The sequence below is a fragment of the Trichoplusia ni genome, chromosome 23 (assembly GCF_003590095.1).
Source record: "Trichoplusia ni isolate ovarian cell line Hi5 chromosome 23, tn1, whole genome shotgun sequence".
Classification (NCBI taxonomy): Eukaryota; Metazoa; Arthropoda; class Insecta; order Lepidoptera; family Noctuidae; genus Trichoplusia; species Trichoplusia ni.
The window spans coordinates 4347422-4469397 of NC_039500.1; the positions used below are offsets into that span (position 1 = coordinate 4347422).

The 121976-nt window shown below is 38.0% G+C and overlaps 10 protein-coding genes and 1 long non-coding RNA gene across 18 annotated transcripts; 5 read left to right on the forward strand and 6 right to left on the reverse strand.

Annotated features, from left to right (window-relative positions):
- Positions 1–147: 147 nt before the first annotated feature.
- On the reverse strand, positions 148–8935 carry LOC113504945 (atlastin-like). Its single transcript, XM_026887466.1, has 11 exons — positions 8800–8935; positions 4764–4975; positions 4067–4219; positions 3631–3786; positions 3375–3524; positions 2974–3112; positions 2686–2870; positions 2312–2533; positions 1920–2134; positions 1569–1638; positions 148–1236 (listed from the first exon to the last, which is right to left on the reverse strand). Exons 1-11 carry the CDS (start codon positions 8804–8806, stop codon positions 1204–1206), a joined length of 1542 nt encoding a protein of 513 aa, XP_026743267.1. The 5' UTR covers positions 8807–8935; the 3' UTR covers positions 148–1203.
- Positions 8936–11071: 2136 nt separating this feature from the next.
- On the reverse strand, positions 11072–14171 carry LOC113504947 (70 kDa peptidyl-prolyl isomerase-like). Its single transcript, XM_026887468.1, has 3 exons — positions 13746–14171; positions 13041–13187; positions 11072–12843 (listed from the first exon to the last, which is right to left on the reverse strand). The coding sequence occupies exons 1-3, from the start codon at positions 14169–14171 to the stop codon at positions 12547–12549; spliced, it is 870 nt and encodes a 289-aa protein (XP_026743269.1). The 3' UTR covers positions 11072–12546.
- LOC113504943 lies at positions 13326–18224 on the forward strand. Of its 3 annotated transcripts, none has more exons than XM_026887463.1 (8): positions 13326–13461; positions 14965–15063; positions 15203–15238; positions 15606–15777; positions 15867–16602; positions 16743–17277; positions 17545–17650; positions 17905–18224. In XM_026887463.1, exons 2-8 carry the CDS (start codon positions 14970–14972, stop codon positions 18128–18130), a joined length of 1905 nt encoding a protein of 634 aa, XP_026743264.1. In that variant the 5' UTR covers positions 13326–13461; positions 14965–14969; the 3' UTR covers positions 18131–18224. The 3 variants fall into 3 exon arrangements, with proteins under 3 accessions (XP_026743264.1, XP_026743263.1, XP_026743265.1); XM_026887462.1 differs by lacking the exon at positions 13326–13461 and adding an exon at positions 14594–14783; XM_026887464.1 differs by lacking the exons at positions 13326–13461; positions 15203–15238 and adding an exon at positions 14595–14783.
- A 282-nt stretch (positions 18225–18506) lies between these two features.
- LOC113504944 (putative phospholipase B-like 2) lies at positions 18507–25772 on the forward strand. The gene is made up of 13 exons (XM_026887465.1): positions 18507–18954; positions 19250–19378; positions 19889–20003; positions 20375–20469; positions 21045–21203; positions 21673–21793; positions 22387–22491; positions 22701–22807; positions 23285–23401; positions 23825–23984; positions 24386–24533; positions 24896–25040; positions 25347–25772. Exons 1-13 carry the CDS (start codon positions 18773–18775, stop codon positions 25441–25443), a joined length of 1680 nt encoding a protein of 559 aa, XP_026743266.1. The 5' UTR covers positions 18507–18772; the 3' UTR covers positions 25444–25772.
- Positions 25773–29389: 3617 nt separating this feature from the next.
- On the reverse strand, positions 29390–30397 carry LOC113505007. The gene has a single exon (XM_026887524.1). It carries the CDS (start codon positions 30395–30397, stop codon positions 29390–29392), a length of 1008 nt encoding a protein of 335 aa, XP_026743325.1.
- A 467-nt stretch (positions 30398–30864) lies between these two features.
- LOC113504949 (AP-2 complex subunit sigma) lies at positions 30865–33208 on the reverse strand. The gene is made up of 4 exons (XM_026887469.1): positions 33098–33208; positions 32868–33017; positions 32608–32781; positions 30865–32120 (listed from the first exon to the last, which is right to left on the reverse strand). The coding sequence occupies exons 1-4, from the start codon at positions 33098–33100 to the stop codon at positions 32019–32021; spliced, it is 429 nt and encodes a 142-aa protein (XP_026743270.1). The 5' UTR covers positions 33101–33208; the 3' UTR covers positions 30865–32018.
- A 464-nt stretch (positions 33209–33672) lies between these two features.
- On the forward strand, positions 33673–38064 carry LOC113504946 (hippocampus abundant transcript 1 protein). Its single transcript, XM_026887467.1, has one exon. The coding sequence runs from the start codon at positions 33811–33813 to the stop codon at positions 35248–35250; it is 1440 nt and encodes a 479-aa protein (XP_026743268.1). The 5' UTR covers positions 33673–33810; the 3' UTR covers positions 35251–38064.
- A 10157-nt stretch (positions 38065–48221) lies between these two features.
- Positions 48222–58787, forward strand: LOC113504952. Its single transcript, XR_003401593.1, has 2 exons — positions 48222–57725; positions 58116–58787. It is a non-coding gene; the product is annotated as an uncharacterized LOC113504952 (long non-coding RNA).
- An 861-nt stretch (positions 58788–59648) lies between these two features.
- LOC113504951 (nucleolar protein dao-5-like) lies at positions 59649–68207 on the reverse strand. The gene is made up of 5 exons (XM_026887472.1): positions 67969–68207; positions 65302–67884; positions 64684–64824; positions 63233–63460; positions 59649–60671 (listed from the first exon to the last, which is right to left on the reverse strand). The coding sequence occupies exons 1-5, from the start codon at positions 67988–67990 to the stop codon at positions 60268–60270; spliced, it is 3378 nt and encodes a 1125-aa protein (XP_026743273.1). The 5' UTR covers positions 67991–68207; the 3' UTR covers positions 59649–60267.
- Positions 68208–68479: 272 nt separating this feature from the next.
- LOC113504775 (putative tyrosine-protein kinase Wsck) lies at positions 68480–71858 on the forward strand. The gene has a single exon (XM_026887209.1). The coding sequence runs from the start codon at positions 68737–68739 to the stop codon at positions 70918–70920; it is 2184 nt and encodes a 727-aa protein (XP_026743010.1). The 5' UTR covers positions 68480–68736; the 3' UTR covers positions 70921–71858.
- A 1398-nt stretch (positions 71859–73256) lies between these two features.
- Positions 73257–117814, reverse strand: LOC113504776 (RNA-binding protein Nova-2-like). Of its 6 annotated transcripts, none has more exons than XM_026887214.1 (8): positions 117440–117814; positions 99828–99982; positions 90449–90602; positions 86100–86269; positions 81934–82107; positions 81557–81755; positions 78553–78777; positions 73257–78335 (listed from the first exon to the last, which is right to left on the reverse strand). In XM_026887214.1, exons 1-8 carry the CDS (start codon positions 117543–117545, stop codon positions 78115–78117), a joined length of 1404 nt encoding a protein of 467 aa, XP_026743015.1. In that variant the 5' UTR covers positions 117546–117814; the 3' UTR covers positions 73257–78114. The 6 variants fall into 6 exon arrangements, with proteins under 6 accessions (XP_026743015.1, XP_026743013.1, XP_026743014.1 ...); XM_026887212.1 differs by having other exon boundaries at positions 81934–82137; XM_026887213.1 differs by having other exon boundaries at positions 86091–86269.
- Between the last annotated feature and the right edge of the window lie 4162 nt (positions 117815–121976).

Here is a 121976-nt window from a genome sequence, read left to right on the forward strand (position 1 = left end):
TAACCAAGTGCTGAGGATATCCGTTATACTAAGTATGATGTTTCATATCTCTGTTAGCGTATAACTAAACTGTAACTCTTAAACTAGGTATTTAGTGCTCATCTCAGTATTTGAATGAGCCTGAAGGAGGATAAATAAAAGATGACGTAAAATATAAAATTATCACTTTACTTAATAAAACACAAATTATCAATTCTTGTAACAGCATTTACTCCTCATTTCTAGAAGGCTGTTCAATCAGCGTTACAAAAACCGGTTTCGAGTACATACATCATTATAAAAAACACTGATGATTCAATTACAAATACATATTTGGTTTACAAAAAACTAAGCAGAGGTTTCCTAGCACTAGACCTTATATTTTTCTTAATTCACAAGAGAATTAGTACTTGATATCTACTGACAAATATTTAATAACCATATTTATATACATATAATAATACTACATATAAAAATATTCGGTCCCACAGATTTTTCATGTTAGAAAACGAATAATAAACTCTAATTTTAAACTAGCGAAAGCTACTGACATTTCCATCATAATGAAATAAGTTCCAACTTGCCGCCCCCGAAACTAAAACAAGTTTGGCTCAAACCCGTAGTTTTCGGTTTGATATAATGTTGATCATGTCGGTTCGTCCTGCTGTGTTCAAACAGAGGACTAGGGGCGAGCCATTCGCGGGGTCGCAAAGGAAGTGCGAATCTGATAAAATCTTGAAGATGCCTTCATTCCGCAATCATATCCAGAATGCTTAGAACACAGATAAATAACGATGTCATCCAGAGGATATTATATATATGTTAATTTCCCTCAATCCAGTTTTGGCACATCCTTCAATTCGTTTCTTTCATTTCCATGTTAAGCAAAGCAGTTACGAGTATGCAATAAATTATTAAAAAGATTACATTTTGTGCAAGAGAAAAACATAAGAACATTGGATTATTTAAATGAATAGTTTACCAACCTGATGCGGCATACCAAAGGCGAAATTTACTATTCTACGCATTTCCGTCCCAAATTTAAAGGTGAATTTTGTCATTGGGCAACAGTGAGTTCAACAAATTGAAACGTTTATTATATAATGTAACACAGCGCGTCAAACATTATCTTACAGTTCATGACCATGTTAACAAACATAAGTACAAGTCTTCACACGTGTGTTCCATCAGCTTTTCTTGCAGCCCCAGGCCCTAGTGTTGGTGTTACGCCTGCTTGAGATGTTGTGTTCCCTTCGCCTGATGAAAAATTATATACTGTTAATGTTAAACAATGCTTAAGGTAATCGAAGAATTTTTTAGTACACCAATAAACGAAACTAATATGTACGTACGTATGTATGTACTACAGTGCCCGTTCGCCAATAGAAAGGAGTTGTAAGATCCCTAGTAGATGCCCCATCACATATTATTATAATATAGATTAAAGTTTTCAACAAGGCCTCAGCACTTTGAACTTATGTCCCTGTGCACGCTTACAAAAGGAACGGGCCTGTTCTCATGAAGTTAATCCGTGTATGAAAGTAAATACTAAATATATTAGATGGTAAACAAATTTGTTCGGTACTTACAAAGGCATCATGTATAATTCTAGCTACGTGGTCAAGTTGCATGCCGACTTCTCTCATTTCTCCGGTCCATCTGTAACATCAATAATGATAAGCTATAGCGTGCACATTGTATTTACGCTAAGTTACGCAGTTAACAGTTTTAACGTAGACGAGCTCAACGATTAAACTGGTGTCTAGAAAACAATGCTTCGGAAGACACAAATTATTGTTTCTACTTAGTATCCAGAGGACACAGAGAAGCCTCCGTTAAGAAGTGCACTTCGTCAGAAAGGGGTGGACAAAAGTCGGCGATCATCGATGTCCATACGAGTATAGTGCATTAGCCAACTAGCAGAAGGACAGATTGCTTACCTAGAGTACCCCCACACGCTGAGCAGGCCGACTACGCCGACGACGATGCTCATGCCGAGCAGCGCCAGCAGCCGCACGCCGAGCAGGTCGCCCAGCACGCTCAGCAGGTAGCCCAGCACCAGCACCAGCAGGAACACCGCCGGCGTTGTCAAGATATTGTACATGCTCTTGGCATTATTCTGCTCTACTATAAGCACGTACTTTTCTTCTACTATCTGAAAGTAGGTAGCAAAAAGGTAACTATAATCCATAGAAAATGTAAAGAAACTTCCAACTTACTAAATCATTAGCACAGGAAAGAGTGACAAAGAAAGGAAGAGGTCTGTCACCGTGGTGCATATAGTATTCAGTTGAATGTTGAAATGCATATTTATTATGTATGCATGGCATACCTCTCCCAGTCTGTTTTCGAACTTGGTGGCTAACTCCTCTCCTCCCATCTTCTTCTTTGAGTAGAACTGATGGACCGCCTTGTCGCGCGCTTTCTTGTGCTCTTGGTACAGCCTGTCCCTGTGCATGTAGGGCGCCGAGGCCCCTGCCGCCTCCATCATCAGATTTTCGTACAAGTCTATTGCTTCATACAAGGCGGACTTGTTGTTGGCTTCGGCGGTGGCCTGTAAATATGTCATGATTACTTGTAAGTGGTTGTTTTAGAGTTCCAAGGTAGTATATGAAAAGATAATTCTTCTCCGCCCGATTAAATTAAATTATGATAAGCGAAAACAAAGGACAAGATATTTTTGCAATTCCGAATAATTATACGAACTTGTAGAATAGTCGTGGGTGTCGGAAGCGCATCACCGTTGAACACTTTGACGTAGCTCTTGAAGTAGCTGAGCAGGTCCTTGGCCTTCACCGTATGGCCGCCAATCTTCTTCTGCACCAGGTTCTCCGACGCCAGCAGCATGGGCACCAGCTGATTCAAGCACTTCTGGAATTCTGGATCGACATCTGAAAAGATGCAAATACAACATTTTAAACAGTATTATCGTTACTTTGATTTGGATGTAGTAATTTATAATTGTTTAAACAAAAACGGAAGAAATCCTCTAACCTGACAGCTTCCCATTAAAATGCTCATTAGTGGAAACTTTAAGGCCCGGATGTGGCATCAGGAAGCAGGTAACCTCCTCGAAGCACCTGTCGATGTCCTGCCGCACTCGCTTCAGCTCCTCGTGTTGACCCTCGCGGACCTGGAGCCATCAGTTGTAGACAAATAACCGTCATGTGATAACGTGAAACAGGACCCAGCGCTGGTCAGAGGAGAACGCAACTCTTCGATCCTTCAATATTGTTACAGAGTTAGAATAGAAGCAGTCACCGCAATGTCATAAATCGAAAATGTTGATTTAATATTTTAAATGTTTTAAAAAGTCTCACTAGTTTTCGTTTATCTAAGTATATAAAATATTCGCGGAGGCGTTTGGTGTTAATTTGTAGATACTAGTTGACTACCTGTAGGAGTTTGTTAAGCAGCTGTTGACCTCCGACTGCTCCGTAAGCGTACTCGTACGCGACGGCCCAGTCCCTCACGAGAAACTGCAGCCTTTGGAATGGCTTGCCATCCATCTTATCCTTCGCGACCCGTCCGTATTCAATGAACAACTGAAAAATAAAGTTATTGCCATATATTTTATTGAAGGCGAAGCATAATTTTTTAACACAATGGGTTTTCATAAAACATTTTGTAAGTATACATATCTGGAGGTACCTGTAGATGCTGAAGGTCATCCTCTTCTATATTCTGGGAGATGTTGTATATCAGCACGGAGGACAGCATGGTGGAGAGCGCGAACACGGTGGCGTTGTCCTTGACCGTGGAGGTGCTGTCGAAAGTGCCCTGCGTGTCCATCAGCAGAACTGCCACCTGGAAATAGGCACACTGATTCATTAACACCCTTCGATTCCCAACCTGCATTATTGTGAAAAATATCGAATTATATTTCTTTAGTACAATCGATTTCAATTTCATAAAAATTAATTAAAAAATATATTTACAATACCTACAGCACTTAGGTTCTAAAAAGAGGGCATACTTTCGGTATGTTAGTATCCCACAGCTGAGCGATGTACACTTGCAATATTGTTATAAATTATATAATACTCGTAAATTGTTAAAATTCTTTTAAATTATTTGTTTTCATTACCTTCTGTCCACTTGGCAAGCTGGCTTTGAAGGGTTCTGACCACAAGTGTATGCCGGTGGTGTGTCTGTCGGAGCCCCCGCGCCACGAGAAACCCTTCAGCGGGTTGTCCGGCGCGCCGAGCCACTCGTCCAAGTCACTGATGTTTTCATGGCACTGAAATGATCACATTATAATGATAACGTGACTAATTAAATCCCACTTAATACTATTTTCCTATTTTATGCGAATGTATATTAGTTGCAAATGGTTCACAATAAATATTACTTTTGTTTGTGCGTCTGTTTGTACTAAAAGCGACCGCGACGGCCCGACGGCAAATCGAGTGCACCACCCACAATCTTTGGTACTGAGGTAAAAAAATCCCGTGAAAGTCTGAAGGACCTGAAGTTCTGAAGGTCATGGCTTCATAAACGCTACGACCCTCCATCGAGTAAACGCGAGTTTGTGGCTTCAGGGAGTATTTCTAGCCACGTCGGGTACTCATCGAGATGTGGTGCCAGAAGATAGGGGGCCTCACACCGCTCTTTCTTAGCAAAAAGAACTGGCGCAAACCTGTCTTACAAAGCTTCAAAGACTGCATAGATCTGTGGCAAAATTTGTTTCAACGATTTGTCAATCTGCGTCCGATTGTCCCATTTTGTCGGCTTTGATTCGACTTGGAATAACAAGTCCAATTCATACTAGTGGCTGCACTCACCGTTTTATGTAAGTACCGCAAGAAGAAGTTTAGCAAGAAGGACTTGCCCTTCCGATAAGGTCCGGCCACAGACACAACCACCACCGGCAGGTCCTTGATGTCATCCCGCAGCAGGATCCCCTGCAGCAACTTCTCGTCCAGCACGAAGCCGTGCTCGGAGTTCGGCGTCACCACCTGGACGCCGTGTCCCACTAAATAGCTTCCGTCTTCAGCTGGGTACAAAGAAAAAAAAGAAAAAAATGAAGGATATAAGGAGGGTCTTATCTTATACACATTAATGGTCTTCAGAGCTGTGTACAGTAAGTTTATTCTATAAAATCTTAAATTCTATAAAACAACACGTGCTATTCGTCGAACTGTTTACAACGGCCTACAAGTATTCTGAATAGAATTGAATAGTAACGCTTCACTTAGTAGGAAGAAACCTCTATTATATAGTTTAAATATAACCTTAGAGAAGTTAAGCAGTGTGACGGCGACTCTGAGAGCGACGATGCCGGCTTATCAGCTCCTTTAGTCAAGTGATATTTCGACAATTGATGGTGTTAATAAAAAATCCTGTCAAGTGCGAATCGGATTGGCTATATTTACGGTTCCGCACAAATAGGCAAAACATTAACTTCTCGGTAGTCACCTGCTAACAAATTTCAGATACAGCTGATACGCTGATGGCAACAAGGGCTCAACGGATGGGCTGCATGATAAACCGTGGTGACCGAGGTTGCTGACCATTTCATCACAGCGGCAAATGCGGAGAACAAGAGGAATTCGATACGATATTTTTAAAAATGAATTTCCAAATGTCCCAAATAGTTATGACTTCATAAACACACCATCAAGACGATGACCCCTAAGTCTAGTTTCGTATTCAGTCTAGCCTTTGTATCGACACCCTTTTAACAGCATTAATAAATAAATAAATGAGAAAAGCACCAAATACCCACTTACCCGCGCACACCCCGCCATTGCAGCCGACAGTTGAATGACCTAACTTGTGTAGTTGAGTATCCATGCGTTCGGTATTTAACTCAGGACAAATTAAAAAAAATGTGTTTACGTCATCATAATTAGGTAAATGTTAACCAAACGTGTACGAATGTTATGATTTGATTTTAATCAAAGGAAAATAAATGATATTTTCTGATGGATAATTAACTATCGCTGGACGCAAAACATCTTCTTCGGCCAAAACATTTAGATAGATAGATAGAATAATCTTTATTGTACACCATAAGGAAAAAACATATTAAGTCAATACAAACAAATATGATGAGTAAAAATGTTTACTTAGTTCTTCTGAATACTTTATACCCTCACTGAGGCACTCCAGACTAGTCTAAACAAACCGCCTGGCCGTCCTGCAGTTTATGTAGTCACGAGAATGTCTAGACACACTATTTACCTCAATTGATATGTTGTGCCGATAATTATGTCGCGTGACGTCATTTACTGTAGGTTCAATATAACAAGCTTATTTATTTATATCTTTTTACCCTAGTAAGTGTTTACCGAATATGGTGCGTTGAGGATAACTTTATCTATCCTTATCTGAAATGGAATTGGGAATTGTCACCCGTAAATGGGTAGGTACGTTTTATTAATTGGATAACAGAAAACTGTAGACTAATCCAAACTAATATTATAAATGCGAAAGTAACTCTGTCTGTCTGTCTGTCTGTCTTTCTGTCTGTCTATCTGTCTTTTCTTCACGCCTAAACTACTGAACCGATTTGTGTGAAATTTGGTACAGACATAGTTTGAAACTTGAGAAAGGACATAGGATAGTTTTTATTACAAAAAATAAAAATAAAAAATAAAATTTATTACGGACATACTATACAATAGTGCCATCTATTGGTCAAATGTCGAGCTGTTCCTATGCTCCGTAGATAGATGGCGTTAATCGCGCAATGGTGTCATTACACGTGTTCGGTTCATGTTATTGTTTTAATTCATCGGAAAATCCATCAGAAAAATGTAAATAAACAGTAAAAAGGTGTAAAAAAAATAATATTAATATAATAAAAGTTTTACTACAAAGAAAATGCTCTAACGGAGTATAGATAATTCTATTAGTACTACGCGCAATGGTGTCGATCGTTACACGAGTTCGGTTCATGTTGTTTTAATTCATCGGAAAAAAGTAAATAAATAGTAAAAAGGTATGAAAAAAATAATAAAATAACATATAAAAAATATAATACTACTTTTAGTACAAAGAAAATGCCCAAACCCAAAACCAAAAATCTGCCGGAAGTCACTGTTCCACGCGAACGAAGTCGCGGGCAAAAGCTAGTTTAATATAATTATCCTTTATTTACCAACCAATTTTTGCCCTCTATATGTAGACATAGAATAATAGCAGCAAAATCAATGGCTCTCATACGTATGACCTCTGCAAAAACATTGGAACTACGTTTATTATTAACAAGAGAAGCGCGTTCTGTTCGCATCGATTGGCTGTAAGGCTGTACTCCAAGGCTGATCGGCGGGAAACATTGCTTATGCTGCGAAAATTCCATCCACATACAGAGGGCAAAAACGGTTATACTACATTAAATAAAAGCAATTAAACAAACAATTGAATATTGAATAGTTAAATTTTATATTTAACGAATAAATAATTAACGCTAAATATAAATAAATAAATAAAAATGAGTATTTACGTTATTTATAATTAAATAAATAATTAGCAGTCTAATGAGAATGTAAAGTGAATGTAATAACAAGGAAAATAAATAAAACGCTCTTAAATCTCTCCTTACCTACCTAATTATTCAAAAATTGCTATACATGATAGGGTTTCGGTACCTATCCATTTCTTTTACCAGCTGTAAATACTTAAGTATCCATTATGGATTGCAATAAACGAAGCGAGTCTCTCGATCATGTCATTACTATTTTTTTTCAGTGCGCTCTCATTGAGTCCCCACTCAAGTATATTTGCAGACATTCCGTTATTCTTCCCCTTTCACCCCGAACACGTCTAAACAATTCAACATGCCTAAGAACACTTGCACAAATTCACTTTTAATACAGTCAGAGAAACACGTCAAACTTTTTGCGTCGGGGATAACCCCTATCAAGTTATCCCCTAATCCTTATCAAGAGATATATATACGTTAAGCTTTGGAAGTATTTAATTACGAACAAAGTAGCCCTTTACATCATTTAATATCACTGCCTTAGCGTAATACCGTAGAAGCATAGTTACTTATTGTTGTTGCGCGGCAGCGACGCCGGTTGATTGACTTTAAAAGTGTCCGATCTATCTAAATCATATTATGGACATGCTAGCATGCCGATTAATTTCAGATAAGCATCCTTCAGTGTTTTTATAGGTACAGTGGATTCTGCCGCACATTCTTGAGAAAAAGAACGAAAGTTGGAAGTTTGGCCGAACAGGCTATGACGGAAGGCATTCCTCTAAATAATCTTTTTTTTTTCGATTATATATCCGAGCATAAACGACAGAATTTTGGATGGTGGCGGGATCTTTTAGCCCATAGACCAAAAGTGATTACCTATCTGACAGGAATAGGTACTTAAGCCATATAGGATCGTGTTCCTCTAGGACAGTCTTCCAGTTTCGTGAAAAGACTCCGACTACCAACCGCTTTAAATGAGATACACTGAGCTAAATGCAACACATCTTGATGGCACTTGTGTGACAAATAAATATCTAAGGTATTTTGTTTTTCTCCGGATTTTTGAAGATTTGAGTTCTCCTTTTAAGGAAAAGCTTTATGTTTAACTTAAAATGAAAAAAACGCAGGTTAAATTTGCCGCTATGCTACTATTGTCCCAGGTCCCAGGTCTACAGTACTCTGCTCAGCCGCGCTAATATGAGCGTGAGTCATAAAATACCTGTAGAAACAAAACACAACGTACCGATCAACTTGACCACTGTTTACGCAAACTTATAACGAACACATGATATAATGCACAACAAAAAACGTGTTATAACACCGCACACTTTCCACTTTTGAAATTTATACAACAGAACGAAAATAAAGTAAAATGATTACATACTCACTGGTCATATCTTACACGAAAGTATTCTTGTAATAAAACTGCACTAACGTGTGTTGTCCGCGCTTCCCAACGGTTAGAAGTAGACTGGCAGACGATGACGGCAGACGGCGCGTACCACGTCTTAGATGTAAAACGAAGGTCCAGTACTCCAGTAGGAACAAGCTGGACAATGCCTAGTTAAACCTACATCTCGTACTAAATTAGTCAACCACAGTAGGGCTCATCGAATTTATCTGGTGAGCCCATCATTGAACATCATCCGAATAAATTCTTGCATCGATGCCGCGCTGGAGTTAAACTTCTGTAGCTAACTGACAATGGTACACACCATGACGTCAGACATCTCCATAACCGAAGTGATGTCATACGTCCACGAGATTTGATCTACTCGCTGTGTCAAGGGCGGGTCTTATTTAGCTACGTAATAAACATCTGAACGCACTGAAATAATGCAAGAACTTTAATGGGTATATTCTTCGGGACTATGATATCAGAACATTAATACTGTATGTTGTGATCCAAACGCACAAACACATTCTCTGATCTTAATTTGTGTTTGGAGTTTTTACTTCGCATTTTGTTTATTTATATTTCTGAAGTAAGTAAACAAACCGAATCTCTTTGGCTTTCATCTAGCTTGACTGTGGATACCGCAGACATGACGAATAGAAGCAAAAAAAGTACAGTACTGAACACAAGTGGATTTACAAGACAACACAATTAAGCAAAAACAGTTTCCTAATATATCTAAGGTACTACATTCGGAGTCACAAAAAACGCAACTCCTTAAAAATACTTTTACCATATTTATTCGATGGCAAGAGTATGCGTGTGGTATAGCATTTGAATGGTAATTTATTTAGCTTTCAGAAAAAAACAAAGTTTATTTGTTATTGTGAATATAGGCATAAAATAAAACAAGTTATTTGTAAAGAAACAAAATAGACTTTTATTACAACAGAAAACAGTTACAAAAACTACATCAAATAACGCAATAAAACCCTCAAAAAGTAGCATAAAATATAGTGTTCTCTCCTTGCAATGATGACAGCTTCGCAGGGTTTCTGATCGACCTAATTAAATTTTCCTCCGCTTCTTTGTGGAATGTCGTCAAATTCTTCAAGTCTTGTAGTTTGGAGTATCAGGAGCAGGATTTCTTGCTCATATTCCCCGTTTCAGCTCGTCCAAAGGTGCTCGATAGGTAGCAAATCTGGACTTCGAACTGGCCAGCGCATGTAACAGAGATCTGACCCTTCTGGGGAGGCGCGATTAGTGGAACTTTTAATGTGTATTTGACATTAGTTTTTGAAAGAGTCGTGCTCTAAAGTACTAAGTTATTAATGAAATATAATTGATAGATAATTGAAAGTTCATGAAACATACTATCAGTACATACCAATATTAACCGGGTTTAAGAGTAGAGAGAGTATTTTCAAATAGGTGCGATTTTTATTTATTAATATTTAACAACGCGGAAAAGAACACCGAAAAAAACATTGTTTTAAAGTATCTATGCTTTTGAAAGTCTCTAATACACTTAAAGCAGACCATCTATTTATATCTACATCGTGTGAGAATTTTCCTAATTTTAACGGCCAATAAATAAAGATAAAATAATGATCATACAACACACGATTACATAGCTTGTAATAGAAATACTAGTATTATCAGATACGCAACATCAAATCAAAACAAAGATTTGTTGGCAAACAAGCGAAGCGATAGCGCGCGAAACAAAGCACTGGGGAATCCGCCTCCACTCCGCGCGACTGATGCCCCTCTGACGACTCAGTGCCTAGCAAAACATTACCTTATTAATGAAAACCGGTTGACTGAAAACAGTGACGGTTCTGTACTAGGATACAATAGGACCAATCTGCAAAAATCGTTCACGAATCTTTATGACTGTATGATGTCGCGTTCTTAACCATAGTTTATATTGGTTGTTACAGTTGCAGTCAATGATGTTATAGTATACTATAACACTTACTTTAGCATTGGTTGCAGTCTGTTGCTGTGTTATTATCTTTCATTACGAATTATGAGAATTTTTTTGTTGTTTTTAGGTTTGCATAGATTTCGGCTGATGCTGCGTAGCTAGTTAAGTCAATAATACTAAGGTTTAGAAAGTGCCTGAAACCGGTCTACTTGAAATAAAAATCTTTTGATTTTGTATCTTTATGATCGACCACTTTCGTACCCGACTATGTATACCCGTGAAGGTAGGCTAAGCATGACAGCCTCAATGATTACCAACAATAAAACCAAACACGCAAAGATAAGGAATATATTTTACTCTAATATTTACAACTCTATACACTTATCTATATTTCGATCTTAACAAGAAGATATTCAAAAACACGACAGAATGATTTCATTTGAAGACTTATATCATAACATTTATACATAAATGCATTTTCTTGTGCTAGACATAAATATTTATTTCAAAAATAGCTTTAATTTTGGACATAGATAAGACAGCACATGGAGTGGTATATAATTATATACCTAATAGGTATTTCGTAAGATTCAATCTTTTCGTACACTTCTGCCTACATTATACACATAGAAAATTTGACACATAAATACGAAGACAACATTATACGATTATGGGAATTCAGAGCGGGGTTATAAACACACAGGTTGACGGTAAACATACCAAGCAGGTAAAGCCACTGACAAAGTGGTCATTATTATTCGAACTTGTCTAGAACAATTATTTATCCGAGTTCAAATCATTAAATATTATTCTCCGTCATCTCTGTAATATTATTTGTTTCATTAAACGATGACGATAGACTGCTACCAATGTTTAACGATTATAAACCACGTACTTTCTTCAAATCGACTTTACATATAGGAAAAGAAGACATCAAGAAGAAATTAGAAATAAATAATTAGGTGTCATAAATCTTTAACCAACTGACCACGGATGCAGAAAATTTGGTCACAGCTCGTTATATATCTGTAGGAGAAATCCTTCGCGCTGCAGTCCGCGATGGTATGAAAATGTAGGTCAAATCCCGTATGATACATTAACTAATTAGCGCTAGGACAGCTCTCTCACTAATGAGTACACTTCGCAATTCATTACGCGTGCGTTTAGCTACAAACCACGCGCACTGAGCATTACCGTATAAACATTTTCGTTGCCGACTGTATTACTGGCTCTCAAAAATATTTTGGATACCCTGGCTACCTCATAGCACCAAGCTTTACTGTCCGTGACCCCAAGGAAACCGTGTATCGTGGGCCAAACAAAAAGTGCCATTGCACAAGATGTTATTTCTCAAATAATTGTTTTCAAATCCCTGATTTAATCCATAATATTCATATTGAGCATTCCATGACCTTCAAGATATGTAGAGTATGGGCCACAGGGTCCAAAATACACTCACTACATAGTCAATACATCACAGTCTTCCCTGATGAGATACAGAGGTAAATTGTCACACCTTACAATGATAGAGCCACAGAAAAGGGAACTAACATTCAGATAATCAAAAGTGATTAGTCATATTGGGATAAAACTATCTTTAATTCATTCTTTTGTTTCAAATCTTTCTGTCTAGACCCGATTTATGTTGAGGCTGGCTGCCAAACTCTCCCACAACCTACTTCACTTGCAATATACTTGCTATTCATATTACCAACATTATGATTTTTCGAGAAAGATCAAGATAGAATCAGTTCCAATAGTTTTATTCCAATGTATCATTAGCATAAACTCCAGAGATCAGTGATTTACTTAACTAAACATTTTCTTGATGACGCTGGTGTAATCTTTGTTGATCTTTTCAATTCTTGGTTTGAGTGAGCTTGCCTTTCGTTGTGATGCTTTGTCTGTTGGGTCTAAACGTAGAGCATTCTGGATGTCAGTCCAAGCTTCTTCATACATCTTCAAACCGGAGTGTGCGGCTGACCTCCTGTAGAGTGCCTTAGCATTCTCGGGGTCAAACTTGAGGGCTTTGTTGCACAGCTTCAAGGTAGCATCATACTCATTGAACTGTAGCTGGCAGTGTGCTAAGTTGTTGTACAATTTGACCTACAACCAGAGATATTTTTTAATATTAGTATGGCATATCCTAAGAATTCTTTTATTCAAATAGTTAAATAAAGTTTTAATAATCCTTGGAATCGTAATTTTGAATTCTGTTTAAAACAGGCATAAAAACTTATATTTAAACTAGCTGTATCATAACATCAACTAGGCTTCTAATAGGAAGTCAGACTATACCTCACCTTCAGATTGACCATATCTTTGACCACTTCCTCGCTAACCACTGCTGGGTCTAGTGGCTCAGTGGCAATCAGCATCTTCAGGGCCTTGTTAAACCTGCGGAATGCATCCACAGCCCTCCCTTGCTTGAACAGCTCCACACCACGCTCCTAATTCAAAGAGAATTTAAAATACCTAATAATACTCTTTTTAGAATCACAACTGGTCACTCACATTTTTAATCATAAGTTTTGGCATTAAAATGAATGTCAAAACTTATGATTAAAAAGTATTTTGACATATAAAAGTATTAAAACAATGACAGACACTACGTAAAGTATTATTTTATATTGTTTTCAATATGTAATTTGGAGAGCCAAGTGGCGTGTCAAAATCCAAGAAAAATAATATTTATCTTGAAATTACATCATATGTAGCATGCAGGTTGGTATCAGTAATGAAACTTGGTGTAGTCACTTTAAGTGATCTTAGAGCATCATGATAGGAAAAATGATTTTAAATACAGTGATGATGTGTAAGAATATAGCTTTCTTTTGTGTGTCACTGTCACACTAATTATGTTTTCAACAATAAAGTATAACTGTCAATCCCATGCTCGCTAAGCGCAGCGCACACAGATAACTTGAACTATCTGTAGTATGGTGAATGAAAAAGTTTTTTTTTTATATAACATCATGTTCAAGGGACTAAGAATGTTCATGAAGTACCTTGTGGTGTACAGCCGCCTCATACAGCCGCTCCCAACTCCAATCACTGATCAGCTGCTCCTCAGTCACCTCCCGCAGCTCCACCTTACACGATATCTCCTTCATGAGCGTGCCATCCTCATCTTTATACACCATCGTGGCTTCGCAAACCTCACCACAACACATTTGCTGCAGAATCAATTCAAAGTCTCTGTCTATAAAAGTATCGCAGTCCCCAATGAGGACATTACCGTCGAAAGCTCTGCTGAAAATGCGGCTTAGGGGCTCAATCTCACAACATCCTACCCCGTTCGTACATTTAACATCAGATAAAGTGATCTTGCAGCGAGCATCCTCATAGGGCACGACATTGTAGTCCCCTGGTGTTAACACCCTCTTCCGTATTTCTCGATCCTTTCGTGAAGTAATAAATGTTTCTTTCTGCATTTTAAAGCAGTTGAGTATGTCTTTTACTGATTAACACGAACTGATGTCTATAGATATAGATAATACTTGTATAACTTGTATTAGAGAATTGGAGATCGATTTTTCGAGAGTTAAAAACCCATAGAAACTTGTCAGTCGGTCAGTGTCGTTGTAAAATGTCACAATTTGTTTTGTAATATCTGACACAAACAATTTTGTTCAGAAAAGCAATTTTGATGTTATTTTTTAACTAGAATTTTCGTAGATTTCGTATCACCTTTTTTCAAAGAAGAAGGGTTAAAAAGTTGAATGAAAATTTACTAATTTTCTCACAAGTATAGGTGGAGTTTTTATTGGAACCCATTAAACTAAAAAAACCTTTGAATTTCATTTGTCAATTGTTACAATGTCAAAAACAAACAGCTGTCATTCACGCGAATTTTTCAAATTTGTAATGTCTTTTTATTAATTTTTATTTATTATTTATGTCTGTGTATCAAATTCTATAATAATATATATGATAAGGGTACCATTAGATTCGATTAGATCTCTACTTCGTGTGATATTGAAATAATATTGTGTTTAGGGTAAACATAATATTAAAGCTTACAGTAAACATTGCATACTTAGAAGGTGAGTTAAATTAAGAATGCTTCACAAAATTAAATAAATGAAGATAATAATCATTTCAACTAATTAGAAATAATAAGTTTGCCGGTATCAGCTATTAGGTATTATTTTAAAATGCTTGCCATAATATAACCTACAATCTTGTCCTAATGTTTACTTAATAAGTATACATTTCTTGTTTCAGATATAATGACGCTTTTATTAAAAAGCGTGTGGAGGAATGTCCTCAGAGGCAACACTCTGAGTAAAACTATGCGAGGGTCCAGGAACCTGACATCCAGTTGTAATAAATATTTAATATTATTTTTCCCTGTATTTACATTTTAAGGAACTTGGCCAGTAACCAGTAATTTATTATTTTTTATGTTTATAATTTTGTCAGCAATTTATTTTAATACTTATTTCTTTCTTGGTATAACCAGCGATGCATGTCATGAAATCACGGGATGATGGTCCAGGTATCAAGTCATTGAATACCACTTTTATCATTACATATTATACTAAAAATTTAAATTAGAAACTGTAGAAAATTTTAATCTTAGCTTGGTGTCATTAAATTATTTAATTATCACAGTTTAATCATCTTAAAGGGACCTTTTAAAGAGTTCATGTGGTACTTATTTTTTAATTAAAGAAAAAATATTACATAGATCTTTGATCTTAGCCTTTAGTGTACCAATATTATCAGAGTATGTTTATCTAAGAGTACCTTTTCTAAACTTATTTATTTTCTTCTGTATTTTATGATTTTAAATATTTAAGAAAAAAAGAAAAACATATTGCTTCATATTAAATGTTTTTTCTAATAATATAATAATGTGTCAGTGACGGCTGAGTTGCCCCGGGCGCGGTCCCCAGACGCCGTGATGAAGAGCCTCAAGTCAGCGCCCAGCGCAGCCGAGATTCTGGCCGCTGTGCAGTCCAACATGGCTGTCATGAACCACAAGCACATGCTGCAAGCACTTCGCTGCTTGTTTGAACTTCAGAAGGCTGGCAAGTAAGTCTCACAATGCACTTGCTATGTTTGACACTGTATGCAGACTTTTTGCTATAAAATATAAATAATTTTTGTTCTTTGTTTTCCAGTCTTGATCAAGACACTGATAAGCTAGTAAAGAATCCAACATTCAGCACTCTATGTCAGAACTTCAAGAAGCACGCGCGCGAGCTCCACGTAAACGAGGCCATCGAAGCCACGAAGGTGCTCTCGTTCCTGAACGTGCCCGCGGACTCCGTGATCGTGCAGACCATGCTGCAGCTCATCAAGTGCAACATCAACCTGCTCGGCCTGCGGCAAATCATGTTCCTAGATTTCTTAATCTCAAAGTTTGATCAAAAGAACCATTTAATCGATGCATTCAAACTCGCGCTGCCGCTAGCTTTCCAAATACATTTGCCGAGTGAGCTCGACAATCAGGACCTCCCGCTGCTGAAGGACATGCTGGCGTTCTGCTCTACACACGACCTTCCGGACCGGTACACTAACGAAGTCGTGACAGGCTTGTTGCTCCACGACCAGGTCATAGACGCGCAGGTTGCCAAGTCTATCATATGGTCTCTGTGCCAGGTCAACTGCACAGAGGAAAGGTATCCGACCCGCGTGCAGCTGCTCCACATTTGCTATGACATACTGGCGCAGAACATAGAGCACCTATCGTACGACGAAGTGCTCATGACAGCAGCCAGGATCAAAGGCAGGATCCTGGAGAAACATCCGGAGTACTACCACGAGCAGCTAATGGACGCCATTTCTAACTACGTGGTTGCCAGTGAAGTGAGCTTCGATAAAGGGTTGCTGGTTGCCAGGATTATGTCCAGAATCGTAAGTATTGAGTTACTTCCCGTAAAAACATGTGTTAACTTTGTATTGATATTCAGCTACGAATATTATTTGTATCCAAAGAGAAGTAACATCAACTGATATTTGCCTAAACCTGCTAAATTTTTAACGTTATTTTTCAGTCACACACAAATTTAGGGCTCATAGAATACCTATGCAAGACAGCAGCGCTGAACCCCGGCACATTGTCCAAGGCCCGCAGCAATATCTTGTTCGGCTTCATCAACTGCCTCTCCAACAACAACTACACTCCCGAAGCAGAGCAGTGGCAGGAGCTCAAGGGTCAGATCGAACAGAACCCAGTGTTCGTGGGCAAGAGCACGACTCTACCGTGGACCAAGATCTGTCTGGAACTGGCTTCACTAGGGTACTATGACGACAAAGTACTCGAAAAGGTGTTCTCTCCAGAAAATCTGGCAACATTCAAAGACAAAGAGAGCAATACATTAGATTATCTTCAACTGCTCACATTATACGAGGCTGTGAAGGAGTTCTATGATGACCAGTACGAGCTGCCCGACGAGCTGCTGGAGAAGGCCAAGTCCATGTACCCCATAAACAAGAAGACTGAGCTGCTGGAGGAGCACCTGGCGCAGGGCCTGGGGGGGCTGGAGTACATCGCCAGGAACGTCGTGCTACCGAATGGGTTCATAGCCGGTAAGCCAAAATATACCTTATTCCTAGGACAGTAAGGTATTTCGTCCCTTGACTTTATATTCGACGCCTTATGTGAAGCCTAGCCTTATGTAAGTCTAACACTGTAGTTTGTTGTAAGTTTTATTCTTCAGTTTCTCTTCTCTACGTCCAGTTTTATATTCGTTTACATCCATTTTCAAAATCCATACACATTTATATTCAAAATCCTCTCGTTCCTGGTAGCATTACAAACAAACACCTCGTACAGTCGTAATTTGACTTTTTCAGATTGTCTGATATGCCTAAAGGGAGGATATCCAGTCAAGTTACAAGTTGCCACAGGTGACTTGAGGGTGCCCATTGAATACTTAAACGTCCCTACAGGCAGCGTTGTGTAAGTACTACTCTTATACTTGATACAGACTCAAAATATTATGAAACATAATCTCAATTTTAAGTTTATACTTTTTCTCAATATTTATTTTGTGTATCCATAGATAGGCATAATTTCTACAGGGTTGTAATTTGTATTATAGATACAGGGCGCTGTTAATTTGTTTTTTTTTTTGTGTTGTTTTTCATAACTTGCTTCATAGCCTATTTTTTAAATAACGATATGATTTTGAAATTTGAAATTCTGTTGTTCAGTGTGTGCGTCCTCAACTTCCAAGCGGGTTGCTTCTCGATGAACAGCAACCGGCTGCGCGGCACGTTCCGGCTGGTGCTGGACATCCTGGAGAAGCAGGGCTACGCGGCCGTGGCCGTCAACACGGCGGAGTGGCTAGCCGCGCCCGCGCACGAGCGCACGCCCTACCTCATGCGCGAGGTCGGCTACAAGTGCGGGGAGATCGGCATGCGTCTGTCGGCCACCTGAGCCCCATGCCGGGGATATGATATGCTGTGCTCACATCCGGACGGGGGTCATCAGAAAAATTCAATGTGATAATAAATTACGTCTGTTTCTGATTCCTTTGCTTTTCTTTTTTTGTGTTTTTGCTTTTTGGAAATTGATTTACTATAAGACAAGTCTTCTTCTTCTTGCCCATCTTTCTTGCCTGTATCGGGACCAACATGTACTGTAGACACGGGAGAGTATATTTTGAGAGTGCATATTTTGATGTTTTGTCTTGTTTTTTTTTAAACCGGAACTTAATAAGTATTGCCAACCGCAAAAATACTTTTCTCCTTTAAATCGATTTCATTACAGTGTAAAATTATAGGAGGAGTGTAAAAACTATGTTCATTAATTAAGTTTAGGCAATATTAACAAGTGGTGAGTGAGCTCTACGCTGATAACGTATAATGTGGCAACAACACTGCACCAATCAACAATGACAAACGTCAAAATATCCTCTTGGCGTCAATTTCAAAACGTTGATATTGTAAAAACATGTCCTTATTTCGGAACTACAGCACGCAATACACTAAATAAATGTTAATTAAAGCTAGAAATACGTGTTTGGACGCGAGCGGACGACGTCGGTGTATATAGCTCTTATCGCCTTTTTATCGAGCGATGGACGCTAAGTTGTGTGTGATATTGTTATTATACAACGGGTTTCTTATGTGCGAGTCTAAGTACGGATATGTGTTATGGGACGATAACAATGTGACGGTGAAGCTGACGGACTACTTCGCCGACATACCGGACGCGCACGTCGCCCGAGCTACCTACAGCAATGAGATCAACACCACTGGGTATGACTGACTTATAAACTATGAAGTGATGGGAGTAGCTTTGTTGATTCTTAGTGCTTTTCAACACAAGCACTATTGATTGAAATACCTTACGGGAAATGGCGCAATAGGAATTCCAAAGATCTTTTCCTACCTGGCCTGAGTCTAGACCGAGAATTCTATAAAATCACTTGTATTGTATCGACGAACGAATTTTAAGCATGAGAGGTCTTTTTGCTGCACCTTTGATATGATTCTTAGTTTTTTTTATTTTTACTATAGTTTAAATGTATTTTTGCCTTACTTTCTTGTGAAGCTGGGCTTTCCTGGAGATCCACACGTCGGAGGACAGCTCTGACGAGAACCAGGCGTACGCCGCCGGCTACCTGGAGGGATACCTCACCAGGGACCTCGTCTGGATGCACTGGCAGAACATGCTCAAGGGGTACGTTTCCTAAATGCTCTCATTTATCTCATCTATCATCTAAAATTAGAGTATTTTAGGCTTTAGATCGTTAATTTTAAGTTATTATCTTTAAAGAGAGTCACTATTTGCTGAAGGATTTTTCTCATCTTTCTACTATCTTCAATTTTCCGTTATTCCAATTCATATTTAGCCCTTCTATGTCGGCTTATCGAAGTAAATATAATCAACATAACTATACTTGGTCGTGCACGGAGGGACGCTAAACAAGGAATGTTAAAAATGTACTGGAACTTCCTTAGTTTTTTCAATGATCATTATATTTAAAATGGAGCTTTTACCACAACAGGAATCTGTGGTTTCGAAGCTATTTAAAGATATTTATAACTGTATCCAGTTAAAGACGTTTGCGAAATTTTATGATACTGGCAACAAATGTTCAACTACCGATCACATGTTGCCAGTACAGCCAGTAGATTACGAAGGGAAAGGGCAAACTAATACTCTAAATAAGTATAAATGTGTCTACAGATATTGCTATAACAAGACTGATGTGTGCGGCCTTATTGAGGAGTTTGTGGATCAAAATGAGGAGTATGTGACGTCCATGGTGGACATGTATGGGTACGACTCATACTGGCATCAGGTACCTACATGATGTATACCTACGTACTAACCAATACTACTACTAGATTAGGAATTGAAAGTAAACTAGACTACAATAAACCAAGCTTACGTGTTTGAGGTATTCGCTAGTTATCCTGGTTTACAGGAAATGAAGGGCACTGTCCACTAATAAAATAATATTCTATTTAAGAAAACTAATAAGTCTGCATACTAAATCGTAACATTGCCCTTGCGGCAGCCATGATTAAGAACTTTTACGTCAAAACTAGTTCCAAATACGTTCCTGAAGCTTTATTTGAAAAACTATGGTTCAGGATGCGAGAGGTTAACTTAAAATAAGTTATTTTGTCAAAAGTCCTCGTGAGTAGTAACGCGGCCACTGCATTCCAGATAAAGCTGTACTTCATCCAGATCGAGGGTCTTGCAGTGGGGTACAACGCGGCCACCAAGGACCCCTACCAGTGGCTCACGACCAGAGACATCATGTCAGTACACGTTTGTATGTTTGTGGTTAAAGTTGAAAAACTGAATACTGGAAAAAGTGTACCTGTAGAGGCCGTGTAGGAGGCCTACACTGCGGTAGTCTAACTTATTGCCTTCTTTATAAACCTGTGTTAATGGCACAGTAACGCAAATCATGGAAATTACAAGTTCTTTACCAGGTTTTGAATGAGAGTACCTGACAAGAGTCCATCTCCGTACTAGAGAATGCCATAAAAAAATTACAAAGTAAATTTTCGGACTCGTCTTAGGTCGTCCGCGTTGAAGGTAGATTGATGATCTAGTCCAATAGTCAGAAATCGGAATAAATAGAGAGGTCTGATTGCCTGAAAAAGAAAGGGGGAAGCCTTTGCCTAGCAGTGGGATTTGAAACAGGCTGTAACAAAAATTGAACTTGACTTTCAACTCCAAAGTAGTCCTCCACCAGGCCCAGACAACTCTAGAAGACTGATGTCTTCTAGACTAGAAGACTGATGTCTTCTAGAGTTTGGGGTTTGGTGCCTTGATGCGTTTGATACCTTTTTTACTAAAGAAGTAACTATTTCTCTTCTAATTTCAGCTGGATCAACATGCTGGGCGACTTGGACGAGCTTGCGTTTGCTTTATCGATGCCTAAGACGTCGCCTGACGGCTACCTGTTCGGGGACCACTGCACCGGTCTCGTCAAGCTGCTGCCGGACCTCACCAACCTGTACACTGCACAGGCCACGTGGAACAGGTCAGACAATTATTACTTATAAGATATTTTAAATAGATTTTTGGACTAAATTGGTAGGGATGATTGATACCTAAGGTATCTTATGCAATAATATCCTACTCATGTTATAAACGCGTAGGTTTCTATGTGGGTATATATAATAAATATATGGATATGTATTCCTTTTTTACGCACAACCACTGAATGGATTTAACGAAACTTGGTACACAGATAGTATATTATAACTAGGATTAACACATAAGATTTTAGATTTGTAGTAGGCTCCCCCGCCGTGAACACCTAGTAAAGATTGTTTATTCAATGCTTCTGAGGTCTCTTGCATCTCATCCATAGTCTGGACGCGACTTTTTCGATCGCAACTCGTTCTATTCCGTGATAAAAGTACTAATTATAATTATGGACTGCAGACCATTGCATCGTACCATCTTTCATCCACCTGTCCGTTTCATAAGCTGTGACCTGTCAACAGTTACCAGTCGATGTTGCGGTTCCACAAGATGTACGTGATGCCGGTGCACATGAGCCCCAGCAACAAGGAGCGCATCCCCGGATACAAGATGTCGCTCACCTCGTACCCCGCCTTCGTGCAGGTACACACTACACTACTGCCTCTAACTTGTACTAGTTAAATCCCTGGGATCCTCAGAGCACCTTTTAAAAAGATGCCGCTTTACACCAGGCATCACGCTGACTCGCTTCCATAACAGATTTAGCTATTATGGGAAAGCGATACCGTCAGGGTTGGACTGTATATGTTTACTGCCCAGTACTACGAAAAATTGCAGTCCCCTATTGGCTATAAAGCATTGAAAAATTAAGTTTATCATTATAAAACACCGTACATGTGAAAAAAATGTGGTATGCTATTAAGGAAAGATTTCAAGTTCGACACGTGGCCTGGGCCTACAGAAGAGACAACTACATACTCCAACACCTTGCCGCAGTTTTGCGTCTTTCTACCATGTGATTTAAAATTATAACATTTGCGGAAGAGATACCCCGCTTTACCTCATGTAGAGCGCCATCTCCTAGCGCCAGCTTCTACAGTGGCCCGGCACTTCTCGTGCCTCCTGGTGTAATTGAGCTATTAACATTAAAATATCCAAAAACGCTTCATATCACCCTGGCATGACGTCAGAGGCTTGCTACCTTGCTACGAGTTTATTGCACATTGTGTTGTCAGTCCACAGATGACTTCTACATCATATCGTCGGGGCTGGTGGCCGGCGAGACCACCATCGGCAACAGTAACCGCACGCTTTTCGAACTAGTCAAGCCTGTTGGACAGGTCAGACAATACTGCACAGTTAGATAAATTTAGTTAGATTTCTATACGGCAATCGTTGAAAAAAAATACTGTAAGAAAAATTAGTCCACCGTTTAAAGAAGTGTTGATCTGAAAGTAGAAAGGTATTAGACAGAATAACATTTCTTATGAAAAAGGTGTTATCATATTATTATAAAGATGATATAAAAATATATGTTTATGTTGTTCAGATCCTGGAGTACGCGCGCGCGATGGTCGCGAACCGCATGGCGCGCACCGGCCGCGAGTGGGTCGAGATATTCAGGAAACACAACAGCGGCACCTACAACAATCAGTGGTAGGTCTCGAGTTCTACTATATCTTATGTTCAATTCTTCAGTTCCATTCCGCTCGAGTAACATAGGCCTACTGCTTCAAAGACTTACTTGTTTTTTGAAGTCTATTCTGGAGTTGAACTCATTAGCCCAAAAATTATTAACGACGAAAACATTAAGTCATCTAAAGTTCACTTGAAAGAGGAGCGGGGATTCTGGGGTGGGGAGCGGTAACGCTAACGCCGCATGCAGTAAGCGGGTGATTGTTGAGGTGGTCCAAAATCCTCCCTTTAATAAATTAACAAACTATAGGGCCCAAACATCGAGCTATATTTTACAAAATATAGCTGTTCAATCAAAAGGATTTAATTGAGGAACTTATCTAAATGGCTCTTTTTAGGAAACTACGATGTAATAAAACGGATAAAGAAACAAAAGTATTAAAAATCCTCCTAATCGGTAATTATACAGCAGTGTCTTTCAGCTTGAGTGTGTCTTAGGTTCATAGTGGACTACAAAAACTTCAAGCCGAAACGCGGTCGCTTCCCCGGGCTGGTGCAGGCTGGCCTGCTGTGGGTCATCGAGCAGCTGCCCGGCTACACAGAGTGTGCTGACCTGTTAGTATACATACTTAACAATCGATATTATTATACAACGGTGAAATTAATGATGTCACCGTTGTAATGCCACACTGTATAACCATTGCTGGCAAGCCAGGAGCCTACGTGTAGATATAAATATAATTAAGACGAATATTTGAGACAGTTCTAATAATTCTAATGAGTAGAAAAATGATATTGTATAAATAAGTCCAAAATTCAGATTCAGAATGTTAAAATAGTGTCTGATGTGTACAATGTACGACAATCGTGTCTATCGCCATCACACTTCTGCAAAACTTAAGGGATATGTGTTTTCTTGAACTCTGTTTCCTACTATATCCATTTACTAACTTTTTAATCCATTCCAATCCAATTCAGAAAAGTTGTTTTTACATTATGGATTAGAAATAAAGTAAAGATTAATAACTATCCCGTCAGCACGGAGGAGTTAAAGCGCACGTCATACTTCCCGTCGTACAACATCCCGTACTTCCCGCGCGTGTTCAACCTCAGCGGCGGCAACGTGCGCATCGCCACCTACGGGGACTGGTTCGGGTACCACACCAACCCGCGCGCCAAGATACTGCTTCAGAAACAGGTGACCAACACCAATATCAACAGAACAAAACTCTCTTTACCCCGTCGCATCTATGCTCCTGTAATACATCTGCTATGTGCTCATGTCATCCTCAATCTTCTTTCTATTGCTAAGCAAAAATAATCTTTACTTACTTACTAAGGTTCAGAAATGCGATCCCCGCAGCCTTAAAACAAGGTGGACCGACGATCTGGAGATTTTTGTGGGAGGCTTTTGTTCAGCAGTGAACGTATTCAGGGCTGAGATGATGATATTGATCATGATGATTTACGAGAACCGCAAAAAGTCTTAGACCAGGCCTTCACATCATTATCAGCCTACATTACGAAGTCAAAGATACAGAGTTCAGAGCCTGTTCGTGGTCATCTGGTCTCTAAACAAGTTATGTTATGTCCCCGCAGGCGAGTATCCACAACCTGCGCGACATGTACAACACGATGCGCTACAACGACTTCAAGCACGACCCGCTGGCGCGCTGCGAGGCCTGCAAGCCGCCCTACAGCGCCTGCAACGCCATCGCCGCCAGGAACGACCTCAACCTCGCCAACGGTGAGCTGGCCTTTTCATTGCATCCTATAATTTTCTACATGTTTCGTCGGCACGCACGTCAAGCTAACAGCATGCTATTATGTGACACCGCGCTCGGGTGAAAAGAAGCACTATCAATGCCTGTGATCAATGTGATATTGTTTTACCACAACGAATCCCTGAAGGACTTTGTGTGAACAGCAACTTAGTAAGTAGTTTTCCAAATTCGAGTCTTTGCTCGCCTAATGTTATCGACTTATTTTACTGAACTGGTCAAGTGGAGAGGAGATGCTTATAATTCAGTATTTTGAGACGGAAACTTCGGTCTCTCATAGATCTTACCTTCTACTCTACGTATCTATTAACTGTGCCTGTTCCGACAGGCACGTACCCGTTCCGCGCGCTAGGCCACCGCAGCCACGGCGCGACGGACGCCAAGATCACGAGCGCCTACCTGTGGCGCAGCTACCGCTTCCTCGCCATCTCCAGCCCCACGCACAACATCTCCCGGGGGATCCCGCCCTTCGCGTGAGTACCGCACACCGCGTTGAACTAACTAAGGCGTGACTGCGACTCTAAGTTTCATTATATTAAGGCCCTAGCCCCCAGGTCAAACTGGATAAGAGATGTCTCCTCCTTCCTCAAAATCTACTTCTTGTTTTCTGTCATTAACGTTTAATTTTTTTGGCGAGTATCTAGCAGGACACATTGCAGGACGTTTTCATGTTTTATGCATATATTTTCGTACTTGGTGTTAGTTTAGATTTTACCCCGCTAATAATGAATACATAAAATTAAAATAAGCCAAGTATAGTACATTCATAAATCCCGTAGATGGAGTAAGTTCGACATGGGCCCTCACGTGTCCCACGTGGGCCACCCCGACGAGTGGATGTTCGCCCCCATGCTACACGACTGGGAGTGGGAGTAGATATGTACCTTGTCACCTCGCATTAAGGATCAATTTACCTCGCACATAGTTTTTTAACTATAAGAATCTTATGTTCTAAGGCATAGGTCGTTTTTCTGTGTATTTGACTGTGATATTTGCTAAATTGTACCATTATGTTTGATACCTGCCTACCCATCATGACGTTAAATTGCGTGAAGGTACCTACTGCCTTCTCGCCTTGTGTAGTAACTATTTTTACTAGTAATAATGCTACATAATTATTTAGACTAACTAATTAACTTTTAGTCACTAGATTATGCTCGTGAAGCCTCAGATGTAATTCATACATAGGAAATTATGTCAACCGCAATTAATTATTGTAGCCAGTTATTTATCAGAAAATGTTCAGTTCAATGACTCAAACCAATATCATTTTCATTTCTGATGATCAAATACTTGCATATTTTTGAGATATTTATTTATTTATTTATTTTATTATATTAGGAAAACTTACAGCTAATAACAAAGATTGAACAAGCTTATTGCGAAACTAAAGCCAATTAAAAGTTTCCACTGATAGTAGAGAGAAAAATAAAAAAATACAGACAGTATGTCGGTCAAACCAAAAGCACGTAGCGACATATTGAATAATCAATTTGGATTATGAGCAAAAAAGTGCTTGCATAGAGTTCTCTTAAGTTTATCTAACCCTGTATTGAACAGATCAATATCAATTCTCCTGCAAGTTGCATTATACGACCGGCACGCTCTGATGAGATAAGAATTTTGCCTGTAGGTGGTTCTAGAGGCCGGTGTATAAAGTAAATCAAGATTGCGTAAAAAAGTTCCTGGAACGCGTAATCCCATTTTGCCTACAAACTCGGGAACATCTGAGTGTCCATTCATCGCTTTGAATAAGAAGGCTAGATCTGCAATATTCCTGCGTTCGTGAAGCGGGAGAATGTGAAACTTTTTACACCTTAAAAAATAATTTGGAAGATATAGCTTCGACCGAAATTGAATGTACCTCAGAAATTTCTTTTGTATGCTCTCTATCCGATTGATGTAAACGTTATAATTAGGATTCCAGATTTGAGAGCCATACTCTAGGTGACTACGAACGAAGGAACAATATAGTATTTTGATTGTCTTAATGTTTTTGAACTCTGACGAGATTCTAAAGATGAAACCTAACGCTTTCGAAGCCTTTTTGACTATATTATCTATATGAGTGTCAAAGATAAGTTTCGAATCAAAAGTTACTCCTAAGTCACTAATACTGGATACTCTGGCTAAGGAAGTATCCAAGAACTTATATGAGAAGCAAATAGGTTTTGGTTTGCGAGTGAACGAGCACACGTAACATTTAGCGACGTTCAATTCCAATTTATTAGCTTCACAATATAGTTGAAACCTATCTAAGTCTCGTTGTAGGAGAAGCGCGTCGTCTGTAGTGGATACCTGTTTCATTATCTTCATGTCGTCCGCATAAAGCAAAATTTTGGAGTAACTGAAACAGGAAGCAACGTCGTTGATGAAAATGTTGAATAACAGTGGCCCGAGCAGCGAGCCCTGAGGCACGCCGGATGGAATGTGCATGACTCTAGAGGAGTAACCGTTTAACACAACGATTTGACATCTGTTCTCAACATAGGAGGAGAACCAGCGAAAAAGATTACCCCTTATCCCCATTAAAAATATTTTTTTAATAAGAATAAAATGATCTATCCGGTCAAAACACTTGCTAAAGTCAGTGTAAACAACGTCGACCTGAGACCGCTGAGCCATGCATTCTGATAAGAAGTTACTACAGACTATGAGATTAGTTGTGGTAGACCGGCCTCTCAAGAAACCATGTTGATGTTCGCAAAAACTATGTTTGAGAGCCGTGGAAACCTGATTGTAAACTATTTTTTCTAAGATTTTTGCATATACGCACAACTTAGATATTGGTCTATAATTTTCAATCAGGCTCTTGGACCCCTTTTTATGAATTGGCGTTATGAATGCTGATTTCCAGAGTTGAGGTACTAATCCTGTGTTTATCGACCTCCTGAAGAGAATCGATAGAGGGACAGAAAGACTCTTGGCACAGTTCAAGACGAACACCGGTGACACCCTGTCTGGTCCGGCACCTTTTTTCGGGTCGAGCCGCTTGAGCAACCTATAAACCTCATCTTCACATATTTCAATAGAGCTGATATCCACAGTGCCATTCTCGTCATGTTCACCGATAAGTGGATCATGATCTGTTGATGGAATGTAACTTGGAGGCATGAGAAAGTTCGAATGGAAAAAATCTCCAAACATATTGCATATCTCATCCCCGTCGCTTGAAGAAAGCTGTCCGTAATGAAGTACAGGAGGGTAAGAAATAGATTGCTTCTTAGATTTTACATAGCTCCAAAAAGCTCGAGGATTTTGGCTGATGTTTGACTCAATTGTCTCGATATAGCTATTGAAAAAATTTTTCTCCATGTCCTTAGCCCGTTGACGCAATGCTATAAATGTCTGATAATCTGCAAGATTGCCATATGTTTTGTATTTCTTGTGAAATTTGGCTTTTTCTTTTAGTAATTTTATCAGAGGACTTCTGTACCAAGGAGGATAGTTTGTGCTTTGATTTATAGTTTTGCTAGGGATATGAGTACGACATAATTCATTGGTTATGTCATAAAAATAAGTAACAGCTTCTTCTAATGTTTTATTGGCAAATTCGTTATGCCAGTCAATTACGTTGAGTTCTCTATTAATTGAATCGTAATCGCCCCGACCGTACAGACATTTTACATAAGAACGCGAAGGTAGACTGTGAAGATGCACAAAGTCCGCTGTTACACACAAAGCCTTGTGATGTTCGTCTTCGGGGACCAGTGGATCACTGCAACACGTAACAGAGATGTCGTCATTACAAAGCACTAGATCTAGAATCCTACCGTTATTATTGGAATGTGAATTATACTGAGATAGGCTACATATATTAAAATTATCAATCAAATTCTGCTGCGCTGTTCCTTGCAAATTAGAAGCGTATAAAGAGCAATCATCAACTGACGGAAGCCAAACTATGTTTGGTTGATTAAAATCGCCGAGTACTATAAACTTGTCAGAAGTATTTTTAAGAAATATATCTACAAGATTATCGGAAAAGTTGCTTGATTGTGTTGTTAATGAATTCCCTAAGTTTTGAATACATATATATGCTATACAAATATGCATTTTATATGTTATTTTGGGTTTTTTGCTGTGAAGCAGCAGTGTTACCCATAAGTCTTCGGCTGTTGAACACCATTCAGTCCGAGCATCCGCGACAAGGTCCCGATTCACAGCTATTAAAACACCACCTCCCATAGTCTGGCCAGTGTTTGAGTAATCCCTATCTCTTCTCCAAACTAGATACCGGTTGTCAAAAATTTCAGAATCAGAGATCCCGTTAATAAGCCACGTCTCCGTCAAACAGATGACATCATAACAATTTAAACTCACGTTTCTGTAGAAGGTATTTGTTTTCGTTCGCAGTCCCCGCACATTTTGGTAATAGATAGTAATAGGCGCCATCATAAATTATAGATAACATTAATAGTTGAATAGGCAAAAGCTGATAAAATCCGAGGTACATAAAATTCCTGGAAACAAGTAGTCAATTTATAAAATAAGCGCAGTAATAACAATAAACAAAGGAACACAATAGCGTCATTAGCAAATGGTGTAAAAATTACTTCACAAAAGCAGGCAGTAAAAAATATAAAATAATTACTAAAAGATGGTGAGAAGGGTCTCATTAATAGGGGAAAGTCATTAGTAATTGCAAGGAGATAAAGCTCAAATTCATAATAGCAATGTTTTACAAACCGGTTGACACCAAGCGATAAGCGAACAATGGGCAGGCGAGAAAGGAATGTGCATAAAAAACCGGCGCAAGCGGTTCTCAATCGTATTAGCGTTAGGTGCATAAGCAAACCGCAAGAAAACTGATAAAAGATGGTTAACAAAAAAACTTTTTTAAATCGTGGTCTGTTTTGATGTGGTGTCTTGGAGATGAGTTATTTTTACGCATTAATATTTTGCATCCACTGACCCACACGTATTCGAAGCCACGTTCCTTAGCTAGAACTTTAGTTTTATTCAAAAGAATTTTATTTTCCGGGGTTAAATGGTCGTTGATGTAAATTCTGTTGACACTCTGTAGGCCCAAATTTCCGGCATTCAGCTTCTTATTCTTCCTCGCAGCAGCAACAAAGTCGTTCTTTAAATAACTATTGTGAACTGAACAGATAATGTTCTTAGCTTGCTTGTCACCTCGCGTCGGCACTCTTGCTATGTAATTTATTTGTTCTTTCGGTATAGTTAGGCCAATAGTTTCACCGATTTTATCTAAAATTGCAAACAGGTTTTCGTTGCTGGACATAGGTACTCCCTTGATCTCAATATTGTTCATACGGGACCTTTGTTCGTTTTCAGTCTGCTGCATCTCGAGTTTTTTAACGCGATCCTGTAAACTAGCAATCTCTTCTCTGGCGTTCTTCATTGTCTCAATTTCATCCTCCAGGCCTGAGACTTTATTTGTCAAAACTGACAATTGATGGCTGAAGGACTCAACAGATGATTTCACCTCTGACACATCTGCCCTCAAGGTTTTCAATTCCGCGAGTTCTTTGTGCATGGAATTGACACTCTCGATTAACGCCGGCAATGACTCCATTTGGGTTGATAGACGTTTTAGCTCGGCTAAGATGTTCTCATTGTCTGCTGGTGGAGTTTGAGGACTGGCCGCTGAGTTGGATTTGTTTGCCGGAATTTTGAGTAAAGTTGTTTGTGGACTCGCAACTGGGGTGGACTTACAGGTCTGGCACTTCCACGTCAATTTACGGTCTCCGAGCCTTCTCCATCCGCATTCAGTGATTCCAGCGCAAGGAAAATCAAATTGCGCCTGACAAACTGAGCATGTGACACCATCTCTGGACTCAACTTCACATCGTTTGCAAGTGAACATGTTGACAGTTAATGAGTAAAAAAAAGAAGAAAAAGTTTGAGAAACACAGAGCACTTTGACGCGACGCTCTTGAGCAGTTGTGTGCACGAGTGGTCGTTTCGCCGACTACCGACTGACTGTAATATTATAACAAAGGTAGCCAAATCAAGATGTGTGATGTGATATGGTATGTAATATTTTGATGGTAGAATGAGATTATCAGGGTTCATAAAAAGCCTTGCTTTGTATTTCTATGTATAATATTAGCTTTGTAATTAGGTAAAGATAATTAGTTTGTCATATTTTATATTATGTGTAAATTTTGTAAAATTTATACGTTTTGTAAATAAATCATGTTTTATTGACAATTGTTGTGTATTTAATATTGATTAATGGCAACCCCTCTTTAGTTAACTACTGGTAACAATATCATAATAGCCGATTATTTATTTCAAACATGCAAGGTTCATCACAAAATAATAAAACTGTTTTCTTTAAGCAATAATTTTATTTGCTCTAATATACACCAATAAACAATGCTTATAATTACACTTTTATATACATTATGATCTCATGAAGGTATTCTTATACTTCTCAATTTATATGTGTTTATAATAACATAATTTATACATAACATTTCCAGACAGATTGTGTATTTACCAGATGTTATTGCGAAGTTTAAGAGCTTATTATAACTTCCAAGCCAATAACTTCACATATAGGTATTAAGAATTGTTCTATTTACTTTAATAGTACGGCATATTTCATTTTAACAGGTTTCTTTAGATAAACAAGCACAAATTCTTTAACCACATTTCTTGACACACTAATAAAAGTAAAATTTCTACTGAACTTAATTATTATTAAATACATTATAAAATTTATAATATTCATTCCTTGAGAGCAACATGATGCTTTGCTACATTAAACAATATCAATTAATATATTTTTTAGCATGAGTAACTACATTTCTTTGTGTATGTTTCTAATATGGAATGAATGAGTATTATCTATACAAACTTACCTTATAACAGTGTTTAAACATTTATTTAATATAATTCTACCATCATTCATTCATTTACAGCACTACTCTTTCAGATCTTGCGTCTGGTAGAATTAATGTTGTATAGTAGTCTATAATAAATATATTACATAACTTACACTAAGTACTGGACCGAGCCAGGATGCAGGCCCCTTGCACTGTCCCCAAGTTTCCATAGATTAAATCAATATTAGATATTGGACTGGTAGGATTATTCCAGAAGCTGCAACGTGTTTTTTGCCATTGCTGTTAAGCTTATATTTACTGCACTGCAGTTAACTGATCTTGATTATACAGTGCCATGAAAAGCTGAATTTAATTTAGAACGCTATATTTAATGTATACTAAATATAGGTAGTTGGATGTATAGAATGTACAGGTGTACAAACATGTACAAAAAGAGCAAGATGCCCAATTTAGTTGGTGTTTTTTTCTGTATTCTCTAATTAGTTTATTTTACATTACAATACGATAGCTAACCACCTGTGCAAACCTACAAGGATAACAATATTAATCATCATACAGAAACATTCTTCTTGAGTTGACTGCTACTAGTAATCATTATTATCTTGGCTCAGTCCAAGTATGATATAACCAGGTTTATTCTAAGGAGTTGAGCATAAGCAGCTGCTTCAGGACTTTAGTCTGTGATGTCTCTCGTATTTCTCCAGCCAGGAACATCTCGTCAACCACTGTGTAAACCTGGAAATACATGTTATAGTTATTTTTTTCATTTTTCCTTATGGCAATCTGCTAGAGATCTATTATTCCCTTTATTTAAACAGAACCATATCAATAAAAAAATTAAATATACATACAAAAACAAAATACATATAGCTATTTAGATCAACTTTTTTTTTCTACAGTGCCTTTTTATTATTTTGAGAACTTACAGCATTTGGGACCAAATTCAGTTATGGAAATCAAGTTTTCTTTTACTCTATAATTTTGTTTTGCTTTTAAACATTAATTTTAGTTGTATTAAATTATTTAGTTAGTCAAAAATCCTCAAAACTTCAATGAATTGATTTCACTGTGAATGTTTAAGTTGCTGGTATCTGTTGTAACCTAAGTCATAAATTTATTCTAAGCTTATGTGGGTATTTTGTTATTATAAGGCAAGCATGCAGAACAGTGATATGAGTATAGAATACATCACAACTATTTTACAAGATTGACAACTATTTACCTTGTAGAAGTTGAATACCAGGTCCAATTCACAAACATTATGGAAATACTCATTTAGGACTTCCACAAAATTGTGTATAGCTTCCAAATAGCACAAGTTGTTGTCATTCACATCCACGCATATGCAGAAGTACAGGCCAGCGTACCTTCTGTACACAATCTTGAAGTTTCTGAACTGTAAGAACACCAGAATATCACCTTGTATGCAGAGTACTGCCTACATGCTTCGTTTCGGTCTTGAAGGAAGATTACATCACTTACCTCCACAAAGTTAGTGTGTTTAGCATCCCTCACGGTAACCACAGCGTGCACTTCTTCAATAAGCTTCTGTTTCTCATCATCATCAAAGTTCATATACCATTTTGCCAGCCTAGTTTTACCCGCACGATTTTGGATGAGTATAAAGCGAATCTATAAAAAAAACACATGAAAATGGATGGCATAGATGTATTAATTATTAACGCATTCAACATAACGAAAGAAATAATTACCATTTTGAGAATATGAAATTAAAAGATGGAATTTGTGGAATCCAGTCGACGCCTCCTTTTCCTTTCAATTTTGACAACTATGTAGACAAAAAAAAGTTTGTGTCACTGTCAGTCAATCAAACTATTGATCTATACCTCAGAGAATATTTATATTATTTTGTTGTAATAAATGTCCGTGCTTAGTGAAAATTTAATGTGAAATAAATTTTTTGGACTATTCGGCAGCTATTGGATATCTTTTAGCTACGGAAACTTCATTTTACTATTTGTCTTTGGTTTTATTTATTTTAGATTTTAGTGCTTACTCTGCATTTTGTCCGTGGTTTAGCAGTGTTGCTACTTTATGTTTTATTCATTTGAATCTTAAAAATGTTTCGTACATTTTAAGTAATTGTTGTTTTTTATTCCTGATTAGCAACATCTAGTTAGTGAAAAATACAAATTTACTATTATTTTAACTCATTAAATTGCATTCGATCCTTTTAACGACTATACGATATATTTGTAATGACTCATGATTGCGCTTAATTAGTCAGTTTTTGAAACAGAGTAGTGGCAACACAAATATCGAATTGTTTTTCAATTTTCCAGTGGATTTTTGACGTTGCTGCTACTTGCTCGTTTTATCTAGTTTTCCTCCATGTAGTGCTTAGGTTTTCATAATGTTTCTAATATAAGTAGTTCTGTAGGAAAATAAACTATATAAATCTTAAATGACGCCCACGAAGACCACAAAAACTGAAGTAGAAATGGTGATACGGAATAGAAAAACTGTTATGAAAGACGGGATTATGACAATGTCTGGCATCGGCGAGCCCTCCGTGTTCCACGCTCTGGTGGTGATATTCCTGGAGTTTTTCGCGTGGGGTCTGCTCACGATGCCGATAATTTCGGTGCTGAACGCCACCTTCCCGGATCACACGTTTTTGATGAACGGTTTAATAATGGGAATCAAGGGCATCCTGTCGTTCCTGTCTGCGCCTCTGATCGGCGCGCTCTCCGATGTGTGGGGACGCAAGTTTTTCCTGCTGGTGACAGTGTTCTTCACCTGTGCACCTATCCCGCTGATGACGATCAACACGTGGTGGTTCTTCGCGATGATCAGCATTAGTGGAGTATTCGCGGTGACGTTCTCTATCGTGTTCGCGTACGTGGCGGACGTAACCACGGAGGCTGAGCGCTCGCGCGCCTACGGCCTGGTATCGGCCACCTTCGCCGCCAGCATGGTGATCTCTCCGGCACTTGGTGCCTATCTCATGGACTTATATGGTGAAGCACTAGTGGTAGCTGCTGCTACCGCAGTCGCTATACTTGACGTGTTCTTTATTATGGTGGCTGTACCTGAGAGCCTGCCTGAAAAAGTGAGGCCCAGTGGTTGGGGTCCTGCTATAAGCTGGGAACAAGCTGACCCCTTCGCTGCCTTGAGAAAAGTTGGTGCAGAACGTACAGTGCTAATGTTGTGTGTGGCAGTGTTCCTCTCATACTTACCGGAGGCCGGACAGTATTCATGCATATTTGTGTACTTGAAGTTAGTGATGGGCTTCGGAGTGGTCCAAGTGGCAATATTTATTGCAATAGTAGGTGTGCTTAGTATTGGTGTACAAGTTGTTCTCGGATTCTTAATGAGATCACTCGGAGCCAAGCATACAATTATGGTGGGACTACTGTTTGAGATGCTGCAGCTCATGTGGTATGGCTTCGGCAGCCGTACGTGGATGATGTGGGCTGCTGGAGTGCTGGCTGCACTAGGCTCAGTCACATATCCAGCCATCAGTGCATATGTGTCGGTGAACAGCAGGGCCGACAGGCAAGGAGTGGTGCAGGGCATGGTGACAGGTGTGCGTGGACTGTGCAATGGTCTGGGCCCTGCCATGTTTGGAGTGATATTCTACTTATTCCACGTGGACCTGAACGAGGAGCACGCGGCGGCGGGGCGGCCCAACGAGGAGAAGTACGTGCGCATGGTGCCGGGCCCGCCCTTCGTGCTGGGAGCGCTGCTCGTGATCTGCGCGCTGCTGGTGGCGGCCTTCCTGCCCGAGGACGGCGCGGCCAGCCGGCGCACGCCGCCCGACCTGCGCTTCGAGCTGGAGCGCGGGCGGCGCGTGGCGGGCCCGCTGTCGCCGCTCATGGCGCCCGAGTCCGCCGCGCTCTAGCTAGCGGTGAAGGCCGGCCGCGCGGCCAGCGTTTGACTGTCAGTGCTGTGCTCAGCGACAGCGTCCCGTGCATTTACGAGGTACCAAAGCTAACTCTAGCTCGAGTGAGTGACCGTGATCCCTAACGTTACGCCGACAACACCGATACATTCCCGCGTTGATACAGCTTAAGCGTCGTGAGTTTTAAGCTTTGTATTATATTTTTATATGGTTTGGAGTCGCCGCTGGGGTGTGTACATATTTGTCTGAATAAAATCAATGAAATCGTTGTTTTAAAGTATGTGTTTCATGTTTCGAGCTGAGCATCACACAATAAGCGGTCACGTCAAGTGGCGCGCCGAGTGTACCTATGAGTCAAGCCTAGTAGTCATAACAATCCATCGCGGCGGGATGTTAATGTTGTCATAACTCGCCTCAAAATAATAATATCACACATTAAGGTCAACTTGAGTGATTGATGAGTGGCTAATTGATAATGTTTAGATTAAGATAACATCATTATAGATGTCTCCTGTCCATAATATTGAAACAAAATAATTTATATAAATGTAAACAAAGATTAACGAATAGAGAAAAACCTTGTTGAAGTTAAGAGTAAATTTATATAAAAAAAAATACCTATTGAAATAATTGTATGGATGCGAGTCTTCCAGCTGCGTACTCCAGTTGGGACTCAATTATATTCTAAAGCCTATCTACTCAAAGATCTCTAAAACGAAGGATTGATATTTCATTTAATAATCAGACATCGAGGCTTCTATATGATAAATATTACTGTTAGGTCTAAGTTACATTTTAAGACCGTTGGACTGGACGCGTAACAAGTTTTACGAGTCTAAATCGATAAAACATCTGCAATATACAAGTTATGACAATACTTTTCAGACGTAATTTTTGACGTAACTTTCGATCTTATTTGTAAAATTGCCAGAAATGCCAGCTGTCTGATGTTCAGGCGTCTTTAACAGTTTCTAGAAGATGTTCATATACTAAACAAATATGTTCACATTTTTTTATCTAAAACTTTGTAAATATGGTATGAACGGAGCAGAAACGAATACTGATTTACTGAAACCAGCTATTTTCTAAGAGAAGTTCAATTTTGTTTTAAAAGAACATGATAATATTTACATCGCGTTTTTTCGTTAGATATATAATAGACCTAAGTATGGGAAAATAGTCAAAAAATATGTACAAAATAGGTTTATAACGTAATGATTCCGGTAATTAAGTAGTAGAACCATCTTTCCTGATAATAATGTCGGTATGTGATATTTTTCCCAACTGAACTTGCGTAACCATGAAACTGGCCCTGTACATGTGCCCTTTGAGACGCATTGTTATTTACGCGTCGCTCTGTGCCGCTAGAACGAAGCCTTCGGGAACTGTTCCTATTCGGTAACAACTTGCAACATCTGATACTTGGATCCGAACATCCGATAATTTTGAATTTAACAAGTTGTTAATTATCAAAATGTCTGTAAACGACATAATGAACGAGTCGTTTCTATATTAGTTATAGAAATGCAATAAGACGGTGACGGCATTAATTTCACGATTATTGCGCAGTAGTTTCCCATTGCCCAGAGCTCCCTTATTTTACAAATTGGTCGTGTAATATCATTCTTAGGTTTTAATTCTAATCTTACTGCCTCTGACTATGTTTTCATAGCGTTGTTTGCCAGTTAATTAACAGATTAGATAATGAAGCGCTGATGAATCATGATTAAATATAAAAACATCGTATTCAGCAAAACACGGGTAAATTAATGTCTGCTGTACTCTTAAGTACAGTGATATTCTCCCGTTGCCGCTATGAGTAGCACATTCCAATATGTGAGATATTCTATAAACATCTACTATTGAAATGGATTTCCTATTGATTACACCGCCACAGACCGATGCAAGGGATATTACCTCGCTCGTCGGCGATTCGCCGCCGGATGTCATTCTGTTTCACCATACACTGTGGTGTATCCTATTATCACACCTACGGGATGCGGTGGCACTATTAACTGTTGCACTTATGTACAATATTCGGAAGTTTGTAAGGCAGAGACAACATGATTTCAGCTCACGAAAGTTAAAAAAAAAGAATTGTGATTGATTTTACTAGCCTTTCTTTTATTTGAAAACTGAACGTCTAGAAACGATCATAAAGAATAGATAAAAGTTTCTAGAGCAGCAATCATAGTCGGAGTTTGAAGAGTCAATAAAATATTGGTTATATACCGCAAAGTTATGTCTATGTCTAAGCCAGGCATCTGTCATTCGGACTTCTTAAAAGGAATTTGAGGTCATGCGAGGTTCTTTTGCCCGCTTGGGAAAAGAAATCTTAGATAACGTCAGACTTGTTGGAAACCAAGATAAGGGAGCTTAGGTCCGTATCTCTAAACATATTTTAGCCTTTTACGGCGAAGGGACGCAGTAGCGTTATGATTTCTGTATCCTTTTGCAAAATGTGCTACTATATCTTTCTCTCAATCATAGTGAGCCTAACTGACGGATATTATGACGTAATGCTGTAGAGTGGCGACAGTATTTAAATAGTAATTAAGGACTCGCTCCGCTGGTTCACGTTTCATTGGTAATGGGCTCGGTTTATAAGCATCGTTGACACCACATTTTCCCTAATTAAGGTCTTGAAATTGTAAGAATTCGACTATTTAGACAATGATATTTGTTAAATGTACATAAATGGCGTGGTTCGGACCTAATCGCAAGAATGCTGGTTCATTATGATTTCGTCACACTTAAATGTTTCAAATGTTTGAATGCGCTGTTATTTATAATAAAAATGTTTTTGTTTAATGATTTGTTTTGTTTGATATTAGTTCTTGTTAGCGACACACTATTAAATTAAAATAAGTCTTATATATGTGAGACAACTCTCTTCTTAGTTAGACTTATCTCTAGATAAAGAGAGGTTATTTTCCGTGACGTTGGTTCCCTCGGCGCAGTGTCATTGCCATCTGAAGCTCTCGCAATTCTCCGCTGAGACAGTTTTATTAACTAACAAACTGACTGTCTGGATTTTATAATGCTATCAGGTGCTGCGTCCAAAATCCTTTCATGAAAGTTGAAGAATATGGGTATATTTCAAAATTTTAGATACATATGCCAATTCCATAATAAGTCAAGTAGACAAATGACCTAATTAAGTCAATAATTGTCATAACGGTATTACCGTTTATTATTAATAATAAATGATTCATCAGTTGTATCGCAACGAAGCCTGACTTAGCAAAATAAAATGAATTCGAGGATTCAGCTTGCTTCTTTAATCTTTGTAGTAACAATTCCACTGTTTTCGCAAAAGTCTAAACTTGAACCCTATAATTTCAATGCTCGTCAGGTAGCGATCTGAAAAGTCTTCCATAAATACAATTATACCGGATACCCTCGATCTCAGTTCAGTGGCAATAGAATTCTTCAGATATCTCTATGGATGTTGAGTCAGAACGCATCTTGGCAGCACTAGTTACCGCAGCCTGCCCGGGCAGCCTCCCACACTAGCGACGCGCCACCAATTATTACGTAATTGCATCAGCCAACATGGCGACCTTCGTATTATTCCTTGTCGAATTCTTTTATTTGCATTTAACTTTATTTCGAAGACACGCATTCAATTAATTTGCCGTTTAAAAAACATTAAATTTGTAATATTTACCAAAACTTACAATAATAGTTTGACTTTAATTTATTAAAAACCGCGACTCGTCTTTTGCCAACACATTTACGTAGTACTTGTCATTGTGTCAATAAGCTTGTAAGGTTTTATTACAAAACATTATAAACACGGTTTCGCTGTTTAACATGTTTACTTACATCATTGCAGACATATATCGGCGAACTTCAATATTACGGAAAGACAGTAAACATAATATTTTTGATATAAAATATTGCTGGCCGTCTCAAAAGGCGCACGAAATACTTAACTATAATAATCTTTGGCCATAATGCTTTGTTTCCTGTATCAATCCCTCCAAACGTGACCGATTGAATTCAGCGGCGCGCGCGCACTCTATTGTTTTATCTTTCTAAGCAGGTTTTGTTGCATCGATGCATGCAGAATGAATCACTATTGTGTGCGTTATTTCAATAGGTGGGGAATTCACATACTACAATTATGTAGATTATTTTTGCCAGTATTCTTGCAATTACTTATAAATTATTACATCAGGCAACTTAAACTTACTTAGTCGACACAGAAAAAAATCAAAATGAGCTCGGTTTATGTTGGTTTAAAACTGAATATTGATCTCCGTGTGACGCCCTTTGCCTACTGATCTAGACAGCTAAATTAACCAGCGCGTCTACTTCCAAAGTTAGAAACAACAACGGTAATTAGATCCCAAAGGCGCCTGAGTGTTGTAACTAATTAATAACTAAGTTGTGCCGGGACAAGAATTTGGGTGCCGTCTAACCTACCTGTCAAACCATCTATCGTTCGTTACTATTCATCACGGCTCAATTGACACATGTTTGACCCAACTATTGTGGTATCGCTAACTCCGGCTTCGTCAAAGCTTCAATTGATTTAAATATATTTTTCTGCATTTTCGGTCAGGCCTGAAAATGTACCTAAATCTAAACTAATCGTGGTTGTTTTATAAAATAAACTATGTTAAAATGAATTAGCAACAGTTATATTCACGCCGTTCTTACTCAACTACTCCTAACCATCGGTTAAACAGCAAATCGATTGAGTAAGGCTACTAATCGATAAAAAAAAACTCTGTACAAGGACAACGTTGAATTAAATTATTTGAACGCTGGTCTAGACCAAGTAATTATAACTGACGAAGTTTAATGACTGAAACACGTGAGCATAATAATTATGATTGTGGATTCACGGTTCACCATAAAATATACCCGAGGGTGTAATCAATGTAGCACATTTGTGTGATGGTGGCATAACATCCCTTATGAAGACCAGACTACTAAGTTTTATGAAACCACATAATGATATACCCACTTGTTAATATTCTGTACGTTATCTTCAGACTATCGTCTCTTAATTCCCTTAAATAATATACGATAACAGTTAGGTACTTTTATGGCTGTCTTACTGAATTTTAAAGCGCAATTCCAACAAGAACTGATAAAATAATGTTTGTTCACGAAACTTACTGAGAAATGTTCACCTGAAGTAGGGTTTGATAGACAGAGACGGAGTAATTTTATATTCTAAGGATATTATCTCTTGATTCGGTTCGCTATAGATGGACTTGTTGAAAAAAGAGTTTGGTCTCTGCAAGGATCTAAACTGACAAATACGTACCTTGTTGACTTATCGTATTAAAACTGTAATTATAGTCAGCGTACACAGAACCACGCTATGGGGCATAAATCTTCCTGATGAAATGTATGAACAAGAAACCATGAGCAAATTCAGAGTAAGAGCTTAGGGTAAACCCAGCAACATGATTTATTTTGCATTTAGAATATCTTCTCTTTCAGCTTCTTTCATCTTCTACTGTTCTTCTTCATCACACTGTGGCAGGTCCTGAGCCAGTTCATCCGTTCTTTCCTCCCCTCTGCACACGGACCATTGCATGCTGATTTGGTTTGCTTTGACACGTTTGTTTTTGCACGCTTATTTAACTTAAACAAATATATGTATTTTGATTTATTAAGGTTCTGATACAAAAGCCTTCGATTGCATGACCGAAGGCGAAGTATTACGCCTAAGATCCGAATTATTAAGTAGAATGTGAAATGAAAATATGTCCGCATATTCTAATCATCAAACAAATTAGCTATTCGCAGATTATGGCTGTTAAGTCAATACAACTGAGTTACTTCTATCTGACGTAAGCCCATCAAAACAGACACAATACCGTATATTAAAAACTTGTACTCTTCGTCTCTTTTTGTCGTCAAAGTAAAATATGTTTTACATATATCACCAGTCGCTAAAACGCGACCGTGGTTAAGGGACAGGGATACCTGTCAGTCTTATCAAAACATCTTTGATGCAAGCAGGTGCACCTATTTCACTAGTATAGACATCATTATTGATTTTTAAACATACGATACGCGAGTGAGTACGACCGATAAGTTTGTTATCAGCCGTGACTAATACGCTACTAGAACTGGAATAACTCAGCGTCGCGGAAGTTTTGACTGCTTCACCGGCATTGAAAGTTAAATTATAGATACAAGTCATGATAAAGACAGCTCTACTGCATTTTTTATTTAATTATCGCGGCAATATTGTTAACAGTTTTAAGATTCAGTACCCAAAGGGGGAAAACGGATCTTTATTACCAAGGATCCGCTGTCTTTTCGTCCGTCCGTCACCTCAGTTGAAACTTTCTCGGATATATTTTTGATTCCCGAGGTTGCGATGGTCATAAATTCGATAGGTCACCATTTTTTGAAAATTTGTTATATTAGACTGTCGAAGCCCGCACAACTCAAATCGTACTTTGATAGTTTTTGTTAATTCGTACCTATCTTAAGCTATAATTATAGTACCTGCTAATGGAATCTGGTACATACTTTAATTAAATAATATCACAGTTTTATTAAAACGTTACCAAGTTTTCCGATTATTTTTTGTTTATTTGTGGAGAACAGATGTAATGCGTGGGTTCAGACAATGTAAATGAAAGTCGTGATCCTTTAATGAATTGGTAATCCCACCACCGTCTCCGATCTGCGGATTGAATTTATCAGATTACAGAGGATTTTTTTGGAATAAAATATTTGCAATGAATTAAATTATTATTCTCAATTATTTAAGATAACAATGCGAGTGCATTTCTTGCTAAAACGTTGATCTTATAATTCAGATAACTTGAGATCATTGGGTTATATTTTCTTGAACTAGTTGTTAGTTTGTTGTAGTTGTCTGATATAATCCCCCATTTGAAACGAGATAATACATAAATAAGCATTTAGCAAGTAGCTTATATCCGAAATTTAAAATAATACTCTGTTAATGAGTAATCTTAGAAATATTACAAGGAACCTTATGGGCTTAACTAAACCTATAGATATACTTTGCAATTTGTCTTCTCACTGTTCAATTCTAGTTATAACATCTAAAATCTTGGGAAAGGCCTTAAAAACCTTCCAAAACAAAGATAATTAATTAGACACAGTCAAACAGCAATTTAGATTCGCTCGGTTTACATTTGATTTTAAGTTTAATTGTAGGCATATAAGAAATCATAATATGAAACAAAAAGTGACTATAATAGCAAACAATCAGTCTAAGTTGTTAAGACTTAGTTAAATATTTACCTATCAATAGTGCTGTCAAATTCATTGAACGTCTATACAACGTATTTTAATAAACATAACTTATGTGTTTAGACGTTAATTTCAAACATTATCGGCTGTCACTTCACTGAATGATCGTAGCGAGTACGCTAACAGGCTCTGAATGAATGTTACATATTCAATTAATCGAACAACTCGAAGTGACGGCTGTTTGTTTTGGTAGCTCTAAAGAAAATTGCTTTGGCATTTTAAGATTCCTTGATATAGGCACCATCTGGCTGAATATCTTAATACATTGTGGTCGTATTTATTAAAAAATACTGTCAATACCCGTAGCCCCATATTTTCATACACAACTAGTTGTTAATATACTACCCTATTTTATGATTGATTTGATTTATCACAGTAGTAGTAGCCTTGCGGTTCCATGCATATTAGATGCATGGAACCGCAAGGCTGTGAATGATGTGCAGGATCCATCCCATGCAGCAAAACTACCAATGTGACTTTTTCAAAATTGTGTGTAATTCCTTAATAATCATTATAAGACACCACTGTCACCATGGCACAAACGATGAAGGAAAACATAACATAAGGAAACCTGGATTCCAAAAATCGGAATCTGAATCGCTAACCCTCAGTGAGCTAGCGTGGTGACCAATGCTCAACCCTTCCTTACACGTGAAGAGGCCTAAGCCCAGCAGTGGGACGTAAATGGGCTAATGTTATTATCACAGTATCACAGCAGGTCTACGTAGAATTGCTTTCCATCCCTAGTGTTCTTAAAACAGCACTATTTTCACCAGACACCAGTTATTTAATAAACCTTTTTGCAAAGCCTTTTGCTTAAGTTCTTCGTTAATATCATTGGCGCCGGCTTGTCTCTGCCCTGACCTGAATGTATTGAATAGCTATCTTCGCCCAGTGTGCTGTTACAATGGCGCGTGCTGCGCTGCCTACGTCACAGCATGACGCCATGACAGTCACAGATCGATTACGCAAAAATAATTATTACTCAGTCAAGGAAATAAGGGTTTTTCATAGAATGATGGTAGCACCATGTATAATTTAACCATCTGTTTAGCTCGTACGAACCAATGTCAAATGAAGAATATTCCTTAGGTTCTGAATATTTTTCATGATAAACCTACATTTTTATATTGGTAAGAAAACATCTAAACGGGACTAAAATCACCAAGTAGAATTTATGCTTTCCAGGTACATATATAAACCTTTAAGTTGTGTTCGAATCAATTACTAATGGAAACTTCCTGTTCTCGTTACAATAACAAAAAGTACCTAATTAAGTTATAACATTTAGAAAATCATTTTTTCTAAACGACTATTCAGATGGGCAGGTATTGTGAAGCCGTGAGTCAGTCCACCTAAATGACTTGATATAAGTTGCAATTTTAATGGCGTTCATTTAAACATGAGTATAAATTAGTATGTACTTAGTTACATCATTTATTATCATGAAATATAATCGAAAATGCAATTAATATGTATCTTAATGGCTTCTCTACCGCACTATTTGGACAACCTGTATTTAATTTTAATGTGTTTAATGTTCACAAAGACTGGTTGCAAGTGAAAGGTGCAATGGCAACACTGCAGTCAACTTCCAAGGTTATTTGTCCTAAAACCAGCTAAAACTTAAGATTCACGGAAATAAACATTTCCTTATAGCGCGATTGTTTCGGTGTTGGTTGCTCTTGCTGTTTGCTTAAATGATTCCGCTACAGTTGACCTTGCCTTTAACAAAATAAATTAAAAACTAAATGGTATCATGTAGAGTGACTATAGTTTAAGACATGGATGTGAAACAAAAAGAGCAAACAAAATTTCCTTAAACGATAAAATAACCTAAATTCATCTAGTAGTAGACCTTCCAATTTTCTGCCCCTGAAAATGCTTTGCGTTATTAATTTAGGTAAAAGCAATTTCAACAAAGGCTACTACAGCTACGTCTCGAATTATAACTAAACCCAACTTATAGAATTTTCCTCGTTGTATTCATAACACGTTTTTACATTTAATCTATATTATCTTTTATTACTGTTCAAATTATATTTCGTTGATTGCGTCACTTGTCACGTTTCACTACCGGTAGGAGTCACGCACGTTAATCACCTGATAGCAGACGTGTTTGGACAAATGTTTACTTAAGGAGGTTGTAATTAGGCGACATAATATTGATTCGTTTAGTTTCATTGAATTTATAATTATGGATCTATAGCCAAAATTTATACACTAACTTTGTAGGCCGTAAACAATTCATTCGAACATTGGAGTTATTCATTGCTGGCTGCCAACTTTTTGAGAAAATAATACTCATATACGCGATTAACGTTAAAATGTCAAGGTTTGCCTCGCTATCACCGCTTTTCTCTATTTGTTCCCACTTCAATCAACTTGAAATATTTTTTTTACCTTTAGGTATAGTTCTATCTCGATTTTTTGTATACTCTTACAGAGGTTGAAAATTCGCGGTAATTGCTTACTTGTCAAACATGTAATATTTTCCGTTTCAAACATTATTCATTAAAAAATCAATCATTAGTTCATGTTTTAGTAAATTTTAAAAATATATTCTTAGTCCTTAGCTGTATCAGGTCATTGTCTGATAATATCTTTTACTCGTCTGATAACTGATAGACATCCTTACATATACAAATAAATTAAAAAACTTACTCAGTACCTAAGTATCCCAATCAGTGAATGACAAAAGAAAATTCAATGGCAAGACAGAACTGGACCGTCTGACATTATTATAATAGAAAGTTTGACATAATATAACCTCACTCTTTGGAAATGTTTGGAGAATATATTGCGTCTGGCTGTCGCATTGTGTGAGGCTGGGACGAATTGAATTTGCAAAGAAACTGGAACAACAATGCTATCAAGATTTGTATCAACACGTTGGCCTATGCCTTTGTAAAAATCAAACGGTGCCAAGATAGTCGCAGCTTGTGCACATTTATTTATCCAAAATTTAAGTAATTTAATCATAATGTCCCCACTATCGAGCTGCCACTTGGAATTACGAGAATTAACGAATTATACTTTAAATTGTATACTTATTTAAGCACTACTCTTGAACGTCGAATACTATTTCAATAAGTTGGGTGACTAAAACAAAATACCAAAAATACCATTTACCTACGTCTGACCCGGGTTCTTGAGACGTAGGACATATATTTAGTATTCTTAAAGCGACAGTCTCGGTTCAGACCTTATTTATAACCGACTTTTCCTTAATACCTTCAAAAGTCCCAGTTTTAATCATGCCTCTATTTACTAAGGCCATCATGTATTCCAGGAAATCAAAAAAGCTCCTCAAGCCACATATTGTACATAATTGGAATATTATCCCGCCACGTTATCTGAGAAGTTTTGCTTTTTCTTACGTAGGATTAACTTTTTTGATTAGACTTATAATTTATTCTGTACGTGATCCATTCTAAATAGACCTATACGCAAAACCATAACAAAAACTTAAAGAAACAAGTGCTGTCATTTAATGTTGACATTTTATTTGTGAAAATATTATTTATACAAAGAACCAAAACATATGAATTACATTCGAACTACTACCAATTTAATAAAAATCGTAATATCTTATACAATATCTTTGTAATAAGTGTAACAACCGATAAAACATATTTGTTTGAACATAAAATTATTTTGAACACCGCATGATCGAACGCCATGATGAAAAAATTGGTCAGTAAGTCTACAGATAATATTTTCTTCTTTGAGTTCTTTGTTTATTTTATGTCATCCCATAATGGTCGAAGCAATCGCAACTTCATTCATCATGAGTTGTTATTAATTCTAAATTGAACCATGATAAATCGAAAAATTACAAATTTACACGCCACCACATCAAACCCCATAGATTATACCAGTTTTATATAAACACTCGGACTACGATGAGTAATGTCTACTGTACCTATCAGTATATTATTTAGTAAAGTACGCAAAGAATTGTGGCGAGTATTACCTAAGTTTATAATTATGGCAAAACAATAAGGAAATAAAGAGCAGTGGCTGTTTAATTAGTCTTTGCCTCAAATGCAATTCATGCTTTAATATTGTAGATTAATTCAAACGATATTTCAGTATAACAATATAAAACAAGTTTGATGCATGTAAAGTTTAGTTGAATATGTAAAGTGGTGACTTAATATGGAAGACCAGTTGACTGCAACATTCTTGTTCAACCTCCGTACATGCTAGCCTACTTTTTATGAACTTGGCATTGTAACCGACTAGATCAGGGTCATCACGGTCGAGACGTTAACGCTTTGCTCACAACAACAAAAAAAGACGCATAATGACGGAGTCATAGAAACAAAACACATGACGTAACAACAATTCGGCTTTAAAACTAATTGCTAATCTCCGATTTTCAGTCGTTGCAAGGACCAAGTTTGCTAACTTGTTCGCATTTTCCCTAATAATGGATTATCCTTAACCACTTGAAAAACTCGTAAATATGTCAGTAACGTACTTGACAAAAATATACTGCTGTTTTCTACCACTTGGTACCATGAAAAAAGAAACTTGTAGCGATGGCACCAACTCTTATCTGCCTCAGCGAGGCTACGAGCATCATAAATTGCAACACGCGACACGAATAAGCCTTGGCGTAGGGAAACACATGGATAACGAAACCACGAATATTTGACTTGTCTATGAATAGTAATAGTCGTACCATACGCTCGTAACAGGAACATAAACTTTATATTTCCTTATAAAGAGGTAGACCAACCGCGGAGTGGTTACGGTTTGATTTCACTTAGGATCCCGTCGTCTCCCGTTAAAGCGCTAGACAGTTTCCTGCTTTCAATTAGGCTATCTTTTTCTCTATTATTATGAAACAGACATCTCTCTTAAGTTGTTCACCTTGATTTTCAAGCTCATTATATGTCATAACTACTCATACTTACGAAGGCTGTGTAACAGCTTAGGTTGTAGATATTCTGGTCTCTCATTGACGGTGTGATTGCTGTAGATGTTCCAGATATTAATTTGCTTCATTTTGCGCTTTATGGCGATTGTCCAGACCACTCCAGGCTGTCATCCTTTGACCTTAGTCGTTAGGAACCCTACTAATGCCAGTCTTGCTGGGGGACCGAGTACCCAGTAAATGGGTTGTGGAGGTCAAATAAGCGGTCGCTTCGCTTTGACCAACTTGTAAATGTTTAATAAAAACTACTTTTAATAAAACTCCTAGTTACATTGTCTCCTGATCCTTCAGCTAACAGGAACTTAAGTTAAAGTTTTTCTTTCAAGCGTTATCGCAGGGTAAAACTTCAAAGTGAAATAATGTTTGCATTACAGAATGCTTTTCCCTCGGGCGTCCGTGTTGATATAATTCTCTTTTACCGTTACCTAAGCTTATTTATACATCATTTCATTGGCCTGATATTACAGTCTTGCTTTGCTAACTTCAGGATCTCAGTGTGGTTTTTATATTACGAGCAAGCATAGATATATTTCATAAAACATGTTTACTGATTGGATATCACTACGTTTTATAAGTAATTTAGTAATTAAGATGTATCACGCGAATGTCATTACTAAAAATATGTTTCAAAGGATTGAAATTTATAAATTACATACTTACCCGCATAATAATGTACATAGGTACAATAAATAAACATTTATTATTTTTAAATTGCGCCGGAAGCGATGACAAAATATAAAATTGGTACATTTGTGCCGAAACAAATTTCAAAAATAAATTATGCTCTTATCCTTTGAATCGCCACAATATTATTATTAGATATAAATGATAAATTCGAAATTACAAAATGAATTCGCATCGCATCGTTGATTTACATCGGAATTTATGTGCCTCGATACCTTGCATACTTCAAATAAATGGAACCAAACAGTTTATTTAGGTATGCCTCTAATTTCTGACTAGAATATTTTGTTTCGCTCTTCTATACTGTAACATACTTAATAGTTTCTTCCAAATTTTCATCTAGCTAATTTAGTCCAAATTAAGCTATAGAAACCAATTCATACAGACAATACCGGGCGTCGTGAGAAACAAATGAATACTTTCCTACATTGTGGCAGTTTTATATGAATTCGGCCGCCATTTTCTCCCGCCAAGCTTAATAGTTAACCTATATTCTATGTGTAAACATAAACGCATTGGCTGGTGTTATAAACAGTCGGTTTGAGAAGCGCGCAGTAAACGTGGCGCATTTTCATTGGAGTTGTTACATTTCAAGTAACATCAATTAATATTACGCTAATACTGCAACAAACATTACGTGTGTTATGAATGTAGCTATATATTACCTAAGAGATATAACCCTAAAACATAATTCGCAGATGTTACTCCCAAACTTGTGCTGCAAAAATTGAACGCTGACAAAAATAATACTAGCGACACTATATTGGTATTTTCCTGTTTATGACTATGGTAAATCATATCCTCGAGTTAATTATAACATTTTAAACCGTGAATTTACGCCAATATTCATAATTCCAAATATTTTCAACTTTTAATTGACAAAATTACAGATTGTTCTTCACTTGTTTCGGATCCAAGAGCATTTTGCTAAGCCTTCAAGGTTACCCCTTAATGGATAATAAACCATGTGTTGTCCTCAACGAATTTGTTTTCGAAGTTAAATGTTGTCATGGGAATGGGGGCAACTAGCGCCACCTGTCAGCTTGGCCGTGAATTATAGTCGCGACGCGGAACGCAACTGAATCATTTCTATTACGCTGACTGACATACGAATGAGTATTGTTTAGCAGTTTTCTAATATGATAGAAATATGTTCCCCACGTATTTTTCCATTTCTGGGCACATCTTTTCATTTTTTGAGCAGCTAAATCGATTCGTAATAGACATTTATAATAATGTCATAAGTTCCATTGAACTAGTAATTTCATCTCCGGCTTCCGCTGTGGCCTATATAACCTACAGCTTGCGTTAATTAATTAATGCGTCTATGATAAGGTTGGCATTACCACATGATCTATTGAAAAAATCAGCACATTTGCGACTTTGCTTGCATGAAAAATAAGTACCTACTCTTTGCCAGCTAGAGGGCATAAAGTAGAAATCGGCATGTTCTTTTATATATTTTCGGGTATGGAAAAAGGCAATTCAGGAATGGAGGCCGTAAAAAGTTTAAATACGTCGAACAACGTTAACAAATTTATCACTTCGCCAGCGTCCCGTGCTCGTAAATAATCGAACATGTTGAGAAAATCTGTAAAATGTAAAACATTTTTCTCGTTGTTACTGCAGCCATTTTGTAAATAAACAAACTACCGGATGTCCTGACCCGCATTCATAAGTTTTTGCGATGATTTGTTGAAGCTCGTGCGAAAAAATGAGCCTGACCTAAACTGTATGATAATAAATGCCATTGTTTTTGTTGTTCAATTCAGCCTTCGAAGTGTTTTTGTATGACGTAGGCAAAGGACAGCTCCCTACTCGTCAGTTGAACTTCCATAACACTCGTTTAAATGCTAGACTTAACCGGCGCGACAATTGAATGTCGTTGAACTCTACAATTACGTAAGGACATCTGTGTCCATTTGTCTTGTTTCAATAATTACTCATTTGTAATGTTCTTGCTTTTAAATTACTTTCCAATCTTGAAACAATCGTTCCGCGTTAAATGTACGCCGTGACGAATTTTCAATAAACCGCAAAGCACCGCTGTTAGTCATCAACGTAACAATGAATTACTACTGCAAGTTTCCACTAACCATTGTTAGATTACCATCAATAAGATAAGTTCCAGTGGACTGTTAAAATCGACTCCTACAAGTTTGTGCGATATTTATAACGAATCCATTACTCACAAATTGCTAAGCGTTACTGATAACATTGTAGATAATTAGGGTATCTGCTTATAATCTTATCAGTTGTTGATATTTCAAGAAGTACTGTCCACCATTCGTATGATTTCCGTTGCAGTTTAAAGTTCTACCAAAAAATGTGATCCCGTCATTTTAATGTCATCCTTGACGTTCTGCCTATCGTTATATACAAATTGTGTCTATGCCGTTACGTACTCATGGCTGCTCCCGCCTTCATTCTTCCCCTAATCTTGATTCTTGACCTGGAGTATCCTTGATCCACTCGAGCACGAAAAGGATGCAATTTATCCAGTAACCAATTGACGGGTTTATTGTTATGCGTTAACAAGCGAATTTAACAGAGAGCGTCGACCTGAAAATAACGCTGTCATTAAATGAAAAATAGCTTTAAAGAAAACAAACCTAAACTTGTAGACCATTACTATATGGATGTGGTTGAACATTAGAGAACTGGCTATACTTAATAATAGTTCGTTAGTCCTTGATCTTAAAACTGCACCGTAGGCTCAGATTCTGTAAGACATATGACCTCTTTTTAAGCAAGTCTTATGTCATCAATTCTATATTGTCTCTGCTCTTTATCGCTATATCTGTCCTTATGACGTCACGGGCTAATTAGTTGAAGAGCGGGAACGCACGGAGGTCACAACAATGTGACGATGCTCTTCATGACAAATGTTAATACACCGAGTGGGTGGCTTCGTTATAATCCTGCGTTGAAGCAGTAAATTGAGTGTTTGTTAACTAATCTAGTGCATATTGTGTGTGAACACTGGAACGTAAATAACTGAATGCAAAGCTTGGGTGAAATTCCCGTGCCACAAGCTTAGTTAGTGTTTGCTTTTCGCATCAAATTAAAATGTTAGGAAATACGTTTTGTTTTCGCTTAATTTTGCACGGAAAATAAATGAATCTATATTTATACTTCTTATCAGTATGAGCCTTGTTTAACAAGTGCGTAAACTATGATGTTAAAATAATTAGTGACTCTTTTCCTTTTTACCAATTTGCCCTAACGCAATAACCCACCACCAAGTGACCAAGCTCATCGTTTCTCATCGAAAGCCCAAGTCAAACAACGAATTAAAACCGGTTCGGAAGCAAATCCGGAATGTCTAGACCACTGTGTGGTAGAAACAGCGTAAAAATTATTAATGCGAGAGAGCAGTGCATTACTCGCTAAGGGATAAACCCTCACGACTTGCTCAGAATATAAAAAGGAACCTTGATATAATTTTTATTAACCTCCACAGATTACATTTGTGGGCCACAGACTCATAAACTGGATTACTACAAAGTTGCCTTTGCTTTATTAAAATGCTGAATGGATTTTACAATTCGTACTCTGTTTATTGAGTTTTTACAATCATGATCTTGTGTGACCTTAACAGAACACAGCTAAGAGACGAGTTTATTATATCTCAAATATATTTCACTAAAATATTGAAATAGAGGATATTGAGTAAAGCTAAGCCCGTGAAGAATCCTCACTTATGAACTACAGGACAGCGATTACTTACCTCTAAATACATGGGCAAAATCGTTCGGGGTGAGGATTGGTTTTGAAACTTCCAGTTACGCATAATTAAGATTCCGTGCAAGAGTTAACAAAAGATCCTCTGCCGACGTTTCATCCCGGCAGGGGACCGTCGCAAGGTCAGTAGATTGATTGATTTGGCAGAGATTGGTGTACCCGATACAAAATAAATAAAGAATAAAATATAATCATGATCATGATGATGTGGAATATGACTTCTAGGTAAAGAAAGACCTATTCTTAAAGGAAGGAATGGTTATACCTGCAGTACTTTAGACAGTTTTCCATGTTTCTAGAGTTTTCAATCAATTTAGAATGCTCGTCTCATGTTTGTTAATGATACCGTAGATACCGTTATAGTTCCACAACCTACCTCAACTGGCCCAACGTATAATTTGAAGGTTCTACAAAATACCAAGCGCCATCTTTAAAAATACCAACATTATAATATGCAAATTACACAAAGAAAACAATCTTATTCCAAATTGAACCCAACAGTAATGATGACAAGGTATAATTTAAAAAACCGCGCCGCTTTGTGATTTTGTTGTGAATATAAATCGTCGATCATTTGATGTCTTTGTGTGATGCAAGCTCTATTCTATCTTTATTTTCGTCTTAAATGTTATGCTATTTAATGAATTTATTTATTTTAGACCATTGACCTCATTTAACTTTAAAAATGTATTGTAACTTTCAAGATTCATGCGTGAGGCTGTGTGTGAAGCTGAAAATGTTTGTTTAATAGTTGAAATAGTTCGAAATCCACATCTATTCTAATAGCTACCTATAATTTAAAATGTCTAAGATAATTATGTATTCTAGCTTTTCTACGATGATCATCGATACCAAAATAAATAGGTGTGAACTGATCACAGTGTATTTATATTGGGACCGGTGTGTAAGGAACTGGTGTGAAAATAATAATAAGTGTGCCACGACATTTATTTTTAAATCTACGATCGACATGCAGGGGTGTTCTAAAGATGACATTTTAAACGTTGTGTGATAATGTGTGCTAACTGTGGAACTCCTTAAAGAGAGATAAATCAATATCCTAACGTGTAATTTAATGTCTACTTAATGTTCGACTACAAGGTAATGACAAATTAATTTTTAATGAATAATTATCGGATATAAATAGGTAAAAAGTGCATATTTATCGACGTTATGTATAAATTGTCTTGCATTTCTGGCAAATTCTTGCGCCATCATATTTTTGGTAGCCTCGATAATGTGCTCAAATAAGTGCTTGTGTGCTCCCCGATGCAAGGGAACTTCACACAAACAAGGATGCTGTAAAGGAGTAGTTATTAATATTGTGTAAATAAACATATTGTAAGATAACTTTGTTTCCTCTAGGATAAGTGTTGAGAACATTCACATTTTATTTGTGTTAAGAAATTCCAAGTAATTGGGAGTGTTTAACTAAAGGTGCGTACTTATTTGTGAATGTACTGAATAAATAACGGATTTTTACATTTTGAATAAACTTTGACGTTGACAAATGTCAAATGGCGACCCGCCATGTTGTCAGGTCGATAGCCGTATGTCACAAATGAGTGAACACTACATTTCATCTTCTTGTGCTCTATGTAGTTAAGATCCTAATAATAGCTAATTAGGTGCCTGAGCGAAAATTAATTTATATTGAACTGTAACATAGTGAGATAAAATATGTAGAATTATTTTTTAATATTATAAAAGTGTATATACTAGTAGGGGTTTGGATCGAGCGACTGGCGACTGCGTAGGCAATGAAGATTGGAAAATCTAGATTAATCCTAACAAGTCCACTTGATGCGCTGCCGAGCGGGGTATCGGGGCTGCGTACGTATCAAACACTATTATTAACTGTAGACTACACTATAAATCAGTGTATCCTCAGTTAACACTATTCTTATTGTAGCTAGCGGCGCACAATCTAGGGTTTCAACGTGATATCGTCTGCTGCAGTTGCAGTCGCTTACTCGAAAGCTCTAATTTGATCTAAACGTATTTTTGTTATTGGATATTAAGCTGCACATATCTATGAAACCGACCTTCGATTAAAAGCTTCTGATAACGCCGAAGTTGTGTATTATGCTACGATATGTTCTACAACTAGATTCTCAAAACTCACACGATTCCTAAAGACCATTAAAGTTTTATTTAATCTTCATTTGTTCGTTACATTACAAAACGGCTTTTGGATTTATATTTTTTGTCTGGCCACAATAAGAGCATGACAAATGCATTTTTAAACGCGCAAGGTTGAATTCTTGCACATATTTCTTGATAAAAACTGTCTAACAAAGCCTGAGTCCCAAAGAATAAGCAAAGCGAATAAATGGCGTGCTTCGATAACATCTGAAGCGTCGCGCCACGCGACTCACGGCGGAAAGTGAGCTCGCCTCGCCGCGTAACTTACACTGCATGCTTTCTGCAACCTTAGTAACGCGATGTGACCATGTATTATCCGGGCAACCCTGAACCGGATACGATATTCTCGACAACTGCATGAAGAGTACCGACAAATTGCTACAGATATTTCAATAATCCAAATTGTATACTTTTGATATAAATATTTGACACAGGAATCGTTGTCAAGGTTTATTTTTATCTCGATATTTTGCTATTTTCTTCGACGCCTGATTTAACGAGAGAACATTGGTGTACATGCCTCCTTGTTTAAAATTGCCAAACTCTAGAACCTAGTGTAATTTTAAAATAATAGAAAGTTTAACTATGTATATGTAGCTATTTCAATATCATAATGGCAGACTGTACGATATGGTCAATTAACTCCATTGAGGCACAAAAATGGGCAACTGATGACCATAAACTATAGCTGTGGGTAGATAAAGGTTACGTTTTATTTTATTATTTGGTAGTCCGGTGTTTTCTCCGTTTACCGAACTCCTTCACTCCAAGACATTATTCGTAAGGGACAGCAAAATCAGTTCCATTCCATTACTTGTCGCTATTTAATTTGTCATGTTGGAGACAATTAACCATCATACGGATTTCAATTAACATCGAAGGTACATTAGCGGTCTGTGTTTGATTCAACATGAGTGACGTCATTGTGACATTCAAAGCTTTCCGCTTAGCAAATGTTGGTAAATCGTAACACATAATCTTCATCATAAAAGTGGTTGGTCTTGAATATTTTGGTTGAAGTTTATGCTCAGTTTTATATGCAAAATGACTAACCGAAAACATTATACGGAAAGTATGAAGCTTTAAGATTTTTACAATGTAACCGCTGCTGAACATTCGATACAAGTCTATACTTTCTGGTGGTTGTTCACCCCTCAATACAAATTTACAATACTTCTGAGACCTACTGAATATACTATAATATCGCTCGTCTCATAACCTTTTACGTGACATTGGTGACTGCACGAGTTTGTCACTGAGCGAATATTTCGTTGACGTCACCTTATGACGAACGCGTGTTTTTCTGTAACGTAATTTTCAATATTTTCCTTTACGATGGAATAAAATTATATCAGAGGATACCAGAGTTGATTTTTACCATATTTTTACATGCAAAAGTTTTCTAGCTGCTACTAATGTCAACCTTATCGCTAGATTAAATATACTTGAAATATTTATTGTCTCGGCCGGCCGTCTTGCTAACTAATGTTTTACCTAGATACTTACTACATCTTGCACCAGTTACACAGTCATGCTCTAAGTCATTTCCATACAATATGCAGGTGTAAAAAGTGCTCCTATAATGTGATTAGAGCTACAGATATCAGTCCATTTAAAATCACGTGTAAATATAACAACGTGATCAACAATACCGCCGTGGCTTGTTAAGAACTTTATTTTTATATTGCCGTTATCAATGTTATCAGTAGGCCCTAATGCCATCGTAATGTTACTTATTTAACCATAAATTATATTTATGATAATGATGTTAACCGCAAATTGACTTTTAAATTTGAATATTGCTTTGACTTTTCATATTTCTAAGATAAGTAACTTGCATTGTAATTATTTATGAATTTTGCGTGCGAACCTCTAAATTTTGTTCAAAAAAACTATTTGACTTAGGAAAAAATTACCTTTGTGATAAAACGAATTCCCGCGACCGTTAAAGTATGAATTTATGTTTTTTTTTTTATCAGACTAGGTTTTAGGTCTTATGTCCCGATTCTATTAAGTGTTTTTTAAAAGGCTACAAACAAACATCAATGCATAGATATTCCCATTTTCATTGTGATAATAATTATGCAAGTTATATGTAGTTGACAATAATACATTTCAATTGCATATTGAAGACAATATCACTAAAGCAAATAACAATGCGTCATAATAAGTTACTTTCCTTTGCCTACTTAGCGATTGCAAATGAGAAAGTTATGCGTATGCCTTGCCTTTGACTTTTATGACGTTTAACTTAACTTCTTGATTATTTGTAACCTTATTCCTATCGATCTTTTATTATTTTAATAATTAAGTCAAATACTTATTTAAAACATTATTGCATATAATAAATAATAATAAATGCGGATCTTCTGTGACCCTAAATAAAAATCAACATGCCCTTGAAATACCTGTGTAGGCATGTCACTAAAGAAAATGCGAGCGTCTTTCGCAACAAATTAAAATAATTTAAAAATATCTTCTAAGAGTCTTATAATATTACGAGACCTTCTGAGAAGCGAGCCCTCGAGACGACCTGCGACATGCCACTTGACTCCACAAAGTCCAATTATCAAGACAGCTTTATAGGTATCGATAGATAACGTTGACTAAGAGTGATGACGTAAATGTGTTTGATAAGTTTATGTGAATAAATCTAAATTTGCTATTTATAACCTTAAAGGAACTTTATTAACAAGACGTAAACATTGAAGCAAGTTTATGTGACGTTATTTTCATTTTTGAAGTTTTTGTAAAGGGTTGCGAATGAAACAACTTCGGCTGACGCTGTCGGAAAAAAAATGTGAAGTGGGTAGAACAAAAAAGGGCGTGGGCGGTTAAATTTCTATCTGAAAATCCTCTTTCGTAGGTAGTATTATATGTATCTACCTGCCTTTTCAATACGAACATTGCGTAGGTGATAACTCATTGACTGAAAGTAAATACTTTTTATAGCAATTTTGTAACGTAGGCAGGTAGGTGAAACTTGGTATTGGCAGCCGTGAATTCTTAATTGTTTATACCCTTGGATGTAACAACTCGCTAATTTGAAAAGTATTGAACTTGGCAGTCTCCACACGATAGCAACAACCCAATGCAGTAAAGTTCAAGGTTAGGTTATAATTTGAATACGTTGTAACAAGGAAATTAGCAACACGCGAGAATGTTGACCCATCGAAATTGTTCGAAAATAACGGTTTTAACGCTTATGTCTACCCAAATTAACATTATAATTTACAAAATATTTAAATTGCGGTTTGGAAATCTTACATTTCGATTTGATAGACATAGACAGCGGGTTATTTTTTTATTTTGCAACTGTGCAAGATTTTAACGTAACTTTAAGTATTAGAGCTATACCTAGCAACCAATAAAAAGCATTTTATTGTAGACACATCTGAAGTCACTGAACCCCATTAGACTTGAATTGTTATCCTTTGTAACAAACATAAAACCAAAGTTGAACTGCCAGTACCTAAATAAAAGTATCCATGAAATTAGATCGTAACTGGTCTCTCTTTTATTCAGGAAAATTACCTATCTAGGATTTGCGTCAGTCTGCAAGAGCAAGATTCTGAAACTGAAACGTGTTTTGTGACGTCAATGACGTATCTTGGTGTTTAAAATTAACTTTGGCACTATTAATGTAATGCCATTGCCTTTTATGACTTTATACGATTCAATAAGGCGCCTGTTGGTAAGCCCTTTGAATTTTAGTTTTCAATTTCCGCCTTACTCCAACCAACTGGCAGAACATAGGTTTCTCCCAAAGTTACAATGTTTGTGATATCCGAATTACCGGAGATAAGTACCTAATGAACGTTGATATGCCTTCAGAAAATTATTCAAGATAAAGGTTACAAGTTTATCTCGATCGTTTAGAGCCGCGAAGAATTGAACAACCTACTCAGTAAACGGTTATTTAGATTCTAACTAAAATTCCAGAAAATAGTTCTAAACTACGGTTGTAGATAAGTCTTTTGGGGGCTGAATACTATTATTTCTATAATTTATCAAATTTCAACCAGCAACCTTCTTGAAACGCTTTGTTTAAATTTTAAAACATAACTTATGACTGTTTCAACAGTTAATATTTAACGAGATCCTGAATCCACCCACAGCCATGGTTACACGACGATAGAAAACATATTTTATAAGTACTGTACAATGGAGGCGAAGCATTTCCACCAGAGTGAGATATTTATTTTACCTAACAATGTATTTAAAATTATATTTTAATAGTAACAGTACAAGTGTTTTATCGTAATGTTTGATTTCATATACTGTGAGATTGTATTATATGCACAAGGGTAATCCTATAGACTATATTAGTTATTACGTAGACAGACATCTGGCAGAATGTGTGATGTCTTTGCGTGTTCAGCTGTTTGTAACATTCATCATCAATGTTTACCTCTATGGTATCTACTAAATGTAAGAAAATAAGAATTTTCAAGCTATATCATCGATAGCTAGATGTAGATACTAAAATTAAGTAAAGTTTTCATATTCTAGATGTTGTGATCTCTTATCTATGTAGATTAATTTGTATTACAATAGATTACTGTAATATTGTGTTAATGTTCATCTCATATTTAGATGTTTAGTCTGTCTACGTAATATCTGTGTAGTGAATGTAATATATTGTCATAATACGCCGCGATGTCACAGTGAGGGGGAACACTTCGTAGTGTGTGCTCCTACCCACCATGCTGTGCTTCTATGTTGAGAACATTAAATAAATCTGATTGTAGTCACATTTTGTTTTCTTGAACTTCTTTATTTAAAGTACATACAAGAAAGTAAGCTCTGCGCCACCCTAGAGTGCTGATTGTTACATTAGTTCATATATTTTTTGCACCGTCATTACACGCTTTATATTTGCCTAGCTTAAGCTCGGACTAGACTTTTTTAGTCTGGTTTGATCATAACTACTCGTTTGAATGCATGTTACCCTAGACAGCGCCTCTGGTGACAAAATTATGTAACTTATTATAATTTACTGGTACTGCCTAAACTGATGCACTGAACCTGTGTCGCTCTACACGTATTAAACATTTGCATACAGTTTAGCCCTAGGTCATTCTTATAGTTGCGAATAGAGGCTGCCATTAGCCATCCTCCCACGTGTGAGAATGTTTGAGATGAAACAAAAAGACTCATTATGTGGTCGAAACACACGAGGAGTGACGTCTATTCTTAGAGGTAAATTATTAGTACCTCAGAGGTTTATGACTGCATTTTCTTGTTGCTAGTTTATTGACTATTTTATTTCTAGCAATAAATCGAAAACAACAGAATAAAAACTTATATAAATGTAATGGACTGAATTACTACCACAAAATATAAATATTTCTTTAGCGATGTCAAAAGTTGTAAAGAGTGATGAAACATCGCGCCGCTAAGTTTGTAATCTATGATTCATTCGTATAATCTTTATCTGATCTTATCTCTTAACCGGTAATAATGCTATATATTACTATCAGTATGAACTGGTGACTTGGATTTAGAAATTACGTTTCGTATTTTATTGCCTAATTCATTCGGAAAGCAGGAAATACCGGAGCAGAGTAAAATGGCGGGATTTTTGACAGTTTTTGTTTACAGTAAAACTAGAATAAATAATGGAATATTTTAATGTTAGAGATAAGTATAGAACACTATCGGTACATGATTACGATGGCACTATCAGCAAATAAACAATGTTAGTAAATAACTGTCTGTTAACTAAACTAGGCTCACATCAGGTCACGTGGCTGGTTAATACTGTCAGTGGAGTGTACCCGGGGGTGAGGCGAATAACGAATTTAACAATATTTAGATAAATATGATGTATGTCATGTGGAAGTAACACTAAAACTAAGTTACGGTAAAAATTACAAGAACAAAATCGCTGAGAGACAATTTGTTTTTGCGTGGTTTAAGCTCAAACATTTATAGTCATTTAAATCTTTTACTTATTTCATCTCGATTTCACCCAGGATATTAAGTTAATTGCAATGTGAATGTAAGTTAATCGTTAAGTAAATAAAATATTTTAAAGTTAAACAAGCAGAGAGCTGTAACAACAACGAAATACAGCAACAAACTTGGACGATGCACTAAACATAATTCATTGAGTTGATATCAAACACAACTGGATTTGGTAACGAGACATCTCAAAAACCCAACAACTAGCTATTGCCGCTACAGGCTAAAAGTAAATAACAACAGCTTTACACCAGCTGCTTATAACCTCACTAATCAATATTCCTCATTTTCATTTGTAGCTCAAACCTTCTATTTGTTCTGACGCCCTTAATGATAGTTCTGTTTTCATTTCTGTTCACGTTCCGTTTCCCGGTGAAGGACTTTTCTCTCATGACGGCCAGTTTGGCGACCTCCCGGCGCAGTGACGTGGCGCCCGCCAGCGAGGGCAGCAGCGCAGGCCGGGGCACGACTCCGTTGGTCACTTTCTCCGCAGTCTTTGGAACGGCCTCCGTCTTGCTCGGTATACTGAACGGGTTCACATCCAGATTCAGTTTGAAGCCAAACCGTGTGAACCCTGGCCGCAGTGACTCCAATGTCGGGAGCTTTTTAGTAGGTGTATCATTTTTCTCTTTTGGTTTCTGCGTTTCTTTAGCTTTTGGCGAGTCTGTGTTATCTGTAAAGAGTAGCGTGTATTTTATAAAATATTCCCACGAGAAAACGAAAAGCTAGAACTCATTGAGTGTAAAAAGTATGCAGCAATCGTATGTGGTAGTAATGTGAGACTCGTGATCTGTTCATGTGGAAAAAGATGGATCAGTCTATTTACGATGTTGTATTATAATATCTTCGGCACGTTTTAACGACTATGTAGTGTGGAGTACAGTAATACACTGTGATCTCATCTATTCCTCGTGTCGTCGACCTACTGTAACCTGTCGTCCAAAAATGGATGGTGTCGTGTTTCTGTCCAATATTACCTGTACCTAGGTACGATGTGAATATCGATGATGTGGGCTACACACGACATGTCTAACTACGCTCTACAGAATGTGAGACTCTAAACATTGTGCGAGGCTGTATCAATTTAGAAAACAGGTCGTTATTAACAAGTGGAGGTAGGTCATCGGGTAACATGAATATATCGTCGATACTGACTTGAATACTTATCAAAAGAGTACCGATAAAAGTAAAATATATGACTTTTAAGGTAGGCATTTTACTCATGGTATATGAAGGTTTGCTACGCATTGTCATACACAGACACAAAAACGCGGATGACGTAGCACGGCGGTTCAGGTTTAGTCAGTAAAAGTCTGACACTACCCATCTCCTCCCACGAGGGAGTGGGTGTCCATGAGGATACCCCCGCCTTACCAAAAAAAATAAAGGTATTTTACTCATAAGCTTTAGATTTCTAGAAAAGGGTAGTCTCTACAAGAAAACTTACAAGTTAGAAACCTAAAACAATAACGTAGCGGTATGTTTTAGATAAAACTTCTAAGTGTAGTGTGTTCTAGAAGTGTCACAACTAGAGTTTCCAACAAACCTTTTACTTAACTTAATACTACACAAAAACTTTTTAAGATCCAGACAATGGCTTCCAATATTTTATTGAAACACGTTTAACGTTTTAGAAATAACTTGTAGTCCTCTTAATGTTAGTATATCTATAGGTATCTTATAAATGTACTTATGGGAGAAGTATTCGTCTCATGAGAATTGAAACCGGCTTAAATATTGTTTCGCCTACATTTTTTGGATAAAACGAACGTGAGAATCGTCCCACGCACGATCGCAGCTATAATTATAGCTACAGGATGTATATTATAATCTGATGTATTTTGAAGCCACTGATAGCACAATAAACGCATTGTGCTTGGATATCAGAGCTAATATAGTGACGTGAGTGTTTCTGTATATGAAAATTCAATTTCCTTTGACGCTAACTAAGTAAAAACCTAAAAGTCTTTACTTATTCAGCGTCAAAGTAAGTAGTATTTGATAGTAAATAAGCAATACACCTCACGATACATATACAACCCCAACGGGTTGTAACGCACATTGCCTTTTTTAAAAAGGATTTCGGTCTTGGGATCTCATAAACGGAATTAGGGCTCGAATTTAGAGCTAGTTTATAGGAACTCCTACCACTGTTCAATAGCAGCATACGGGTCATTCCCGGCAATTCATAGACAACGATCTGGCGATTATTTATGGCAAATTATTTATGAACCTTATCGGTAATATGATACAGAGGAAAAACAAGCAATAATTGAACAACAGGAAACTTTTAACCGAATTTTCGTTAGTTAAAGCAATAAACAGTGATATTGATAAGAGTCGGTGTGTGGACACATGTCCTGATAAGACACCGCGCTCTAATTGGGAGCCTTAATCTCGCGCATCGGCGACACGCATCTAAAGATTAGCAATCGATAAACATTTTACGATTACCTGTTTTATTTCTCATATTTAATTATTTATAAGTAAAAATAAATATTTTAGGCGAGCAACGATTGCAGGATTCCAAAAAAGGCGAAGAATATGAGCCTTCGGGGATCAATGATTGAATTTCATTAGTAAACACTCCAATTAACAAATAAGTGATTTTCAAGTAAAACGTCTTTCAAGAATAAAATACCAGTGCCACAGCGACAAAAAACTTTAACAATTGACGTCGAACTGAATTAACATAAGTTTTATCTTTCGAATGTTACTCTAAATACATAAATTGGAATTTTTAGAACACAACCGGATGTAATAATAATAATGATAAGATGTTTTATATATTAATTGAAAGCGTAGATAGCGGTAATCTCTTGACATCTACACGCGTTTCATTCGATTATTGCTAAACAAAAAGCAAGCAGGATGATGATTAAGCAAGTCGTAAGTATGAATGGGGGTGATAATTATTAGACACTAGGTGCTGCCAGCGGCTCCGCCTACTACAAACCGAAAATGATCCCATGGGAATATAAAATCAGATTAAATTGGATGTGTGTCCCATCTTAACGCTCTAACTCTTAAACAATTTAGTAGAAAAGATGTCTAGGATATTATACCACAAAAACCGTAATAAATACTACTGCATAACATACAGGCTGCTTTTTACAGCGACAAGCGACAACAAAGAGGGAAAAGGCTATTTAGCCCATTCAAAAACTACATAAACTTTTCATTATTCGCTACTTGTCAATGGACCAAGAGTAATGTATAAGCAGGTATAGTTACTCTTAGGGCTGATCCTGTCGAGCAGGCCGGGCGGCGCGGTGGGCGTGAGCAGCTGGCGGGCGCGGCGCGCGCGGCGCTGCTGGCACTCGCCGAGGGACTCCATCCTGTCGAACTGCTTCTGGTGCAGCGCCGCGAAGTTCGGCAGCTTCGTGCGGGACTTCGCGTCAGAGCGCGGCTTCGAAGGCGTCGGCAACTTCTTCGATGGAGTTGTTGGAATTGACAGTTTTGCTGTAAAAATATTTAAACAATTAATTAAAAGAAGTATTGATTGTAATAATCAGAATTTTGATAACTATCTTTCTAACGGAAAGTCCCGTTTTAGTTGAGTGCCATAAGCTATAATATCAACTCGAAATACATTTATAATGTAAACTGCCTCAGGAAATGCGTACGGGGACTAGCTAACCCGGGCACACTTCCAGAGCAAATAAAGGCGTAATATGGCCTGAAATTAAAAAATCTTATCATGAAATGCATAATTTTCTTTGTTTGGCCATTAGTTCAGTGTAAGGCACTTAGAACGGTAAATAATAAAGAAATATTTAAGTGATCGATATTGTTATCGAGTAGCAAACGCCAATGATAGGGGCGCACGTAGTAACATTGTAACGCGTGACTAATTGTTTGTTTAGTCCAATTAATATCTTGTGAACACACAGCTGACCTTAGATAATAATATATGCAAATAAGCAGTGATCTTGATATAATGAGATGTAGATTTTAGCAAATCTTAAACAAAACAATCTAAATTAAATTTATTTACTTAATGTTATATTGATCCTAATTCTGATATCGTTAAAAGTTTAATATGGAATTAATGTGAATACTATTTTAGATAGAAACAAGTATAGACTTTTTATCAGTCTAAAACAGTCTAAACATGATATATTTTAATTTTCATTTGAAAATAATGATGAAATATGTAGGTGAGGAATTATTTTTGCTTAGAACACAATAAAGACTTTTTAACAGACCTCTTCTACCAGATCTATGCCGTTAGCATAAGCGCAGATATTGACTGCTTGAGCAAACGAAAATATTCTTTTAACTTCATTTGATTATGCACTTAAAAAGGTAAACAATCTTAGTGCATCATATACAAACTCATAATAAATAAATAAACGACTGATACATTCCAGTGGCATTTCTAACTTTGTTGTTTATTTACGTAGGTTTTTTTTATCTTTTTAAAAAACGACTCCCGCAGTTTGGCCTTTCATCCTTGTGTCACGGGGGGCTTTACAAACATACAAATCACATGCACTCAGACACCCAGACTCAGAACAAGCATTCGTCGATCACACAAATGCTTGTCCTACACGGGGATCGAACCCGCGACAAGACGCGCACATTGGGTTTGGCGTGGTGACCTCAACCACTCGGCTATCCGTGCAGGATTTTTAGTCGCAGTGTTGTATATGACAGTTGTCTGATTCGTGTGTACAAGTGACCTGTAGCGCTGGCGGTGCGGGGCCGGGACAGCCTGTTGACGGACTGCTGCAGGTCGTCGGCGAGGCGCGAGCGCTTCACGCGCGAGTCCTCCGCGTCGTTCTGCGTGTACGAGCGCTTGCGCCCCGCCCGGGACACTGACGCTGCAATTATAATATTGTGTGTTTTAATAGAAGTCGTAATTTTGACAAATATATTTTAAGTAATAGAGACTATGTGGTGGATCATTAAAATTTTGTGGCATTTTTTCCAGAAACATAAATAAATGTTTGTTTCCTACACTAAAGATCTAAAGAAATATACAATATGCAGTTGCATACTTTTTCAAATATATGTTATTGAAAATCCCTACTAATATTATAAATGTGAAAGTAACTCTGTCTGTCTGTCTGTCTATAACGCTTTCACGTCTAAACTGATTTTAATGAAATTTGGTACAGAGATAGAGTTGACCTTGAGAAGCAACATAGGATTGTTTTTATTCCAGACTTGAAGAGTTCTCTTGGAAACGCGATATAACCGACGTCGACGCGGGCGAAGCCGCGGGCGGAAAGCTAGTATAATATATGTAAAAATGAACAGGCATTTTGTTATAAGGACATTAGTATTTTTCAACTCACCACTATCATCAAAAATAAAGCTCTTGTTGGATCCTTTGAGATTAGACTTGATGACCTTCTTCCTCTCCTGAGCTACCAGCACTGGGTTATCCACAGGGCTACAGAACATGACCCTGGTCAGCCTAGGAGCCAGCTCCATTGAACTCCTCCCCTTCTCAAGTGACCTGGTGACATTCAGGATCCGCTTCTTCTGGGAGCTCTTACTAACATGGTACGGGGTGCAGCCAGCTGCTGGGGTAGGTAAAGCCTCCTTGGTCGGGGTACCGGTCTCAGCTGGTACCTCAGGACCATCCTTAGTAAATGTACCTTCACGCTTCAATGGAGTCTGGGGCTTTGGACTCTCCTTTTTGGAGGTATTAGACTCATCCAAACTACTTTCAATCAATAATGGAGTAGTGTTGACTATGTTTTCCAGATCTCCAGTGGTGTCATCACTGGTGATGCTGATCCGGGATATGTCTGACTTCTCCGAACTGTTGTCTGATGTCAATAATGAAGACTTGGGTTCCAAGCTGGCTTGAGCATCCTGACAGCTTTCTTTCTCAAATGTTGTGTTGAGTTTATTTTCTATGTCTGCAGCCTGTGACAATCTTAAAGACTTTCTTGTAGGTTCTGTTTCAGTAGTTTCTGGTTTCTCATATGTGGTATTGACGGTCTCCGAAACAGTGTCGTTTTTATCATAAGTACTGCGTCTAGTACATTTAGCTTTGATTGCCGAACTTGATATAATTTTAGTATCTTTTTCAAAGTCCTCCTTTGTCAAACTTGAAATGGATATGTTACTTTTCTCAAAGGTAGCATCTCTGATGCTTGATTTTCTTCTTAGAGCACCTTTTTTGAATGTGTCAAAGGAAGTGGAACTATCTTTTTCATAAGTTGTGTCAGCTGTCTTCTCATTTTTATCATAAGTCGTGTTCACACTGGATTTCTTTCCATTTCTTTTGATTGATTTGTCCATGACATCTGATTCTGTATCTTTCTCATAAGTGGCATTTAAATTCTTACTAGAGCTTCTATCAAATGTGGTGTCTCTCTTTAGCTTATTCTCCACTTCAGCAGGTTGGGTTTCCTTTTCAAATGTAGTGTTAACAACCTTTTCTAATTTTTCCAATGTAGTATTTTTTACATTCAGAGACTTTCGTAATGTTGATGGTTTGTCGGAGACATCTAAATCAATGACCACATTCTCTACACCTACATTGGTAACAGATGAACTATTTTTGTCAAATGTTGTATCTTTTATAAAAGACCTTTTCCTTTTATTACTTTTGTTAGATACCTTAGAGTCATCCAAGGCCACTTCCTCCTGATCCTCTTTAAAAATAGATACATTACTTTTATCGAATGTGTTTTCTCTGATCAAAGATTTTCTACTTTTTGGTTGTTTGTTAGAAACATTTAAATCTTCATTTTCAACCTCTTTTACTACAGATGTGTTCCTTTTATCAGTTACATCCTTGATTGTAGTATTAATTTTCAGTCCGCTGTCAACTAGCCCTATAGAAGCATTATCTACAGTAGCCGAGGTGTTTTGCAAAACTTCTTTTATACTAGATCGTCTTTTCTTCACCTGTGTATTAACTTTAGAAGCATTTAAGTGTATTTGTTCATCTTTTACAGAATCATCAGCAGTCACAGAGACATTACTCATATTTTTAGTACTTGAACGAGTCTGAATAACATGGCCATCAAACAAATTAGAATAGTTCAAAATATTTTCAACACTATTCATTAAATTGTCTTTTATCAAGGAGATATTGTCAATTGCTGAGTCTTTCACACTGGACTTTCTTTTCTTAGATTTAGTATTTGCCTTTTTATGCCCTTCCATAGACTCTTTTGCTTCCAAAGTATTGTTACCATCTTTCTTGTTAGACTTGGCAGAATGTTTGACAGTTTCTTTACTTTCCTCAATAGCTGTGTTAACATCCTTACTCTCATGTTTGTTTTCTGGGCTGCCCGCAGCACTGTGGAATGAGTCAACAGACATATTGCTTCTATTCAATACTTGTTTAGAACTGCTCTGTTCAATGTCTTCAACAATAATAGAACTAGTCTTCTTCCCTTTCTTTTTTTTCTTTTTGGATTTCTTGGAAGCCTTAGCCTCTGGAGCTTCATCTTCAGGAACTGGATCCTCTATAACAGCTGTAGCTTTTTTATTCTTTTTACTTTTCTTCTTTGGCACTTCAGGGACTTCTGTTGGAACATTTTCATGATCCTCATTTTCTTCTGGTTCTGTCACCTTTTTGCCGCGCGTCGACTTTCTTATAAGATTTTTCGCCTTCGTCTGCATATTAAACACATCACTGTTTACTACAGGATTTAGTTCTTTAAGCGCATTTTTACGTAGAGCCCGGCTTTGCTTAGTATCTTCATCCTGCGAAGGCACCAAGCAGGTCGCATCATCCAGGACTTCGTCATTACTCGGGTAACTGACATAGTTGCTGCGCTTCTTGTTTTTAGCTACAGACCCGTCGAGTTCTTCTAATTTCTCCTTCACTCGTTTATTCCGAGTCTTTCGCTCGCTTCTTGGAGGAGGCTCCAGGTCTGTCGGGGCTATATCATCTTGGACGCTGTGTATTCCTGAAACGCCAATATAAAGTTCTCATTAACATGGGCTCTGTGTATATTGAAACTGAAATTAAGTCAGCGCGCTGTTATACTCACGTTTTCCGGATCTCGTAGACATATTTCATGCAATACACAGAACTGATAATTATGTTTACGAACTATGTTTACAATAATTATTCTCCGCTTCTGGCCGTTTAACGTTTACTAAATTTCAAACATGACAGTTTAGGAATCAAACAAAATTTATATAGTAAAGCAGGCCACAGAATAAATAGAAACTAGAAATGTATAATTTCTATATATAGATTATAATACCCAATGTGATTTTAATTTTTATAATAGTGTCTTTTATTAAATTATTTAATAATGTTATAATAAAATTTATATAAAAATAGTATTCACGCGAATGTTGTTAGTTAAGATTGAAAGGGACGATCTAATATTTATGATGATATGATATTTCTAAAGATGAAGAACAGAAAAAAGGACTGAAGGATACACTCACAGACTTAAAGACGTTAGAATTATTCTAATTTTATAGTAAGTTTTACAATAATTTGTTTTGTGGGTAACTATATAAACTATATTCAAGACTATATTACATACTGAAACAACAGGCAACACTGGTTGCTATTTGTCAAAATAATAACGAACATAAGCAACGCGCGGTACATTATGTGCGATTTTGTAAATTTATTCAATGAATTTGTCCCGGTAATACGCCATGGTGTATGTCATATTCTATTAAAATTCAGCGGCTGTGAATGTTAAGTTTCAAAAACGGGAATTGACAGAAACTTTTTGTTTGAGAGGCGTAACAAAACATAGGATTGCTTGAATGAGTCAATTACGCCCAGTATCACAATGGAGAGACAGTGTCATATGCTTGTGTTGTTGTCGTTGTGTTGGTGGGCGTGCAGCGGTGACCGCGGCGACTATATTGGCTGCTACAAGCTGAATCTGGAAAATGTCTTAAACACTCATTCTGGACAATCGGTGGACGTATGCCTGTCGGCCTGCGAGCAGGTTTATTACAAGTACGCGATAATAGGTAACGAGTCGACGTGTTTCTGTGGTAACGTGCCTGGTACCATTCAACTGACATCAGAATCTTGCAATACAACCTGTCCAAAGAATGAGAGCCAGAAGTGTGGCGGAGACAACGCCGCGAGCGTGTACGACACGGAGGTGCTGTCTCCGGGGCCGCCGACCTCCATTAACATTACAAACATCACTGAGACTACAGTCAGGCTGCGCTGGACCGCCCCCGAGGCTTACACCAATATAACAACTTACACTATAAGGGCTATTGTCCTGGAAACTTATGCTGACATTTCAATAACAGATCTTGAGTGGAGAGTATCCAATAAGACATTTAACACAGAGCTGTTAAACTTACAGCCTGGATCTAAATACCAGCTTGGCGTGGTTGCGGTCAATGATATATATGAAGGCCCCAATATTACAACTGTGATTGAAACAATAATAGGAACTCCAGATCCTAGTCCTCCTGAGATAGAAATCAGAGAGAGAAGGGGAGACCGGATGGTGGTTCACATTCCAGAGGCAAGGAATATCAATGGTCCTGTTTCTATGTACAGAATTGTGGTCTCCATAGAGTTGTATCAGCAGGGGTATATTGTTGATAACCTAGGTAACTACAGCTATGCCAGTGATCAGGGGCTCCCCTACTACATCACTGCAGAGTTGGACCCTGATGATATTGAACATGACTTCATCATTGGAGACCGGAGCACCTACAATGGCTTCTACAATGCCCCGCTGCCTTTGACTAATGACATAGATGTGTCACTGGGTGTTGTTAGTGAGAAGAATCATGTCAAAAGGATAAGATATGCAGAATCTACAAAGAAAATTATACTTAACATCAATGAACCTGAAGAGACTTCCCCAATGGTGATAGCATTAGGAGCGGCCATAGCCATAAGTGTTGTACTGCTTCTGATCGGTGTGGGATTACTTATCATACTAAAGAAGAAAATACAATTAGCTAGGGAACAAAGGGGCTCACAGTCCATGCCATTAAGTCTGAGTGAGCCGTGCATGGAAATAGAAAATTCAGGCTTCATCCAAGAAGAAGATGAGAGAGTTGATTATTACAGTAATTTAAAAAGAAAACTTTGGAACATTCCTAGGAACCTCATAGACATTGATATCTCTTGTATTGTGGGAGTTGGCAGCTATGGCAAGTTCACTAGAGGGAAGGTGCAGCAGCACGGAGCACAGACCCCAGGACTTGTGCAGGTTGTGGCTGACAGGGAGCTAGAGAGGGCTGACAAGAAACTGATGCTGCAAGAGCTAGATTTACTTATTAAATCCAGTGAAAACGAACATGTTGTCTCACTTATAGGATTCTGTGAAACAAACACCACTCTGTTTGTAGTATTGGAAGACAATAAGCTGTGTTTAAAAGAACTGTTGCTTCAGAGCAGACAGAGAGACCTGCAGAACAACAAGTTTTGTCTCGTTCCCGAAAACAGACTGCTGCAGTACCTCGTGGATGTCGCCCGCGGCATGGAGTACTTACATAGCAAGAAGATACTACACAAGCGCCTCAGCTGTAGGAACATCGCGCTCAGTGACAACGGTGCCGCGAAAGTGTCGGGCTTTGGTTTGTCGCACATGAGACCCCTGCACGAGACGCCGGACTACACGCGCTGGACCTCGCACGAGATGCTACGACAGACACGATTCAACCCTAAGGCCGATGTTTGGTCGTTTGGAGTCCTAATGTGGGAGGCTCTGACGATAGGCGCGACTCCATACTTCCACAGTGCCAACAAGGACGTGGCGGCCAGGGTGCTGCGCGGCATGCGGCCCTCACAGCCGTCCTACGTGGGCGACGAACTGTTCCAGCTGTGTCTGCAGTGCTGGCAGGTAGACCCCGATGAGCGACCTACATTTTCCAACCTAATACAAGAATTGAAGCCGTTTGCGGAAGCTGCGGGTTGCAGGAGCCTCAGCTTTACACACTACAACGGATTTAACTACGAACCTCACGTATCACAGTACGAAGTCGTCTCATAGTATTTAGGCAACTAACCAAAACATAGTTTAATAATTAGGATCCAAAGAGCTATATTTGATACTCGGATGTTAAGTGGAACTGCGTAGGTGGCCGTCATGTCACGTGACTGCAACATTTTTCCATCAAGGGTAATGATGATCGGGTTATTACATATAGCTATAGTCTATAATGAATGTAATATTTTTGGTAATACGACGCCTCATAGATCGATAAGAACTATTGTCTATTTCTAATTATGCTTGCTGTGTTAAACTGGCGGTTGTGTTCACGTGGAACAAATGATCACGCATGGTTTAATAACAACCGCGAACCATCGCTAAAACTACACATATTGTGGTCGATTCCTTATGACAAAAGATATACTTTATTATAACAATAGTCGACCCTGTATGTGACGCACGTTGTTTCAACAAGTTACCTTCCTAAAATCTGTTATGATCATACATTAAAATAATAGTATGAAACTAGTAGTAAGACAATAACTTTAAGAACGATTAAGCCCGTTGCCTGCGGTCCACGTCTAGGTAATGGATATTATATATACAGATTATCTTATTCCTAGTTATTTTAAGCTATTAAGCCTTTTTCTAATATAAGAATAACGTCATGATAAAACTCTAGCAGCTTATTAATCGAGAGCGTAATCTTGCGACCATTATAAACAATTGCAAATTTAAATATCTATCTATTATACTATTTATTCAAACGACATTTTATATTTTGATCATGGATAAAACATTGCGCGTATTGTGATGTTAACCGCCAATATTGTTAAAATGCACGTTTTTTTAATAGTTTCGCGTGCCTTAGATTAGATATACTTTCTTTAAATAATACGGTGAGAACTCGGACCTAGTAGTTTACGCGCTATGATTTTTTGGAAAGCGCTTTTACAACAATATATTTTGTAAGTAAACTTGAATGTCGAATGAAGCCAGCATTTTATTAAAAATAAAAAAAAAGACACTTCTCAATTTTTAAACGTTTATATTTATATATTAACCTAATTTATCTTTTTTTGAGATCTCATAATATTGATATTATAGTTTTACAGGTGTGTAAAATATTTTGACATAATCGGGTATTTTGTATTTCATATTGTAACGCAGTGAGCGAAGCATTTATACCACTTCAAATAGGAGTATACCATCCCTACGTGCCGCAGACGGCCTCAATACATCCGTGTTCTTCCTATACATATCTCATAGAGTGGTACATGTAGGTTTATGCGGTACTTCGTCTTAGTATATATGTTTTATTTATTGATAAGTAAAAATAACACACTTAGCAGGCTCTTTTGTGTTTCATTATTGTATTATTATACTATACGACTTCATTATTCCAGTTCGAAGCAATATTGCAATATTTTAAAACATGTAATGTAGGCTAAGCATTGGCAGTAGGAATAGATGTAAGTGATTCGATATATTACTGGACTTCAGTCAGTTCACAATTAATTTTGATTTTATTTAAGCTTTAATTACAACATCAGTATAATTGTTAATTTTATGAAAGCATTATACATATTATTGTAATAAATATTTATTTTTACGTGAGTATCTACTGCTGTACTTATATTTAGTTATAAACTTTTTTTACTAAGTTTTTGAGTGATCTGAAATATGAAATTCCGTCCATTTCTTCGTATTTTTGTACGATGTCTCATTTTTGCGTCATCTTGTATATCATGTAATCAAATGACATTTTTGATAAATAAATAATAACCAATAAGTATGACTTTTATTAAACCTCCTAGGTATATGTTAGGAGGAGTTCATTTATCTAAACTGCTCGGCTCACATTTTTTAGCGGCAGAAGCGGCGAATGTCGAATCTCTGGTAATAAATTACCTCTAATCCTATTTCTATATACTTTTGATGGTGAGTCTGTTCTGGAGTGCCATCAGTTTCTTTCAAAACTGAATGATTCAATCATCAATCGGGATCAATAAAATTGGATTACTTTGTTATTAACTCATAAAATACCGCAGTAATATTGCGGTAATATATTTTCTTAAAAGGTTTCTTCATCATCGCTTGATATTGAAACATTGCGTTGAATACAGTATTTTTTGTACTAATGTGGTGTGCAACAAAGAATACTTCTCGCGTTTTATACCAGTACAGAAAGGACTATAGAATGTTAGTATTTTGGAATGCAGCTAACGTCGAGGTGACGCATAGTGAAAGGCTAGAATAGATGTCGACTTTGTATTAACAAAGGAACTAGTTATATTTCAATATCTAACGTTTGCAGTTTTGTCTAAGAATATGTTTGTTTTATTGTTACTGTTTGTTGGGCAAGGCAAGGGTAGGTAATAAATAAAAAGCACACGTTATTTTTTGCATTTATTAATGTTAATATAATATAGACAATGTTCAAGGTACCTTTCAATTGGTTTCGAGCTTTTAAACACTAAGACATTGTAACCTTCCATTTTTACCTCTTATCATTTACAACATTGCAAAATAACACTTCATTAGAAAATCAATCTGACAGTACAGCTAACTAAACAATAATAAACATTGACTAAAATAATTATAGTGAATTTTAAATTCAAAACATATTTATTATTCAACATTGCTTTTTAAATTCAAACTTAATTAAAAATTATATTCTCGTTACATAACATTGCAGACCCGTTTATCGTAAACCAAGTTAACAAAAATATTAATAATAAAAAATAAAAATTCCATCACTGAACTGTACAGCAACAAATGTTATCAACGTATGACATTTACACATAACGTACCGAGCCGGAGCTCGCTCTATACATACTTATAATACGCAACAAGTTATAATTCAATAGAATTAGTATAACATATCAATCTCAACATGTGTAAAGGTTGATGAGACAACGACTGATCGGCGCAGTCGCGGGCGGGCGGCGGCGGCCCGCCTCGCGGCGAGCGGCGGCCGCGGTCCCTACACACGCGGGGCGGGGCGCCCTCCTAACTCTGACTCGACGGACCGGTGTTCACCGCGGGGATCGCACACGACGCCCAGACTGCATCCCTCAGGACGAGCCCACGTGAAACCGAGCGAAATTTTAATTTTAATGATTAATAAACAATTATATATTACAATTAATCCCTACCGTTTGGGACGCGTTCGTGACGATGTCAATATGCGCGAGTTGATTCCTCAGTCTTTAATAAATTGATGACAATGAGCAAGGAGAATAACGTAAATGAAAAATGTTATGCAATTATATACAGATAGTGAGTGGAGCGCGCAGAGCCGCTGGTGGCGGGCGGCGGGGGTCGTGTGCGATTCGCGCCCGTCGGAAACAAGCGTTATGGTGATGTCTTAATGTTGAGTTCGACTTGAACGCACAGCCATTTTCCTAAACACAGTATCGAACCTTACTCTAGCCTAGCGCACCCAACGGCTGCCAACTTCGCGTGTATACCCACTAAACTACCTATTACAATAAACCACTCTATCAACAAATTCAACAACATTTAGCTATTAAAATTAAATGGGAGGATGAGATGCGCGGCACCGTGGCCGCCCGAGCCGGCTCTACGTGCCAACATGAACCTCACCGTTAAATCCGTAGAATGAAGAATGACAACTAGCTACCTTATCCTACAACATTGAAATTCCTTAATCGTAACAGCATATAGTATGATCGTCAAGTGCGGGGGCTGCGGCGGGCGGGGACCGCGGCTAGCATGCGCGGGAGGAGGCTGCGTGCGTGCGGGCGGCGGGAGGCGGGAGGCAACACTACTGCGTGACAGGGACAGGTGCACTAGTTATTCCACGCGACTAACTATGTCCAGGTGATGATTAACGCACTAAAATTATTATTTTGTATTCCGTTAATATACTCTCAAATATTGTAACAACTTCAGTATAACAACATTAACATTTTCCAGTAATTTTAAAAATTATCTATTTACCCATTATAATGTTTATTAAGATCATTAACTTATGATTATCTAACTAGAGTTCAATCGATAACTATTATAAAGTCGACGCGGCGGTCGCGATGTGTCGAGATGTACGCGTTTGTACAGCCAGCGAGGTACACAAGAGCCATTCTAACATTCTAACATTAAGTTAACGAGAAAACAACGAGTGTGCATAACGAGGTACAATATTGTAAGAGAAGGCAGCTCGGCTGACCCGCACGCGGCCGCCCCCTCGGACCTAACTCTAGCCGGAATGTGTTCCCCGACACTCGCGGACACCGCCCCGAGTAACAATACACGCGATAACTTACAAAGAGAGATAGAGTGAAGAAACGAGACGGAACCTATGTCTACCCCCAGAGCTCGCCCGAGTTCAACAATGCCGAGTCTACAGTTTGATATCGTTTTTGGAAATTATACATTTCATTTAATTGACGCATTTCACTTATACGTACTGACTAATCAAGATTTAGTTCCGATAAAATTGAGCTTGTTAAATCGACGTGACAGGCGATACGCGTTCAGGCTTCGGCCGACACGACCTCCCGTCTGTGTGTTCGCGATCGCCAGCGCTAAGCTCGCACTACTAGTTATTCTCACAGATATAACATGCCTAGCCGCGACCGATACAAATACATTACATTAAAATCAGTTCATTACATTCTCCGTGCCCTATATAAGTCGTTTATATTATGCATTATCAGACACGTGTACATTCCATCACACTTCGAAGTAACCACGCAGTTCTCTTCTTATTTCAATACTTAGCCACCGCGAACGCACAAACAGACATTTTTTTTAATTGACACAAGACGATATCTGTACCTACCCCCATTACACATAGTTAAGATGAGAAAAATTCGAAAAACACCGGAAATGTATCCAAAAGCTTTACCTATACACTTTAAAGATTGAATATATATTAACTAGCTACTGTAATGCCACACTACACTGCGCAATGTTAACTACATAACACACGTATATATGTAATAGATCAGTTAACAATACCCACAACTCATTTCACCGAGATGTCGTCGGGCAGGCGGCGCGCGCGTCTGCGCCGTGTGTCCGCGGCCCGAGCGCGCCCGAGCGGAGCCGAGTGCGGCCGAGCGCCGCCGACCGGGCCCGAGCGCTTACGAGCGCAGCCGAGCGAGCCCGAGCCGAGCCGAGCGGCGCCGGGCGGGCCACGCCTCGACAACAGTATCGTTACACTGAGCAGACGCCACTCCGTACATGTCGAGACGACAGTCGACTGCGCTTCGGTTGGGAGAAACTTACAACAACGTTATATAACCACTATTATTTTTCACAATCTTACGGAAGTACAAGGTTATGGCGTATCGAGCGTGCTCACTTCCCTAATAATAATTAATTAGTTAAAATATTAATATTATACTTTTATTTATTTAATCGCGTAATTGTGAATGAATTAGCTGAGAAATTGTCTCTCAATTCCGATTTCTTACACACTATCGTACATTTACTTTCATCATTAAGCCGATTTCAAATTATTATATTTTATTATGATTACGTTTTCTTTTGTACTTCATACTTTTATTCACATTTGATAGTATTCACCGCCTTCGTAGAAAGTTTTCAACCATTAGTATCTTAACTGCAAATACATTGACCGTTTTACGCATTGGCGCCCAACGTGGGCCCAGAGATGAACAGGAAAAATGGTCTACGGCGGGTTGGCTTGTTATTTTTGTTTGTAAAGTGTCAGCGGAGCGAGTTCGCTTTTAACGTGTTATTGTCAAATTTCCGAGAGCGTCCCTCGCGGCACGGACAGCTTGCAAGCAAACACAACAGCGCAGGTCGCGTGTTACGAACACAGAAGATGTCAAGAGGCGAGCCTCGCTTATCCTGTATCTAGAACGATGGCACTTCTGAGGTAAACAAACACAACTTAAAACTACCCTCAGGCGAGGTACCGAACGGCTTCTACACTAAGTGGAGACTGACACGTAGTACCTTGACAATGTCGACGAAAACAATCACAGTTTATAATATTATGTAACTAACGCAGGCCGCGCCCCGACCACTGGCAGCCGCGAGGCTTGTGGCCCTCCGTCTCCGGGGAGACTACGGCTTGCAGTCGTCGGCGCGCGGCCACTAACAGATACTAAAAGAACGTCTTGGTTAAACGACGGCGCAAAAAATAAAATATTCAATCATATAGTAACTGTAAATAAGAATATATCATTTATATTGTCATATCGATATAGAATCTGTTTTAAAATGTTTAAAATATCTTTTAATATTTTTCATCTACTCTGGACATGCATTTATTATTAAAATTGTACTTATATCGTAAGACAAATTTAGACCGACAACAAATCAACGATGATGTAACATAGCTAATAAAAAATAATAGTTAAAAACGATTATTATTTGTTTATAAATGTATAAAAAAATAAAGATCTTTACCGAGAGAAATCAGGAATGAAGAGCTCTGCTAGCCAGACCGAAGGTATTGCGAAACGAGGGACACAACGTGCGCGAGTGGCGGCCCGCGGCGCACGTCGCTGTGCTTGTAGCGGCCGGGACCGGGCCGGGCCGGGCCGGGCCGTGCTAGTCGTGAACGTAAACAACCTAGAGGATCTACCTCCTAACATTTCCGTTAAAGTCTATCGACGACGCGCGCAGACGTCGCCGCGTGAATAGATTTATCAATTAACCACACTAATCCTAATAAACTAAAAGAAAAAAATAACTTATCAATGGTAACATTTACAATGAAATCAACTTTGTAAATAAAAATGTATGTCGTGGTGAATAATATACAAAAATAATATGTGTATGGAATAGGAATTTCCGTGATAGGAGATATCACAATATTTTCATTATTTTATCTTAAACAACAATAACCGTCTGCTAGGCAGAACAAAATAATTACTTGTCATCACGATAAGAAACGTAAATAAAATATAGAGTGGAGCGAGCGGGCGGGCCGCGCCATCTGCCGGCGCCGGGCGGACACACGCGCGGCCCGCCCGCCGCCCCGCTGCCTATCTATGTCACATGCATTAAATCAATATACATCAACTTGTATTATTGTAAATAGGTAACTATGTGTCGACACGTGCCGCGCACGGACCCCGCAGGGACCCGCAGACACGCGCCGAGAGCTGCATAAATTATATCCTCCGTCAGATAAAACAAAACAAAACTTCTTAACTAGAGTCAGGTAACTCGCGCCGGTGTAGCGGGTGGTGTGATCCAACAGTGTTTGACTAGAACTAGATACTACGCTAGGCCAGACGCCGGCGGCGGTTACTGCATGAGGCCGGAGATGGCGTTGTGGCGCGTGCGCTTCAGCTCCTCCTCCTGGATCTTCTGCTCGATGAGGTACTGCGCGTTGCTGATGGCCGTGGCCGTGCCCGTGATGGTCACGATGCGGTTGCGCGTGCCCGGCGCGAACGTGCCCTTCTTCGAGATTTGGATGTTGGCGCCCGACATCTGCTGGATCTCCACCAGGCTGCGCCCGCCAGGTCCTGCAGACACCATGACATGCTCAACTGTCAATATGATCTATGCTAACATAGTGATAAGGTATGCATGGTTGGTGGAGATCATTGATTGAGACCTTCAAATAAATTGCAAGTCCGCCATTATAAAAGACAAATTTGAGCGTTACTTAAGAATTTACTTGGACAATAGTCCATATCAGGGCCTTATATAGGGTAAATAAGTGTAGGATGAGTGACTGACCTAGGATGGCGCCGACGATGACCTCGGCGATCTCGACATTCTTGGAGTCCTTGGCGCCGGCGTCGGCGGGCGTGGGGCTCTTGGAGAGCGGCAGCAGCGAGGCGGAGGGGAAGCCGGGCACGCCGCCCACGCCGGCCGACAGCGAGATGGGCGCCACGGCTGGGGGGCGAAGCGCCTCGAATGCAACCTCCGCGAAACGCTCGAGCGAGCCGCCGCGCGCGCCGCCTGCGGGGGGAGCGCTATCACCGCACGACCCGCGCCCCGCCCGCGCCCGCCCGCGCCCCGCCCGCGCCCCGCCCGCGCCCCGCCCGCACTACCCTACGCTCCCCAATATTTCAGCGTGCGTCACTTTCCTATGCACTCCAAGTATTTTGTAGCATGTTTTTATTTACTTTTTCGCTAGTATTTTGGCTGAATACATTTTTTAATCTTTAAAAAATTATGCAATATGTATTACACCGACCCCCATTAATTTCGTTCATAAAATGTTCAATGTTACTCTGAATTTTTGTGCATTTTTTTCCAAATCGGTAATTCCAACAGCCCAGTTACTAAGAAATAACCAAAAAAAAATCGAATAGAATTGTATACCATCGTTGTTATTTATTTTTTTCAAATGAACACGCTGAAATATTTTCTGATGTAAGTAAATGTGTCTACGTGTAGAACTGGCGTGTAGCACTAAATATTATTGTGACAGCAACTAAAATAAAGTAGCACCAGCGTAGTGCGGTCCTGTGGCTGTATGAACAGATACGTTAGCCGCTACGGCAGCGCTGTGTTGTGGGCTTAGAAGGAAAACATGATACAATACAAAAGAACAACTTTACATAACTCTGTAACATCACTTTTTGGTGTTTCGTAGAAAAAACTTAACTTTAATGTAATTTTAGTGCCGATACTGTAACCAGTAATAAACATGTATCGCTTTTTAATAATAATGTACAACATGTTATATACAGCATGATTAATTAAACGATCACATGACACCGACTAAACGAAAGCATTGTTGAAAAGAAAAGAAAATGATATTCGAACTATTACATTAATTTCGATTTATTTATGGTAATAGAGAGAAGGTAGTTTTAATTATAAAACGGTTTTATTTTTATGTTGTAGTTAATTAGAAAATATTTCGATTTTTGTTTTCAGTACTATTGTAAGATTAGATTAGATTTTTGCTTGAAATATTTAAATATATATCACGCAAAATGTGAAGCATGAGCAAGCAGCGGAATTTATTGTTTAATCGTTGAAAAAATCATTCTGTACATAAATACGTAATAACATAAGGTCTAGTTGACAGTATTTATTCTAAAGTTGTTCTTTCTATTATTTGTGGTATGGCTCGGGTTGCATCTCTGTATTACTTATAACTATATTAACTAACATGGCTTTAACTTGTATTTATATACAGTCACCGTGAAAACATCACGACAAGTGAACAATTTTGAGTGAGCCGTACATAAAAACAACAGTGTTGCCAGTCTAAAATGTCTTAACAATGTGGTAACATTTGATTAAAGGTAGGATTTTTTCTCCATGTACTTAAAAGGTTTTTTGATTGAAATAGACCACGTCCGTCCATAACACAAGGTCATGTTATGTATTGCCGATAGATGGTATGATAAAGCGATGGTAAGAATTTGGAAAACATTTTAAAATATTGTAAACAAAAACTAATGTACACTATAAGCCAATTGTGTTATTTTGATCAGCAATACAACACTTGAAACACCATAAAACAATATCTATGCATGCAATTAACGATAAAGTACTATACATAGAGACAAAGTCTTTCTTTGGTTATTAAACCGTGTTTCGTTTCAAGTCTTTAAACAGTTTATATATCACGCCCAAGTATAACAAGATGCCTGATAGTTTAGTCTTTTAGTTTAACACTTATATCCCCACACGAGTCGTTGTACTGTGCAATCAGTATTCACATCCAGACCTGAAAAACGTCTGTGTATTAGATACGGCCGGCGGCGACAGGGCCGGCCGCGCCTGCCGACTGCAGCGCGCGGCCCGGTGCCCGCGGCAAGACGCGGCAGTACGCGGCAATACGCGGCAGTACGCGGCAATACGCGGCGGTACGCGCCAGATCACTCCAAACGATCTTTGCCTGTAGCTTTTAGTTCTTATTACTCGTACTTCTTTAAATTTCTCATTTGAAATAAAACACGGCGTGGTGAGAACAGAAGCATAATTGAAAGTTATTGTATTATCACGACAGCCAATCAGAAACCAAGACAGATGACAAGCGTAGTGAAATTTAGAATTTGGAAGCAGTGGGTGTGGGTCAGTGCCGGCCGGGGTCGCGCGGCGGCGGGCGAACGGCTCGGCCGCGGATCGTACGCGGTATGTCACGATGTATAGAAATATATGGAAATCATAAACTAAAACTAAGTATTTTACAAAAAAAAGCTTTCAATATATTTCTATATTTACAAAAAAATATTTAAATTTACACAATAGTAATTCTGTGAAGAACATGGCACTTTGGAAATAACCAAAGCGAAGACTGTAAAAGCTGTTCAAGTTTATGTTGTAAGAGACAGATGGATCTACGGTGGCTCCATCTATATCTTACTTGTAGAAATCTAGCGCTAAAAATGAGATTGATTAATTTATAAAATAAGGAGTTTAATTCTCCACAGAATAATTGATAAAATCAGTACGAAGTAATATTAACGACTTATGAAGCAGTTAAGTTCAAGGTTTACTTAAAATGCGTCATAATAATAATAATGACTACTGGTTTTACCAAGTTACACAATATAATTAGGTTTGTATTCAAATTGGTAGTTGTATAAAATTTTATGATATTCAGTGTTGTATTTTCATTTTGTTTCATTCTTTGTATAATATTATATTTAAGATGTATGTGCAAAAATAGCGTAGTTTAGGTAACGGTAGTTTTGTACTACTTTGCCTAGTGTATCGAGACGTTATAGTAAAGTAGTGGGTGTGAGTCAGGGTGTGGTGTGGTGGGAGTGGTTACCGAGCGGCAGCTGGCCGATGGGCCCGAAGACGGCGGGCGGGTCCTGCGGCGGCAGCGGGAAGTAGGCGGCGGACAGCGGCGGCGCGGGCAGCGCGGCGGGCAGCGCCAGCCCCAGCACGCCGTGCTTCACCAGCAGCGCCAGCGCCGCGCCCAGCTCCGACAGCGCCGCCTCGCCGTGCCCCGCCTGCCGCAGCGCCACCTGCAGGGCCAGCGGGGTGCCCGGGGAATGCTTTGACTCAGTTCTCAAAGGTAGTTTTTAACTTCATTTTGTACTATGAAATTAGTAATTATGATCTCATATTTGGCATTATTAATCATGAATGTACTTTTTACACACATATTTAATGTTTAGCACTAGAGCTTGTCTGAGGCGGTACCTTGATGTGGTCGAGCGTGTGCTGCGAGATGGGCGCGGGCGGCTGCGAGCCGGGCGGCGCCAGCGACAGCGACAGCGAGAGCGCGGCCATGCCGCCGCCCGCGCCGTTGACGAGCACTCCGCCGACGCCGCCGACGCCGCCCACGCCGCCCACGCCGCCGCCCAGCGCGTGGTTCTGGAACACAGCGCCCACACCCTGCTCCAGCTACGAGACAACGCCGCGCGTCAGCACCACAGGCGGCGTGACAGGTCACACAACAGGACACAGTTGTTTACAAAAACTTTCAAATATATCATAGACATCGATGTTTGTGTAAAATGTAATGTAACAGACAACATTCAAATTCTAAAGCTGAAATTTTAAATTTATTACCTTCAGTGAATTGCAAAGCAAGATGTAAAATAAAAACTAGGCTTAACAAACATCAATTTAAACTTGGAAAGTTAATCTACCAAATAGAAAGAGAGTAGTGTATAGTTAGTACAGTGTACAAGTACTAGTGTACACATAGTGTAAGCAGTTACTGTTAGTGTCACAGCGTAGCCGACCTGTATAGCGCGACTTCACTGAGCTCTATCTACTGAGGACCATAGCTGTTTGTTCAACATTCTTTGAATAATATTTTATTCGTTGTAAATTATAACTGTACAAGGTAGCAAGTTGTTGCATAACCCCTATTTTTTTAAACGTTCTGTTCAGCCAAGAGTTTTATCAAGTTTTGGTGTTGAACATGCAGCCAGTGTCCCCCCCCCCTCCCCCCGGTGTGCGTGTCGCGCCCAGCACACGCTCACTGGTGTCTCACACATACACGGGCGCGACCACTACGGGACACAGCTGTACACTCTTACTTCATGCTCATATATTATAGTCCATACAAGGATAACAACTAAAATGTTTGCTGTGAGATCTCGGAATTTTAATGAAAGAAAGAAATGAAACAGTACGGAAGACTAAAAGAAAAGAGGTAAAAAAATATCTGTTGTATGGAAATGAAAAAGGTTGCTTTCAATAAGAAAATCTGTTCCGGATTGATAAAGATAATGATACGTTAATACACGGCACTAACAACACCAATAATGTGTGATCTTTATAAAATTGTATCTTTTAATTGCAAGAACGTCAAGCGATCTGTTCAAAGCGTCCGTGATTTATGTAAACATTCGGATATAATAGCACTTCAGGAGACTTGGTTAATGCCTGATGAGATTTCATTCCTCGACACTGTGAGTCACGAGTTCAGCTGCACCGGAGTATCGGCTGTGGATACCTCAGCGGGTATTCTGCGAGGTAGACCATACGGTGGCGTCGCCCTAATGTGGAGAAGCAGTATGTTCCAGGATGTAGTGATAATTCAGTGCGATAATCCACGTGTTTGTGCTATAAAAGTGATATTACGAGATAATCCTTTTCTAGTGTTTAGTGTGTACATGCCTACGGACGCTGCGGCTAATCTAATGGATTTTACAGACATTCTGAGCGGGGTGAGTGCTATTATTGAGAACCGTAGTATTGACTCTGTTTATATAATGGGAGATTTTAATGCACATCCCTCTGAAAATTTTTATTATGAACTATCTGCTTATTGTGATGAACAAAGATGGACATGTATAGATACAAAACTATTAGGTATACGATCTAGCACGTATACATTTTTAAGCGAGGCTCATGGGTCGAAGAGATGGCTTGACCACTGTTTGGTGACCGAGGCGGCTGTGGGCTCGGTTGAGAATGTGTACGTGTTATATGATGTTCTATGGTCCGATCATTTTCCTCTGGTCGTCGAATGCAGGTTAAAAAATATGACTGAAAGGAGATCGGATGTTAAAATTAAATGTAATAATGTTGTATGGGGTGAGAGAACTACTCATCAAATAAAAATATATCAAAAAGAATGTTATAAAAGATTACGACTTATTGATTTTCCTCAACAGTTGAATAAATGCTGTGACAGTGTATGTACGGATTTGAGACACAAAAAAGTGATAGATAGACTGTATGCAGACATAGTAAACGCGTTATGTGAAGCGGCATTAGTCGGTCGGGAACGCTGTGTAAAACATGCTAGGAGAGTAGTGGTGGGTTGGAACAAACATGTCGCCGAGGCTCACAGTGAGGCCAGGAAAAAGTTTTTACTGTGGGTTGACTACGGTAAGCCTACATCTGGACATGCCTATAGTGAGATGTGTGAAGCCAGAAGAGTTTTTAAATCTAGGTTAAAATGGTGTCAAAATAATGAGAACCAAATAAGAATGGATATTCTGGCTTCACATCATTCTAAAAATGATTTTCGTGGTTTCTGGAAACACACTAACAAACTTAAGGTTAGGCCGCCAATACCTGTGAGCGTTGGCGGTGTGAGTGAACCAGAACACATAGCTAACCTTTTTAAAGAAAAGTTCTTTGTTTCCTCGCCATTAGGACCATCAAGGTCGGTGCTCGATGTTGAGCCCGGCATGAAAATTGGAGTAACATTTAAGTCTAAAGATGTTGAAAAGACAATAAGATGTATGTCGCGAGGTAAGTCTCCGGGTCATGACGGGCTCAGCATCGAGCACTTGCGATATGCAGGCGCTCACATGTCTAGAGTCCTCTCAATGTTATACAATATATGTGTAGGACATAGTTACTTACCGAGTGATATGATGCGAACAGTAGTAGTTCCTATTGTGAAAAATAAGACTGGAGATCTAGCAGATAAGGATAACTACAGGCCTATCTCCTTAGCCACAGTAATCTCGAAGGTATTGGACAGCATGCTTAATACTCAGTTAAATAAATATTTATGTCTGTATGACAATCAATTCGGATTTCGTGCAGGATTGTCTACAGAGAGTGCAATTTTGGGTCTTAAGCATGCTGTAAAATACTACACGCAGCGCGCGACATCTGTTTACGCATGTTTTCTCGACCTATCCAGGGCATTTGATATGGTTTCCTACGACTACTTGTGGAAAAAGTTGCAAAATATCAAAATGCCCACTGAAATAGTTAACATCTTCAAGTATTGGTATGGGAACCAGATCAACAATGTTCGATGGGCTGGGGCTTTATCTCTTCCGTATAGGTTGGAGTGCGGGGTGAGACAAGGGGGGTTGAGTTCGCCTACGCTCTTCAACCTGTATGTGAATGAGCTGATTGGCGAGCTCAGCGGGACCAGGGTCGGTTGTTTCATAGACGGGGTTTGTGTTAATAATATCAGTTACGCAGACGACATGGTTCTGCTGAGTGCGTCAATCTGTGGCCTGAGGAAACTTGTGTCTTTGTGTGAGGAGTACGCCAAATCCCATGGGTTGGTGTATAACTGCAAAAAGTCTGAGATCATGGTTTTTGAGACTAGGGGTAGGACACATGATAATATACCACCTCTAATACTCAACGGAACAGCATTGAGAAGAGTATTCAGATTTAAATATCTTGGTCATGTGTTAACGCCTAGTCTCAAGGACGATGAAGACATTGAGCGGGAGCGGAGAGCGTTGTCAGTTCGAGCAAACATGATAGCTCGCAGGTTTGCACGGTGCTCACTTAAGGTCAAGCTCACCCTCTTTAGAGCTTACTGCACTAACTTCTACACATGTAGCCTGTGGGCAGGATATACGCAAAGAACATACAACGCTCTCCGCGTCCAGTATAATAATGCGTTTAGAGTGCTGGTGGGGCTGCCTCGCTTTTGTAGCGCATCTGGGATGTTTGCAGATGCACAAGTAGATTGTTTTTATGCAACAATGCGTAAGAGGTGCGCATCCCTGGTGAGCAGAGTGCGGGCCAGCTCCAACAGTATTCTGAACATGATAGCAAGCAGGCTTGACTGTGTGTACTTGGGTCGCTGCTGTGCCATTTCTCACGGGCTGTTATGGCGTACACAGATCTAAGCCCAAAATGTAACTACTAACATAGGTGTAAGTGTTACTAACAAGTTTTTGTGTTTTTGTGTTTACTGATATTTTTTGTATATTATGAGTCAAAGTTACTTTAAATAAATGTTATTATTATAAAGAAAAGACCACTGATTATTTCAAGCGGTTGAAGATCCAAAGGAACCTTAAATGGACTACATGTACAATAAGTACAGATTACTGTCACGAGTGCACAGCTTGTATGCCCGTAGCGTTCGTCCGCAAGCGTCTGGTAGTCGCGGAGCGTGTACTCGCGGTCACCTCTTTCACCTCGGCGGTGGGCACGGCGTAGGGCGAGCCGGTGGGGTTGTAGTTGGCCACCGGGCCCGCCACGTCCGCGTACGACACGTTGGGGCACGAGCCGGACTGCGGGTCGTCGACCACCTTCTGCAGGATCATGAGGCACGCCTTCTTGTTGTTCTCCTTGTCGCCTGCAACACCAATATGAGCAACTACTCTTACTTAACGTTCAAGTATACAATGAATTACTACTTGGCACTAAATATTTTATTCTTTGATCTTGACATTTTACTTCACAATCATCAAAATATCAACAAGTACATTTCTTTTGCTTCTGAGAAGAAACTAATATATTGTTACTCACAGGAGCAATAATTAAGATATCGGTCTGTTTAAATTTTTAAACACGTATCGCCTTGCCCTTAGTTATGCCACTCTAAATCTTGCGAGACGCTTTGATCAATTACAACAATAGACGCCGCAGAAAATTTAAATGATAGTGATGTCCAACAAATGAAACACAATTACACATTAATTACGATACTACAACATATAAGAGAACAGGTGTAACTGTAGCACCCTGTACAGTCCGCTCGTGTCGCAAGCGGGCAGTAGGCCAGCAACGTGCCGACGGTTCTGCACTATTTCGTGCATTGTTCTTATTTATGACTGCTAACGTTAATAATAAGCTGAGGTAATCGAACGTTATGCTCGTATTATGTAAATGTAGTTTTCGATATCGATTATCAGTCTGTATAGAGTTAATAGTGGATAATAATGAAATTGAATTTATTTTGATAACAGCTAGTAGTTGTTGGTATATATTATTTTATTTATATTATTGACTTTTTTTAATTGATTCTAGTTTTGATTGATCAATAGGAAAATAATGTTTTCCTAATTACACCCACCCCGGTTTGATCGCTGCGTAGGACAAGTGTTTGATCCACGAACACTTGTCTTGAGTCTGGATGTCTTTGCGCATGTGACCTGAATGTTTGTGAAACTCAATGCGATACCAAGGATTAAAATACTTACTGCGGAAGTCATTTTATTTTTAACATAATGAAACTCGGTAGTGTAAGATGCAGAATTGTCGATCAAGAATAAGTCAATCTTATTCATAGACTTTAAAAAAAGTGGTTAGTCATTGTCATTGTCGCGGCTCGACCTTTAACACCGCCTCATTATGCCGCGCTAACCGCACGTAATCATGGTTCATGTTAACTTCCTATGTGTAACTGACGGTAATTGTCAATTGACTACTAATAGTACAACATAATGGTTTCTTTTTTGTTCATTTTAATTTTATTTGACCTTTTTCTAGTGATGATTGCTTAAAATAATATGCACACAAAATTTCATGAGAATCGGACGAGCCGTTTCCGAGGATTCCAATTTCGTATACCGTGACACGAGAATTTTACATAATAGAGATATCAATATTTTATTCTATTAAAGTATGTGCTTACATTTATATAATTTATTGGAATTCAAATACGAAATAGTACCAATCAATTGTATCTTTTCAATACGTGAGCAGGTAATACTGGTCGGTATGACGGTATCACGAGCAGCACGGACGATACGGTCATGATAGCCGGTTAGGCTGCGTCTCATGCAATATAAATCCCGGAAACCGCGGTGGGTGCCGGTTAACCCGCCGCAGTTACCAATCCGGTACAATTTCCCGCCATCCGCAGCCGAAGCGAGATCATATCGCAAATCCAATATCAGATAATCTGGCGTTCAACTCGTCACCCATGTATAAAGATTATAAAAAAACAGATTTTGGTAACATTTTATTCTATTTTGATTTTTCTGCTTCTTGAAAAGGAAAAATCGCTTTGAAATTCAAATGTTCTGAATTTCGATCACTTGTCGCAGTTACCACAATGATATATAATGAGATATTTATGAACTGTGTGACTTCAACAGTATAAAAGAGTGACATTGAGCCCGCGACCATTCACATGTCAATTGATTTCGTCAACATAAATAGCACCAATTTAAAAATCTACACCATCAGGGTAGGGACAATGAAGGCAAGTCTTTACATTATGTTTCTTAAATGGCATTTTCGTATGGTTTTTACAAAAAGGCCGTCAAACTGCTATGACAATAAACCAATAGGTACTAATTCTTTACGCGGCCCGATCTTTGGACTACGAGCGAGGCGAGCGGCCACGCACGCGGCAGTAAGTGCGTTTGTGCTTCAATTTACAAACAATTTAAAGTGATTCGTCACACAACGTACTGTGTCACTTGTAATAGGTGATATTGTACACATCTGTCACACTACTTATGTGTAATATATAATGTTCCACGGAACATAACCACTCGGGCACGTAAAGTACTACAAGCGAAATTACTATTCACAAATCCCCATTACTGGAATCTACTCTCCACCATCGTCGTTCAGTGCTCTACTACTTCTTTTTGATGTACTTAATGGATCAGCATTTCAAAAATGATAAAACGAACTCCCGACTCCCGACACATTAGTCTTGTATGGTGGAACATAGTCAGTATCGTTTCTTTGTACTTATACAAATAATATTCATTATAAGTTTATTGCCTAGAACTAGTCGATGTGGTGCAGCTGCGAAGTAACGACATGATTAGTGGTGATCGACGGTATCGAATACATTACACGGCATTACGGGACACAGCTATTACAGCTAGCTATTGGCCGAGAGCCTACTCTAACCAGCAAGTGTTACACATCTGCGGATGACCGCAATGTCATTATAAAAAGAAAGCGTTTTATATCAAATCAATACGAAGTCTATGTTACAGAAACTTCTGGAATATATCTTACTACGTCTGTAAATATTTACTGCCGATAAAAAGTAAAACAGGGCGTTGCTCAATAATATTTCGGTCTAAATCAATATCTGTGCATACATAGAATGGAAAACATTGGACTCCCTCTTCCACACATAACAATGGAGTACCTTAATATAAACCTTGAAAAGCAGTCGAAACATTGTAATCTATTACGTAATTTGTCGAAAACGCTTTAAAAGTAAATCCTAAAGCAAAAGAAAACCACAGAAACGAAATGAGGTAATTTATAAGCAAGAGATTACGATCAATTGTCTGCCGAAATACAAGTGTATCTAGAATTGTGTCGGACACAGGATTTATCGACGGACCCTGTCGGCCATCGGTTATTTCAGACAAGAATCGAGACGTAAACGGACATCGAGTCGCGGTTCTATCGTATTCATGAACGGAATGATGAATACTAGATACGATCGGATAACGCTGAGCTTACGTACTGCTTACTTATTAAAACGGGTTAGGGCGACTTAAATGTTAGATGTGGATATCATCTCGTGTGTATTCCGAGTTGGGTGGACAGGGGTGTGCTTTGGACCTATATACTTGAATTCACAATTTATTAATACTTCAATATCGTCCTTATTAAACCAAAATGATAGGTATATCTTGGCGTTTATAACGAAATCCCGTAACTTCTTTTTAAACGACTCAGTAAGAGCTTTATTACAAACAAGCAATTGCGGATAACATAAATATCACAACTATAACAGTCTAATAAGTCTAAGTCTAATAAATATTTCACAGTTATATTAAGCAGTATAAATAAAAAAGTTTACCATAATAATAAAGAAAGTTACCTATATTTCAAGACAAAAACCTTTAAAACAGACTGTATAAGGCATCGTTTCGTAATAGAATCGCTCTGCCTTAGCTACTTAAAGGTGCATGAATACTAATCAGCGAATGATAAGGCTACCAAATTGTGGTGAAATTCAAATGAACAGGTGTAAGGAGGTGCTTATCTAACGAGGCCCGCCATCAAAGATTCCCGCCTGTCTTCAATTAATTAAGAACCTATTTGCACCTCGGAGTGCTCCACTTAATTTTATCAATTTAAGGCGCTCTTCTCTTGTTATAACAGTGTAAAATTAATAAACGGGTTTCTTGTTAACTTCGAACAATATTTTAATTAATTGGTACAGATTAGTATCAACGATATTGGCCATGATGGCTGCTGTTAACTACGCAGATGGTGTTCTTGTTAACAAATATAGTAACAAGCCAGTGAACCCCGGTTACGCAGCGGTAGATACACGACTGAAAACCAGATCTTTGATTGAAATCAAAAGCAACTCATAAGATTTAATGAAATGTAAACAATTTTTAGATTTGTAATTAGTTTTTGAAACAAGCTCCCAGAAAATGGGGCCAAAAAAAAGTCGTAAATCTTTCACTTTCGGCATCCTTAAATATTATCATGAAATAGCGTAAATGATAATAATACAATTCTACAACGATAGTTTACAAGACCGGCGGATCCGTTCATGATGTCGGCGGAAATAGCTGTTGTCGCAGTCTGTAATGTGACTTACCAACGACAGTGATGCACCTCTCCTGGAGGGACAGCTCCTTGGCCTTCTGCGAGATCTGCACGTAGCTGCCGCTCTGCTCCTTAATCTGCTTGATGTAGTTGCCGCCCTTGCCGATGATCATACCCGCCGTCGAGTTCGGCACCAAGATCTTCACCTGGAAACACCATGGATTCGGTAATGGGCGTGACGTGGAATGTCCAAATAGGTTGTGTTTTTGCGAGATGAAATGAATGGAAGATTTGCCCCGAATTGGCTCGCGTTACATAAGCTGCCATTAGCCCCGTTACCAAGTTGGTGACTCGCCAATTTTTATTCACATCTATTATGTATTAAGTAATATATTTAAGCCAAACTAATTTCCCAAATGCTAGGCAGATAGATACAAAGCATTTATGCGATTATACGAAGATTTTCCTAATTCTTATAATTAATATTTGGAGTCTGCGTAAGCTTCAACATTAATAAAAGAAATCAATTCCGTTCCATAGTCTTGGTATAATTAATACAAGTTAAGGCTACAAACTACCACGTAACATTTACAGAATAGTGTAAAATAATAGTTTTAGAAGTAATAAATTTTCTATGTTTATTGCTTGACTTAATAGAAGAAAATAATTTAAAATAAATTATAAACTAATGCATAAAACATAAGGTATAAAGGGTCTGAGAATGACTATCGGTCTAAGTCTTCGCCGACGTAATCTAGCTTTTTCTAACAGAAAAATCCAATTATGTTACCGAGCGAGCTGATTGCGACGTAAAATAAAACCGAGTCCACATTACTTCGCGCTTGAATTTTATTTTGTAGACCTTTAAGTTCAGCGTAGCACGGGTTTTATGTTCTCAAAATGGTAAAATACGGTAAAACAAAGGGTAAATAGGAGCTCCATAAAAAGTAAGATGATTTTATGTTAAATGATATTGCGTAAACAAGTGATGCCGGAGTATCCATAATTGTGAAAGGTTCGCCTCGCTACCACAAGTACTTTTGGCAATTTTGAATTGATGTAATAGGATGCTTGATTGTATAATATGAATTATTCATAGAGTCTCAATGTTGATCGATTGCCTAAACATTGGTTTGACGTTACGAAAGTACTTTTATTCACTTTGCGATGTTTTCGACTTCAATTAGAATATCGCTAAGGTCATTGCTCAAACAGACTCAGTAGACTAAAAAATCGTTTATGGAAATTAAAAAAAATAAAGAGATTGGTAGGAGACTTGAGGCGTGCTTCGGATTTTGTATTATAATATTTGAAACAAAACCTTAACCCACAACCCTCCTAGGTAGGCATACTACGTCCCAAAACCACAACACGTGGGTGATTACGATAATGTTCTAACAAACATACTTAACCCTCCCCGCGCGTCGACAGCGTTTTCAACAATACACTTACACGTATTTTAACCAACACCTCGCCATTCTAACTATTAATTGTATCTATTAATAGTCTGCAACCAGAGTTGTAGGTATAGGTTGTTGATGGTACCATTAGTCAACGTACCATGGGGTATGGAAACACGATCCTTGGATAAATTGTCTTCGGGCAACAAAGGCTGGATAATAGATTAATAGCCTTGACACAGGAGCCAATGAGTGATGATACTTCTAGGTACCTTCAGTAGAATTAGAACTAGTATTATATAACAGAGCTGGAACTAGGAACATTAATTAACTCTGATCTGTTTCACGAGACCCGCACAATTGTCGCCTGCTTTTAAGTTCGAGGAATTGAGTTCAGAGAGGTATGCTCTTTCTGAGGTTTAATTATAATACGGATTTTTTTAAGAATTCTAATTAAATTTACGGGTTTTAATAGGATGGAGATAATTATCCGGAGAAGAGGTCTAAGTCCCTGTTAACTGCATAAGATCTGATAAAACGTATTATGATAATGCTTCTCTTGTTCGCAGATTTAAATATGGATATTTCAGGACAAGCTTTTCACCGTAAATGCTTACAAATCAGTCCAAAAAAGCTTTTTATTTTCTTATATTTAATCTATACTTATTATACGGTATTGATCTTCGACCCTCGCAGTTCTCGGCGGGCACGTGGCCGCGCGGCGGTCACAGCCGCCGATATCGTCGTTCCGGCGCGGTAATCAGGCGAGAAGATAACTTGTAATAAAATAATGCTGGCATTACATAAGCCACGCCGATTGTTAATCGTGCACAGACGTTACGCCTCGTCAGCGTCGCTCACACGTTACCAACCGAGTTTTATTGCCACAGAGCTAGGGCTAATTGGGTTTTTCATTTTCATTTTATTTTCAAATTGGTTTATTTACTTTTTCTTTATTTTTAATGAATTTTTGCAATAGGATCACAGCTTTATAAAATGTTTTCAGATCCCAAGGTAAGGATAAAACCTTCATCAAAGTGGACATAAGAAAACCAAACATACTTATGTTAATAAAAAAGTATCATAACGTTACTTCTATATAAAACTACGTCAAATAATACCCAACCCTCTCAAATATTTAGTAAATCGCCTGCGAATTATGCTGTACCCAGGGATGGCATCCCTGAATATAACGTGGGCTTATAACGCTTACAATCGCTTTCAGACGACCGTACACCGAAGCAGGCCTGTCTCTTCGGGGATTACGGTATCAGCGCACAGCGACACTGTTTGCCTTTAACATCGTAGATACCATCTTGAATGTGACTAATGAAGCCGTTGAAGTAAGCCCGAATTCAGTGAAGCCTAAATCTCAATTGAGATGTTTCCACTTGGGAGGAGTGTTGACGGACATTGACAGCTAACTCGATCGAAGATAGTCCAGCTACAGTTTATCGCTAACTACTGGATGTTGAAACAACATTGATTAGTACAAATGACACAGAGGTGTTTATCGCGCCAACTAATGAATTACGTTCGCCGATAGACGCAACGTGATTCGTCCGCGTTTGACCTTGCGATGACCATTAGTTGCTAGAGTACTCGATGCACTTACAATGTATTGTGGAGCAAACGTACTTGTAAATGCTAGACAATGCGTCAGATCATACATTATTCCGTTAATAGGTCTTTAGGATGTAACAGTTCAACAACTAATTAAGTATATTGAAAGTGTAAACACATCACCAAAAAACGGCTTTTCCTGGACTTATCTATTGATATTAAATAACATGAATGCGATGAAAGACAACCTTAAAGTAAACGTTAACAAGTCTCCTGCAGTGTAACCGCAAATATAAAAGTCAGAATTTCTCTACAAGTATACAAGTGTATCCAAGAGTCTCCGGCAAGATACACCAAGCACTTAGGTATCGAACGAACCGAGCGAGTAAACACAAACAACACGGGCCACAAATAATCAAGTTTACATGAAATCACATTGAAGAGAACATACAATCCATTTGTACATGTCCCTAGCAACGTTCACGTGATTTATTTAAGTCTCCTAATAGAACGGAAGCTCATACATACATATGCATACTGTATGGCAACCACGACCACGGCCGCATACACCTTACTCCATAATTCAGACTTAATTTTCTAACGAAGTACATGTCGACAGCCGTAATAATATTTTAATGCTTTTGGTTAGAAAATTTGATGAGATTTTATATTGTTCTATCGTAAATGTCCCTGCATTTGAAGAGCTTAAGAAGACATTGACAGAAAATGATAAAAATATAATACAATGTAAATATAATATGCAAAGCAAAGGACCATTAGGAATTATTTAAAAGTTCCGATGCTATTAAAGAAGAAATTCATTATTCTGAAATTAAATTCCCTGAGAACCATTTTCAAGTACGTACTATAAAAACGATGAAACAGAAGTTGGATACCATTACATCCACCCCAAAAAGCCAAGTAATCAACACGTCAAGCAAGATCGATGGATTCGTCCGCGACAATAGTTCCCGAACACCGAAAAAATAAGGTTATTTACTGTGACCTCCTTACAGCTAAACTATTTTAAATTAATGGATCATAATGAGGATGTTAATTCGAATAAATATATGTACGTTGAAATTTAATTTGGACTGATTGTCGGATTATTATTTGATAATTAATACAAAATTCTATGAATTAAAAGATGACATCAAAGACTTTTTGGTGTCTTTATTTACGGTTAAACAAACCAGCTTCCAAATAGAATTTAGAAGTAATGCTGGTTTCGGGGATGTTCTGGTGTATTTCCCTAAGCGACCGTGTGCAAATGAAGAGCAGAAAGTAAAGTTTAAAGTCCATACTTATTTACCGGGAGTCACATTAATATGCAAAAGGTCTCCTTAACTGGTTATTACTGCAGGATCTCCTAGTCAGGTATTTGCGCTAGAATGTGGTAGAGGGAGGCAAAATTAACTATCATTGTAATTTGATGTCATATAGTATTTTCTAATTAGGTTTAATATTTATCAGTAGCGGACCTTTCATTTTCGCTATTGGAGAGGTAATAAATATTTTCTAATCATAAAAAATTTAAGCGAACACTTCCTGTACGTGTTATTCAATCGTTAAAAAACTAAATCGATTCGGTATTAGAGGTCGATTTGAAATGTTAGCTGCACCGGCAGACACGCCATGGATAACCTTTGGGTACTAAACATGCAACCATTACCCCATCGGCATCGGGAGCGCGGCACGAGTAACATCTCGGACTCGTAACAACTGGGAACAGATCGGTTTACTTTTGTTGCTTGATTCCATTCCATAAAGGTTTCGTTTTACCCTGAAGCCGTATCGAATCAATTTTCTTTTGTTTTTTTTTTTGTGGATACGCAAGCAATTGGAAAAGTGGAACGAAGTTGTAAGTCTCGTATGTTTGATGTACTTTTTGATAGCTACTATGGATCATGGCATACCAAGAACAGAAGAACAAAGTATTCAAATATTGGATAACATGGCAGAACAAGATTAGTTCAGAACTGTATTCTTGTTTAACGGTACGAAATGATGTCTGTCTTTCATTGCAAGACATACCTTTCGTTAATGTCGCTGGGGATCACTGCAAATGGAATCATGAAGCAGAGCTAGACGTCTAGACGTAACTCCATTTATGAGATAATTTAAAGATACAAAGCTTGGACGCTATGCATAATATTTGTGCAGAGTCAAGTGGGAAAATGTTACATTATACGTAATATATATATTTTTAACTATTAGAAAATGCAGAGGTGTAATTATAATGACCTAAACCCACAAGCGTTCCTTTATATGCAAAGAAAGCGATATAATCTATGAATACAAAGCTAACAGTTAACGGCGGGCGGCCATTTCTATGTTAATCCGAGTGATATCACGCTAAACGGTTTCTGCTTACAATCACAATTTGATTTTCATTTTGCCGGCCTGCTGTACACACAGGATAATGTTTTCACATCAAATTACACAACGTAATCAGTTTACGCCGTTTTACAGTATAAAAGCGAATGATGGTCATTTGTTTACTGTTTTCAATTTTCACTTTTTATGTGTAACCGTTTTGGGCTGACGAGGAGTCTACAAAAAAGTAGTACCTATATATAATGGAAGTTTAAAAAAATGATTGTTACAGTATTGTAAGAGAGACGGCACACTTCAGGGCGTATAGCTGCATCTCTTTTCCATAACAGGATAGTTTTAATACAAGAGTTGGTGTTAGGCCTTTTGGTCTAAATATTCCAATTCAATTGCTGGGTTTAAGTATAAAGACACTTATTGAATGGACGTCTTATCGTCATCGACAGCCTGATTGCCAAGCATTACGGACGGGTCAGATGGCAGTCGTTACTCAGCATAATGTTTGTAACCATCAATCATAGAGAAAGGACGACGATGATACAATGTGTTGTAAAAGGCGATTATTGTTAGTTTTATCTAGTGCTGCGTTGTCGCTGTGTGAGGCAGATAACGCCGCGCATTGCACTGCGTTCATGTTGTTATAGTGATATGTGTAACTATCAATTAAACAAGCACTCATGGTAACACTGTTATTCACATTTTAATTTAAAAGGATACAAAACCATTTTTATTTTCACGAAATTGTAACTCGTAATACATGTAACCTAAATTAGATTCATTTCGTATGATCGAATACAACATCTCAACGTCCCCGCCACGATATAAAATCAATCAAATAAACATCAAACAAGCATTTGATCTGTTTTACATTTACAAATTTCGGTAAAAACTCAAGGCAGGTTGTACAAATATGAAAATGGACGTGTTACATATATGTATCGAGTAATTTTTCCCATTAATTATGATTTATCGATCGTCTGTGATCTGTACGTGGAGCACGTGCCGTCGACACGTGGCCTGCCCTCGACCGACGCTAATTTAATATGCCGCCACTGATACCGTTTAAAATCGTTCACACCATTACTCAGAAACAAAGGCAACACGGGGGAAATTTGTTGAACGGTTTCATAACGTGTCTATTATGCTTTAATATCATCGAGGTGTATGAAGCGAACTTTACTTTTTCTTTTATTAAATCTTAGAAGGTAATGTTTTAATTAGAAATCTGCTAGGACAGCCTTTCTATTCGATGGATATCAAACACTTACTATTACTTTAATTATATTCAGTGACGCTACTCTTATATCAACGAAGTAAAGTTGTCTTTCGTATAACTTTATATAGAAACATGTAATACACTCTTCAGTTTCTTTGTTGCGGTCTACTAAAACATTAGTATGTAATTGAATACTGTTGTCAATCGGACTTCACTATTTGGCAACCAGATTGAAACAGTATTGAAATACAGCTTTTGTGTTTTAAATAAACATCAGTATTATATTTATGCGTTTCCAATTATATTTTAGTTAATTTCTCAATATTTCACCACATTTAGAATCTTGGCAGGTCATGTCGAAATTCTCGCAAGAACTGTTCCGTAAAGTTTAGACCGTCAAGGGCGAAAACATTCTTCAGAAGACTTCAATGTTTATTTTGTGAGTTTTAAAGTTATTCACTTGAACGGTAGGGAAAATTAAATATTATGTGAAGAAATAGTAGAAATATAGATGTGAAAATAATTCACCGTTTTTCATAGCGCGAAATAAGTAGTCACGCCTATAAGGGAAATAGTAAATATAAAAAGGGGTCTTCTGAGATATCAGAGAAAGAAAAATATTTGATATTTCATGTTTACTCAGAGAGTATAATACCTGAGAATACTATACAGGAAGGTGAACAAAGCTTCAGAGCTGTACAAGAGTAGCCGTGAGTGAGGCTAGATAGCTGTTCCGTTTGCTTGCTTTGATCTCTGTACCGAGAGGCCTATTGTCGGGATTGTTGCGAGGTTCCGGCAGCCGGGTCGGCGGCTCCCGGCTACCGATTGTGCGCCGCTCACGCCACGACCAAAACATTTGTATAAGATGTTTGAATTAGCTTCATAGAAAATGCTTTACAACTTAGTCACCAATACAATGTGGATAAACTATTCTTCCTGAAATAGAATACTGGAATAGTTTTGCTCTAGTTCAGTCCTAGAAACAGCGACTAAATTGTGAATTTACGGCATAATTAAACAAAACGCGAGTTGGTTGTTGTATAGTCGTTACATTTTACTGTCTTTATGTACATTGCTACAATTGTCTGTTGAAATCACGTATAAATTCACCTGTACAGCAGGAATCCTGTAACATGTGTAGTTGTGTACACGTGTAGACATAAACCTGATATGCTCAACAAACAAGCGACCTATTGGTCGCATAAACATGAGTCCGGTGCGCGGGACATGGGCTCGGAAATCATTGCGACAATCGCTTGTCGTGAGAACCCCACCCGTCGCACTAAACGTCAGCTGATGTAAGCATTAACGTGGTCACAGGGACAGTTATTATGAGTGATAACATTTTGTACCTTCCTGTGTATATACATTTCTGACGAGGAGCTATTAGGGTTCAGAAAAGAAGTGCTTGACGGGAAAAGTCTGATGAATTACTAGTCAGAACTTCAGATACATCCATGGTATAAGCAGAACCTTTGTAAGTGGTGCCTAACTGAAGCCGCTGTGGGTGCCTTTTCGTTCTAATTAATGCAGAACCTAATGAGAAAGCGGCAGAATAGAGAACAAAAGATGTATTTGCACAAAGACAAACTATAATATCTGGCTCGCTCTGCCTACCCTGACATACATACTGGCGTTTCATAGTAGGTACAAACAATGTAAGGCGAAGAGGCTGAATAAATATGTAAATATAACACTTTTGGCACAGCCAGCGGCGCGCAAGTGTTCAAGGGGGTCACCCGCTCCACCCGGGAACCGGCGTAAGTGCTTAATTGTGACATTTTGTTGCGGTTCTTACGTTTTTGAGGGTTCATAGCGAAATACTCTTAATGCCATTTTTAGGGTATCTGTAGCGCACCATCTGTGTGACCGAATACATAAAATCCGCCATTTTGGACAGAAATAACAAAAACAATTTACATTTTGTGTATTCACATGTATTTGAGATATGTGCTTGATTTGTTTGCTATTTATTCCAAAATAAAATAAAGAGCGCAGCAATGGTAGAATTCTAATCGCCAAAATCATTCATTGGAGAACGTTTTACAAATCATTAGCGTAATACGTGGATTTATGGGTACGGCGTCGCCCCTAGCCGAGTACGCAAGCGCGGAACACTGGAGTATTGCTCTTTACGGATACAGGCACCGCCGAAACAGAAATAAACTTTACAATAAATGAAATACGCGCCCAAATCTTTACTTAGTAGAAAAAAATATCCCTTAGCAAACAAATCAAACTGGGAACTAACACTCCCAGGTGATTGCAAACAATGCAAAGTTACATAAGAATAAGGAATGTAACATTTATTTAAGGGTTGGATCTAAATGGCTCGCATTTGTCTCAGTTTCGTAGCGTTGCTTACAATTTATGCGGCACTCCGTTGCGTCTGTGTGCCCGCATGGAGCGCCATGACACGCGTGATGCGATGATTTAGGGTAATGGGACTGATAACAATTGACAATATACTTTTTGCTAAGCATCAAGGGAAAACGCGTGAACATTAAAAAACAAATGGTGTGCATACATTTTTGGATAGAACTTTAATTCATGGTGAGGTCACGTCCGCACATTACGGCAGTGACCCATAATGCGTTGTGTCAATGTTTCCTGCCATTAAGTCTATCGTCAACAAAGTAGTTCGTTTTAGTGGCAGTAAAGTGCAATAGCGATTTCCTACTGTCTTTGAATATGCATATGTTGCTTAATTACAATAAAACGACTGATTGCAAAGTGTTTCGTATAATCAAGCACAACGTTTCGAAGGTTGTTTTATGCTAAAAATATTCGTTCCCTGGGAGTATAAAGAATGCATAATAATGAAAATGTGTTTTTTTCGGTTGTTCGGTTGCCCATCTATTGCTTTAAAGAAATGTTCAAACATTTGTACAAACAGAGAGTGAAAGCGTCCAACATACCTGCTTATCCCTATCCTGGGGCATTTTGGTGTCGACGCCCTCGGGGAAGGGCTTCACGAGCTCCGGTTTCTCCTTGATTTTGTCCATGATGAAGTCCAGCACCACCATGATGCCCTCCACGGAGCCCGTGATCAGGCAAGCTCGCTCCGTTGTACCTGTGAACAAGAGATAACTTACGTTAGCATTTCTTCCTTGTAAATACATTGAATTACTGGGAATGGTTTGGGGTGATATTCTATAGGAAGGCACAAAGCAAAGGACACGAGAACCTGCCACAATAAAACATAGAGGACTATATCTACGTATTTAGATCATCTGCTGGTAAAGCTCTGTTAAGATTTGCATCAGAACATTTATCCATGAATAAAAGCTAGATTAAGGCTGTATATTATTATGAAGAACACAAACAAGAGGAAAACGAACGACAAATCTCTTCTCCCTTAGTCTGCAATGGTTCCCGATGCAAAGATAAGTCCGTCACGTAATTAAAAAGATAAGCTTTCATAATTACCGTTGTTTAATCGGGAACATAAAACTCCCCTGTACTTTGGGGGAGAGCAGGTAGTACCAAACTCTGTAACTTCCCAAATTAAGTCAAATTCGAGCGCTACCAAAAATCCAATGGATCTCGTCAAAGTTAAAATAAAAATATTGAATAAACAGTAAATGGCATATTTGTATTCGTCCTCACAAAAAGTAAAGCGCTCCGAGACAAATCAAGTTATGTCGATGATTCCGATGCAAATTGCTCATTTATTTATACCGGGCGAAAGCTGGAAACTATATTTGAAATAAATATTCCAATTACATAAATCTTTAGGAGCTCCGACTGAATGATGTTTATTTAAATGTTACATAAAACTATACAAACTGACGAAATATGTTAATGGAAGCCCTAATGGTACGATCTAAAGAAAACGTGTCCGACGACAGGTTTATAATCTAATTCTAATAAACCTTAATTGGTAGAAGAAACTCGAATGGAACTCCCGCAGGTGCAGCCAAAAACCGAACATTTCGTAAACGTGTATGATATTGTGCATCCAGAAATAGAGCACTTGCCTCATTTTATGAATAGTTCTAAAAATGACGGATAGCGTTCAAACAGCCGCCGGCCGGAATCTGGCAGACTATCGTGATATGGGGTATCGCTCACGAGAATAATGTGAACCCATTTAATACGGGTGCACTTCATTTGTAAAGTGGAATTTTTGACATTCATTAAAAGGAATGTTGATTCAAGGTTATTTATTGGTTTGAGGTAACCAATTTATTTTATTCAGTGTCAAAATACTCTTTAACATGCCTATATTTACATTCCAATTTAACAGTATCTCTATAACCAGCTCTGTTAAAAGTTAAATGGATTTATTACTGACAGCTGCGGAGCTAGACCTTTTGTTTGTGTTATGTACGCGATGTGCCTCACGTGGTTTTAATCCATTTTCGTTTGTATTTTGGAGAACCATAATGGCAAAATGAGAGAAATACGTATCATTAAAGCTTTGCAGCAGCGTGCCCCGAATGGCACAATTACCGTTCAGATTCCAATTTATCAAATCCCTTTTGTGGAAGTTCAACCTAATCAAGGTTTAGGGGTTATCAGCGCTGGAGGGTTATGGGGTACGGCACCCGGTGTTTCAGCGTTATTGATCGTGTGGCCGGAGCGGGCGGCCAGCTTTGTGCCCAAATGAATAAGCCTTCGTCACGCGTTATTTATGCCAAAGTTTTATTGTGATTTTATCAATACTTCAATTTGCTAAGTTTGACAGAAGATTAATGGAGTTTCTAACGAACGTTTTAGCTATCACGTATGTATTTGAATAGAGTTTCGATTTTATAATCATCTACTCTACATATACATATTTCGAGAATGTCTGGCAACCTTCGATAGCTGTATATTTTTACATGTTTTACCATAATGGCTGTTACATACTTTTATTATGGCATTGTGTTTCTGAATGATTTACCATTCGTGATTTGATACATGAGATTACTTTTATTTTCTTGTGAATTAAGAACACAAGGGTGTGACATATATTTTAAAATACGTGTTATTTGGATTATAATGCTACATAATATACACCATGTATATAAGACGACGATGCTTGTTGGCACTGTTTATTTCATGACGTAAAAGGCAGCTGTCCCAGTGTTACCCAAACAAAACACTACAAATCATTGTTCTATTTCTGTATGGTGTTTATCCACTTTATTAGTTCGCGCTGTCTTTAGTCCTTATGAGATAGGCGAAGAAAGACTAATACAAATGAGAATTCTTTCTGGTTTTGAAATTAATGAGTTCTCTACCTGGTTGTTAGCTTATACGTTATGTTCACCGAAAATTCAACCAAATACGCAGCTATTAGCGGAACCAGTATCAGCTACAATGCAGTTACATTACGGTGTGTTTCTCGATTATTATGGGTGATGAGCTAATTTGTTCCTCGCTGATGCAACGCTTACGCTACACCTGGTAAACGCTGTTTCTATTGCAACGTGTTTACAATACTAATGTTGGATGCGTGACTCGTTTCGTTTTATTCAACCGTTAATTGTGCCGACAAGACTATTAGATATATGAACTGAAACTCACATGTATGAATTAAATGTTGTTTACTAGAAGTAGAAGTTGCTGACAGAATTTCGTCACAAAGATATTTTATTATTGGAACGTATGCGTAAACACGGTTTCGATATCCATTGCTTCTCTCCCATATCCCTGTTGGACGGCGATCGGGCACGAACAGAGCTTTAACGTGTTTTCCGTGGAACAGGGCTTAATACCATCGTCTCCCAAACATAAGGCACCTATTGAAAATTTCTTGTTAGAAATACTCCATCACGAATTTGACTCAAAAGCTGCACCAAGCGTACGTATGATGTAAATGTTTTACTTGACAACGCTGTTCAAGCAGAAAGGCAAATAGTCCTGACAAGTGCAGCAACAGGATCGCAACATGCGGAAATACGTCAATGGCAGGGATTGACCAATTTCCGTCTTGTATTTGCCTCGGGGCTGCAAATATCAATGCTACAGGTTTGAAATACGGCTGAAGCCGTGTGTGCAGGCTAACTAGCTTGTTAGTTCTGTTAGGCGGAGTCGTGTAGGATTACGCCGACTTCGATGTTGAAAATTTGTTATACACGAAGCAACAGTTAACAGAATACATTAAAATAAATATTGCTTCATTGCTCTTTACTGAAATATGCTTCAAGAGTACAGTTTACTGCCGTGTAGGAAGTATGACAATGCGAAAGGTAATATAATTATTATTTATAATGCCGTTATTGTCAACACCAAATGCCAAATTCAAGAATGCACACCATAAAATTATAATATTGTTCTGCTATTTAGATATTATTTACGAATTATTATTGGAATTAGTTAATTACCTTGATGGCATCTGAGTTCAAATATATAGCGTGATTAATATTTATATTTTCCTGTTCCAAACGCCTTGATCAAGCTATAACGTTCTCGGTTTTAGAATTAATTCTTATCGTTATACGAATATTTAGTTTCCTTGTAGATTGCCTTCTTTGGTAATAAACTCTACGAACAAAACTAATTATAATATGACGAAAATGTTTGAAACTAAGCAAGTCAGGTCAGAGCCAAAAATAAATTTGATCAATTTTTTGACTAAAGAAGCCCCGAACTCTCTGGCTCTCTCTGGAGCCTTGAATACAAAATGTTTCAGCGGCATTATTTTATCCCGCAAGGAACTGTTTTTGTTTGTTCAAAAGTTTTTTAATATTAAATGCTGACGTCCCTAATGACAGTTGTTTGTTGAAATCGAAACAAAAATCTTAATTTGAGTTGTTTCTGAAAACAAGTTTAAATCCCAGAACACGACAACATTTTGAGCCGATATAAATTAAAGAACCTTAGATACCTTAAAATGATTGGAGGAAAGTTTTTGCATTATTATAATAGTGTAAGTATTTTCCTCAAATCTTAGATAAACCTGCCATGCTATCAGTATTCTAAGAATAGCGACGCTAGTGGGTGGGCACGGGTGCCTACAAATTGGTGGAGCTCCTAAACGGAGCCTAGTGACGTCAGGCAACTACAAGAAAGCGGAGGAGGATGTACCTCGTGAGACGAATTTATTGTTCCAGTCCTCTGCTAAGATAAATAAGTAATAAAAGTGACGGTTCATACACTTTTAAGGCATCTTCAAACGTAAACAAGGTTTTGAACGTTACGTGCCCCACTTCTGTTGAAGCCTCCGTGATTAGCAGCTGAAGGCTACGCTTTTGAACCTAAGCGTTTAACTTTTCAATCGATAGTACAAAGTGCAGAGTTATCGCCTGATGCCACACAATAACAACTGTTTAGATCCAAGGTCATCACCACGAGGCACCTACTTACGGTGTTACATTACAGCTCGCTTTTCCTAACAAATAAACAGTAAATACGGCGCCTTACATTATGCTAACCGCATCGCATAATATTGAACATATAACTCGTGTTTGACGCAAACTAAAACCTGTCTTGAATAAATACATGATATTGAAAAGATGGAAGAAATACCTACACGAGTGAGTGTGTCGAGGCATCTTTGGCGAGAACACCAACCGCGGGAAATTATGCAACGAACAGGCACAGTGTCATACACAACCGGTCTTGTTGAGTAACTCCCTTGACCTTGAAGCATTGGAAACTAATGCAAACCATTCTATATCATACACTTTACAGTTTAGAGCCCATTATCGCCCAACGAAGATATTGTAGCTTGGTATTAGTCCAATGCTATGATAATTGAGAACAGTGGGCCAAAAAACAGTACCTAGTTAGAAATAGGTAGGTTGTTCATGCGTTGGCACAAATGCGAGCAGTATTGAAATCTGTCGCCGCATTCGGCTCGAACATTTGTCTAGTGCTGTCCGGCCGAGTTGTGTCGGCGCGTGGCCGCGGGGCGCTCCCGCACGCGGCCGGCTTGCCCACTCGGTCAGCGCAAGGCCGCACTCATAAAGAAAGATTATCACTATTATCCAATTATACATGCTATTGAGTTATTGTAGTACTTCGCGCGAAGATATTCCGCGTGTTTACACTGCCAGTTATGAAACACTAGAATATTAAGTACTCGAGTCTGTTATAAATCATTAACGTTGACTACTATGTAGGTCAACTATTCAGAGCGGTCTTTTTATTTTAATAGTTACCGCGGGCAATGTCAAACTGTCATCGGGTAAACATGAATTTTGCTAATGAATTTCTGTAACTAAATTTTATTTTTAAACGTACAGTTAAAAATGTTATATTTCCTCTTTTAACTACATAAAAACTTGTTCAGTGGTAAATCAACCGATAGATGGCAGCACATGTTTCGTTAGAAGATAGAGCTCTTAATAGATTCCACAATGTCGCATAATAAACCTGTTTAGGAAACCACAGGTATTCGGTAAATTGCGAGCGTTTGGAAAGAATAGAATAACTCAATAAATGTGATACGATCCCACATTTATGAGCTAACAGAAATGAGAGCAAGGTCCTGAGTACGATGCGAGATGCGACTACATCACATCTGAACACGGTGAGCGCTAATGTTATCGTACAATTTACATAGATTTAGTACTCGAAATGTCATTAAGATAACGTTTTTATTACAGCTATTAAAGGCAAATAAAATGAAACTTATTTGTACTTGTAACTAATGTCTTATACGTGTCAGATACAGATAGACCGAGTCGAATGTTAATTAACTTTGCATAATTAAATTATTTATTCCTAATTAATATTTACCACGTTGTTGCTTAATAAATGATAGTATAGGATCGGCCTTGGAACACGTTTTCCCTTTTTATTTGCACAATTAATTCGCACGCTTCTTATAAATGACATAACAAAATACATCCGCATAACTGCGATAAGTGTATGTTAATTTTGGGACTAAGAGTTAAATGTCGCGACTATTACATGACAGGCTTACACAGCTCTTTGGAGACCCGACTTAGTTGAAGATACACAAGACTATGTGAGCGCAAACACTGAGTAAAGCTGAGCACACATAAATGTAGAGCTACTATTCCGAAACTACACGAAGGCAGTAACTTTTTAAAAATCAGAGATGAAAGGTTTTCGCCGAGTTTGGAGTCTATGAGAGATTTTTTCGTAATGTCGTCAGAGTTTACGTCACAGCGCTACGTAAACCGTAGCAGTCCCACACGCGGTTACTAAAACCGAAAGTGATCTCCGAGTGAGACAATAGTGAATAGCTGCTACAGTAGAACAAAAACTATTCTATTAGATGTGACTGTGTCAAGACGTATGTTTTGTTATTTTTGGGTCAAGGCCCCGGGTGCTTAGCCAAATACCAGCTCCATATCTTCGACGTGCGACTGACAAGTTCCTCGACGAATGATGAGCGAATGTGTGTCGACATTTTTGTGCTTTTTTTTTCTTCTCGAGGTCGGGCAAGGTTGTTCGGTAAACAAATTTTAGAATATTACTTATAAGTTGTATTATTTTGTTTTAAATTGTATTATGAGATTTGTGTGTTAAGTTATATTTGTGTCAAGTCGCATGTTTACGTCAATAGAAGCGGCAGTGGCCTTGTTAGAGTCGGATCGCCTTGCGTTGTAATGCTAAGTACCAATTCAAAAAAGTGTCTGTTATCTTGCGGAAAAACGATTATTTATTATACTTGATATTTTTAATGAAGGCTAAGTTAATTAGCTACCAAAAGAAGTCAACAAACTTTAATATTTTATTATAAAGAGATTTACGTCCATCTGTAAGTGCTACAAGATATAAAAAGACACTATGGAGCTCTACATTGACTTATTTCATCTGCAACAAAAACACTCGCAACTCAATGCTAACAGAATTAATTCACGAAACCGCTCTCGGACGTTGAATGGCAGAATAAACTCTGTTTAACTTTGTCCGTACGGTGAAGATAGGCGTCCCAGTAGCGAGGAGGCCTTAGTTAAACAGTAGGCCACGGCTAGCTATTAATATAAAGCAAAGGTACTCGTAAGTCTTCCTTCACAGTGTCTGTCATCACGAATAATAACAGCTCTACATTACTGTAGTGCGCTAACAATTTATCGTGAACGTCCTTCCGTTAGCATGCGCAATGGCTATCAAATAAAAATCTATTGTTCTTGCAGCTTTTATATCGTTTAAATATTCCCATTTTTGTTTGAATAATTCTGCTTTTATATTCAATGGGACCGTTTTTAGGATAATACGTTAAACAACTTAAAATATGCAATACCATTTTTAAATCGAAGTTTGCAGGTATTGTTCTGTTTTTACCCTGAAAACTATTAAAATGTTGCACCTCATATTACGTGCCATAAATTACTGTTTTACGATTTTGACATTTAACTGCAATAATTCTAAAGAGTGGACCATGGGCACTATAAAGCTAGGTTTTCAAAGCGACCAGTTTAACGACAGCCAAGAACAATAGAACTAACTGTGTAGTTCACGATGCAACATTAATTAACAATTAACCTTTATTGTTTCCAAGCAGGTTCTATGTCATTAGTGGAATAATGGAAAAACCTGTGCATCTAATACACTGTGATAATTGCATGGATAAATGCGAGGTGCACTCGTTATTACGCCACTTGAAGTACCGTTTTTGTGTTACGCATTTTTGTAGCGTTACGAATGTATCGCGTTTCAGCCAGTTACATGGTACGTCAAAAAGAAGAGGTTATTTGAGTTTGGCTGGTTTTTTAAACTAAGTAGGTATGTACCAATTGCTATAACTATAGTTTTTAAAAATCTTAAAAATGGCTCTATTTTTATCGTTTAAAAGAGCTTAAAATTATGGAACATGATTGTAACGAATCGATACTTAAATGTTTGTCTTGCAGATGAATGTCTAGTGTCCTGGCGACGCGGCCACTTCACTTAAGTGAAGTATTCTTGTATTTGAACAGTAATGGCGTAAGAATCTCTTGTGTTGTATATCTCAAGTCTGGATAGGACTGTAGTGTAGAGTGGACATAGCCGATTAGATTTGTGCACCAAGACATTTCGTAATGCATCTTCATTAAGCTAGCGTCCCCGGTATGTAGCGAGAGTATGTATTTCCGGTTGAGCCAAACTTTTTTGATCGGTAGCCAAGTTTTATACACACCTACAAGTAATAGGTGTGTTTATATTGACTAAAGAAATCTGGTAAAGACAATAAGGGAGAGAAGGGAAACTTTACTCAGCTGAGGGACAGCTTTAAGGGACTCTTAACGGGTGTATTTATAGATCAAATAACAATAAAGTTTCCCTACAAGCACAAGTTTTCCGGCTGCTGAGGTAATTTTGTGACATTGAAATGTCGATACCTATAGCTAGCATCATGAAGCACAGTACGTATAATTTTCTAGTTTAAACAACAAGGTGAAGTGGTTGATTTCCAGCGAAATACGACATTGTGTTTCGCTGGAAACAATTACTTATAGACACTTTGCAGTTAAACTATTATTTAAGTATGTAGCAAATTGTTTCTGTAATTTTTGCTTACATCGTGCATGTCTTCAGGCTCAAAATTGAACAGTTTTTAAATGTCTTTGTATGTACCTTAGTCTTTGAGTGTTGGATAAGTCTAAAGGGAGTGACGTCGGGCTACACGCTCGCATACTTGCCACGTTTTCCTCAATCGTTCTCACGATTCGAAGTCAGATAAGCATCATGATATATGTACCGGTCATCAGTGTACTGAAAATCATTGAATGGCAACACTTGATAAACTGGCTGTAGATTTGACAACCGGACTAAGGTTAACAAAAAATCTGGTCCGTACTGTACTTTTTTTATGTTAAATCCTTTTACTCCTCAAAAATATATGAACCAATTCCCGTCGCGTTTATTTATAAAATTGTGACCGTCGAAATGGCGAAGCTCAAACTCTTATGTGATTTCCAATAATTAATGACTTCCTAACTAATATTTTATGTTAAAACCTCGTAATTACAATTCAATCTCCAGCCATTTACCGAAACTTTAATTTGTTCTTACAAAAACTCCAAGAACGAGATGTACTCGTAGATAACTAGAATCCCTTAATCCTGTGTCTTCGTATAATGACTGAATCCCCAGAGCCCTCAGTAATGGCGCACTTCAGAACAGTTAATACGAAGGGAAACACTTGTACGAATCGATGTAGTAATGCGGTGATTTCGGGGAGGAACCTTCCTATAACCCTGTAGTTTAAGTACGGGCTCGACGACTGACCGTCTCTTGGGAATTTAATGCAATGACTATGAATATTAAGCTCCCTTTCTCGAGTATGTCTCAGATTAAGACGTGTTATGTAACGAGCTATTCGAATTTAAGCTCGTTTACTCATAGCTATTTAGCTATTTTTCAACGAATTCGTGCCTTACTATGAATCAAAATTCAAGTTCTTAAGAATTTGATGCAAATCTGATTTGTCTGTGGATATTTTCCGAGGGCTATTCACAGAATAGTTTTTCAAGTAGTGTGGCTATTGGGTCACCGCCGTGCCGCCATGCCGCCGTGCCGCAGCCGTGTCTACTTGTCTAGCGTTATTATGTCAAGAGGTCTGCAACTTTGCTTTAGCGAAGCAGCAATCAATAATAGTGGCATTTGAAATTCTAGCAGATTCTTTAAAGGAATAATGAAAATTGAATATTCATGATGAAGTTCCGTAATTGGTTTTTGCAAAGCAGAAAGAGAAAAACATAACTTCTGCAGTTTTCAAGCTTTTGCAGGAGGTTGGCGCAATACGTATCTTTGCATTTAATCTGTCTGTAATCTTTAAAAAATATTTATTAATTTGAAATGATAACGTACGATTACTTTGAACACAGACAAAGCATTTAATTAGACAATATCACTTTTACTAATGTTTTTATATAATATTGTTTAATTGGTCTCAACCTCGCGACTCTCACGCGACAATGATTCGTTTTAACGACGACGTCAGGCGGTTGTGTACTCCACCGTATATCGGAACTAAATGATCCATTAATTGTAATTTGATTGCTTTCGCGCCGTTGCGAGCATTTTAGGTGAATTAAATTGTCATTTGTACATATACTAATGTAATACTAATAGAACTTACACACACACTCACACAGTAATAGCTTAAGACAAGAAAAAAGTTAAAGCAGTAACATTACCTGTGAGGTACTATATTATATTTATAAGTATTCCACTGTTTTCTTGCTAAACAAAGTAGATTTCATTAGCATAAAAATCTAATTTAACCTAGTCGTTTCAGTTGCAGTTATACGAACAAACATTAAATGAATTGTTTCGTTCTAGCTCATTTACTTTAAGATGGAAAGTTACGTAACAACATGCCATCATTTTAAGTAAACATAATAAAGTTATTTACTAGTGTCAGTGGAGTAGAGCCAAAATAAATTTCTCAGATCTCTCACATTCTAGACTTATGCATTTGATGCTATGAGAAATATTGTGATATATGTAGTCCTATGTATAATGTCCGATGTATAAAACAATACATCCAAGGACCCACCAGTGACAACTAGACGCCGTGACGCAACTTAATCGATATGCGAATACATTTCGATTGAATTACACAAAAAGATATCTTTTTATAAACTGTACGTTCTATGTACGGTTATGTAAAACACAAGCAAATATAACCTTTATGTTCATTATAATAAAGTGGAGAAGGGTGTTGAGTAATCATACCATATGAGTGGTTACTCATAGAGGCGAGAATATTTTAAATGTCAAATCTTGTGCCAACATTAACATTTTTGATCGATAGGCCGGCTTAAGGCTTTATACATTATCATTAGGTTGGCATTTTTATAACGACAAAAGAAACTCAAGGTTTTTAAGGAGACAGTATATCTCACATAATATATCGCTGATATCCTGACTTTCGTGCTACAATTGGAATATCAGTAAAAACCGTTTCATTTTTTTTCTAACAGAAACCTCAATGTATGACCAATGAGTTTAATTAGTATCGATCTAATACACCTTGAGATATGACGTAGTCCAACTGCTCAAGTATGTAGAACAAACACGTTTTCTGTATTACCGGTCGTTCATTTCCCTCTCGGCAAGAGCTACATGGTCTCCGGCCGTAACGGAACGTAACGTCACTCTTAACTAGTTGCAAGGTCGCCTGGGGATTCGAAAAGATTACGGCGGCTGATAAATCTTCGGGGACTTCTAATACGGTAGTTACCAACACGTTATCCGACATCGTGGGACGGATAACACTTGAATTAGGATTAAATGTCAGCCTACTGTTCAAGGATGTTACGTTCTTATTTTGCTAATAGGTTTGGGCTGATATAAGAACCCTGTGTTAAGCTTCTAAAAGGTATGTTTTAACTTTTTATTATATCAGGTTCAAATTACAAAATAGGAGATAGAATATAAAGAGCATAAAACTATTCCGACTTTATTTATTATGTATGTGGACAACGTACTGAACGTTTGAAACAATATTGACTTGAGGGATTTATGTATTCAACCCTCATTAGGAAAATGCTATCAGTAAACAAAATCAAATTCCCCTATCCCGCCACTGAAACGCAAAGCGTAAATAACTTCATAAAAATAACAATGAAAGAATGACAGCAGTGGCCGGCGCCCGGTGGCCGCGCGGCCCGTGAGGAGGGTCACAAACAAAATGTCAGAAACAATCCAACTAACAGGAATGCTTCAGACATTTCACCTTTGACCCCGGCTTATGTGAATTATATGAATTACTTTACATGCAAATGTTACGTGAAAATATTCAGCTTTGTTGAGAGCCAGCTGAAACGAAAAGCTCAAGAATTTTATTTACTTTGAGAAGTTTATTATTTAACTCGCTCGTATTTAGGGGCTTACACAAAGCTCAACTACAATGGTATTAAATTCACTTTCCAGTCTCGAAAACAGTTTTCATCAACAAAAAGGCGACCGGACAGCTTACTTTCAGCAGTCCGCCATATTTAAATTCAAAGATGTAATACCTACAGCATTATGTTTGATATTTAGCTAACGAAATACCTCTCTATGTTAATTATGTAGATAAATGACTCATTGATGTCACTACGTGACTATGTCTAGGGTGTCGTCGTCTTAGTAAAAGGATTTACAAATAATTAAGTTCCTGACATCATGACAAATATAGGATTACTATATAATAGATGTCTAATTCAGTATCTAATTAAGTATAATTTTATTTAGGAGAGTGTTACATACAGTGTTAATTAAATTTGATGTTGGACTTTGTATTTATCGAATTAAAGTAAAACAATGAAAAATCTCAAAAGATTAAATACAATTACGAATAGTGTCACACATTCACGTCATAATCCGTTAATCGGCGCTCGTCGCCCCGACCCGCTCCGGTTCGCAAACCCTAAGCCAAGAAACACGCGACCTGTCCAGATTGTCAAAGGGTAAGCACATACATTATTCACGTGGAAAAACTCCCCTCCAACTAGCACATAAATAAGGTCGGCTACACGAGGAATAAACCAGGCGCTGGTCACGCCACGCGCCGCAGCGACATCGGCGTCGAGCACCTAGCCTTATAAAATCGTGCAAACTTTTTTCCTAAGCTCAGATTACACACGCTTTACATCGGTCAAGGTTAGGTCGTGGTAATTATAAATTTATTTTACAGTTAATAACTTGTTGGGAAAGGAGAAGGTGTGTCAATGTGTGAAGGTCTGTCGTCGAGGTTTTGCTCTGTTTTGTAATGTTGCAAGGATGATTAGACATTGGTAAGTGACGACATGATTGTGTAGTACAGGTACGTTTAGCTTTCCGCACCACGAGAACCCGTTTCCAACTCGAATGGAGCTATCTATTGAAATAACCAATAAAGCGTTTAATCACAATCGTAACGTAACGCAACAAGCGTAAGATAGCTGCAGTATAAGACAAGCTGAACAGTGATCGGCCAGTTAGCGTGTGTTCGCATTCCTTGGCGCTCAGCGTCACTGATCCCGCGTGAGTAATGCGTCTGTTTGTCAGCTCGTGTCGGGAGGAGCTGCGGCAGTAATACAACATACTCTTGACGCACCCTACGGGGATTACTTTGTCTCCGGCGACAGATCACGCGGGCTGCGGACATGATGCCGCGGAGTCACGCTCACTGATCCCGATAGCCTCGCCGTCACGAGCTCATCGTTTTATGTATTTTGTACGTGAGAGCGCCGCGCTACATGCTTCATTACGCCATTTGTTTGCTAACATACAGCACTAATTGACTTACCCATAAAATATAAAGTAATAGTTTACTTGATTGGATCGACTTTTCGATTTTAAGCAACATTTACTGAATGTCTCTAATTTAAAAATATTGTTAGGAATGCAAATATAAGGGCATTAGTTTGATACTATGCATTACGTTCATACGAAATCATATTCAAGATTACTCTGGAGCTTTGATCATCCATACAAACAACTCAGAGCCCCTCCGCTCCTAAACGCGAAGCACTGAGCCACGGAGCTTTTGAAGCATCAATTGTAAATGCTTAATCCTTCTCTAAAGGTTGGCAAACATCACTTAATCTGGTACTCTATTAGAAATGTTTATAAGCTTGGTTAAAGAGAGCCGTGGAGTCTTCTCAGCTAGCTTTACAGTTTAGGCAGCTTGTTAGTTTACACAACATCGCTCCTGACACCGACACGCTATTTGTGGCAGCTCGACATCACGACACATCACTCTCACGCGTATTCATGCAAGAAAAAATATATTTTAAAACTTTCTGTTCCGTCCATCAAAATTATTGCATCATACAGTTTAAAACGATGACAAGTTTATTTCTAGTTTGTGTATTTTATGAGAGATACTAAAAAATACATAAACAATATTAATAATGTCTCCTAAACGTATGATATGGTATTTGAAGCAATCAGTTATTGGCTTGTTTAGTCTATACTCCATCGACAGTCGGCGGTACTACGAGCGGTTAACATGCGCGCGCGCATCTCTCGACATTGACATCATTCACAACATCAAAGTAAATAAGGTGAGATAAATCTTTATAGTTTATGTGAGCCGGTGGAACTTTGTTCAGTCAGGACAGATGGGCTTTAAGTGCCTTTAAATGGTCAATCATTTTGGTCTGTTTACTGTGTCAATTATAAGTTCTAACACAGTTAGTTTTTTACGTAAATATTTTATTTCTGTTTTAGGCGCCTAGTAACCAAAAAATACGCAATAAATTAAATAATTCAAAAGTTTGAAGATTCAAGAGGAATTAATATCCTTGACAAATATATCTCGTCGTTAATTACATGTTAACATAATTTAGATAGCACGGCGACCAATCGACCGGAACATGAAACAAGTCCACGTTAAACTCTCCTAGGTAATAACCGCTGGTTGTTTATAGCCAGATGAGCCAACCATTAGAGTTAACCTAAATTGTTGACAAAACTACATCAAGCAATTTGGCACAGGACACGGCCAGGATAATTAATGTCATTCATTGCGCGTGCGCCTGTCATGGTTATTTTTTGCCCGACTACTTTGTTAATACTGGCAGTGCGGTCGCGGCTTAATTTGAAATGGACAAAACAGAAATGAACTAATTGAAAGGCACAAATTTGTTCTTAAACAATTAAAAAATATTAATTGAATTTCTTGGAATGACGGTTTTTGTTCTTATTTAATCCTACTGATCATTTTAAACGTGAAAATTTGTATGTATGGGTGTATGGACGTTAGTTCCTCTTTAACGCAAAAACACTGAACGGATTTAGACAAATCTAGGTACACAGAAAGCTTATAACCAGGTTTAACACATAGGATAGTTTTGATTCAACTTTTGTGTCCCCGTGATCATTTTCGATTTTCAGAGGGCGGGCCCGAAGGCAACATCTAGTTATTGTCTAAACCTAAACCTAGTTCACATTAATTATAACTTGATATTCTAGGACAATATAACGAGACACAAATCAAGTTAGTCAATACATTATTTTGATGGTCCAATTAGCGGCAGATTCTATTCACGCACAAAACTATTAATTGCCTGACGTTATTTGTTCTAATTGGGACTGTTGTTTGTTTCAGTCTGAGTGATTCCCTACACCTACAATGTTGGGTAGCTAACTAACTGTAATTAACTAATTAGTAGGGAAAAGTAAATAGGTTGTGTTAAACATACCTACCTATATACAAGTGTTTATACTTGAGTGGAGTCCAAATTAAACACACATTAGAAAATAGCTGATATTATAACGCCAATTTCATTTAGGTATCAAAGAAACGTTACAGGCTCAGTTAAGTAATCATGAAAGGTAGGCTTTAAGAGAAAGGCCTTTTGAGCTAAAAAATAGTTGTATAAACAATAGCAGCCTACGAATATTAACATGAGTCACTGTTTGCTTAACTGCAATCAAGGCCGGCACCATCCGGGTTCGGCTCTGTTATCAAACATGGCTAAGCTTAAACTACTGCCTCTAGTCGTCAATCCGCCGACAATTAAATATAAACAACCACAAAACAGAATAATCTGACTCCATAGTTCGTAAATAGTAACAAGTGACGTAATCTGACATCAATGTATACCTAACTAAGTACGTAGGCTAGCACGCACGTAAGGCATAACTTCTACTTATAAATCTAGTGTTTACTTAAAATAATAACAAGTTCTTGTCAACGTAGTAACGTGCGAGTCGGTAAGTTTACTATTGAAATTAGGATAACACGTTAAATGAATGGCAGCCATAAATAATGCTTAAAAATACATTGCTATTGTGGTACAAATGAGAAAAGGTCACGTGACCTTTTAAGCTCTATACGTAAGTAGTGCGAGGCATCCCCGTATGCCCCCTACATTGTATCGAGTAATATATAAATGTTTACATGATTACAGACACAGAACATTTATTCAGGACTAGCTGTTGCCCGCGACTTCGTCCGCGTGGTTAGAAGATATAAGTTAGGAATTTTTGAACGGAAGCCCTCGAAGATAAATAATTTTCCATATTCCACATTTTCCATTGTTCTTCTCTCCTATTAGGCGCAGCCTGATGGTATATAGCCTAAAACCTTCCTCGATGAATGGTCTATTCAAGACAAAAATATTATTTCATTTTGCACCGAACTCTTCAGCTTTATATATTAGTATAGATTGTAAACCTAATATTTTTGGATCACACAATTCCCAGGTTTGGCCTGGAGAGAATTCTATTTTATTTTGATTTTAAACGCAATGATTTAGGTGATGAACTCGTGTTAGGAATACAAACAGTAAAACATACATTGTCAATACAATAATTAGATCAAACACTATAAAAGGAGTTCCTTTTGTGCGCATGAATAGAATATATTGCGGCATACAAAGCTATTCAACATTAATGATAATATTAGCGTGTACTAGGGCGACATGTCTAATCAGGGCTGGTTGCGTCGTTACGAGTGCGAGCCACCGCTCGGAAATCGAACCTGACACTGTGACCTACATTCTAATGAAGCGCTACTGTGTACGAGGAGTATTGCGCATAATATCTGTATTCTGCTAAACTGGTAAAGTTGTTTGGCTGCTTGTTAACTCGTGTATTGCAAACTGTATTAGCCAAACAGCAAATGTCTCAATGCGTTATTCCATAATCGAAATTAACAGTAAAATTGCAATTTTACATGAAAATATGGAGAAAGCATTCGTTTAAAATACTCAGAGTACATGCTTCGTGTATAAAACACACAAATCAGAAAACTTTAGCTTGGTATTCATCCATTATATATTTTTTCTTAACCATAACCAGTTTCGATCATAAAACATTAGGAGAATTCAAAGTTTTTTATTGTGGACATAAACTATAGCAATAAAATCGTCAGGGTGTTGCCAACCCGCTAATATTATTTTTATACAATATCCACATTTGCATAACAATTAATTATCATTTAAATATCAAAAACGTGTCGTGACTTGGAATAGAGTGAACAACATGTGTATCTCTTTATATAAATGTTGACGTATGTAGAAATAAATACATAATATATATGTTAAGATATTGAAAACGTCAGGAAGGCCATTACTGGTATTTTTCTTCCGATAGTTAAAAGCTTCTCGTATTGATTACAGTTTTTATCACGAGTCATATGGTATTCAACAAAGCTATTAAAACCTCATTAAACACTTTATCTTTGCTAAATATTGGCAGATTCTCAAACTTCCATCGCAGAAATCGCAAATAAATCAGACAGTCCGGTCCGTATCAGACATAAACTGCATAAACACTATTTATCTATCTTTTACCACGTCTATGAGCCTGTTAATTCTTACATTAGCACTTTTACACAAACTTACAATAGAATACAGTATCTGCGTTGTGCAAGTGATCGCACGCCAGCCTTGACACGCCTAGACAATTTGAAGCCAAAATGATGTAAGTTGAATGGACCTCAAGATTTTTATCAAGCCTTGTTAGCCTGATTGTTTGGGCTTCAAAACTGTTCTGGAAGTAATTGCTATGTATTCCGCTAACCAAAGATAAGGATAAAGGGATCGCCGTAAATGGAAATTAATGTAAAAGTTGAGGGAAGCGGAACTTTGGTATTACGATGAGTAATACCGGTACCGTACCAAGTTTGGTATTGTGCCTAATAAAATTATACAGAAAATATTAATTAATACAACTTCAATTTAGAAAGCCGAAGAAGATAATAAAATGTTGTACTTACCAGGATAGAAGTCATGGGACTTGGACATCTTGACCCTGGCGCCGGTGTCCTTCTGCAGCTGCGCGATGGTCTCGCCACCCTTGCCGATGATGGCGCCCGCCACCATGGACGGCACCAGCACCTTGAAGTGGTATGTCGGCTCCACGGCTGCAGATCATACAGTAGCATGGTGAGACGAGCACTCAATGATTATTACACACCCACCACTGTGTTTCGTTTCTTTAACCAAATATCTTAACAATGAAAGTTATTCTATTTGATCCCAACGGTATTAAAGAAAATATTCCTTATGGGAGACTCATAAAGAATTTATACGCAGAACATACAAATTTATATGATTATAATGTAAGTAATGTTCCGAGAGACTTATTATTTGTTTAAGAAAATAATATTGCTACTAACCAACTATGTAATGTTGGAAATAAATATTCGTAAAAAAAAGAAAAGTATTACTTTCCAAAACTTGGCAAATATGTAGAAGCTTGAGAATTAACTTCTAGTAATTGAATTCAAGGAGTAATTCACAACCCAGACATATAATGTTAAATTTGGTTTTTGAAATTACTCCGAATTTAAAATATAACAGGAATTTACAAAGGTAATTATAGAAAAATTTAGATTAGAAACATTGAAAAGGGGTTGAATAAATTGACTCGCTTCGTTGAAAGGAATCCAATAAATGGAACGGAGATAAAATCTAAACAACAAAACACAGTGCTGGGTTTCATTCGGCTACATTCAAATGAGTTTTCATGGAATTTTGTGGATACTGCAGTTCAATCAAGACCATGAAATCCCAATTGAGAATGTAAATTACGTCTGCGTGGCGGCTGGTGATCAAAAGCGTCAGGAATCCACTTTGGAGTACCAGATCCGGTAGCTCGCATGAGTCAGTGTGATGTGCAATATTATGTATGTATTATAACCACACCTGGACCTGTGCTGATGTCAGTCCGCAATGGCGGTGTATGAAGATTCAATAGCCAACATCAAAATAATTTATTATTGTATTAATTAGCACCAACATTAGCGTTTTGGTGACGAATTATTTTCGCAAGTTTTGGCATCGCGAATAGTTTTCGTCGTGTTGTGTTAGATGTGTTGGTTTTAATGATTCTTATTTAATTTTAAAGGCAATATAGTATAGCATTATATATTTTATAGTTATTTACATGCATTGAATTCGTTTATTAATGCTAGATCTAATCACGGATGGAATATACGACCAAGAAAGAAACTAATGATGATGGTAGATATATAAGGACCTGTATGTCACTAATGCTGAAAATAAGTATAAACTAGAAAAACTGCCGATGAAACCGAGGAGTCAGAAAAACAACGCTCGACAAAACGATAGACAATACGACCCTTCTAGTAGACAAAACGTTGGAATGTGTCAATATTTTAAGCAGTAAAACGAAACAGACGACTAAGATAACCAGAAGATAGGACAAAGTACAAGACACACTGCAACATGTTTTGTTTTTCGGCATCATAATTAATTGCGTCCCAACCGCGCTATATATTCCGACTAAACCAAACCACATAGAAGGACAGTTGAATAATACTTAGCCCAAACGTAGAACCTCTTACAAACAATAATCGACTTTTGGTCCAACAGTTTAATTATACAGCAATCTCATAATAGACCTTGAGGGACCCAATGGCTTTTGATAAGTCATCAGTCGGTGTATCACGAAGCACCGTTGAGCATAACAATATGAAGAAACTAGTGTGCCACCTACATTCAATATGTTTCAATTGAGTGGCATCCCACCGGCTGACGGCGCGTCTCATTTGACCTCATTTCAAATGGAGCATGGCTGTTCACCTGCCACATCTAGCCGCCGCAAGATATGAGCGACAATACATCACAACTTGTATTTTTTTCCAATAATGTTTTAACGAAGACAAAGCTTATTTCTGTACAGGAAACATATTATTTATTCAGTTAAGACAGGTTCCGTCAAAATTTTGTTGGGAAAATAATTCCGAGTCAATTTTACACGCTCGGAAAATGCGGTTGTTTCTTGTTGGGAATACTCTTACATAAAATATTTATTGTTTCATCCTTTTTTAATCTATCTTGTTTTATATATTTTACCGCACTTATTTCAATACAGAAACTTTTTGATGCCGTCTTTATGAAGTGAACTAAAAGGATAAAACAAAAAAAATGCAGTGGAGAACTAAAACAAGCTGAAAGTGCTAACAAAAACTGTTGTCGATAAAATAACCTTACCGGAGACAAGATTCTTAGATGGAAAGATAATACAGTGTCGGCGATCCAATACTTTTTATAGCAGAAAACCTGAGGAAAATACGCCGCAAATACATAGAACGATGAAAATATATTTTCCTAAAGGAGTATCATTTTTTTAACGATTATAGCCCGAGCGATTGCAAATCATATTTTCCTCAAACATTGCCGGTACCAACCCAATATAAAAAGGGTTGTCATTGATTTATAGATTTTCATGACGTAGGTAAAAGGCGCGGTAATGAATATATTATACGCTTCTGTCAGCGTTGTTGTTTCTATTCAATTATTTTTCTTTATAAAATTGTTTTTTTTTCTACTATGCATATAACATTATCAAAACATGGTTTGGTACACTATATTATTTGCCTACACGGAAATAAATAATGAAATTATTAGAGAAGTGACTTCCTATCGTATGTCAAATTTTAAATTAAAACATTGCCTACTTATAAATGTTCATTTAAAATCTTCACCCATTCAAGACTATAATGAAAAGATATGGACAATGGCAAAGATTTTTTCCGAGAGGCTTCTGTACGAGAGAGATTTCTATGTACAATGTCGTCATTATCTGGATAACAGAGAATAGGTAGGTAGTAGGCTGAAAATCCTTTACGTTTACGGCTTGGGAACTATAATCTACCTTGGAAAGTTGGCTCTGACGAAATTTGTGACTAAAAACTACATTAATTTTACAAGCATTTCAACATTAACATCATTTTATAAAATCGTCTTTCAAAAATGGCAAAGCATTAGGTGCTTGTCTTACAAAAGAAACGATCTGTTTAGAAATAATAAGCCTCAAATCGTGGGTCGGGTTTCTTTGACAAAGGACCTTATTCTTTAATGGCTCGCTCGTGTTCACAGGCTGTGAAGTCTCGTTTTTTCGCATCAATTATTTTTTAATAGCAATCTTCCTTAGAAAGTGGTTCGTGTCGCTTGTCGTAGAATTAAAAACATAAATAGGTGAGTTTGCCGCACCGGCGCCGCACCTCTGCCGTGTTCTGGGTCGTGACCTTACCGCGCACGTTGCCAAGCGCCGCATTTGGCAATGCATAGCTTTTAAAAGTTTGGCGATGCTAGCTTCTAGACACGAACATATTGCTGATAGTCTAAACCAATGTTACGTGTACTAAATTTAATAGCTCCAATGTTTTAGCTTCAGCTAGCACGTCTGACGAGTAATGGCCTGCAGTATGACCGCGACTAATAGAACGTGATATTAAACGGTTCTCTTACGAAACCTTTTAGTTTAACGGACTGTATCAATGTAAGTACAGTGGGTAGCTGTTCCAAATAATACCTATCTAATCTTCACTATATCATAATTCATATTAATGCAATATCGCTGTTCTCTCGTTAGTTTGACGCCTTTGCATTGTGAGTCTCATGGCCTTGGTAAGTCCAAGCAATGTGCATTCATTTGTTTAGCTCTTAGCTATGAGACCACTGACCAGAATAGCTAATAAACTACGTAGTTATACTCAGTGGGATATTATATTAAAACTAGTCTGACTAGTAATTTGCAATTCTATTTTATGTTTATAGTGATTACTCAAAATTGTTGAAACATTGAGGTCGGGAGCAATTGAAATCTAATATTTAGTCTAACATAGTATTTTAGTTTCATGTGTAAATTATTACTCAAGCACATTTCAATGATAGGTAGTAACTTAAAGCCCAATGAAAATTTCAATAAAATTGCAGGTACATAGGGTAACAGTTCCATTGTCGATCAATCAATATCGTCAAATCTCAGGCAAGTGGAGTCCATAGCTGACATATAACATTGTTCTAGCGGCGACCGGCCACATTGACGACCAATCGATGGCAACAATCGCAGTTTGACGTCAATGCCAGTCAGTTGCCACTGTAATATTCACGCTGCAGTGAAATTGTGTCACTGGTGGCGGTTTTCATCGTCAAAGCGACCGTAATGCACCAGCGTAGACTTGTAGGGCGGCGAATGTAGGCCAAACAGCTTTTGTCAAGTTCTGGTTCAACTTCACTTTAATTATTAATGTCTTTGTTTAAATAGGGCATTGTTTAGGAATATGATTTTGAAACAGTAAAAAAATATTTTTCTTTTTCTTTTTGTAAAATATTCTAAATCGTAATAGTACTGTATAACCCTACGGTACCTAAATCGTAAACACATGTCACATGATATCCATATTCCTAGTAAGTGCGAGCTTCACAATATAAATATGGTTCTCAACGTGTTCCCATTACCCCGCGTGCACAAGGCTGCAGGCGTTTCATCTTTGTGCTTTG

Bases quoted from the DNA above. Each gene is read 5' to 3' on its own strand.
- LOC113504949 (XM_026887469.1), bottom strand. The intron at 32,782-32,867 runs GTAAGTGATGTA...GTGTTCTTACAG, and splicing joins AACACACTAACTTTGTGGAG to TTCAGAAACTTCAAGATTGT. The intron at 32,121-32,607 runs GTAAATAGTTGT...ATGTATTTCCAG, and splicing joins TGGTATTCAACTTCTACAAG to GTTTACACAGTGGTTGACGA.
- LOC113504944 (XM_026887465.1), top strand. From the start codon at position 18,773: ATGGACGCTAAGTTGTGTGTGATATTGTTATTATACAACGGGTTTCTT. The intron at 21,794-22,386 runs GTACACACTACA...TTGTGTTGTCAG, and splicing joins CGTACCCCGCCTTCGTGCAG to TCCACAGATGACTTCTACAT. The intron at 25,041-25,346 runs GTGAGTACCGCA...TAAATCCCGTAG, and splicing joins CGGGGGATCCCGCCCTTCGC to ATGGAGTAAGTTCGACATGG.
- LOC113504947 (XM_026887468.1), bottom strand. From the start codon at position 14,171: ATGCAGAAAGAAACATTTATTACTTCACGAAAGGATCGAGAAATACGG. The intron at 13,188-13,745 runs GTACTTCATGAA...TCTTTGAATTAG, and splicing joins AGGCGGCTGTACACCACAAG to GAGCGTGGTGTGGAGCTGTT. The intron at 12,844-13,040 runs GTGAGGTATAGT...CTCTGGTTGTAG, and splicing joins AAGATATGGTCAATCTGAAG to GTCAAATTGTACAACAACTT.
- LOC113504776 (XM_026887210.1), bottom strand. From the start codon at position 117,545: ATGGTGGCGGGCGCCATCATCGGCAAGGGTGGCGAGACCATCGCGCAG. The intron at 90,603-99,827 runs GTATGTTGGACG...TGGTGTTTCCAG, and splicing joins CCCAGGATAGGGATAAGCAG to GTGAAGATCTTGGTGCCGAA. The intron at 81,756-81,933 runs GTACCGCCTCAG...CTGGCCCTGCAG, and splicing joins ACACGCTCGACCACATCAAG to GTGGCGCTGCGGCAGGCGGG.
- LOC113504946 (XM_026887467.1), top strand. From the start codon at position 33,811: ATGACGCCCACGAAGACCACAAAAACTGAAGTAGAAATGGTGATACGG.
- LOC113505007 (XM_026887524.1), bottom strand. From the start codon at position 30,397: ATGTTCACTTGCAAACGATGTGAAGTTGAGTCCAGAGATGGTGTCACA.
- LOC113504775 (XM_026887209.1), top strand. From the start codon at position 68,737: ATGGAGAGACAGTGTCATATGCTTGTGTTGTTGTCGTTGTGTTGGTGG.
- LOC113504945 (XM_026887466.1), bottom strand. The intron at 3,525-3,630 runs GTACCTCCAGAT...TTTATTTTTCAG, and splicing joins ATGACCTTCAGCATCTACAG to TTGTTCATTGAATACGGACG. The intron at 2,135-2,311 runs GTATGCCATGCA...ACCTACTTTCAG, and splicing joins TCGAAAACAGACTGGGAGAG to ATAGTAGAAGAAAAGTACGT.
- LOC113504951 (XM_026887472.1), bottom strand. From the start codon at position 67,990: ATGTCTACGAGATCCGGAAAAC. The intron at 67,885-67,968 runs GTGAGTATAACA...TTGGCGTTTCAG, and splicing joins GTCTACGAGATCCGGAAAAC to GAATACACAGCGTCCAAGAT. The intron at 60,672-63,232 runs GTAACTATACCT...TACTCTTTACAG, and splicing joins CGACAGGATCAGCCCTAAGA to ATAACACAGACTCGCCAAAA.
- LOC113504943 (XM_026887463.1), top strand. From the start codon at position 14,970: ATGACGCTTTTATTAAAAAGCGTGTGGAGGAATGTCCTCAGAGGCAAC. The intron at 15,239-15,605 runs GTATCAAGTCAT...ATAATGTGTCAG, and splicing joins ATCACGGGATGATGGTCCAG to TGACGGCTGAGTTGCCCCGG. The intron at 16,603-16,742 runs GTAAGTATTGAG...GTTATTTTTCAG, and splicing joins CCAGGATTATGTCCAGAATC to TCACACACAAATTTAGGGCT.